The sequence below is a fragment of the Rhipicephalus microplus genome, chromosome X, assembly GCF_043290135.1.
Source record: "Rhipicephalus microplus isolate Deutch F79 chromosome X, USDA_Rmic, whole genome shotgun sequence".
In the NCBI taxonomy this organism is placed as follows: domain Eukaryota; kingdom Metazoa; phylum Arthropoda; class Arachnida; order Ixodida; family Ixodidae; genus Rhipicephalus; species Rhipicephalus microplus.
In genome coordinates, this window is record NC_134710.1 from 127,120,641 (window position 1) to 127,261,595 (window position 140,955).

At 44.2% G+C, this 140,955-nt stretch overlaps 3 protein-coding genes across 4 annotated transcripts; 1 reads left to right on the forward strand and 2 right to left on the reverse strand.

The window, feature by feature from the left end:
- Positions 1-15,643: 15,643 nt before the first annotated feature.
- LOC119176417 (uncharacterized) lies at positions 15,644-25,476 on the reverse strand. The gene is made up of 2 exons (XM_037427679.2): positions 25,181-25,476; positions 15,644-18,158 (listed from the first exon to the last, which is right to left on the reverse strand). Exons 1-2 carry the CDS (start codon positions 25,353-25,355, stop codon positions 17,872-17,874), a joined length of 462 nt encoding a protein of 153 aa, XP_037283576.1. The 5' UTR covers positions 25,356-25,476; the 3' UTR covers positions 15,644-17,871.
- Positions 25,477-25,914: 438 nt separating this feature from the next.
- LOC119176418 (tumor protein p53-inducible nuclear protein 2) lies at positions 25,915-105,277 on the forward strand. 2 transcript variants are annotated; one of them, XM_037427681.2, is made up of 5 exons: positions 25,915-26,107; positions 57,565-57,726; positions 69,856-69,988; positions 70,350-70,414; positions 94,181-105,277. In XM_037427681.2, exons 2-5 carry the CDS (start codon positions 57,609-57,611, stop codon positions 94,357-94,359), a joined length of 495 nt encoding a protein of 164 aa, XP_037283578.1. In that variant the 5' UTR covers positions 25,915-26,107; positions 57,565-57,608; the 3' UTR covers positions 94,360-105,277. The 2 variants fall into 2 exon arrangements, with proteins under 2 accessions (XP_037283578.1, XP_037283577.1); XM_037427680.2 differs by having other exon boundaries at positions 25,917-26,107; positions 70,191-70,414.
- Positions 105,278-105,310: 33 nt separating this feature from the next.
- Positions 105,311-105,835, reverse strand: LOC119176830 (uncharacterized protein F13E9.13, mitochondrial). The gene is made up of 2 exons (XM_037428180.2): positions 105,720-105,835; positions 105,311-105,525 (listed from the first exon to the last, which is right to left on the reverse strand). The coding sequence occupies exons 1-2, from the start codon at positions 105,805-105,807 to the stop codon at positions 105,311-105,313; spliced, it is 303 nt and encodes a 100-aa protein (XP_037284077.2). The 5' UTR covers positions 105,808-105,835.
- Positions 105,836-140,955: the final 35,120 nt, after the last annotated feature.

Genomic DNA, 140,955 nt, shown 5'->3' on the forward strand with positions numbered 1-140,955 from the left:
AGAGCCTTGCATGATGTCAACGGCAGGTCGGCCCCTGGCCCGGACGGTATATCAAACAAGGCCCTTCGTAACCTTGATGACGATTCAATTGAAACCCTGAAGGATATGATCAATGCAGCATGGAAAGAAGGCAGGGTGCCAGAGCAGTGGAAGCTAGCCAGGACGATCCTTATTCCTAAGCCAGGAAAGCCCCCTATCTTGGACAACATGAGGCCAATATCCTTGACATCATGTATCGGCAAGGTTGCAGAACATGCCATACTGCACAGGGTAAACAAGTACTTGGAAGATAACGACATATATACACACAATATGGTTGGATTCAGGGCAGGGCTATCCACACAAGATGCATTGAAGCTTATCAAATACCAGGTCATCGACAATGAAACCAGAGACGTGAGAGCCATTCTGTGCCTAGATCTAGAAAAAGCGTTTGACAACATCTACCACTCATTCATACTCGGAGCAATTTCCAAGCTCGGTCTAGGGAAAGCCTTCTATGACTACGTATGGTCCTTTCTTACAGATCGGAAAGCCGTGATGAAGATTGCAGATATCGAGACCGCAGCAATCGAACTAGAAGCAAGGGGCACGCCGCAAGGGGCAGTGATTTCACCAATGCTGTTCAACATTGCCATGATTGGACTGTCAAAGAAATTATCGAGCATTGAAGGATTGAAGCACAGCATCTACGCAGATGACATTACCATCTGGTGCACAGGTGGAAGCGAGGGGCAGATTGAGAGCGCCCTGCAAGAGGCGATTGACACCGTAGAAGAGTACCTTAGTCCTTCTGGGCTCAAGTGCTCCTCGAGTAAGTCAGAACTTTTACTGTATCGGACTGCACGCCGGGGACCGAAGCCCAGGGGATGGAAGCCGTTAAACCAGATAGACATCCACCTCCATACAAATCAAGGGGATGCCATCCAGAGGGTCGACTCCATGAAAGTCCTGGGCATGCTGATAGAGTCTAGCGGCGCCAACAGCAAATCTATAGCCAAGTTAACTTGGAAAACAGACAGTGCGGTGCACCTCATACGCAGAGTGGCCAACAAAAGAAATAGGATCAAGGAAGACAACCTCATCAGGTTGATGCATGCGTTTGTTCTAAGCCACTTCACGTACGAGGCAGCAATGCACAACTGGTCAAGAACAGAGTCCGAGACACTAAATGTGCTCCTCAGAAAAGTTATTAAGAAGGTCCTGGGCCTACCCATACATACCAGCACCGAGCGTCTGCTTGAGCTTGGCATTCACAACACGCTCGAAGAAATAGCAGAAGCCCAAGAGAGAGCACAGTTTGCAAGGTTATCTACAACAAGGTTGGGGAGAATGATCCTGCAGGAGCTGGGCCAACACCCAATGGCAACCAGACGCAATTACAATGATATCCTCGACAACATCAGGCAGAATATCACTGTGTCTCCTATACCAAGAAACATGCATCCAGAACACAACGTCGGAAGAAGAGTAGCGAGGGCCAGGACTATACTTCGTGAAGTCTCAATCGAGGAACGAGGGGTCGTATTTGTTGACGCGGCTTCCTACGCCAATGGGAAAGCGTTTGTGGCAGTGGTGGTCGATGGGGCTGGCCATGTCGTCAACTCAGTGACGGTCAGGACGAAAGACCCAATCATTGCGGAACAGGTGGCCATCGCCTTAGCACTCAAGATCGATAACATTGAAGTCGTCTACAGTGATTCCATGGCAGCACTACGGGCGTTCGCCAAGGGGACGGTCTCTGAACAAACGCTGAGAATACTGCAAGGCAAGAACATAACGCATCATCTTCTGAGTTGGTTCCCAGCTCACCTTGGGCAAATCAACGATTTCCCTCCCAATCTCAATGAAGCAGCACACGAGGCGGCGCGAGAACTCTCCAACCGCGCCTCCCCGGGAATGCGTTCTACCGGTGAAGGGGATAACCGGGAAATTCTTACAACATATAACGAGCTCACTAAACATTTCTACCTGTCTAGAAGGATTTTCCCTCCACCTCACAGAAATCTAACCCGGCCCCAAACACTTACATTAAGGCTTTTGCAAACGCGGATGTACCCTACTTTGAAAATGTTACACATCATGTACCCTGACCTATACCCAAGTAATCTTTGTCCACATTGTGGGGAAATAGCTTCATTAGAACACATGCTCTGGCAGTGCACCAAATTCGCTCATTTATCGCACATCACCTCTGCCAGATGGGAGGCGGCAATCCGCAGCTCGTCCTTGGCAGATCAGCTCTGGACTGTCCACCAAGCCCGCGAGGCGGCTGAGGAGCTTGGCATCTCAGTCCCCACGTGGGAGCTGCCCGCAACACAGTGATCTGTGTTTTGGAGGACCAAATAAAAGTTTATCCAATCCAATAGATAAGAAGGGCAATCAAGGAGCCTGGTTTCTCTCTCTTGGCTTCATATGATTGTTAAATGATTATTATCCATCCTGCCATATTTAAAAAAGTGAAGTGGAACGAATTTTTTCCGACTCATTGTCATGTAGATGCAGCCAGTAGTAATGCGGAGCATTGCAAAGCCTAATACAAGCGTGTTACAAACAAAACCAGGAGAACTAGACTTAAGTATCGTTGCCAGAACTAAAGAAAGTAGCTGCACTGGTTTCAATGCTGGTTGATGCAATACCTTGCCACTGTTAAAATGACAATAAAGTAACTAATGAGCAAAAACTTAATTAACTTTGGGTTATTGACCTGAGTGCACTTGTTTATGTGGGGAACTTGTTGGGAGTCTCGCTTTTATGGAGTACCGATGTTTGAGGAATCACAAAAGTTTTGTGTAATTTGAGTCATACATTATCGAATTTTAAGGGCGATATCAAAACTGACCGCACCTGGTTAGCAGGATATGCGACCACTTTGTCATATCAAACCAAAGCTACCAATGGCCAAAAAGCAGATGAAAGTTGAATAAAGGCATTGAAATAATGAAAATTATTAAGGGGACACATACCAGATTTTTATATTTAATCTGACATACCAATCACTAAGTGTACGTTAAACGTTTGCTGCTATTTACCAAGTGTGCTGGTAGCCACTTGGCCCTTTTTAGTGTGGTACTGCTTTGTGCATTTGAGCATTGCTTTAGGAGTATTACATGGTTTTAGCTCTAGTTTGTGTTTTTATAGTGAGAGATGGCTGTTGTGGTGAGAATCTTTTTGGCCAGCAATTAGTGACGTGTTGTTCTGTGTTGTGATGATTTGCCTCTTTTATATTCTTTTTGTTAGTCTTCATTCTTAGAGTTGGGGTATGACGGCTTTTAACTGTTGGCATGTATTATTTATCTAAATTTGAGGGTATTTTAAATACTACACATATAAGTTTTACATCTCACTAGAAAAAAAAACAGCAGACAATGGTATGTATTCAATTTTAAATCCTAACAGTAAAAACTTTGCTAGTTCTGAGTAGTTCTCCCGATTTCTTCATATTGTGATTTTGGTAAAGTGCTGAAGGATGCTTGCAAACAGAGCACTGTTTTTTTGTATATAGACTGCAGGAGAAAAAAAAAAAGAAATGAAGGGTTGAGGAAAGGAGCTCTACTAAGCACTGGCTCGCTTGGCTTCCCATTTACTGCAGATTTTGTTTTCGTCAAGATAGATTAAAATTGGAAATCAAGATCCAGAGGAAAAACATACCTTTCCACATAAATTGTATAATCCTTACATTTTTTGTGCACCTCTTTATCTTTAAAGGTAGCCTGTATAAGAGGTGCACAGAAAATAAGCTTTGCCTTTTTTACTTTTTTTAGCTTTTTCTCTTTTGTAACTGCAAGAAGGTTATGGAATGGACGCAAATCTACTTAATATTATTGTGTGCAGAATTAGCCAGCATATTTTCTGAAGTGTTTCATTGATAAAGAAAACTCGGCCATGCAAAAGTGCTTTGCATTGAAAGTTAGCATGCCTTAGTTTTGTCAGTGTTAATTCAAAGTAATGTTGCATGAAAACACTGTTCATGTCCCATATAAGTATTATATACAAGTGTACATATAAATACCTCCCATGTGGTGCAAGTGCCTGAAAAAGCATTGGCCTGTGATAAAACTGCCTTCATTGTGTTTTGTAACATCTTGTGGGTGAGTGCAGTAAAACCAGGGGACCTGGTGCCAAATGTTGTCCGAGTGCCAAAGAAGCATTTTCGTATTATGCATCGCTATGTTGATAATTGTCAACAGGTGGTGTTACGTTACAATAAACATTTATAATTTTTATACTGAAGATACATTTCTGTCAAACTTGCTCGTGGCTGTAACTTTACATTCACCTGCAAAAGTGACATATGGAGTGTTGCAGTTACATCCTCATATTTCCACAATACATGAAATGTGAGCCTGTTACTCTCAGAAAAGTGTGAAGGATGTGAAAAAGTGTGAAGGATGTGAAAAAGAAAGAATGGGAACATGGGGCCACCTTCTTTTTCCTCCTTCGTTCTGCTTTTATTTAGTGTGTCACTGACTCCCCCATACAGCATAACTTACATTTTCTGGGACATCAACTTGCATAATGCTAGTGATGAAAGTGGAGGTGTTAGTGCTGTTGCTGAGACTGGTGCTAATGCTTTATTCACGCTGGGTGTTATAAAAAAGTTTCTTGGGTAGTTTCTCATCCGTAGATATTAAACACTTTAAGAACAACATTGACAAGTTTGGCAACCTTCCCAATAAGTTAGATAGCGATTGAAAAAGGATTTATGCTAATGCCTTCTGTTTTCCTTGGATTTCAGTGAAACTAGTGTGCTGGTGACATAATTTAGAAGAAAGGAAAGTAGAAATGATCTACTTTTTTAGGAAGTTTCATTAGAGAATTCAGGTAAAAACCAAGTAAAATTCTACAAGGAAGACTGTAAAAAGTGCAGTTCATAAATACAGTGAAGCATTGCTTGCCAGTCTTATTGGGAGAGTGCTTATATGGTTGCTTCCACCGCATCTTTGCGGTTGGCATCCATGCTGCCTTGAGGTTTTAAATTAAGTTCAAATTGATAACATCGCCTTGCGTGTTGCATGTTCTGTGTGCGACTGAAAGCTCGCAAGGGCTGTCTACAATCATGGCTCAAGTGTAGAAAAAATGAGCTGGCTGTCTTCGCACAAAAGGCTCATGGAGGGTTCTGAAAGGGGGGGGGGGGGGGGAGGACCACGTGGCTCCGCAGAAACTTTGTGCCTTGAGCGGCTAGGTGTGGTTGCCCACTGTCGCATGCACCATATCTGGGGAGGTATCAGCAGAGTGCTCATATCTTTGTACGTGTTTTATTCTCATTGTAAAGCTTGCACTGAAGGTTGCTTCGCATGCTGCAGCAGCCACATTTCCTTTCTTTTGGATCGTTGATATTGGCATGTTAGATTTGTTATTTTGTGCACCCAGCATTTTCTAGTAGTTAGTCCAGCCACTCAGCTTTCAGAATCAATTTGAATTTGCCCGTTTCGGCAACATAGTAATTTTTGACAGACCTTTGAGTGAACCAATGTGCGTGTATTGTGGGAAAAGTGCAGTAGGCTGGCGAACTTGACAGAAATGCACACCCCTCATGATTATACTACAGTAACATTGAAGTTCTGTAATGAAAATAACCTTTGCAAGCCAAATATTCAATTAATGTGTCACCTTCACAATTTCACAATGTTGAGCAGTAATTATTGCCAGAAGTTTATGCCAGCTACTTAATCGAGAGCTGTTCCTAGGAGTCGGGGAAGATTTTTTCTACAAAAAATATTTACAAAGGTCCGCCGCATGTTTAAAGTGTCGAGGCGGCCTTCTGTGACAGTTTCCAGCAGCTTTGGTTTTACTTGCATTATTATACCAGACACAGGGTCGCATCTAGTGTCACTAGTCGCTCCTATGGCGTCATCGTTGCGCATTTATGGGTACGCCCCAGCGCTGCAAAGCACATGCGCTGCTCGAAACTGTCTTGCAACCCCGCCTGAATTGAGTGAGGGTGAACTCAGAGTTTGAGGATGACCGCACCTCAGCTTCAAGTTTTGTGGCGGCAATGTTTCGTGTCGGCCTGAGACATCCGCAGCCGTTCATGGGTTTCCTTTGTTTGCAACCTCAAGTTGTCTCTTCCGCCGCAAGTGTGTATAGCTTCTGACCTTTGTGCACAATCTTAAAGCTACTCTGGTTACGTGCGAGGACAACACTTCACTTGGGCATGGTGTGCTGGCGCCAGCTGCAGACCTTCTCCTAACGACGAAACAGCCCCCGGAGTACATCTTGACTCTGGCTACGGAGCAGTGCGATATGTTTTAGAACTGCGCACAATATTGTCTTTTTTTTTTTAATACATGTGCAAAAATGCAAAGAAATATGCTTGGATGCATATATTGAAGCGCCAACTTATGTGAAGTGAGGTGGCTGATGGAAAGATGTGACGCTAGATAAAATAACGAAGTTCATTGGACATCTCGTTTATAGAGGGATTATTCACTTCACGGGCATCCATCTATATTGGAACACCTGGAGACTCTTACCGCAACACAACAAAAATTTACTGAGAGAAGTGTACGAGTTCACTTGTGCCTCACGAAAAACCATACAATGCTTCACTACATGGCACAAGGAGTAAAGCAGCACCTCGGTTCTGATTTTCTTTGTCTATGTGAAGATAAACATTTTGTTCAATATTCATTATTTTTTTATATTGTTCCTGGGTCATTCATCTACAAAATTTACATTTTGAATTTTCCTTGTTTTGAATATTTTTGCATATATAGTGTTTTTATTGCACTGTTTACCAGCTAATGATAAGAAGTTACACACTTCTCACATTTTTATTCATTTTAAAATTTTTTGTTGCCCTACAACATATAATATTTCGAAAAAGCATTTCGTTGTGCAAAGTTTGGTATGCTGCAACGCTCGCTGGAGTGCTTTACAAACTGGCAAAAACAATCTTCCCGAGACATATGAAAAACAACCATTTTTGTGCGGTAATGAAAGAGTTAAAGCAGTGCTAACACAAAAACTTTGCACCTGTTGTGTGAGTGTGTTATTGCAATAGGTAGCTTCTGACCCGCTTATCATAGCTGGAAACCTCGTTTGCGCAGCGGTTATTTATTTAGAGACGTTTTTAAGATGCCCAGTCACAGTTTCAGTTTCTAAGTGGACCAAGCTGGGCAGGAGCAGTTACGGTAGCAAGGTAAACACAGCTGGCCACTTGACTATGGAAAACTGTGACATGGGCACTGTGTGCAAGAGCATGCGAGAGCGGACACCACACTGACAGCCAGTACAGCCAGCACACACAAAGCCGTCCGCACGGAGGAAGAAATCACTGGTAGCACAAAGCACATGCCAGCAAATAGCCAACACAAACTCGTGAGGCAAAATTGTTTTCACTGTCGCTGCATGATGTCAACATCGCGAGGGGCTCTGCATCTTGCTCATTTGTGTTGCATGCACTTTAAAATTGATTTTAAATATGTTCTAGACTATATTTGCCCTTGATATTTTGTAGGTATTGTGTATGTTTCTAAATAAATCTCTCACGCATCATCTATAAAATTTTATGCGAGTGCTTTTTTAACCCAAAATTTTTCTTAGTTGTGCCAGGTCACATGCTAAGGCAGTGAGCTACTAGCTTTACTTCACATAACATTGCAATATGTTGCTATTGTCTTCATTTCTTCACCTTTGAGGCAAAACTGCGACATTAGTTTTTTTTTTGTTTCTTTGCTTTCATGGAAAATACTCCATGTGACCATATGTTTCTTCTATTTTGATCCTGCCCTCAACATCATGTGAAAAATTCAGCCTCCTTAGCCTAATTTTCTGACTCTGGTGCAGACAAGGATAAATACGACACAAAGCACCAAAGCAAGCCTCATCAACTGCTTGTTCAATTGGAGGAACTCTCTTATTGTGACTGCACTTTTTTGTACAAGGGCAAGTCAGAAATTATGTACACATTTGTCATAACTTTTCTGATATTGCACAGTTTGTCTTCTGTCCTCTCATATTTTATTGTTATACCATTTTGGTAATGCTGTGAAAGTTTGACCTTCATTCTTCATTTTTTTTTTCCCTTCTGTTGCCGATATATCCTGGTTGCTCCATTAAAATTTTGCACCAAAAAGGAACAATGAGCAGTGATCAGTTTCCTATGGTTGGTCGGAGGGTGTCAAAGGTTCAGGCACGCATCACAGGCTATCCTCGCAATATGGGTGCACTATCACATAGAACTGCATATTTGGCGATTGAGAATTTGCAACTAGGAACCAACACAAGCAATTTGCCACAAATGCCAAGATTTGTTGTTGATGGTTTGTTGAATGACAGTGCACGGCCACACACTGCTCATCAGACAATTGAAACTATCAACACGATGACATTGAGTTATCGAAACACCCTCCCTACTGCCCAGACCTAGCTTCATATGACTTTTGCTTGTTTGGGCTACTCAAGGATGCTTTGTGTGGTCGATTTAGACATCAAAATGCGGTGCAAAGTGGGTTCACAAACAACTGAAAACCTTTTATTTAGAAAAAAAAACATGTATGCTTGTTGACCATTGGGCCAAGTGCATTCATAAGGAGGGAGGTTACATAAAAAAGATGCTGTGCATAGTATAACCCTAGCTTCATGTTAATAAACTGTAGAATGAATAGTGTACATAATTTTTTACCTGCCCTCGTATACACTGCTGTAATAATTCTCATAGAGAATTCTTGTTTTTGTACAGGGCCGAAGACATAATCTATATTCCATTTCCCAACAAATATATGAAGCTCCAGCTGAGACATCCCAGGGTTAAACTATTTTATACTGCTATTTTTTGTTCACTCATTACACTTGTCAATGTAGGCATCCCAAACTTCTTCCCTTGTTGCATAACAGATGGTTGAGCATATCATTCAATGCTAGCACAGTATAAGGTGTCTTCAAAACCATTAAAGAAGCTCTTGCGGCAAATATGAGGGCAAGCAAAAGAACAAAGAGACTTTTGAGAAAAGCTACGCTTACTCTTATGGTAGAAAACTGAGAAATGCATTATTTTGCTACATTACCTACCTGCACTTCTATGCGATTTGCCCAATGTTACAAAAGATCTTTTTATTCTATTGGAAAAAGGTCTTTTATTGCTCCTGCCAGATATTTCGCACTGCATCACTTACTTCTGCATCAGTTGCAATTCTTCTTTTCCTGAGTGCTTCATTCAATGGTTCCAACATATGAAAATGGCTTGAAACCAGGTGTGCACTTCAAGCAATTCGAATATTTTCTTGTTTTGGCCATTCATTTGGTAGTATGTGGCCAAGTGTTATCTTGCTGCACAATTACAGTTTTTTGCAGTTTTTCACGATGTTGAGATCTTATTGCATGCTTCATTTTAGCTAGAAACGCATAACAATAGTTCTTACGGTTCACAGTCCTACCTATTGGGATGAAAGTAACGACTACCGCTACTTTCATGTCCCAGAATAGTGTCAGCACAATCTCACCAGCTGACGGTTGATATTTGAATTTGCTAAATTCTGGGCTAGGTGAGTGCTTCCAAATTATGCTCGCAGCCTTAGTTTCTGGTTCGTGGTGGTATACTCAAGTTCGGTCTACCATAATATTTTCCTGTAAAAGTCCATCTCTCTTGCGAAAACTGGCCATATGTTTACAAGAGATGTCCAATATTTGAGCCTTATGTTGCACTGACAGTTCTTTCAGAAGCCGCCTTTTACACACTGTCCAAAAATTTCGCTTGTCATGTGATTTGGTAAACGCTGAACCACGACTGACATGTAAAGTATTAGCAAATTTGTCTCCTGTGATTTTTCTGCTTTCTATCGCCATGCCTTCAATAGATTTCAAGTTGTGTTCAATCTTTGATGTTGATTGCCTGCCCAATCTGCCATCATCGCATCAGGAAGTTATTCCCTCTTTGAAATCTTGCCTCGCGATAAACAACTTCACTTGCATTTGGTGAAGAAATTTGGCAGGTTTAAAACTTTCTGCAAACAAAAAGCAAATCACTGCTTTCAATTTCTCCTTGGTTAGATCGACCTTGGAGATGCCACATTTAATGGTCTGTTACGCTCTAACAACCAAGAGTTACACGATCTTATTTAAGTTATTAAGAGTGACACGATTTGTAGAAATGCTGCAGACACTAATTCAGCCCTAAATACTAGAGTGTTACCAAATCCTACTGAAAGAAATTGCAGAAGTTCTTTTATTATTTTATTTCATCTCGTGCACTTGATTAGTTTGGATTAGCTACAAAAACAATTAGTCATGTTCCAACTATTTTTTTTACTTGATCTATAATGGCCCAACTTGCAGATCATAACTTAACCGTGCTCAGACATTAATTATGTTGTCCTAGTGGTGGTAGTGTCACCCGTGAACATTTATTGTAATGCAATACTAGCTTATGCTTAGTAGATAATGGAACACAGTATTGTGACACAGCACTTGAACCTGTGCTTACTTCTGATAAACCACACATAACTTGGGTTTGGGTGAAAACTATGGGGCATATAGACCATACCTGTGAGGCACTGCTGCTAGGGCCACTGTAGCTCGTTCCTTTCCTATTAGTTCTGGCTTGGCATATGCTGTACCTTAATAATTGAAACTTGTGCATATGCCCTTGCTTGCTACAAAAGGCTTGACTGAGATTTATCATTGCGCAGTTACCGAGTGGCAACATTATGAGGCTGCAGTGCGCTGTCCATGAATCATGTTTCCTTTACCGCATTACACTCACTGGTGGTAGTATCAGATATTACAGAAATAAAGTGAACATGAAAGTAAATTTTTTTTAAACAATCAAAAAGACAGAGTGAGGTTTTTGAAGCAGTAAGGCAAATAAAGTGCATTGGCGTAACTGCCTGTTGAAATAATGGAATCGTATGGTATCTGAAGCAGTTCAAAGTTCAAACTTAGTGGATGTGCCCTCCATAGCATTCTCAGCCTGCATTTGTCCACTGCAGAGCGAAGACCTCTCCCAATGATCCCCAGTTTAGCCTATCCTGTGTGAGCTGTTTCTGTTTTATCCCTGCAAACTTCCTAATTTCGTCACTTCATCTGCCTCTCTGACTGGGTTTTCCATCCCTTGGTAACCATTTGGTTGCTCTTACTGTCCGCCGATTGTTCGTTCTGTGCATTACGCGGCCAGCCCAGGTCCATTTTTTTTTTTTTCACTTGCTGTCAACTAGGATATCTGCAACTGCTGTCCTCTTACCCATTCTGCCGTCCTCTGATCTCTCAATGTTGTTCCTATCATTCTACGTTCCACTGCATGCTTAGAGGTCCTCAGCTTTTGCTCTGGTTGTTTTGTTATTCTCCATGTTTCAGCCCCATTTGTCAAAACTGGCAGCAGTAAGCAGTGGTTGTATACTTTTCGCTTTTATTATAGTGGCAGATTTCTTGACATTATTTGAGAGTGCCTGTCGAATGTGTTCCAGCCCACTCGTATTCTTCAGCAAATTTATTTTTTGTTATTAGGTTCTTCCATGAATAGTTGTCCTGGGTGAAAGTATTCTTGAATATACTCCAATATATGGTTTTCAACCTTAAGTTCTTTCTGTTTTGCTAAGCCATCCCCCATTATTTTTGTTTTTACAATATTCATTTTGAGGCCTACTTTATTACCTTCTTGGCTTAATTTGTCAATCATTTTTTTTTTGCAATTTATTCCTATTGTTGAAAAACATGATGCTGTCTGCAAATTGTATGTTGTTAAGCCATTCTCAGTCTACCTTGATTCCCATTTCCTCCCAGTCTAGCTGTTTAACCAGCACTTCCTTCGAGCATGCGATGAACAACATTGGGGTTGTATTATCTTCTTGTTTTACTCCTTTGTTGACCGCAATTTTATCACTTTTTTTTGTGAAGAATTCACGTAGCTGTGGAGTATTTGTAGATGTCAGCTAAGGTATTCACAGGGGATTTAGGTACTCCTTGTTGATTTAATGCTTTTAAAACTGCAAATATCTCTAATGAGTTGAATGTCTTTTCATAGTCTGAAGGTTATGTAAAAGGGTTTGTTGTATTCAGCAGCTTTCTTTATTACCTGATTTAGCACATGAATGTGACCAACTGTAGAGTACGTTCTTGTCAATGCAACTTGTTCTTTGGGTTGTTTGAAGTCAAGTGTTCCTCTTATCCTGTTTGTGATTATTTTTTGTAAATATTATGTATATCAATGAAAGTAACCTGACGGGCCTATAGTTCTTCAAGTCTTTCATGTCTCCTTTATTGTGAATTAAAATAATGCTAGCATTTTTCCAGCTCGCTGGAACCATTGCCATCTTGTATAAAACATAGCTGGTTTCTACCAAGTAAATTTGCATCTCTAATTTGATTTACTTTCATTATGTCATCGCCAGCTGCTTTTCCACGTGGCATATTTCTTATGGCCTTTCTAGTCTCGTAAGTAGTTACATATGGCACTTCCATGTCTTTCTCGTTGCTACTTCCACTCGATGTTGGATGACTTATATTTGTAACCATAAAGTTCAGCTTGGAATTTTTCTGCCACCAAAACTATGTCATTGAAGTTTTTTATATTTCCCTGCTTGTCTTTGAGAGCGTGCATTTTGTTTCTTCCTATACAAAGTTTATTTTTTGCAGCTCTGATGCTAGTGCCCTTTTTTTTACTGCGGTTTCTATTGCTTGGATGTTGAGGAATGCCATGGACTTGCATCTTGTTGATAACCTTTGTCAGCTCAGCCAACTCTATTTTAGATATGCAGTTAGTCCCCTTCATGTGTTGGTATTTTTTTATTGAGTGTTTAGTGTATTCGAAAAGCTTGCTTAGTTCTTGTCTCGGCGCTTCTCCAACTTGCAGCTGCTTCAGAAATCAGTCTAGTTACTGCTTCGTTCATTGCTTAGATGTCAGTGTTATTTTCTTCTCTTAAAGCTGCATGTTTGTTTAGGACCTTAATCTTAAAATCTCCTGATTTTATTCTTATTACATCAGGGTTGGGTGCTTTTTATAGGTAATCTTCCTCGAGGTCTCAAATTAAGTGCTATTTTCACCCTTGCTAACCTATAGTTACTGTATTTCACCTGGTTTATGACATTAATGTGCTGTATTATGCTTGGCCACATAGAATAAATTCTGTTTCGTTTTTTTTTTTTGGTCCATTAGGGATTTTCCATGCCCCATTCTTATTTTTACGCTATTGGAAAAAGTGTTTAATATGCAAAGGCTATTCTGCTCCACGATATTCAGCTAACATCTCTACTATTCCTAGAGTCAATACCATAATTACCAACTGCCCCTTCCCCTTTTTCTTTTATTTTTATTTTTGCATTGAAGTCTCCCATGATTATGGTGTACTGGGTGTGCCCTTGTCTTATTGCTAGTTCGATATCCTTGTATCGCTGTTCACTTTTACACAGTCATGATTATATCATTTCCGATGGAGGTGGAAATGTTGTAGGCCCATGTACTCAGATTTGGGTGCACGTTAAAGAACCCCAGGTGGTCAAAATTTCCGGAGCCCTCCACTACGGCGTCTCTCATAATCATATGGTGGTTTTGGGACGTTAAACCCCACAAATCAATCAATCAGTCATGATTATATGTCTGGGTGTACACCTACACTAAGTTTATATCGCTTGTTTAGTTTGATAATGAAGCTTGCTACCCTTTTGTTAATACTAGAGAATTCTTCAGTATTGCCTGTGAGGTCTCTCTGAATTAAAAGTCCAACACCACAGCTGCACCACCAGTTCGCAAATACTACATATGAGACACAGCTTCTTACCTCTCTTTTTTTCCATGCCAGAGCTAATCGATCAATGAACAGCATTTTGACATGTTGTAAAGTATTGTCATTGTAAATCTTCCATGTGCAGTGCTATGTACTATATGAAATTAGGACTATATGTAATCTTTTGTTATATTTGGCAATATTCAGCACATTTGTGAAAAGTAAAAGTTTACAGGAAGTACCATTAAAGCTGGCATGCAGCAAACCTAGCTTCTTGGTTAATCAAGCTATGGAAAATTTACACATTATTTGGCTGTTAAGAAATTTTGTAATGAATACCAGTAATGAAGAAAGAAGAGCATTTGTTGAAATGTCTAATTTCCTGCTCTTGCATAGGTGCATGCTGCTTTCATCATGCCTTACGCATCAGTACATATTCAGAAGCAGGCTATTAACAAGTTCAGTTAACATGTATAAATTTATCTTCTTTCTCCTATGGGTTGATTTTATCCATCAGCATTTGGGCAGCTTGTATGCATTTTATGAGGTATTTCTTCTCATCCTGTGAAGTTCTCACTTACATACGGTCAATTTCCGACTGACCCTCTTCAGGAGCTTGATTAAAAGATCGATCTCACATTTTTTTAACACAACCTTATAAAGAGGCCTTTATTTGTTACTGTACATAATTATGGAATCCCTACCAAACAGTTTTATCTCATGAGGCTAGATTAGCATTGCCCTTTCCATACTTGACCACGAGAAATCATTGGGTAGTGGTCACTATAGATCATACCGTGCAGTATGAAATCACTTGAGTGCTGCCAATCAGCTGTACGACTGGCATAGCCTATTTCTTGCTGTATATCGCCCTCCAGCGCAGTGCTCCTGAAACTTACTCGCAGATCATGATTGCTGCTTTTTGTCTCGCATTACTGACAACTACTGAAGTGCTACCCATCCTCACAAAAATCTTGCCAAATATCGCAGCTGTATGCCATGTGGGCATTTGTGAGAAGTTTCTATTGAGCTTCATTGAGTCATACAGAGTCCTGTATCAAGCAGCATTTGCCACCTGTGATATCCCTCCACAGGCTCACAAGTTATCAACTTCCATACTGTGAAGTGACGGTGCCCATCTTTCTCACCTAAAATCTTACTACTTTAACGAGCTTTTCCACTGACACCAAACATATAAATGGTCCCCTACCAACTGGGCATGATGTCGGAGCTACTTTTAAAACACCTCGATGCTTCAGCTTACCAAAAGGCAATGAAGACGATGATGCTGGTGTGTGCCTTCATGTTCAAGCCACACTGAAGCCTGTGCTTCCAGTGCAGTGTAGCCCAATGAATGCCAAGCAAGTGCTGCCAATTCATTTCTTGAAATCGAAACGAAATAATCATTTCGTGAAATCATTTGGTCTTATGCTAATATCTTCCCTCAAATGATCATTCACTCTAAATCGACATGGCAGTGAAGGCATATGACATTACTACACTAAAGCTTTCAAATACTAGAAAAAGCAATAAGTTTTCCTCATTTTTACCTTCTCCAGATGTTCATCCTAGTGATTAAACAGTATTGTGCAATACTATGCCTTAGGTGTTCAGCTAGGCCAGCTTGCACACGAAGGTAAGCTGATCAAGCTCAGCGCCAATGTAGAGCACAAATTGTGTGATAAAGTCATAGTCCACTGGTGCCATATAAACCTGTGTTGCATTTCAGATTACTGAAAAACTCAGTTGTGAAATAGTTAATGTGAATGATATGATACATTACACAATATCTATATGCAATTGTTCTTTGTCTTCATTTGATTATTGACTGGCACTCTTGTTACCTAAACAAATGTAAACCATGTCTGTACTTTAAGAAAAGGGTATGTTGTGCTTACACTTCTAATAATTCTTTACTACAGCAGCAGTTTCCTGTGCCTGTTGCTGTGTAATGCATTCCATACACAAGAAAGAGCTTGCAATTTCTGTAGACACTTTATTTGAGTGCTCACAATAGCTGCATAAAGTAACAGCACGTGGTGTATACATAAAGCCAGTATAGATTTTTGTATGTATGAATATATAACAACACAGTTCTGCAGAACAATATACCTAATTAACAAAACGAAAATAGGTTGTCAACACATGAACCGGCAATAATACAAATATAACTGAAAATCGATCTGCAATTGTTCATGATTGTACACTGCTTAGTGTCTCAAGTACTCTCAAGCCTTTCTTGTATAAAATCAACTGCATATAAATTTTTTTGCACTTCAGTAAACAACTTTAAATAAACAATGCTGATGCTGCACACAAAAGGCTCAATTGGGCGGTCAACATTTTTTACATTTTGTTAAAGGGACTGTCTACCGTCCTTCATTGCTTTTTTTGTTTTGTGTCGCAATAAAAAGCGTACCATCTGAAGTGTAACTTTGCAGCTGTTTCTCTGGAAAGTGTGTACAAATTTTTACAACAAAAATTTTCTATCTGCATTCAGTCTCCTTCCATTGGTGGGATGAATATCCACAACACTGTTCGGTGGAGGCGATGACAATTACTGCTGGTGGAAGTTGCAAACTGATACAGTCTGCGGTTTTTCCAGGCTCCATCAAGTTTATTATTATTAAAACAAATACCTTAGTGGTCGTTTAAAGAACATACACACTTTCTTGTTGTTCTGAGCGGCAGCGAACGCCGTGCTTGCGTTAACATTGTTTGCAGGCAGGCATGCAGGCAAGCGAACACATTGCCGGCAATGCCACTAGGCGCCTCTTTGTATGCGTGAGAAAAAAAAAGCAAAAATTAGTCTCTGCTGCAACTTAAAGCTTGACTCAAGTGCGTAAAATGCAATTTCAAGTTTTACATGTTTGTTTTTAGGCTAATTAAGTCTACCTTCAAAGATTTCTTGTCCTACAAGTAGATTTACCACATTTTTTGTCGACTTTCAACATCAAGTTAAAATTAATCTTTTTTTTATAGGACAAAGGCATGCTTGTTGTCGGCGATATGATGAAAAATCTTGTCATTTGCACCACAATCAGACAAACTTTTCTGACGGTAGACAGTCCCTTTAAGAAAAAAGAAAGTGCGATTGCTCACTCCTCTCCAACACAAACAATGGCAGTGTATCCATTGAAGAAGAGACTGTGCACGGCAGAACAAGCAAAATAAATATAAACAAAAAAGCTATGCAATCCGAAATTTTACAGATATCAAATACTACTTTGTTTCCTGTATTTGTTAAGGCTGTTTTGTCACAGTGGCAAATGGTTCAGCAAAAATAGCTTTTGGTACTCGTGGCTGTAGTGCTGCACGTTGTCTTGTCCATAGAATAAGCTGTTCTTTTTCACTATAATTTGCTCAAAACATCAAACAAGTATTGCTTTTATATGGGCACAGTATGACTGATGAACTTTATTTGGATTTTATTACCTAATAATAATGAATGTTTGCATATATAAAAAAAATGAAATTCAGGGCAACGAAAGTTTCAACCAAAACAAGCAATCTTTTTTTAAAGAACGTGTGCAAGCATGCATGGCAAAGCATTGTTAATGCAGTCCCTGAGATATTATGGGCCATCTACTTAGGTTTTGTTGGTCGGTTAATTTTGTGTGTGTGTGTTATATATATATATATATATATATACATATATATGCACACACACACAAGATGTTAAAGATAGGAAAAAAGTTTTTTGTCGAAAACATCCTCTCAAAAAATGCAAGGTTGTGGGAAATCACGGGATTTAAATATCCCATGTTTTGTGATTGAGCGAGATGTTTTTGCCCCGTGGAATAATCGCAATCTCGTGGTATCTCGAACTGTATTGTGAGAATAATCATACTCCTGCCAACCAGAAATGAACACACCCTTATTAAACCAGGAAATCGGCACGTAACATGGCAAATTAAGATATGTGGACGAGAAAGAGCGCGCAAGCTTACATCACAGGACACGAGCAAATTTGCAACTTCTTGAAGCAAGCTCGGTGGCATCTTGTGGAATAATTTTTTCCTGAGCTTGGCAACACTGCCCTGGAAAAAGGCAGTGCAGCAGCTTTGGGCTGTAAAGACAGGGAGGAGGTGGTTTGGAAAGCAGCTGCTACAGAGCAAGCCATAAGAAGACAACACCAACAAGCGCAGCTATCTTGCCCCCTTGAGGAGCAGAGGGTCGGGGTAAGGGAGAGAACTGTGCAGCCCAGGACTCAGGCGGCACCTCCGCCAGCGCTTTTGAGGAAGTTGCCAAGGAAATTTTTGACAGCACTAGTGATGAGCTGCTTGACCATTGCATTCTCAGTGATGAGCTTCAGAAGTGCCTGCGGGTCCTTGAAGTCTCCGAATTTGGAGATGGTGCTCTGGATGGTGTCAGCCAGCTCGTCCTTCTCCTTCTCGGGCAGCTCCCTGATCACATCGGCGGCCGGGCGCATCTCCGCCTCCTTTCCACTGCTGCCACTGTCCTTGCTGTCCTTGGAGCCACCACTAAACATGCTTCCTGCCCATGTACACAAACACACACATTACTGGGGCACTAGTCTAGCTTATCTGCTATAGTCTCACTGCACATTCTAACCCCAACGATATAAATAATCTGAGATGCAAACTCAAGATCTACTAAGCCAGCCCCTCATCTTCTGCATTGCAGCATGATTCAGTGCAACTGTACCACTTGTTTGCACACAGCTGCACAATGCTAGGTGTATATGATAGCAAGAGCACCCCTTTCAGTGCATCGCTAAGTGCGAGTACGGGGCCCCCTTTAGTGAACTCTCATGTTCATGAAGGTACACATTTGAAGAAGGTCAAACAAGTCGTTGCCTGAACGTGCACCTCCGTGAACATCAGAGTTCTCTAAAGGGGGCCCCCGTACTCGCACTTCGCGATGCACTGCAAGGAGCGCTTTTGCCTGCCAAAACTTTCTGACACACAAATAATTGACAAGCATAAGAAGTGGACAACAAGAGAAATAATGGAAATGTTTTGAATTAAGAAAGGGGGTGACAAGTATGTCATCCAGGTGTCTGTTCTGCTAACAGATCCTGAATTCACTTTTTTGGACATGACTATTTTCTTGATTTTTCCTTGTTTTTTGGGGGGCGTAACACGTGTTTTTTTGGCTGTATGCCATCGGTTGTGGGAGTGGTCTTTCGCTGTTTCATTTTATTGGTGATAATAGGGATGGTTTGTGGAGACGTGCATACGTGTTATGCATATACAAGATTTTTCATTCCAGAATAAAAATTCTTCAGTTGCTAGAAAGCTTTCAACCTGTGTCTTTTCAAAGTCTTTGTACATATTGACACTTGTTTTGTCATGAACTTATACCAATATGCCCAACTGGCAGTCATCAAATAACTGCACAACTACGAACTGGTGCGTTTGATGTTCCTACGTTAAAATACTGCCTTGTCTTCAGCATATGCATTAATTAAAGATTTGTCAGTGTGGCAGCAGGCCTTGCAACAAGGAAACATGAATTAGCGACTACCATAGGTGTGTGCAGGAGTTCACCTTCGGGGGGGGGGAGCAAAGGTTCGTAGCAGCACCCCTTACCTATTTTCGTCAATGTATGGGACTAATATTATGCCCCCTCCCTGATATGTCTATGTACAAGTCTGTGTTTGTGTGTGTGTGTGTGTCCCCCCCCCCCGCTCTTAGGTGACCAGGGCGGGGCGCCAGCCTGCCCCCTTGTGCTCACGCCTATGGCAACTGCAACTATGAAAAACAACTGTTGAAAGTTAACAATATGTAACACAATTAAGAAGCCACTGGTAAGCCTCCCAGCCTTCCCACAAAAATCCAGCGTTCTCTACCATGCAAGGCGCTGGTAATTTGAATGAAGTTTGGTTATTGTGTTATGGAAATAAGATAATAAAGTAACCAAAAGAAATTTATTATATTTCTGTAAATGCTCAGTTAACTTTATAGGGCTCTAGCTGACTACTGCAATCAATTACATTTTAAAAGAAGCAATATAATGTAAAGTCTGGTTTAAGGGGACAATAAAAAGAAACAATTTTTCTCATACTAATATATTACTTTGTCACAATTTTGAAATCACTGCCGCGATTGCCGTGAGCAAACTATAGGTATAAGCGAGAAAACGTGCAAAAAGATAATGCAGTTGGCGACGCCGCCTTGAAATTCCCGCATCAAATGCCGTGACGTCATCGAGTTTGCGGATGCCAACAGGGCCCTGCAATCTTAATCTGTAAAAATTAAGTATATCAAGATTTAGTAATTATGATTAAATTCTTAATCTGTAAAAAGTATATTGTTTTGTAAGAGGGCCATAGACTTGACATGCCAAGTTTCGGAAAATGTCGCCAAAATATGAAAAATGCATTTTAAAATGCATGACATAACTTTTGGCGCGAAATTTAAAAATGATACTTTGCACTCGATTTTTCCCCAATGAACAACATTGGAGTTCTCAGAGTGCAATTCATAAACAGATTTATCGCTTCACTTTAGTGTAAGCAACACACCGGTGGCAGGGAGAAATGCCTGACGAGGGTGAATGCAATGTCGCACGGCCGTTTCACCATAGACAAATGCATCTCGGAATAAAGCTTTTTTTTCATAGACGCTGTGGGAGGCAGCTAGTATTGACCCTGTCGTTTTCGCCGCCGTCGCCAACAGCGCGACCTGTCGTGAAGCAACGGAAGTCGCGCTGCCGCGAGTACGCCAGCTACAAAAAGGAAACTGCTCAACAATGGACCACTGCGCAACGGTGTGGAGCGCGTCGCCCACCGCTACACCGTGCCCGTCGCTCAGGGGCCGCGCACGACAGGTCTTCACGAGCGGAGCAGTCAGCGCGCACACGTTTACCTATGGGCGTTTTAACGGTTTACCTATTACTTATTACACACGTTTACCTTTTACTTGGGGGGGGGGGGGGGGGGGCAATTTCTCTCTATCCCTGTACGCAGTGAGATCTTTCACTGAATTTTTTAATGCTTAGGTTCTGGCTAGGCATTGTTTTTGAAGATAATGGCGACCAAGGACTCCTGATCTTAGATTCAAGGAACTGTTTACTTCCCGGAAAGCCATGGACCAATGGCAACCTCTTTTTGCGAATGACGTCATCGCGTCACTTTCATTTTTGTGCATTTACTGCTGAGCTCGTTCTCTCTGCGACTCGACCAACCCGATGGTACGCGAACCGATGGCATTGTTTCCGAATGTCCACCCATACTGTAGCAAGCTTTTTTTTTTACGTGATATCATTACGTTGTTGAAACTTGTCCCCCGAACGATCATCATCGGTCGCATACAATTCATTTATTCAAATTACTATGCCACGGTGGTCGTGGTTTCCTTCACGTCCCTGTGAAGGAGCTGAATAGAGTGTAGCTTGCAAGACCGAATGCAATTAAAAAACGCAGTTTTGTCGAGGTCCAGGTCGCGGGTTCGACTTATGGCCGCGTTAGGAGCGAAATGTAAGAACGCGACATGCAGGAGTACTCAGATTATAGGTGCACATCAAAGAAACCAAGGCGACCAAAATTAACTTTCCACCTAGGGCGCGCCGCTTAATCATATAACGTAGTTTCTGGTTTGCCAAACACCCCGAGAAATACAGCTCGCCGATGCTTATACGAAATAACTTTCTTTTTTAATCGCGTTACTTACGGCGCACAATTTTCTGCGAATATATATATATATATATATATATATATATATATATATATATACATATATATCAAGACACACAACTTAGCGGTTGCCTTAATTTTATTTCCAACGGTTTCGACCGGTGGACCGATCTTCGTCAGGGTTTGCAACCGCTAAGTTGTGTCTCTTCTCTTCCCAATTACGTTTGGCCCATTGGAAAAACTTTATGAATGAATATATATATATTCATATATTATTTCGCTCCTAACGCGGCGGCATCTTTCGTACTCATATCGTGGTTTTGGTATGTAAAATCCCAGATATTGTATTATTAGTTATATGTGCTATTAATCAATTCATGTGGTCACCTACGGCGGCAGCCAGCAGCGCCTTTCGTACACCGTTTCTTCTCCAGAATATTTTCTGGGTTTTTCGCGCGCTTGATTCCCAGCCACATTTCGATATGGGCGATATGCAAAAAAAAAAAAAAAAACATTCATGCCAACTTAGAAACTCAGGTGACCTAAATTATCTCTTCTCTTCCGCCCGCAATCTGCATGCGGTGCGACTCATGATGATCTGCTGTTTAGGCATGTAAATTAAACCACATGAGCGATATCAATTCTAAGGCATACTATTATGGGGTCTTTGTTATGTATTCGAAAAAAAATAATAAAAAAGTTGTGTCAATTCTTAGCAACATTTTCCGTCATGTTCTCTGTAGAAAGATGCTCGTCAACGCGTTATACCAGCAAGCGGATCAGGCTATTCTTAGTAAGCGCCGTGTCTTTCTTGTGCGTGTTCTGTTTGCGCGGTAGTATTGTACGCTCTGGTATGCGTGAACTAAAAAAAAAAAAAAACACCGTATCGCGCGGTGCGCCTCTGTTTGAGCGTCCTCGTTCGGCGAGTAAAAAACAATCTGTCCCACCTGGTCCCTACCACAGCAGCGTCGGCATGGAATGTGAACTCGCGCTTTTGCCTTCCGCGTTCAGCCGCCGGCGCTGCATATGGAGGCAGCGGCGTCCTACGCATCACTTGAGCCCGCCCAGTTTCCTAGCGACTACATATCCCACCCACGTACCAGGTTTCCCCCGTCAAGCTGGCTTAACGCTCTGCCCTTAGTCAACCCTCGCCCACTACTTTACGGAACCCGCCGAATAGGCCTTACGTTTACGACCCTGTCCCGCAAATCCACCTTCGATCCACTCAACGCCTATGGAACCTGCAGGTTCTATGAACGTCGCATCCACCTACGCGCGATATTCGCTTTGCGGATACTCCAGCCGCCTCAAATTAAGTCAAGTGCGAATTTTCATCACCTTGTTTCAGCCAGCTTACCGTAAACGGTTACGTATCGGGAGCTAAAACTGCAGCAAACGCGCGTTCCGGTTTAAACGGTAAACGCCATCCCGTATTTCGGTAACACGGTAACGTTAAAAAAAAGTATACGTAAAAGCTACATGTCCCTATTCCCATTCGGCCACTTGTACTGTTCCCGTGCAACGCGGAGCTATGCATAACCAGTGAGGCAGTCGCTTTGCTTCCACCCCCCCCCCCCCCCCATACTCGTAATGGCGCCGACACGGCGAGCGAGTTCTCTCTACCCCCCGCCCTTTTTTTTTTCTGTTTCCTTTAATCCGACAACAAATTCAATTAAACTGCCTCGTGAATTGCGCAGAGCGAAAGCAGCAGCATACGTGGCTTTTTTTTTTTTTTTCCGACCGCACACGCTGTGCACAATCGAAAAAGTCAGCCGCCGAATGATCCAATTCAGCCGCGGGATATCGTGCAAGCTGCGTTATAAAAAAAAAGAAAAAGAAAAAAGAATGAAATAAAAAGCGCCGAACGAGCCGCGCTCTTTCTGCGATTATCGAGGAGAACTAAATTGTGCCAAACGTACCACGTTGAAAATACCCGAGGGCATCGGAGAACACCCACCATCGACTTATGAAGAGAGAATTTCCGCATAGTTCGTGAAAATGTGACTCAGGTGCGGTCGCCGCGCTGTGACGAGCAGAGGCGGTCAAACGATTCGCTCAATTGTCGGCGCGCCACTTATCTCCGACGGAGTTTCGTCACACGGAATGCGAAGCTCGAGGCCATTCCGGAAAGTTACGTGGATAGCATCATTTATGCGATCCTGGGCCGCGCCTTCATTATCCTATGCCTCTGTCCTAGTCGCATCGTACCGATAGATGGCACGCCGTGCTCAACCGTTCTAGGGTTCCTCGATGCGCGCTCTCCCCTCCGCCGCCTAACCGTTCACGTCACAGCAGAGAAGAAACACCTCATTTATGTAGTAGTACGTTTTTACAGAAAGCTCCCTGGACGCCGCCACAATCCCCTCTGGGCTGTGCAGCATAGGCGCGACCCCCCGAAAATACACTGCCGAGGCTGTGCCGTCAGCGTTTGTACTGCCGCGCCACAGTACAGAAAGGTGTTTCTTCGACTTTCACAGAAGGCTTCCTGGACGCTGCTATAATCCTTTTTAGGCTATCCCCAAAATGCACTGCCGACGCTGTGACGTCAGCCTTGGAACTCCCGCGCCACAGCCCAGAATGAAGAAATTCGTCAGACATATTTAGTTTTTTTTTTTTTTCACGGCAACGTCTTTAGTTGGACGATACAAACGAAACGCCTGAGCCGCAGGCGGGGTCTCCTACAGTTCGCAGCAACGTGGTCGCTTCCTTCCTTCCCGACCGTCCCTCCCGTTCCATTTATACTGCAAGGAAATAAATTCTGCAGACAGGTTCCGCACAGCTAAAAATACAGACGGTAACATCTCACAGTCGCGTACCCTGCTCGTTCAGTGAAGCATTCCTCAGCTCCTCGATTCTCATGGCAATCGGATGAAGCACACGGAAAAGCGCGCACTCGTTGGTCAAGGGAGCAGCGACTGCATTACCGTACGGGCACGATATGCAATGTTGAAATGACGTCTTATGATATTTCAAGCAGAATTGAGCACGAAGACGATTGATACTCATGCATAAATGGCTCATCGTACGCGCTCGTCCGACAGGTGCGTCTGCAACAAAAGAGTGTGCAAAAAAAAAAAAAAATACCGGCAGAGAAATTGTAGGTGCGCTTAACCATTCTGTAACTCTCACCCCCAAAACCGCGCAAAACATTTGTGATGGTATAAAATTATACAGCAAGGGAACAAGCTCCATATGGCTACGCCACGGATCACAAAACCACCGTTGGTCCGATGCTAGGAGGCGTTGGTTGGAGACGATGACTTGCGATCGAATGCACTACTTTTTTTTTTAGATGCGGAGGGCGCAGAGGTGATTTGTTTTTGTTTGTTTTTTCATTGTCGCGCGCATTCTGTAAGTTTGGTGCTAAGGGCCGAAGAGCAAATTATGCTAAATTGAAACGCAAACAAAAAATACATAAAAACCTCTACTGGTGCACTGAAAACTACAGAATTCACACCGGCTTAATACAAGAAACGTCTCGGGTCGTAGTAGTAGTAGTAGCAGTAGTAGTAAAAATTTATTTAAAAAAAAAGAGAGGTTGCCAGATTCCACGCTAGTGGAAAAGCTAGCGAGACCGCCAGATAACGACAGGGCGTGTCCACAGCAACGTTTCTGTCGTCGGCTCTGTGGCCAGAACAGAACCGCGTCAGAGTCACAGTATTAAATTATCTAATCAGTGTCGACATTCCTGGGTTCGGTGCACAAAGATCTGACCCTCATCTGTCACTGAAAACGCACCGAAGATGCTAAAGGTCACGAGGCGCGAGCAAAGTGCGTCGATCTATCACCTCTTAGGAATGCAGGCGCATCATGCGCAAGTGAAAGCCCAATGGGATGTACCATCACCCGTAACTGCCACCGCGCGTTCTATTAAAAAAAAGGAGGTGTAGGGGGAATTAACTAGTGACGAGATACGAACCGAATCCGCCCAGCTTGTTGAGCATCTTGCCGCCGATGGCTGACCCGGCGCTCTTGGCGAGGTTTTTCTTGGAGTCGTCGTCTCCCGAGGCGGCGATTTTGATGTTCTCGTCGGTGCAGAGTTGGCAGAGGATGTCCTCCAACTCCTTAGTACTCAGCTTGTCCAGATGAGCCATGCCTGTCGCTGGAAAATGAAAGGGGCTCGGAGATTCCGACCACGAGAAGCAGCTGCGCCCGTAGAACTGAGCCTTTCGCGCTGAGCGGAGGAATCAATTGGCCTTGACACGAAAACTGCGCCAATGCGGCAGCAGAAAGCACCCGGAAAAAGACGTGCTCTTTTGCTTGTGAACGTTTGACCGCAGTGTTTCCTGTAAGTCAACATTCTATGTATATATAATAAATATGCGACGACAGTTGGCTATTAAACCGATGCTATTTAATGCGTTGCGCGCATTTTTAATAAACGTTTTTTCGCAATTACCTAAAACGTCACATCCGACGGAAAACGAACTTCTGAAAAGCGTTTTTATCTACTTTTCATTTCTCTCTCTCTCGGTTTTCCTTTTCTCTTTTCCACTCCTCTCTCATTTTTTTTTTTTTCACCGTTGTGTTTTTGCCGTCATAAGTGAGCTCTAGGGAGCGTGCGTCGTCACGTGACCTACGATCAGCTGGTCGACGCTGATTGGTTGCCCAGGGCACCTACGGCCAATCGTAGCGTCCCCCCTTGACAACTGTCGAGCGCTCGGCAACAACAACAATAGCAAAAAAGTTGCCTCAGCTGTGTGTTCACTGTGCGAGAGTCGCTAGCTGACGGAACGCTTTGTTGTGGCACCTACTGACGCTGTTTTTCGAGTACTAAATGCATTGCAAGTCCTCCTGCTGACCAGTGCCGACTGCTGCCTTCGCTAGGAACATCATTTTGACAAGGGTAAGCCCATGTAGTTAGCGTTCACTTGCCCTGTAACGGCGCGGAGGTGACCGCTACAGTTTGGGTCATTCGAAGGTCCAACACGGTAATTTTTCATCGATACGCCTTGTATCTAGCTTCGATTTCGGTCGACCCAACTTTCGTGAAATCATGTAGTACATCGTGCTACACAGTGCTTTTTAATGGATGCAGTGAAATTCGGTTCACTCTGTGTGCCCAAAAGACATATGCATGATCTTAGAAACGCTTGCTTGATTTACGTGTAGTTGTGTTTGTATTCATTGTCGCTGATGCCTTCGATTCATATGCAGTGACGGAACGCCGTTAGTTTTGTTTGTTTCTTCCCCGCATATGAGCAGCACGAGTGGCTCCGCGCGGAGAGCGCCAACGGATTAGCCAGCTCGGCTGTTGTGGGGGGCGAAGAAGGGGGTTCCGGGGCGTTCCCTGGTCCGCGCAGCCAGCCTTGGCGAGCGTGCTTCTCCAGCAGACTGTCCGTCGCGAACGGGGCAGGATTCCACACTGGGTTTCTTCGCGCAGCTTCGCCGCCGAAATGATCTCCATCGGAGGAATTTTGGTGGTGCCCGTAATAATTAGTCTCGCGAACAATTCGAGTGGACTTTTCAGTCTTGTGCAATTCCCGCAGCTGCTACGCTGCGGCGCGCGTCATTCGCGACTGTAGTTATCGACATCTCCGGGTGCGGATCGCATTGAGCGTGCGATACGCGCGAGAAGGAGGGAGATCATGCCCACCGTAGCGCGGTGTCACTAATTCGGGCTTCATTACGCCAGTGCCTGCGCGCATTCGCTTGTTCGCCGGCCTATCGCGGGTTATTTCCGAGAATACGCGGCCGCCTATTTCGGGAGGCCAGCGTACGCTCGCTCGTTGGTGAGCTCGGCGTGTCCCTTCGACGTTGCATGACAGTTTCAAGGTCGCGTATAGCGCTGACGCCGTAGCAACTGCCCCACACTGCAACCAAACGCGCTTTCGTCGATTGCGCGACCCCCTCCCCTGCTTACAGCAGCGACGCGGACTCTACGCTCTAATGACTCGCTATATCTGGTTTGGCAACGAGCGGACTTACTGCATGCGACTTGTGATGCATAGCCGTTATGCGCGCCGTCCCATTACGGACCACTTTACCAAGTACTCTCTAAATTGAGTGACAGTGCTTTCATGAAGTTCCCTACTTAACGTGGTCGGGAGAGACAGCAAGATGTTAGAGAGGCTGAGTTTGTTCCGTTTGGAGCTTCCGCAGCCCTGGCTTTGTTGCATAGCATAGGAGCTCTGCGGAAAGCACGGCATTTCCTGATACGGTTGCTTCACGCAGCGCTTGATATCGCACGCTAGCGTCACCTATGTGCCTTTCGGCGTAGACGAGGGACCTCGCTTTTGTTTTGTGTAGATCAGTTGACCGGGGGAGTTTTTGCAGAAATTTAAGCGAACATTTGCAGCGCTTGTTTCGCGCACCCGAAGTAGTTGACCGCGGTACGCGAGAAGCATGTTTGTCGGCGGGGTTACATTTTGCGGCTCCGTAATCAGTCGCCTGAGCTTAGCTGTGCTCACGTTTGAAGCTGCCTCTGGCGCATCTTAAATTTCTCACGCATATCGAGACATTCGTGAGAGTCATGTCCTCAACCGCCATGGTAGCCACGAGATCACTGCTATGGCGATTGGATTTCGATGAGATTGAAAAACGCTTGTGGGCCTTAATTTAGGAGTGTGGCGGTTTGGGCTAGTTGGTATGCCAGGACGATAGTTATAGCGCGAGAGCAAAACGGCGACCTTTGTGTCCCTTGTCGTCGTTCTGCTTTTGCGCTATAACTATCGTCTTAATTGAGGGGTGCTTGTTAGAAGTCCTAAATTATTCTAGGGTCTTGTGCCACGACATGCCTCATAATCGCATGTTATTATTATTATTATTTAATCGCCGCTTATCCCCTTTCAGTGTTGCGCCCCCACAGGTTGAGTGCTCCGGGTGGCCTCAGCAGGATGTTGCCAAAGCGTTTTGCCAAACACTGTGCATTCAGCAAAGGTGTCCCCGCTTTGACCTTGGAGCGGGGAGAGGCAGATTGCCAAGTGAGACTGCAAGGGCCGTTGTGCTGCGCTTATTTCGTGCGGCCCGCGTTTCTCTTTCGAGACCGCTGTGTTGGGGCGCCAATATGAACCTTCATTTTCGCGTTCCGCTCGGGGCCGCGCCCTGCTTTTTCAAGTGCCACGACATGTATGCACACTGAACCGGGCTCATTTTCTCGCTTTTTTTTTTAATTCTTAATCACTTCTCAGCATTTGCTTGGGTCATAGAATGGTTACCTCTAGGCATGCTGACTGCTTTCAGGGACACTTGATTTGCTGACCACTGATCGATTGATATCCGGGGATTAACTTCCCGAAACCACCGTATAATTATGAGGGACACCGTAGTGGAGAGCTCCGGAAATTTCGACCACCTGGGGTTCTGATTGATTGATTGATATGTGGGGTTTAACGTCCCAAAATCACCATATGATTATGAGAGACGCCGTAGTGGAGGGCTCCGGAAATTTCGACCACCTGGGGTTCTTTAACGTGCACCTAATTCTGAGTACACGGGCCTACAACATTTCCGCCTCCATCGGAAATGCAGCCGCCGCAGCCGGGATTCGAACCCGCGACCTGCGGGTCAGCAGCCGAGTACCTTAGCCACTAGACCACCGCGGCGGGGCCACCTGGGGTTCTTTCTTTAACGTGCACCCAAATCTGAGCAAACGGGCCAACAGCATTTTCGCCTCAATCGGAAATGCAGCCGCCTCAGCGGGATTCGATCCCGCGACTTGCGGGTTTAGACCACCGCGGCGGGGCAATTTGTCGACCACTAACGAAGGTTGAATATGCTATGCAATTGCAAACGTACGGCACAGAAAGAGAAGGTCGCGATACAAGCGCATCTATAGCTCGGTCGCAACTCGCAAAAGGAATCTCGAGCTCCTCCCGCCTCTTTTCTGAGCGCTCGAACACCGGCGCACAAGTGAGCGAGCACCTATGGCGTGCCGGACAGCTTCCAAGGACAAGCGGCACGTCGCTTGAAACTGTGGCCCAGGTGGTATACAGAGTCCATTTGGTCTGGACAGCCCTTTATACGCCAACGTGGTAAAGCTGTCACCAGCTTGCGTGTGCAGAAGCTCATCAGTCGCACAACACTTCTCTGTGAATCATTATCATCAGCCTGACTACGCCAGCTGCAGGGCTAAGGCCTCACCCGTGTTCCGGCAATAAACCTCTGGTCCTGTGCTTTCTGCTGCCACATTATTCCTGCAAACTTCTTAATATCATCTGCCCACCTAACTTTCTCTTCTCCTCGCGTGCTTGCCTTCTCTGGGAAATCAGTCAGTTACCCGGTCTATGCCCATTTATTCTTCTTCTGAACTGGACACGGAAAGAAGGGTAGGTCTGAAGACTAATATGCATACAAGTAGAATAACGCGCAACAGTCTCGGCAGAGGAAAACGCTTTGTGATAGGTGGGGAGACACTGGAAACTGTTATGTAGTCTATACTTAGGACAGGTATAGTAACCGCGGATTCGAACCATGAGGGTAAAATAACTAGAATAATAAGAATGGGGTGAAACACATCCGGCAAGAATTTTCAAATTATGAATGGTAGTCTACCAATATTCCTCATTAGGAAGGAATATAACAGCTGCATATCTTACCGGTACTTACCTACGTAGCAGAAACCTGGAGGCTTACAACATTCAAAGAAGGAGAATGATAGGTGTGACCTGAAGCGCCAGGAAGAGAGCAGAGTGGGTCAGGGAACAAACATAGGTTAAGGGTATAATTGCTGAAATCTCTGTGCACACCGCGCGCTGATTCTCATGTCATGTCGTGGTGAACTGCATCGCCAATCTGACGTGACCAAACGTAACCACAGCGCGCGCGAACGTCAAGAACGTCGGATTAAGGCACCGAGTGGCTCAGCGCATGTTCCTCGAGCGATATGGATATGATATCTGGCTCAGTGAGTTCTGTGGGTGTGGAAACAACGGTCACATAGCACATCCAATATCGCTAAGCTACGAAATATTTATGTTTGCTTTCTTTAGGAGAAACATTCCACCCCAGAATGACTGGCGTGGTCGGGCTCGGACCGGGGTGAATTTTTTTTCCAACTGGGAGTCTTTGTTTCCAGCGAACCACCGTGGCAGAGGCAGTGACAGGATTTCTATGCTTGGAATACGTAGCGACTCTAGGAATGCAAGGCATACGTGGTTCTATATTTTCCTTGGTCGTGTAGGAAAGCACTATGCAGCTGTTGATGTGCGAGGCAAAAGAAAAAGTGCGCTGCATCCCTCTCCGCCCCAGATCCATCTTTAGAAATCCCGGCTTCTGGCATAAAATTCCAGGCATACTTTCGGGTGGACGTTAATCTTATTTAACTCCTTAATTTCATCCAAAACGTTGTAACGTTCGGCCATTGTCCGGAGAAAGATTGTTTATATTTTTGTGCCGATCAGCGGCATTTTCTGACGAAACCATTGATATATGGCATTCCGCGAATACCCCTTTGTAGTATGCCTACAGGTAAGGGAAATTCTGAAGGGAGGCACTAAGTAAGTTTAGACTCATAAATTATTTGTTGAAGAAAAACTGTTATTTATTTCGCAGTCGTAGGTTCAGTAATTACAAGGTAATAATGAAGGTAAGAAATTATGTTTCATTTTTTTTTCAATTTCGCGCCGAAGTCTCAGCAGCTGAATGTCAGTAGGACATCATGTATTTGAATAATTATTTATTTTTTTTAATTTTAGCTTCATTGGCTCTAAAATTTCAGGATTGGACCTATACTCCTTTGACGCGAGACAAGGGCACCTGAGTTAAATGCGCAATTAGGTTCACAGGGTATTGGACCTATACTCCTTTGACGCGAGGCAAGGGCAGCTGTGGCAGGCAAGCGGGTCTATACCTGCCACCATCCCGAAAAGAAAGATGCTCGGCGCTCTTGGCGAATTCATTTGCCGCCAAGCTGTTGAATGCACGCTGCGGGCCTTGCCAGAGTGTCCGCACGGTGCGCTTTTACACATCCAGCACACTAGCTGGCACACTGGAAGCGTGCAGCTTCAGGGTTGGTGTTCGAATGACATGTATCGAAACGGGTTATAAATTGTGAATCAACTCGCGAGTCTGTGCGTTTGCAGTCACGGGTAATTCTAAAACCAGCTCAGAGTGCCAGTCCTCGGTAACTCGAAGCTCGCCGTGGCATTTCCTGCTAATCTACTGAAAAAAAAATTGAACAAAACGAAAAAAAAAAGAGAGAGATAGTTAGCAGAGACCACGACTGCCTTCCTCATCCTATTAATATTGCTTGTTTCAGGAGTTGTCGGTCTGTCACAGGTAAGCATTTTGTCGACTGCGCAACTTTCCACACTTCCGATGTTTGCGAACAGTAAATTTTTACGTATCTTGTTGACGTGATGTCCTTAATTTTTTTTTGGTCACCGCAATAAATTGGGCCGGGCTCAAGCGGCAGCCGAGTGGATCGTTTTCCGACGCCGCCATCCGTGTAAAAAGACGCCGTTCCTCCTCGGCCCTGGGTTGCTCTGGAAAAGCCTGCGGCAGTGTCCGCGATGCTTTCGGGTTGCGCGGGTCGTCGACCGTGGCGGCGGCGATGTACTCCCTCGTTCAAGGGCCCCCTGCCACCGGTGGGCCATCTGCGGTGTGACTTGTCCGCACTGTGAGCCCGGTCCTCTTGTTGGCTGCACGAGCGGGACACGTGCGCTTCCAGACCGCACGGTGGCCGCGCTGGAGTTACTTCGAGCAGCGTGCATGTTGCTGAGAACAGCCCCAGTGTGGTCACCCGTGGGCATTTTTAATAATAATAATAATAATTGCTCGGGTTTTACGTACGTCCCAAAACTACAATATGATGACGAGAATAAACGCCTGCGGTTATTTAACGTGCGCTTAAATATAAGTACACCTCCAGCATTTTGCCTCACGATCGAAACGGAAGCACAATGCAGTCTGATGCGTGCGTTTCGCGCGCCTATATGAGAGAGCACATTTATGTTCTCAAACAAGTAATTGCATGTACAAGTCAAGAGCTGCAGTGCGGCTTTTCGCCGTCAAAGGACCCCTCCAGCCAATGGTGCCACTGCATCCAGCGGCGTAGGCAGACATTCTTTTCGGGGGCAGAGGGGGAGTGGCACTCTCTTGATTTTGAGGGGGTGCCAGGCAGGCAGATGTGGGCAAATGTCGTTTTTTGCCATGGCAAAGAAAACACTTCGGGGGGGGGGGGAGCTGTGGCACTCCCTGGCTACGCCACTGGCTGCGTCATTTGACACGCTTTGGCAGATGGTGTCAGGCTAATGTACTAAAATTGTTAGATCATTTAATACAATTCTATTTCTAGAGCCCACCTCCATTTTTCGCACGCGTTAAGCTCGAAATGGTTGATCTTTTTATCCAAATGTATACTTTCTGCTCTCACATTTGCTGCGCCTTTCGCCATCGTCCGTTCAAATCTCAAGTCAGCTGACAAAAATATACAGCTTGTTACAACTGTTCTCAGTGTACACACACCTTGTCCAGGTCCCGTGCTTGAATCATAACTCTTCATTTTGTTGACATTCTATTACGAAATGGACCAGAGGAGTTCCACAATAATGGCAAAATCTGCGCATATATGAAGCACGTGTTCAATACATGACCATATATGTAAAGAACAGTCTCTCCCTTATCGCTGGCATCGCCCTTTGTGGATAAACTGCAGGCTTTCGCAAGCCTGACGTGAGCTGCTACATGTTTGCGGAAGCGCTGAGGACCTCCTGATAGGCCATCAACATCGCTTTGCTTTCATATAGCGTACAGTCCGGGACAAACAAAACGCGAAGAAAAAATTGCGAAATAAGTTTTGCGTGCAATAACTCGAGAGCACTATTTCGGATGCATGAAGTGCATTATTCAAAAACGAATTAATGCTAGACGCGCGAATGGAAGTAATCCAATCGCGCAGGCTTTTTCGTTGCTTTGCTCGCTGCGGTTACGTTTATAAATACAGGGTGAGCAGAAGCAGCTCTTTGTGCCGTGCAATGATGAAATGGGCGGCATGCCACGGCGGCTGCAGGGAGGCATGCTGCAATTGCAGCGCTTGTTTTGAATCCTTAGCGCAGCAGCGAAAGGCCGCGTGGAAAGAATGTGTGCTATTGAGCCACAGGGGCGATAGAAATAGCTCAAGGCATGGCTGACAGCGGCGATGGAACATCGAAGTCTGTTCTTGTGTTCGTGAGTGTGTGGGGCTCCGAAAAGTGGTTTTAGAGTTTACATACATACTCACACACGTGGGATTAATAGAAAAGAAAAAACTTTAACTAAAATACGTAGTTTTTTTTAATCTGTTGTGAAAGCGTTGATGAAGGAACGGTGATGAGCAGGTTAAGATATGCAAATTTTCTGTTTTCTTTGTTGTAAATACGTGTTCTCTACTTCGAAGCCCTACAAGAAAGAAGAAAAATTATCCTAAATAATTGACTACAGACATAGTTAATATTACAGAGCAGGTATTTTTTCCACGAAGTTTCAGTTTCGTTTTCTGCAGGGTGTTCTTCGTGCGGTGTTTTGGCGAGATGTTCACGTGGGAGCCGAGTTCGCTAAGACATCTTGATGATTTTTGTGTCTTCTTTTGCACTGTGCAAAAGATTTCTATTTTTCACTGTACAGCTTAAAACTATGGGGCAGCCAGCAAGTTGCTGCTTCTGGCAGAGAAACCATTGAGTTGTTTGCGCTTTTTTAGAGTTTATGAAAGAAACAGGTAAGCACAGTACACACCGAATGCAAATAATAAGTGGTGCACTTGAGTCTTTGCTATCACCTGCCGTTTTTACTGACTAGGTTCTGCTGCAACGTGCCCTCCTCTCTCCAAAGTTGACGTGAAGTATCGGTTTGCGGTGACACAGTGGATGCATTTCCTGCGCGCCTGGCGCTCAAAGTTGCGATATCGCCTCCGTTGGGGCCTTGAATTTCGATTATTATTATCTCAAATTACGTGTGTTTCTTGGTGCTTCTAAAACATGCTTTGGCATAAATTGTCACGTCCTACATCTTTTTTTGCCTTGAGGTTAACATTACAAAAGTTAATTAACCAGTTCTTAATTAATCACTTTAATGCATCTTTAGTTGCGGCGAAACATCTATACCACGACGTAGAGTTTGTGTGCGAAGATGAAAATCTGTATTGGCCCATACCGAATTGTGTTTTCATGCAACCTCAGCCATCGCGCCGATGGACGAGATGCCTGACTTTGTAGCTGAACTGATTGGGCTATATGGTGTTAAATAAACCCGTATGAAGGTGGAAACGTCGTGCCCAGTGAGTAAACTATAGTCACATAGGCGGTGCCACCATGGCAACACTGGCGCTATTTCCCACCACGGCTGAGTGTGCGCGTGCCGCTGTCCCGCACTACTGCCTGCAATAACCACTCGCCGACCACGGCGCCAGTGCCTGCTCTCAGGAGAAGCTTCATTGCCGGGGATGCGGGTGTCATGCAGTGAAAAGAACTTATCAGAGGGATGCAAGCACTTATTATTGCGATAGCAATAATATGGACACTCTAGGCTGGGTTCTGCCGCCAGCGTCGGCGACATTCACCGTATATATATATATATATATATATATATATATATATATATATATATATATATATATATATTAACAGAAAATAAAGTTATAAAAAGTATAGGGGAAAGTATTAGACCGAATTTGCAAATGTGAAGAAAGAAAATTGCCATGGGCAGAAACCAAACCTGCGACCTTCGAATAACGTGTTCAATGCTCTCACGGCGGCCATCCTTCGAGCCACTTTATTGGGTACATATGGGAATTTAAACATGGGAGTGTCAGTCAGCGCCCTCAGTAGCCATGGCGGCGAGTGTGGCACACTCTTTATGAGCCTGTGTGGTGTCACGTAGCACATGAACTTATTACGAGCTAGCAGCTGACCAATAGCCACTCGTATACAACCTAAGGCACCAAGTCTGCCAGTACAAGACCCTCGTTAATGAGTAAGGGAAAGAAGTGTATTTCGGTTTTCCGTCTTTTTGACACAATCTTAATGTTATCTAACAGACAGTAATGCCAAAAAAAGTATACTGGAAGTTATCAGACCGAACTGTAATGTAAATGTGAAGAAAGAAAAGTGGGTGAAAAGATAACGTGCCTTGGGCAGGAATCGAACCTACAACCTTCGAATAACGCGTTCTGCATCGAACGTGTTATTCGAAGGTCGCAGGTTCGGACCGCCCTTCCAGATCCCAGCTATGTCCCAGGGTCTCTTGTGTGGCTTGCCATCCTATACCAAACTCCGCGACTCTCCTCGAAACTTGTCTCCCGGTACGAGGAGCCTTGCACCGTTTTGGAGAAAACCTCTCTGGTTAATTTCCTAATTGAGCCAGTTTCCCGATCGGACGACATTCGCCGGCGTGCACGTGACATCGTCCATGTTTCCTGCCTCCGTACCATGAGCCTCTGCCTGAAACTTCTTATGTCGCCAAGCTGGCTCCTTTTTCAGCGGGGGCGATTGTGAAGAAGATGTGCCTGCACCTTAACGACTAATAAACCTCTTCACATTACATATGTATATATATATATTGTAGTGATCATCATCGTATGTCACGCGGGCTGGCTCTCTGGCTGGCGTCTGGATTAAAAAAGGATAACCTGGTTGCTGCCGTACCGGACGTGGTCTCATAAGTGGTGGAGCGTGCTTTGGTTCGCACGTCCTCCTGCTCTACCCATCACCCCTGGAGCTCAGGTCTGGTCGACGGTGGTGCCCTCAAGCAACAGCGATGGCAGAACCCAACCCACCCGCTGCTGCAACCGCTCCTTCTCAGCCACTTAGGCTTCACTACACCGTGAGTACCTCTCATCGAGACCCTCCGGTATTTTCCGGCTTTCGCAACGAAGACGTCGAAGAATGGCTCGACAGTTATGATCGAACCAGCGTTTGTAATTATTGGAACGAGGCGCACAAACTGCGCTACGTTCCTTTTTACCTCGATGGCGTCGCTAAAACCTGGTATTACAACCACGAGAGCGACTTCTCCAATTGGTCGGCCTTCACGGGGCATCTCCGTCAGGTATTTGGCACGTCTGCAGGATGTTCTGTAGTAGCGAAACAGAAGCTCACAACCCGCATCCAAGGGGTCGACGAATCGTATACGTCCTACATTGAAGATATTCTGGCTCTCTGTCGCCGAGCACAAAATGACATGACGGAGGCCGATCGCATCCGACATCTACTGAAAGGTATCAACTCTGTGGCCTTCAATGCTCTCGTGATTCAGAATCCGACTACCGTCCGGGACGTCATCACTACATGCCAACGCCTGGACGCGCTTCATTCCATGCGCCTTCCACACGCCTCCTGCGACGCTCGCTTTACCAAAGAGCATGAATTGCGGGCTCTTATCCGCACAATTGTCAGAGAAGAACTTCACGACCTTATTCCAGGCAACCCTACCGTTGCGTCTGTCCACACACCTCCTCCCAACCTGGGAGAGATAATCAAGGACGAACTGGCATCAATGACAAGCGCTGCACATGCCCCGTCTCCTGTGCGCTTCCCAGTGCCTTCGTACGCAGAAGTTGCATCGCGGGCCCCTGTACCAGTTCCAACCGTGCCTATGGACGTCGGATGCGACCATGTGGCTGCGATGACAACGCAAGCGCCAAGGCCACGCCACTATTCTACATGGCGTCCTCCCCGCCTCATCTGCTTCTACTGTGGCATAAGGGGTCATATATCCCGTTTCTGCCGCCGCCGTCAGCAGGATGAACGACGTGGTTACTCAGCTTACGAGAGAGACTTTTCCCCGAGACCCGATGAATACGATCCCGCACCGTATCCATCCACCTTCCGTCAGTCGCCCTCCCCTCCACGGTCTCATGCTGGGCCTCATCCTTCTCGTTCATCTCGCCGCCGTTCTCCGTCACCGTTTCGGCGTACGTCATCACCCTTGCGTCCCGCTCCGATCTCTCGGGACTCGGAAAACTAGAAGGTGCAGTTTTTGGAGGGGAAAATGCTTGTCGTCGGAACGCTACAACTCCTCCGTCTCGTCCAGCTAATTTACTGCCTGTTTCTGTGGAAGGTGTTCTTGTTGACGCCCTTATAGACACTGGAGCCGCTATTTGGGTAATTGATCGTGAATTGTGTTTTCGCCTGCGTAAAGTGCAAACTTCTTATGCCGGTCCCATGTTATGCGGTGCTAATGACAGTCCAATTCGCCCGACCGGGTTGTGCACTGCTCGTATTCTCATCGATGGAATCCGTCATCACATACAATTGGCTGTGCTGTCTTCGTGCGCTCATCAGATAATCTTAGGCTGGGACTTCTTGTCAGCGGCGTCTGCTGTAATTTCGTGTGGTCGGCCCCTCATTCGTATTACGGAAACTGAGCTTTCTTCTGCTGCCGACCTTTCGTCGCCCAACCTTGTGACAGCTGCGGATTTCCTCCTGCCTCCCGGACGAGAACGTGTCCTTACGATCAAGTCACGAGACATTCTAGATGGTGACGCTGTGGTTGCTCCTTGCCAGCGCTGCATTTTTCGGGGGATCACCATCGCATCTTGTTTAGTGCGGTTCTCCCGTGGTTATGCAAGCATCACGGCCTGCAACACGACGCCAGAACCACTTCTTTTGCCTGAGGGGACCACTGTTGCCAGCATTACCGAAGAAGCACCGCTCTGTGTCGTCACTGGTTCATCTGCTTCGTCATTCTCAAAGTGTATGCCAGCGGAAGATGCATTTCCTGCTCTCAAGGCCACTTTGTGGTGAACATCTCAACCCAACGCAAACTGATGCCTTGCTAGCGTTATTAATGAAGCACAAAACTTGCTTTGACGTTTGTTTCGAAGGTCTGGGTCAAACAACAGTGACCGGCCATCGTATCGACACCGACGGATCCCGTGTGATTCGCCGCCGCCTTTACCGTGTGTCGGCTTCTGAGCGCAAGCTTATGGAAGAACAAGTCAACGACATGCTCGCGCGCAACGTCATCAGGCCTTCGACAAGCGCATGGTCTTCTCCTGTCGTACTAGTGAAAAAAAAAGGATGGCTCGGTACGGTTTTGCATTGATTACAGACCACTCAACAAAATCACTCGTAAGGACGTCTACCCAATGCCTCGCATTGACGACACTCTTGATACTTTACAAGGTGCCGAGTACGTTTCAAGTCTCCACTTGCGCTCCGGTTATTGGCAGATTCCAATGCACGAGTCTGATAAAGAGAAGACTGCGTTTGCTACGCCAGATGGGCTCTTTGAATTCAATGTAATGCTTTTCGGCCTGTGCAATGCCCCAGCCACATTCGAACGGATGATAGACACGGTACTGCGGGGATTAAAATGGAAGACCTGGACGACATTGTCATTTTTTCGTCGAGCTTCTCACAGCATCTGGAACGGCTAGACGAAGTCCTCACATGTTTAGCTAAGGCCGGTCTCCAGCTCAACACTAAGAAGTGTCGGTTTGCCAGTCACAGCATCAAGGTATTAGGTCACGTCGTCAGTAAACATGGTGTTGAGCCCGATCCCGACAAGGTTGCCGCGGTACTGCACTTTCCTACACCAACCACACAGAAAGACCTCCGCAGCTTCCTTGGCTTAGCGTCGTATTTCCGCCGCTTTGTACGTGATTTCGCTACTATTGCGGCTCTTCTGCACAAACTTCTGACCACGAGCGCACCCTTTGTCTGGTCGGATGACTGCGAAGCCGCTTTTCATGCCCTCAAGCGATGCCATCACAGCCAGTGCTTCGCCATTTCAACCCTGCAGCACCTACTGTGCTACACACTGACGCAAGTGGACTTGGCATCGGTGCTGTCCTTCTTCAGCGGAACCACGCTTCCGAAGAACAAGTCGTGGCCTACGCGAGCCGTACTCTGTCACCTGCTGAGCGAAACTACAGCATCACTGAGCAAGAATGTCTCGCCATCGTGTGGTCCATACAAAAGTTTCGTCCTTACTTATACGGCCGGCATTTCACAATAGTGACTGACCATCATGCTCTGTGTTGGTTATTGTCTCTCAAAAATTTGTCGGGACGCCTTGGCTGTTGGGTACTACGATTGCAAGAGTATGACTACAGCGTCACATATAGGTCGGGCCGAGAGCACCAAGATGCCGACGCTTTGTCCCGTTGCCCGATCTCGCAAAGCGCCGAAGTGTCACCTTCCATCTGTTCGTCACCGCTCGCCAAAGTGACCAAACAGACGGCTGCTCCTTCGAAACAGTTAGTTGCCTCGGCGGACCTTCTTTCGTCCACAGATCTCGCCTCGCTCCAACGTGCCGATACGTACTGCCGCACAATCATCGATCGGCTCACTGGCTTATCGCGTGCTCCAAACAGTCGTCCAAGACGACAACTTGCCCGTTTCAAGCTTGCGGAAAAAATTTGCGGGAATTCACACGTGTTTGAAACACGTGTGAATTCCCGCAATTTTTTGGTTTTCTTTATTTGATGTTACCCAGGGCTGTTTTAGTTATGTCATCTTAAAGTGTGTAAGCGTAACTGCCGTGTACTATCGCTTGAGTCTGCGCAAAAGCTTCTGTTGGGGATGATTCAGTGTTCGTAGTTCTTTTCTGTGTCGCTAGGGTTTTGGGTTATATATGAAGTGCTGCTTCTGAAATAAAAATTAGTGTCCAGTGTAGCGAGTGTCGTGTTTTCTTGTCCTTTTTGTCCCCGTGAATTTGCGCTACTACACCATATGGTTAAAAGGATGCGAAGCGACATTGATGCGAAGCGTCGAGTTGTTGTGTTCCGCCCAGGCGAAGAAGTCCTTTTGTGGACACCTGTTCGTGTACCTGGGCTCTGCGAAAAACTCCTTCACCGATATCTCGGTCCATACACCGTCCTGGAACGAACATCTGAAGTCAACTATCGCGTTGCTCCTGTCAACGCGGCTTCTGATCGTCGTCGCCGCCACACCGAGATCGCCCACGTCTCTCGACTGAAACGATATATTCGGCGTCCCAACCCTTTCTAACTTGCTGCCCTCTTTCGCGAAGGGGGGAAAATAGTGTGAGCGCTGACTATGTACTTCATCTTCATCTGTATGACCAAACCATTGTAGTGATCATCATCGTATGTCACGCCGGCTGGCTCTCTGGCTCGTGCGTCTGGATTAAAAAAGGATAACCTGGTTGCTGCCGTACCGGACGTGGTCTCATATATATATATATATATATATATATATATATATATATATATATATATATATATATATATATATATATATATATTTGTGAGGAACCGGTTTATTCAGCCAGGCTCGTTCGAGCTAAATCACGCTGGTGATGATGTTTTCAGATGAAGAAGATGTACAGGTGATGATGATATCAAAGAGAATAAAGAGTCATTCACTTGTCGCGCTCACACTGATTCCCCCGCGCAGTGAAAGCGGCCGCTTGGTCACTTGACAGTATTATGAAATGCGTCGCGCATAAGGCTTTAAACGAGATACGTGCACTATCTCTGTTCCTTGGCAACGATGATCAGGACTAGCGCTAAGAGGAGAAACACTGTAATTGACAGGAGATGTCTGTTCAACCACCGTGTACGGCCCACTGAAGCGACTGATGAATTTGTCGCATAGGTCGGGGACGCGTAGTGGAGTCCATAGAAGAACTTCGTCACCAGGGGAAAAACTCGCAACACGGCGAGACGAGTCGTGGCGAGATTTTCGAGTGTCTTGAGAGAGGCCGGTGTTAACACGGGCCTGGTGACGGCAGTGTGCGAGACGAAATAGGAATTCTTCAGAGAAAGGAGCCGTGGAGGGTGCAGGGGCCAAAAGGAAAGAGACATCCAGAGCAAAACTCGGCGAGCGACCATGGACGAGAAAAAATGGAGAAAAGCCGGTAGTGCGTTGAGCAACCGTATTATAGGCGAATGTCACGAAGGGTAGAATTGCATCCCAGTTCGTGTGGTTGGGGTGAATGTACATGGCGATCATGTCCGATAGGGTCCGATGAAACCGTTCAGTCTATCCGTTGGTCTGCGGGTGGTAGCTAAAGGTTCGTGTGGTTGTGGTGAATGTACATGGCGATCATGTCCGATAGGGTCCGATGAAACCGTTCAGTCTATCCGTTGGTCTACGGGTGGTAGCTAGAAGTGGTCTTGGGAACAGTGTTCGAGGCACGCAAAACTTGCTCGACAATGGAAGATAGGAAGACTTTGCCACGATCACTGAGGAGAATGCGTGGAGCTCCATGACGCAAAAAGATGTGGCGAAGAAAGAAATCGGCGATCTCAGTGGCAGTCCCATATGGTATAGAAGCTGTTTCTGCGTAGCGGGTAAGGTGGTCGACAGCCGTGACAATCCAGCGATTCCCATTGGATGATATAGGAAGAGGGCCATACAAGTCGATTCCAATGACTTCAAAAGGCGAGGCGGGACAAGGAAGAGGTTGCATTAAGCCAGCCGGAGCAGTTGTCGGTCGTTTTTGCCGTTGGCAATGGACACAGGAGGCGGCGTACTTAGCGATGGCTGAAGAGAGGCCAGGCCAAGAACGACTTCGTATTTTGTCATAAGTCCTGTGATAGCCTAGATTAGCGGCGGTTGGATCATCATGAAAGGCTTCCAGAACTTCACGTTGCAGAGAACGTGGGATGACGGGTACCCACTTGTTGCCATCGATGTGGTAAATGTAGCGACATAAAGCATCACTGACAAGCTGAAGTTGTTTAAGTTGTCGACGGAGTCTGGTGTTTGGAGGAGTAGTAGAGCCGGTCAAGCGGTCAACAATGGTGCGGCAGTATGGGTGGACACGTTGTTGTGAAATAAGAACGGATGGGGTGGCAGGTGATGAACTTAGGGCTGCGATTGGAGAGGTGCTGTCGTTTCGGAGTATTGATGGTGAGTGGCTTCCGCTAGGCAAAGGACAGTGCGATAGAGCATCAGCATCTTGATGCTTCTTCCCAGATCTGTAGGCGACATCGAAATCATACTCCTGCAAGCGAAGCGCCCAGCGACCGAGGCGACCTGGTAAGTTTTTCAGCAATGAAAGCCAGCATAGGGCGTTATGGTCGGTCACGACGGTAAAATGACGGCCGTGAAGATATGGTCGGAATCTTTGCGTTGCCCAAACAACAGCAAGGCACTCCTGCTCTGTGATAGTGTAGTTCTTTTCTGGAGCGGTAAGAGCACGACTTGCGTAGGCAACGACGCGTTCACGTGAGTTTTTGTCGCGCTGCAAGAGTACCGCACCGAGACCATGACTACTTGCGTCGGTGTGAAGAATGGTGGGTGCGGTGGAATCGAAGTGGCACAGTACCGGATCCGACGTGAGAGCTTGCTTCAATGCCGTGAAAGTGCTTTCGCAGTCTTCGGACCAAATGAAGGGGACGTTCTTTGCGAGGAGTTGATGGAGCGGAGACGCAAGTTCCGCGAAACCACGTATGAAGCGCCGGAAGTAAGAAGATAACCCAAGAAAGCTGCGCAGGTCCTTCTGACGTAGTGGACGAGGAAAATCGAGGACAGCGGCAAGCTTCTTGGGGTCGGGCCGAATTTTTTCTTTGCTGACAAGGTGGCCAAGAACCTTGATTGTCTTGCTAGCAAAGGTACATTTCATGGTGTTAAGCTGTAGACCGGCTTTCGCAAGGCATGTGAGGACTTCGTCAAGACGTTGTAGATACTGCGAGAACATGGATGAAAACACTACTATGTCATCGAGATAGCACAGACATGTTTTCCATTTCAAACCACGCAATACGCCGTCTATCATGCGTTCGAAGGTGGCGGGCGCATTACAGAGTCCAAAAGGCATCACATTGAACTCGTACAACCCATCTGGCATTGAAAAGGCGGTCTTCTCTTTATCAGACTCCGACATTGGTATCTGCCAGTAGCCTGACTTAAGGTCGAGGCTAGAAAAATACTCTGTGCCCTGTAATGAATCCAGTGCATCGTCGATCCGAGAGAGGGGATAAACATCCTTGCGCGTTATTTTGTTTAGCGCATGGTAATCGACGCAGAAACGCACTGTCCCATCTTTCTTTTGAACGAGAACAACTGGGGATGACCAGGGACTCGAGGAAGGACGTATGATGTTGCGTCGTAGCATGTCTGAGACATTTTCCTCGATGATCTTGCGTTCTGCCTGAGACACGCGATATGGACGCCGATGTACAATACGAGAGCCGTCAGTCTGGATGCTGTGAGTAGCGGTGGTAGTCATGCTGAGGGCAGGCGAGTTCACGTCAAATAGAGAACGGTGTCTATTTAACAGGGTGAGCAAATCTTCAGTTTGATCAGGTGTTAGGTCATTGCTTATTGTTGCAGACACAGGTGTGGCAGAGGCATTGAATGGCAGTGATTGTGACTTCGGAACATCGTTGTGGTTGTTGCCCGGAAGAGTAACAATCGCAACAGGCTCACTGTCGACCGCGCAAGATACTGTTGAGCCACAGGGGAGCAGCACACACTCGGGCGTTTGATTTATGGCGGTTAGGTACGTAGACCTATCGAAGAAGCGAATAAGCCCTGGTGTGATCACAATGCCCCTACGTAGGGTATGACCGTTGGGGAGAATTAGTACGTCGCCATCCACAATGTCGGTGCAATTAACACTTATAATTTCTTCGATGTATGGCCGAAGTACATAATCTGACTTGGTGACAAGGTGGATGCGTCCATCGTGTTGAAGCGGAGAAGAGTCAGTGGCATTTAGATGCAGGAGGCACTGATGACATGATATGAAAGCGGATGCAGAAGACAAGAAATCCCACCCGAGAATGAGAGCGTGGGTGCACTCACGAAATACCGCGAAAACAATGTGATGACGAATTGCTTCTATGCAGACACAAACGGTACACTGTGCAAGTGGACGAATGAGAGCGTTGGTTGCCGCGCGTAGAGGTGGGCCGCCGTAAGGTGTGGTGACTTTTCGAAAGCGGGAACAAAATCACGAATAATCGAAACGGCAGCGCCAGTGTCTACAAGAGCCTGAACACGTACACCTTCTACAAACACTACTATCGAATTCGATGGTCGCTCTGGAGGAATTGATAGCTGTCCAAGGGATGCAGTTTCCCCTTCTAGAACTGCATTGGGGAGTTTTCCGCGTGGGCGTTCGTGGAATGGGAGGCGGGCCGGGCCGTAGAGGCGACACTGAACGGCGACCTGCGGCGAGACGTACGGGAATTTTCAGGCATGTCCGTATGGTAAGTAGGTGACGGTGAACGGTAATAGGACGATCGGGAGGGTGGTCGGGTAGTGCATGGTCGGACGGAAGCTTCGATGTTCTTCGTGAGCGTAGCCGCGTTGCTCGTCTTGTTGGCACCTTCGACAAAACCGAGCGATATGTCCTCGATAGCCGCAGTAGTAACAGATTGGTCGAGGTGGGCGCTGAGGTGCGTAGTAAGGTGGTGCACACGCTGGCGGTGATAACGAAGCCACAGGCGTATGGTCTGCTGTTGTAGGCACAGAAATGGTGGGTGCAGCAGAGAGTGCGGCAACTTCGGCGTACGTGCGCGTCTGGTGCACGCAGGGACTGTTGGAACACGTCGCATGCGATGCGGAGGCGATCTCTTGTTTAATCAGGTCTCGCAAGCTATCTTTTTCAGAAGGGAAAGTAACTTCCGCAGCACAGAAAGAGCAGCGCCCGTGCAGCTCTTCACAAACGATGTTGGGAATAAGCGCACGCAAGTCGAGGGGTGCAGGCAAACGAACGTGGGTGGCATCGTAGCAAAGGCGAAGAGACTGAAGCTCGTCAAGTCGCTGACAGATGGTTATCACGTCCTTGGTGGTGGCAGGATTTTGCGTGGTGAGGGCGTTAAAGGCGAGGGTGTTAATGCCTTTAATAATGTGATGTATTTGGTCGTTCTGAGACATGCCGGTTTTAACGCGCTTGCACAGTGCAAGGACATCCTCAATATCAGAGGTGTAAGATTCACCCGGCAGCTGTGTGCGTTCAGCGAGTTTCTTCTTTGCTTCCTCAGTGCGAACTGCAGGGGCACCAAATATCTGACGAATTTGCTGCTCGAAAGTGTCCCAGTCGGGAAGATCCGGGTGGTGGTTCCAAAACCAAGTTTTCGCAACATCGGACAAGTAAAATGGGACGCTGGGCAACTTCTGTGGATTGTCCCGCCTGTTCAAATCGCTGACGAGGTCGTAGTTCTTGATCCAGTGTTCGACATCATCGCCTCGGAGACCGGAAAACACAAGTGGATCACGCAGGCGAGTGTTGTTGGGCGGAGCGGGTGGCGGTGGCTGCAGTAGGACGGTGACGTTGGATAGGCCAGGGCTTTCTTGGGCCGCCATGGCAGGGGGTTGTATGCGACGACCCGAGCGGAGCTCCAGCGAGAACGCGTGAGAGGACTTGAGGGAACGAAAAGCACAGTCCACCACTTGTGAGGAACCGGTTCATCCAGCCAGGCTCGAGCTAAATCACGCTGGTGATGATATCAAAGAGATTAAAGAGTCATTCGCTTATCGCACTCACACTAAATATATATATATATAAGAGCAGCGCTTCCAGATAGGTAATCGTGCACTTCAAGTTGTAAAAGACCATGTCTACTTAGGGCGGAGCCGAACCACGAGATTGAAGTAACTAGAAGAATAAAAATGGGGTGGAGCATATTTGGCAAGCACTCTCAAATTATGACAGGTAGATTGCCACTATCCCTCAAGAGGAAGGTATATAACAGCTGTATCTTGCCGGTACTTGGCTACGGAGCAGAAACCTGGAGACTTACAAAGAGGGTTCAGCTTAAATTGAGGACGAAGCAGCGAGCAATGGAAAGAAAAATGGTAGGTGTAACCTTAAGAGACAAGAAGAGAGCAGAGTGGATTAGGGAACAAACAGGGGTTAAGGATATCATAGCTGAAATCAAGAAGAAATGGACATGGGCCGGGCATGTAGCGCGTAGACAGGATAACCGCTGGTCATTAAGGGTAACTAACTGGATTCCCAGAGAAGGCAAGTTGGTTAGGGGGAGACAGAAGGTTAGGTGGGCAGATGAAATTAAGGAGTTTGTGAGTACAAATTGGCAGCAACAAGCACAGGACCGGGTTAACTGGCGGAACATGGGAGAGGCCTTTGTCCTGTAGTGGACGTAGTCAGGCTGGGGATATTAGCAAGCACACAGCGAGTATACACAATGGCGACAGTAACGGCCAAGCACGAACTCTCAGTGTTAGCGACGTCCTTTTTGGGTAGACCCACTAGAGAACACTTGAGAGTTTGACCCACTTCAGTGTTCGGGGGCTTCTCTACAATTACCCCGGGGTCGAAGAAGGAGCTGCCTGGCGACCTAGCAGCTTGTCACTACGAGCGGGTCATAGTAAGTCTTCAGGCGCTCCACGTTGACTATGTCGCGCCCGGGACGGCGCATGTCTGAAGATTGTTCATTTGGCTCGACAAGATAGCTGACTGGAGATGTGCGCTCGATCACACGGTAGGGACCTTCATATTTTGGGGGTAGTATGGAAGAAAGGCCAGCTACAGAGGTCGGGATTGAGAGCCATACAAGGGAACCAGGAAGGAACGTGGGTTCAGAAGTGGCGGAGCCATAACGAATACTCTTCTGCCGCTCTTGCTCATGCGTCGTAAATGTCTTGGCCAGATCGCGAGACTCTTCAGCAAGCCTGGCTGTCTCGGAAATAGGTGCACACTCTGATGGATCCGGCGTGTACGGGAGTATCGTGTCGATGGTGTGTGACGGGTGCCTTCCGTACAGCAAGAAGAAAGGTGAAAATCCGGTCGTGCTCTGAGCGGCGGTGTTGTAGGCGTAGGTGACGAAAGGCAGTATAGTATCCCAATTCGTGTGGTTGGCAGCGACGTACATCGAAAGCATGTCGCCGAGGGTGCGGTTAAAGCGTTCGGTGGTAAGCAGTTGTTTTGCGGTGGACAGAATGGCACTCAGTGAGAATGGCGTCGACGACTTCTGACAAGAAGACACGGCCTCGATCGCTGAGAAGCTCCTGGGGTGGACCGTGGCGCAGTATGAATCGATGCGTAGGAAGGACGCAACATCAGACGCAGTAGCCGCAGGGAGAGCGGCGGTTTCGGCTATCGCGTTAAATGATCTACGGCGACGATGGCCCAGCGGTTTCCAGCAGACGTCAGAGGGAGTGGTCCATAAAAATCGATACCTATGCGCCCAAACGGACGATCAGGGCAAGGTAACGGTTGCAGACCGGCTGGTGACATGTGTGCGGATGGTTTGCGGCGATGGCAAGCCAGGCAGCAGCGAACGAACTGCTGGACGTAGCGGTACATCCCGCGCCAGAAGTAGCGTTGTCGAATGCGATGGTAGGTTTTGAATACCCCAGAATGCGCGCATTGCGGATCAGAATGGAAGGATTCACATATCTTCGACCGCAGACTGCGGGGTATCATGAGTAGCCACTGCCGGCCATTGGCGGCGTAATTGCGTCGGTGTAGGAGGCCGTCACGAATGGCGAAAAGGTGAGCTCGACGACACAAGGCACGCGTGGATGGCGTTGCAGATGGATCAGAGAGCAGGTTGATCAGTGGGGCGATCCAATTATCCTTTCGCTGTTCGGTAACGATGATGTCGACATCAATGGCAGAAGCAGCGACCGAGGATACTGAGCAGAGCACGTCAGCTTCAGGCAGAGGGGAGCGCGAGAGGGCGTCGGCGTCAGCATGCTTGCGTCCATTGCGGTAGAGCATGCGGATGTCGTAGTCTTGTAAGCGAAGAGCCCAACGGGTGAGACGGCTTGAGGGATCCTTCAATGATGACAGCCAGCATAGTGCATGATGGTCGTTGACGACATCGAATGGGCGACCATACAAATAAGGTCGAAACTTTGTAAGGGCCCAGACGATCGCCAGGCACTCTTTTTCGGTGACGGTGTAGTTTGTCTCGGCTCTCGTGAGCGTACGGCTTGCATATGCCACGACATATTCAGGGAATCCGGGTTTGCGCTGCGCCAGGACAGCGCCGAGGCCTACACCGCTGGTGTCCGTGTGCACCTCCGTTGGGGCCGTAGGGTCATAGTGGCGTAGAATAATAGGAGACGTCAACAAATGGCGGAGCTTTGCGAATGCGTCGTCGCACTCGGTTGACCACGAATTAAGGGGCCCGTTACCTCCAAGGAGCTTCGTCAAGGGTGTTATGATCGTGGCAAAGTTTCGTATGAAGCGTCGGAAGTACGAGCACAGGCCCACGAAAATACGCAGTTCTTTGACGGACGCAGGTTTGGGGAATTCGGCCACAGTCCGAAGCTTGGCTGGGTCAGTAAGAATGCCATCTTTCGACACCACGTACCCTAGGATGGTGAGTTGGCGTGCTGCAAAGCGGCACTTCTTCAGATTTAGTTGCAAGCCGGCATTGCTCACACGTGCGAAAACATCTTTTAGACATTGGAGATGCGTGGAGAAATCTGGAGCGAAGACAACATCATCGAGGTAACACAAGCACATGTGCCATTTCAAGTTGCGTAGAACGGTGTCCATCATGCGCTCAAATGTCGCAGGTGCATTACACAGACCGAACGGCATGACGTTGAATTCGTACAAGCCGTCGGGTGTAATGAAGGCAGTCTTCGGTCAAGCGTCATCAGCCATGGGTACTTGCCAGTACCCCGAGCGCAGATCGAGAGAATAAAGAAATTGGGCTTCGTGAAGGCTATCAATTGCGTCATCGATGTGCGGCAGGGGGTAGACATCCTTGCGAGTGATCTTATTGAGCCGTCTGTAGTCCACACAGAACCATCTTTCTCGGCAACAAGAACGACAGGAGACGCCCATGGACTGTCCGAGGGCCAAATGACGTCGCGTCGGAGCATATTGTCAACCTGCTCGTTAATTTCCCAGCATTCAGCAGGCGACACGCGGTATGGACGTTGCCGTAATGGTGGATGGGCACCAGTGTCGATACGATGTTTAAGAATGGACATGCGACTGAGAGAACTTCACCCGACATCGAAAGAAGAACGGTATTCTTGCAGCAGGTCCAGAAGCTGGGAACGCTGTACTGACGTAATGTTGCCATCAATGTATGGGCCAAATACATCAGGAGATGATGGATCAGAAGTAGAAACAGCACTGATGGCACGCGAACCAGGACAACGCGAGTCTTCGGGTACGTTCAGGACTTGTGCGTCGTCGACTGGTTCCACTCTGCCGAGACATTCCCCTCGAACCAAGGTAACAGTGTACGGGGATGGGTTGGTCGCAAAAGTGGCGGCGTTGCCCTGGGTGATTTGCACGGTCGCGAAAGGCACTAGCAACCCTTTCCTTCTGGAAGCACAGTCGGATGGCGAAATGAGTGCAATTGTGTCGGAGAGACCAGTGCAGTAGACCGATACACCCATCGTCGAGCTTGGAGGCACTATAGTATCGTCTTTCACGAGAATCTTGCTCAGTGTTGAGGGACTGTCTTCTGGCGTCAAATGCGAGATTTCGGCGGCGGCACAATGAATGACGGCGTCGTTGCGGGAGAGAAAATCCCATCCCAGAATGACGTCATGAGAGCATGCAGGAATGATGATGAATTGGGCGACATACAGAACGTCCTGAACGACAATGCGAGCTGTGGAGCCTGCTGTAGGAGGAATACGATGTGAACTAGCGGTACGAAGGGACAGGTTTTCGTTCATAACTGATACGGCAGCTCCAGTGTCAATAAGAGCAGATGCATGAACACCGTCCACAAGCACGTCAATGACATTATGTGGGCGGCTCTGAGGGCTTTCACAATGCGATAGCGTCGCAGTTCTTGCCTCTGGGACTGCGACGACTAGTTTTCCCGCTCATGAGCAGCCGAACTTGGCCGCATGGGGGACAGGGACCGACGTCGTGGTGACGGCGACCTTCGAGGAGACGGACCTGGGTGAGACACTGGCCCAGACGGCAGTTCGTCGTTATACGGATGGCGAAGGTGGCCAGCAACAGGAGAATAAATGGGAGCCAGCTGTACTCGAGAGCAATAACGGGCTACGTGACCAGCATAACCGCAAGCAAAGCAGATGGGCCGGTTGTCGGGTGTGCACCATCGGTTCGCCGGGGTGGGTCTAGCCCAGAACGGTGGCTCGAAAGGCTGCATGGTGGGCTGAAAATGAGGCTGAGGGGTTGCGCCAACATACGCACCCAGCATACCCGCTGCAAAGGACGGAGGTCGTGCGGCAGCTTCGGCGTAAGTCAGTGGTGCAGGCGCTTGAACGACTGGAGGCGGCCTGGCGACCACTTGGGCGTAACTTGGGGGCGCAGGGGCCGTAAGTTGTGGTTGGTACGCAGGCATGACCTCCGCTATTTCCTGCTGAATCACTTGGCAGATGGGTGGAAGAATAGTAGTTGCCGATTGTTGAACAGCCTGTGGGTGGGCAAAGGGAAGGAGAGAGAACTGGCGCGCGATTTCCCCACGTATGAAGGACTTGAGGTCTGCCAGCAGCGCCACCTGATCACATCTCGCCTCCGAGCCAGTAAGCCCTGCATCTCGTGGTGTGGAGCGACGGGTCATCGAACGCTGCCGGCGGAGCTCCTCGTAGCTCTGGCACAGCGTGATGACCTCAGCTACTGTGCCTGGGTTTTTGGCAAGCAGCATCGTGAAGGCATCATCGTCAACGCCCTTCATGACGTTCCAGATCTTGTCTGATTCGGACATGCTGTCGTTGGATTTCTTGCACAGGTCCAGGACATCTTCTATGTAACTGGTGAATGATTCACCGGCCTGCTGAGCGCGTTCGCGTAAGCGCTGCTCGGCTTGCAGCTTACGAACGGCAGGGCGGCCAAAAACGTTGGTGATAGCGATCTTGAAATCGGACCAGGTTGTAAAATCGGACGCATGGTTGTTGTACCACAAGCTTGAAACGCCCGCAAGGTAGAACACCAAGTTTGTCAACTTGCCGTCCTCGTCCCATTTGTTGGGGACGCTCACGCGCTCGTAAATGGCGAGCCAGTCCTCCACGTCAGTGCCATCGGCACCCGGGAAGATGGGTGGATCTCGGATCCTGGGGACACCGGGACAAGGGGGTGGCATGGGAGGAGGCGTTTGCTGAGAGGCGTCGTGGGACATGGTAGATTGCAGGGTACGTGAGCGCAGTTCCAAGGGCATCGAAGGGGATCGTAGCACTCTCCACCAATTTGTTATGGCGTTTATTAGCAGGCACACAGCGAGTATACACAATGGCGACAGTAAGGGCCAAGCACGAACTCTCAGCGCGAGCGCCGTCCTTTTTGGGTAGACCCACTAGAGAACACTTGAGAGTTTGACCCACTTCAGTGTTCGGCGGCTTCTCTACAATATATATATATATGTATATATGTATATATATATATGTATATATATGTATATATATATATATATGTATATGTATATATATATATGTATATGTATATATATATATGTATATGTATATATATATATGTATATGTATATATATATAAGCTTCGCCTTTAAGAGTTGAACGCCATAGTGAAATCCAGCTCCTAGTGCCACCTTCAATCGCTAAGTGCATACTTATAAATACGTTTTGTTACACACACACGCCTGCACACAAACACGCACCCAGTAGATTGGACCAGCGCGCTTTTATCGCCAAGTGGGCTCGTTTTCGTCGTGGCACCTCTCAAACAAAATGCGTTAAAGGGGCCCTGAACACTTTTTCAAGTAACTATGGAATGAATTCACTAGAAGAGCTTATTGTGGCACGAATTCAATGCCACAAAAATTTTAAAAATCCGTCCAGTGCGAGTGGTGTTACAAAGGTTTGTCGCATGCTGCAATTGCATCATCTCTCGTCCCGATGAAAGCGCCGAAAGCTAAGCAGGGAGGGATGGCTGGGCAAAGAAACTACCGGGCCTCGTGACCTTGAACACTTTTTTTTTTCTTCGAATGCGCGGCTTTTTCAGTGTGATCGCGCGTGCACGTGTTGACAAGTAGGAGTCTCCCGCGGGTATCTCGGCAACTTGATTTTTCGGTCACAGACGCACAGATGATTTTTCGCTCACAACCAACGGGGCCGACACCGGCGGTGGGTTTTCTGCGACATGAGCTCTTTAGCGCTATCGCGTTAAAAGACTCCGGTGCGTGAAACCGAACGTCCAACCTCTGAACTATGAGTACGAGGCGTTCGCCACTGAGCCACGAAGGAGCACCTTCTTCAACATTGAAACGGCAAGCCATTTATATTTATCATTTGCTGCTGTTGATGTGCATCTCGGGGGTTTAGGGATGACTATCGCGTTTTCAGCATTACCAGCGAGGTGGCGCGATGAGCGCGCGTCGCCTATGGTGCCTCGATGTGCGTGCTCTCATCTCCCATGCGCACTTTGCCCCGTCGAGAGGGGGCAGCGTGGACGATCACGCGTGTGCTCGCTTATCTTGCGGTGGAGCCAATCGTACGCCTTGGGCTTTCAGGAACAATTCTTTTGTAGTTAGCGGGCGCACAAAGGCCACTGCACTCGTCGCACAAACTTCGTTTGCGAAAAAAGCGCGCATTTCAAACACAGTTAATTAACAATTGAGATGCCTTTTCACATTCATTTGTACCTGTGAGTACGTTTCGTGCGTCATTTGTGCACGAGGATCATGGGCCAAGTTTCGATCTGCTTGCCATTTTTTGCGTGACCTTCCAATTTGTTGCTATCGCGTTAACTGCTTCGCCTTTGTGACAAAGCTGCGACTTTTTTATTATGCGGGATTGCGCCATTCTGCCAGTGCTTTTTGATCTTGCATTTGTGTACATGTGCACACATCATCATCATCATCATCATCATCAGCCTGACTACGTCCACTGCAGGACAAAGGCCTCTCCCATGTTCCGCCAGTTAACCCGGTCCTGTGCTTGCTGCTGCCGATTTATACCCGCAAACATCTTAATCTCATCTGCCCACCTAACCTTCTGTCTCCCCCTAACCCGCTTTCGTTCTCTGGGAATCCAGTTAGTTACCCTTAATGACCAGCGGTTATCCTGTCTACGCGCTACATGCCCGGCCCATGTCCATTTCCTCTTCTTTATTTCAACTACGATATCCTTAACCCCCGTTTGTCCCCTAATCCACTCTGCTCTCTTCTTGTCTTTTAAGGTTACACCTACCATTTTTCTTTCCATTGCTCGCTGCGTCGTCCTCAATTTAAGCTGAACCCTCTTTGTAAGTCTCCAGGTTTCTGCTCCGTAGCTAAGTACCGGCAAGATACAGCTGTTATATACCTTCCTCTTGAGGGATAGTGGCAATCTACCTGTCATAATCTACCTGTCATTTGAGAGTGCTTGCCGAATGTGCTCCACCCTATTCTTATTCTTCTAGTTACTTCAATCTCGTGGTTAGGCTCTGCGGTTATTGCCTGCCCTAAGTAGACATAGTCTTTTACAACTTGAAGTGCACTATTACCTATCTCGAAGCGCTGCTCTTTTCCGAGGTTGTTGTACATTACTTTCGTTTTCTGCAGATTCATTTTAAGACCCACCTTCCTGCTCTCCTTGTCTAACTCCGTAATCATGAGTTGCAATTCGTCCCCTGAGTTACTCAGCAATGCGATGTCATCGGCGAAGCGCAGGTTATTAAGGTATTCTCCATTAACTCTTATCCCTGACTGTTCCCATTCTAGGCTTCTGAAAACCTCCTGTAAGCACGCGGTAAATAGCATTGGGGAGATTGTGTCCCCCTGCCTTACACCCTTCTTGATTGGTATTCTGTTGCTTTCTTTATGAAGCACTATGGTAGCAGTTGATCCCCTGCAGATTTCATCCAGAATGTTTATATATACTTCATCTATGCCCTGATTCCGCAGTGTCTGCATGATGGCTGATATTTCTACTGAATCAAACGCCTTCTTGTAATCTATGAAGGTTATGTATAGTGGTTGGTTATACTCTGAGCATTTCTCTATTACCTGATTGATAGTATGAATGTGGTAAATTGTTAAGTAGCCTGTTCTAAATCCTGCTTGTTCCTTTGGTTGATTGAATTCTAATGGTTTCTTTACTCTGCTAGCAATTATCTTTGTATATAGCTTGTATACTACAGAGAGCAAGCTGATCGGCCTGTTATTCTTCAAGTCCTTGTCATCTCCTTTCTTATGTATTAAGATGATGTTAGCGTTCTTCCAAGACTCTGGTACCCTTCCCGTCAGGAGACACCTCGTAAACAGGGTGGCTAGTTTTTCTAACGCAATCTGTCCTCCATCTTTCAGCAGGTGTGATGTTACCCGATCCTCACCAGCAGCTTTGCCTCTTTGCATGCTCTCCAAAGCTTTTCTGACTTCTTCTATCATTACTGGTGGGGTGTCATCTGGGTTACTGCTAGTTCTTATAATATTAAGGTCGTGGTTGTCTCGGCTACTGTGCAGATCTCTGTAAAACTCCTCCGCTATTTTAACTATCCTATCCATATTGGTAGTTATTTTGCCTTCTTTGTCCCTTAGTGCATACATCCGACTTTTGCCTATCCCAAGTTTCCTCTTCAGTACTTTGACGCTTCCTCCGTTTTTCAGAGCGTGTTCAAGCGTGTGAATAAAAAAAGATACAAGATGAAAGTAGTACAGGCTTACGCGCCTACATCCAGCCATGTGCACACATACCTATATTCGAACATTTAGAAGCAGCTCCCATTATTGACTGGTAACAAGAATAGATTCACCAACTCTTTTGCATAAGTGACTCATAATTAGCCTTTTATATGTTATAAACATAATGTGCAAGCCTTTTATTGCCATAATTACAATGTGATCTTCTGAAGAAATGTCATACTGGAATGGTGAAGTGCTAGAATTTTTGTTCTGTTGTGTGTCTGATTTCTGATTGAGATGCTTTACACTAACAGTATACTTCAGGAAATTGCCCCATTATAAAATATTTTCCAAAAAAAAGCTTGCTTTGGTACCATGTTTCAAGACATCAACCATTTCAACTTGAAAAGTTCGTCTCAGATTAGCCGAACCCCATAGCTTCTAAATCCTAGATATATTTTAATCCTTTGCAACACAGCATCCTCATTCGGAGACACGATTTACTTTTGCTATTTTTGTGTCTCTGTAATGTTAAATTAAGCATTCTTGTTGCCTAAAGCTTCTGTCTACCTTCTGGTTGAAATAGGTTGGTACACACGATCGCTTTGATGAAGACAGCATGATGGTTATCAAGATCTTGGACGCGGAAAATTTCAAAAGGAATTTCCACATATTTTTTAACCTTTTTTAGCCATGCTTGCTGAACTATTGCATGAAATTAGAGGGAGTCATTTAATTTGGTTTATGAATAAATATACAGTCGAATCCCGCTACAACGAAACTGACGGGACGTGTAAAAAGCGAAATTTCACCTATAGACCACAAAATTTGGTAAGAACTGACGATTATGACTCGTTCTTTGGTTGCTGCAAGCGCATGCATTGAACTCTCGCCAACTTAGATGCACCTGGCTGAACATTGAGTAAACGTATTTTCTCGCGCACAACGCGATCACAATATACAGAAAATTTGTAGCTGAAGTAAGTTGGGGTGCGAGTTACACAATAAAATTTTGGTGAGCAAGTTGGCTTCATGGCAAGGCTTTACGGCAATGCAAAGAAGGCGACGTTGTGTCAATACGCGGGTAGCTTTTTTACAGCGAAAGCTGTTATGAAATCACAACTCGGGTCACACGCCGTTGCATATTGTCTGCTGCCGCCGCCCGTAACCACATCATGTGAAATTAGAAAAAAAAAACTTGCATCAATGACACAGTGGGGCTTGAACCCGGGTCCGCTGGGTGACAGTCCAATATTCTACCACTGAGTTACGCCAGTGCGTGTAACTTGTTGTCAAACTTGCCTTAGACAGGCTTGATGTCAGGAAAGCAATCGCATTAATACGACCTATAAAGTGTTTTACAATAGCGAAAGAGCAACCAGTCGTCGCACTATGCGATTAGCGTAACAAGTGGGCCGTCCAATGCTCCAACCTATTACAAAAACTTGTTCTTGTTTCCCTATTAACTGTGGCACATACCCACTTCAGCCATAATTCCTCATTGTTGTCAGCCACTGCGTGGATAATTGGCATAAAATTCCGAGCAAGTGTCTAGTGGATACCACGTTTCTCAGAAGAATGACAAAAAATAGCATAGCAAATGCTGGCCTACTACCCAAAAATTTATTATTAATGCCCTAATGGGTACCAAGCAAGTGTGCTTGCAGTAGTTAGTTACCCAATAAGTGTTTTTAAAAGGCTCTGAAAGGTCGCTCTCCTAGCTTTCGCTCTGACTGTGCTGTGCCTACCGCGCAGGCCTGGCGTTTTTTTTCTTGCCGCAGTTTGTGGCTGGGGGAGCTGGTTATATGAAGAAGTGGGTTATAATGAAGAAAATACGATACACATAGAGGGATAAAAAATTTTAAAAGACAGCATAGTAACTATAAATTAAAAGCAATTGCATGTTGTCATAGCATATAACTCTTTTTGTTCCCTGAAAAAAAAAATTGTTTTGCAAAATAAGTGAATGCATTACTAAAGTGATTCATGCAGTAAAGCTTGCTTATATAAACAAACTGCAGGATGTATGAAACTGGGATATAATTGGGTACTTGTGCTGCATTCAGAATCATGCTGCATTTTTAATGTCACACACGATACCGTATGGGCCAGCGTCCAAAGGTGAACTTGTACTTGTGCTTATTGATGCTTCATTTCGGTATGATAATCCATCTACCATATTCAAGCAGGTGCAGAGGCATGTGGATTGAGAACAGAAATAATCGCTTTACTATATGTGTTGAAGAAGCCTTTTTTGCTCAGTGATTGACTCGGGTTATAGTAAAATTTTTGACATAGTGAAAATCATATATATCTCCTTCACATGCAAGTTACAATGGACTGTTTGTAAATGCATTATTTACTAATATTTATTTCATGACTCTTGTCTTCATAACTCCATTGAAAGGACAAAGTGACTGAAGGTTGCTTTTCAAATTTTCTAGTGGGTAATTGTGGCAAGTTATTATAATTAAATAACTATTTAGTGTGCAGTCAATCATGTTGGATTTTTATACCAAATAATTTGATTACAGGCTAAGAGTATATGCATAATTAATTAGTACTACTTAGCACTATCAGAAATTAGCACTATCAGAAAAGAAAAAATTTTTTTTATATTACTGCTGGAACACATAACATCGAATGTGCCGTCAAACATAGTAGCACCTTCAGTAAAGTGGTTTTCTGGAGCAATATACCGTGAAATGAAAACACGTCCAAGTGTACTGGAGTTCAGTATACCCAATAGTCAGTCACTGTCAGTTGCCTTCCGTTTTCTACCGCTGGACAGAGTTTTCAAACACACGTCACATCAGTATTACTGTGCTTGAAGGCAATATTAGCTCAGTATAACACCATTCTTCTGTAGTTACTCAATATTACCAGCAGGAACAGTTTAGTTCACGCCGATTGCTGACGATGTAGTATGTGATATTCATTGTGTGTGTAGTGTAGCATGTGAAATGAAGTTTGGTTACACGTTGCTTTTGTCTATGCAGGTAGAGCTCTGAAAAGTCATCAAATACATTGTGCATCCTGAGTCATGTTGAGCGGCATTGCTAGCTATTTTCTCAATGCCCCGCCTACTCCAACACCTGAAGATGATGTCAACTACCGAACCATGGAGGCTGAAGATGACTGGTTGCTTGTTGATGTCACAGGTAAAGCTAATCTTCACAATACAAACAAGCGATTAGTGTTTGTTGCATTAGAAGATAACCTGCAGTAAAATCAAAAGCAACTTCAGCTTACTTCACTTATCATAAATACTAAGGTTGGCTGGAACAATGCAGCCATGTTGACAGCTTGACAAACCTCAGCAGCCCTAAAACAGTCAGTGTTGCTAGTATGATGACATGTGGGGTTTAACATCCCAAAATCACCATATGAATATTAGAGACGCCGTAGTGGAGGGCTCCGGAAATTTCGAGCACCTGGGGTTTTTTAACTTGCACTTAAATCTGAGCACACGAGCCTACAGTATTTTTTGCATCTATTGAAAATGCAGCCGCCACAGCCGGGATTCGATCCATAACCTGCGGGTCAGCAGCTAAGTACCTTAGTCACTAGGCCACTGCGGCGGGGCTCAGTGTTGCTAGCACCTAAACAATGTGTTAATGCACGTCAGTGTTGCGGAATGGGCGTCTCAATTACATTCCAATTCCATTCCGAGGAATTAGGATTTGCCGTAATTCTATTCCTCTCAATTTCTCGGAATGAAAAAAATTTGCCCAATCCCACTCCGGAATGGCACGGCCGTTCAGTTTCATTCCTTCAATTCCTCAATGAATGAAATGCATCGTGACAGTTTTTGTGAATTAATAATGAACGACCCCATGAATATAGTATTATGAGATGCATTAAGAACTGCAAAAGTATGTGAACACGTTAACAAGGTCTAAGGGTAGTAACTTGGTGGCATATCTCTTGCACTAAAACCACCCTACTAAATCCCATAGGAGCAGTTCCATCGCCACATATCAGCAACAAAATGCTCTAGATCAGCTGGTAATAGGTGGAACAGTACATTACCGCTCGGGCAACTTGTGCCTTTGCATCCAATATGAAACACAGGGCCGCACTGCTCATCGGCACTAATGCTTGCCAAGCGCGCCTTGCTTGCATGGATGGGATTAGGAGAACTTTTTGTTCGCCTGTGTGCAGGTATGCAATGTTTTCCTTGTCGCAAATGTTATTTATGTGTGTCAGGTACTAAACTGCTCTTGACCGTGTGCTCAGATTTGGGTGCACGTTAAAGAACCCCAGGTGGTCAAAATTTCCGGAGCCCTCCACTACGGCGTCTCTCATAATCAAATAGTGGTTTTAAGACGTTAAACCCCACAAATCAATCAATCAATCAAACTGCTCTTGAGATATACATCAGGCCATGCATAGAGTATTCGCCCCTTTCGTGGTGTGATCAATGAGAACCAATGTGCGAGAATGATTTGTTTCTCCTTTCAGTATCTCTTGCGATAATACATTTGTTTGTATACCAACTTATGCCGTGGATTCTTGTTTACAAATTTCAGATTGTTCACACTTTTACACCACGCATACCCTTGACTTTGTCTGACTAAAGGTCGACCTAGAGAAAGCGTTGTGGCCTTCGACTTAGATAGAGCATCTACTAAGGCCTACATGACTAATTTCAGCATGTTATACAGTAATAGCTATTAACGGTGCATAAAAACACTCCGCGATGTCCTCTCTGCTTGGCAATGTGAACATAGATATGTGCAGAGTCATAGGTACTAAGCGAAGTTACAAAAAAAAAAAGATAACGATAAGAATGAAGTGATTTCACCCCGGAGCACTGGGAGTGCAGGATGACCAACTATCAGCTCAAGATTCAGGAACGCCTATCTCCTAGGCTTGATTTCCTGAATGCCTCGTCTTCCGGACATGTTTGGCAATTGGTCACTTCTAGTTCATTGGTCACCAGGCTTACGCCATAAAAGGTGCTTAAGCGTCTTCGAGATTTTTAGATGCTGCAATAAAGGTCACAAGCAGTACAAAGTGCAAAAAAAAGTTTATTTTGCTTTTGTTCATCGAATTTTTGCAACTAAATGTTAAGTTCTAAATGAGAGATTCACCATTTAGTTTTAAAACTCAAATTGTGACTGGATGGGTCTGTCAGCGGTTGTTTCTTAAAAAAAGTGAGATTAGACATTTCTCGTCTACCTGTATTGACAATCATAAGCTGCTCAAGCGTGAACCGCAGGACGCAGGAGCCTGCTTGGTACTACATTATAATAGTGCTTCTCTAGCTCCCCCCCCCTCCCACCCTAGAACCAACTGAACGTAGTTTTAGTTTAGCGCGTGGGTTTTTTTTTCAGGATTCAGGGAGGCGCCGGCGTGATCATGGTTACGTGGGCTTTCCTGCTTCAGGCAGCTTCTGGAACTAATGCTTTTAAAAGTTTACTCTCTTTCTGGCTGTATGGAGGGGGAGCGCACACAGGTCATCGTGTACGACTGTGTGCTGCACCGATCTAGATACCTTTGTTAACAGTTTTGGGGAAAGGTGCTTGTGTGTCTAGACAAGGGGGGACAGTATCGCGAAATTAGGGGAGAGGTGGGGGAAGTAGGAGGTGAGCTTGCAGTGAACAAAAGCATCGCGCCAGTGTTAATACACATCACAACTTGAACGAGTGTCTTTTTTTTTCGCGCACTCATAACATCTAATGCGTCATCACGGCCTGTTAAATATAGCTCTTCTAACTCGGTGGATCTTCTTCTCTCTATCTTGACTGCATTTCCAGACAGTTGCGTGTTGCGGTGGTTTGGGCGAGCGCTGAGAGAGGTGGATAAAATGTCTTAATTTCTTTCTTTTTTTCTTTTCTTATCTTTTTTTTCCTATACCTCTTATTCCCTTTACCCCATCCCCGTGCCCACCTGTTGAGGTGTCCTCTTAAGGAGAGACTGTTATGGGTGGCACTTTTCTCTTCTTTTTCTTGTTATAATTACTTAGAGAGAGAGAGAGAGAACATGTGTGTGAGTCCACCAACAGTGACAGAAGCTGGCTCAAAGATGTGGACTGCTGGGGAGTGTGACTTGAGTGCTGCCGAAGGCAAAAAAAAATCACAAGGAGTTAAGAGGGGGGGGAGAGGGCATGCTGCCGCCGTATTTCCATTGACCGCCCCTACACGAGCAATGGAGACAAACTTCAGAGGAGCACAGTCAATATAAGGAAAAGCTTGTAGTAGGAGTGTTGCTTATAAATGTATGGTGCTTGTAATCAGCCAAGCCATTTTAAAAATGCTGCTCTGTTGTTGAATTCGAGGCTCAGATTTACTAATGTTTGAAGTCTGAAAAACGGCACTTTAGACAATAACGTGCTCTATTTTTGGTAAGACATAATTTCATTCCCATTTCATTCCATTCAAAATGTGCTTAATTTTATTCCCATTCCATTCCTCCAAGCATTGCCCCCTTTCCATTCCTATCCCATTCTGGGGTTGCAAAAATCTGGAATATTTCCTGAATTATTACAATTCCGGAGTGGCAGCTCCGCAATACTGTTGCACATTGAGAATTACATCATATGATGTAGATTGCCGCTCAGTAAAGATAACATGAAATAGTTCGCATAATGCAAGCATTAGAAATATAATGAACAGTTGCAATGACATGCGCCACGCACAAAATTTCATAGCACAAATAATTATGGTGGAAGATTTTTAACTTGTCTGAAGCAACTCGTACGTATAGTATTCATAGATTGAAATGCGATAACTTAAGTCTAAAGAATGCACATACTTTCATTTCCACCATCTTCAGCTCCTGCTGTATCGCCGTAATCTCGACTCTGAATGCTTACATCAGGACCAAGATTATCTTTAGTAGTCACACTTATAGCAACATGGTGTGGTTATCTTGAGTGATTCTGCATACCAGTCGTCATACTGAAAGTTTTCATGTTGCGCTGTGAGCAATATGTGAGCACTGTACAGTCCCCACATATTGAAATTAAGCAATTTAGGTCTAAGCAACTCACTATTAGCTTAGTTTCCACTGCCTTCAAATCGGGTGACATTGGCGTTATTTTGACTCGGAACATTTACATCAGAACTGACCTTATTTCTAGAGGCCATTTTCATAGTGGCTTTACACAGTAATCTTGAGCAATTGCAGATACCAGGCATTATAATGAGTTTTGATGTCACATTCCAATCCTCGAAAACTGCACTGCCCCATTCAAAAGTTCGCGTAATTCAAAATTTTAAAGAAAGCTATATTTCCGTTTTGTCTTAGAACGTAGCATATAGTGCAAATAAATAAACACATAAGAATGAAGCATTCAAGGGCAAACACTTATCTTTTTCTGTATTTTTTTCTTGCACATTAAAAATTTTCCAAGTTTGGTGTTTAATATTTTGAGAGTGTGTGCCACCTGCAGATTTTATTACAAGTAAATATGTCTTGTGAACTCACTGGCTATTGATCCTGACCACGGTGGTTGCATTTTGATGGAGCTGAATTGTGAGGCCTGAGTACTGTGAAACGTCCAAATGTTAGAGACCGGAGAGTCGAAATTTCTGCAGCCTTCCATTTTAGAGTACCTCATCAGGTAGAGCTTTGGTGGATAAAACCCTCGATCATATTGTTACGCACTGGCTATAATTCATCAGTGGCAATTTATACTGTAATTTGATCACTAAAATAAGCTAATAATTGAACCAGAGTTAACAGCTAATTAGCATGAGTTTAGCATTTATTGGTGTCCACTGCACATTACAGTCCACTTTGTATGAAATGTTCTTTCTACCTTAAAAAGCCAACGTTAAGAATTTCCAGAAGTGCTATCTGACACCTTTGCTATACTTAAAAGTGTACAATAATAATTACATTGCACATCTCAACCTGGTCTTTTCGATGAATGGGCAGTAGTCATAGTTTTGTAACATCCACATTTATTATGATTCTTTTAGCAAAGGCCAACTTTGGCAAGAAACTTGTTTTAGTTGCATTTCCATAAAAGTGATTTAGGCTAAGAAAAATCTGCAATGTTCGCGCTACATGAAAATAAAGTGCCCTAAATAGAAACAATCTGAGAGTGAGTAAAAACTTTATTGAACATGTCCGGCGTCATTGAGCGGGGTGGGGCTACAAGCACCCCGGCCTAGGTGACGGCCTCGAGTCCTTGGACCCGGGCGGCATCCTGGGCTTGCCGGACGGCCCACAGTTGATCGGCAAGGTCGTGGCTGAGCAGAGCCGCCTCCCATTGCGCCTCGCGGTTGGAGACTGCCATGTATACCGGGTTCGTAGGGGACTGCTGCGCGTTACCGGTACACTTCCACAGCATGTGCTGCAGCGTCGCTCTGGCTCCGCACACCTTACACGCGTCGGACGTATAAATGCCTGGGTAGCAGAGGCGAAGGATCACCGGATTCGGGTACGTGTGTGTCTGTAGTTGTCTCCAGGCAACCTGCTGTTTCTTGTTTAGTTTGGCGTGGGGTGGTGGATATTTGCATCTGTTCAGTCTGTAGTGTTGCGTGATATCTCTGAAAGTGGTCATGCGATCCCCCCACGTCCATTCCCGCATCGCTGTCGAAGTGTGCGAAACATCGGGACTGTCGGCAGGCGTCGCAGCTCGGCGTGTAAGTCCTCGAGCCGCGCCGTGGGCAGTCGCGTTGCCCGCAAGCGGAGGGTCCGTGTGGGCGGGGTTCCATACGAGGAAACTGTCGTTTTTGCGGCAGATGTTGCGTTCGTGAATTTGGAGAATGCGGGCCGCTTTGCGGGAGATCCGGCCGCTGGCGTAGTTGCGTATCGCCGCCTGCGAGTCGCCTATTATCACCTCGGCGTCCGTGGTGGCTATCGCGAGGGCTATGGCAGCTTCTTCGGTCGCCGCCGTCTCTTCCGTGCATATCGTCGCACTCGTGACGCAAGTTTCTACATGATCCGTGATCGCAACCGCGAAGCCGCGGTGGCAGTCGTAACGGGCCGCGTCCACGTAAACTGTGTCTTTGCTATTGCCGAATTTCTTTTCAAGGTCTTGGGCACGCCTGTTGCGCCGACCGATGTGATGTGTCGGGTGCATGTTCTTAGGCAACGGCAGAATGACGATGCGCTCGTGAATACGTCTGGGTATCCCGACCTTTTCGCCGCGCTGCGTATGGTAGTTGATACCCAGTGTCTCGAGGATGTGTCGACCAGTTCTGGTCTTCGCCAGACGTTCGTACTGGGCGATGTTGTGTGCTTCGATTATCTCATCTAGAGTATTGTGCAACCCCAGCTCGAGAAATTTTTCCGTGCTGGTATTGGCCGGTAATCCGATTGCGCGTTTGTACGCCTTGCGGATGAGACAATCTAGTTTGGTGCGTTCAGTCGCCTGCCACTTGAGGTAGGAGGCGACGTACGTTATATGGTTTATAGCGAAAGCATGTACCAGGCGAATGGTATTGCTTTCCTTCATTCCGCTATGCCGATTTGTTATTCGTTTCAGCAACCGGATTGTTTCATTGACCGCGCCCTCTAGTCTGCGAACGGTTTCGCCGTTGTGGCCGTTGGCGGACAGGCGCAAGCCCAGTACCCTAATGGTGTTAACTTGTGGGATGACAGTGCCGTCTGATGTGCGTACATTAATTTCTCTATATGCGCACTCGAATGCGGAATCGGCGTTCTTGGGTTTACGGCCCCTGCGCGATGGTCTATAGAGCAGGAGCTCCGATTTAGCGGTGGAACATTCGAGGCCAGTGTCGCGAAGGTAGTCCTGCACCACGTCGACGGCTTCCTGCAGCGTTTGCTCTACGTGGCCGTCATTTCCCTCGGCAACCCAGAGGGTGATATCATCAGCATACAAGCTATGGTGGAGGCCTTCTATTTCAGCGAGTTTTCGTGGTAATCCGACAAGCACGAGGTTAAAGAGCATGGGCGAGATTACGGAGCCCTGCGGCGTGCCCGTACAACCCATGTATATGTCCTGCGATTCTAGTCCGCCGATCGCTAATCGGGCCCGGCGGCCCGTAAGAAAATCCCGTACGTAGTGGTACGTTCTCTCGCCCAGTCCCAACGCTCTTATACTTTCAAGTATCGCAGCATGGCTAACGTTGCCGAACGCCTTTTTGAGGTCGAGCCCGAGTATCGCTTTGGTGGATCGTGTGGGATTGTCTACGATATCGTGCTTGAGTTGAAGCATAACGTCCTGCGTGGAAAGGTTACGACGGAATCCCAGCATCGTGTGTGGGAGCATGTTTCGGTCCTCGAGGTAGTTGGTAAGGCGAGCGAGAACCACATGTTTCATGACCTTACCAACGCAGGACGTCAGGGATATCGGTCGAAGGTTGTCAATCTGTACTCGTTTGCCCGGTTTGGGGATCATAATTATGCGCGCCGTTTTCCACGAGTTCGGTATAGCGCCCGCATTCCAGCACTCGTTCATGTAAGCCGTCAGTTGTTCTATCGACTCATCGTCCAAGTTACGTAGCGCTTTGTTGGTTATCCCGTCCGGGCTTGGCGCCGACTTTGTGTTGAGCCTGTGCAGCACCGCCCTCACCTCGGCAACGCTGAAGTCCTCGTCTAGCACCGCGTTTCCCTCACCCTCCCAGGCATATGCCGAGTGCGCGAGGGGGCTACGTGACTGAAAGCGGCTTCGCACGTCATCTAGAAAGTCCGCGTGGGTGCCTTTGTAGTCGTGCAGCAACTTGTTAAGCTTATGTGCGTGCGATGTTTTCGTCTCCTCTGGATCCAAGAGGTGCCGGAGGAGATACCACGTCTTGGCCCGTTCCAGCTGGTTCTCCATCCCATTGCAGATCTCTTCCCATTGCGTTTTGCATACCTGTAACGCGTGCTCTTTCATGTCCCTGCTTAGCCGTGCTATGCGTCTGCGCAGCGTTCGATTGTGGCGTTGACGCTTCCACCTGTCTTGCAGGCTGCGCTTGGCTTCCCACATGTGTAGGAGTTTGCTGTCTACCACTTCGAGCTGTGCTTCTGGCGGAACCTCCCGCGTCGCCGTTTCTAAATCCCCCTTGAGCGTCGCAGTCCAGCTATCTATATCCTCAATAGCCGCACTGCCAAGATTCTGCTCTTTCCGGACTTTGCGAAACGCGTCCCAATCCACCAGCCGGTGGTTCTTGCCCTTGGTACCTTCCCGATGAACGCGGTCGTAAGGTTCAGCGTCGACCTAGATCTCGATCACTGAGTCATCGTTACCCAGGTCCTCCTGTGTATTGTGCCATCGCGCGCTAGCAACGTTCTTGGTAAATGTGAGGTCGGGTGAGGTGTCTGCACATACGCTGTTGCCCCTGCGCGTAGGTGCGGAAGGGTCTGTGATGAGCTCGAGGCCCTCATTCTGCGCATCGTCCCAAAGGCACTTGCCTTTTGGCGTTTCGTAGCCGTACCCCCACGCCGCGTGGGGCGCGTTGAAGTCGCCCGCAATGAGCAAGGGCCCGTCGGCAGCTGCCTCGCGCGCCTCTCGCAGTAACGTGCTAAAGCGGTGTCTGGCTTTGGGTCTGCTATACACGTTCAGCACAAACAGGCCGGGGCCGCGCCCTTTCGTCGGGATGAGCTCTATGAATACATGCGGTATGCTAACGTTCATAAGTTCGCGTTGCGCCACGGTGAGGTTGCGTCGCACCAGCGTTGCAGTGGCCGGTGGGGCTCCCGCGGTCACAGCTTCGTCTATAGATTTGTACCCCGCCAGCTTGACCGGGTCATTGGTTTCCTGCAATAGTATTACGTCCGGTCGTCGCCGGCTACGTAAGAATTGTTGGAAAAGCCCCGTTTCCTCCTGTACCTCCTGCAGTTCCCCTGACAGATAGTGAACGTGTTCCGTGTGTTATGATGTTGTGGGCGTTGTGTTTGTGTGGTTTCGTGTCGAGCCATGGTGACTGTACATGTTATGGTTTGTCGTCCGGCTGATCCTGCGCCTCTTCGTCGGGTAACGGCCTAAAGTACGGTTTCCCAGTCGTTCGTACTGGGCGACCCACTGCGCCCGGAAGTCTCATTTCGATATTGTCTATGCGCGTTTGCAGCGTCGCGACCATTTTTGTGAGCTGAGATATTGCAATGCTCAACTGTTCGGTTTGTGCGGTTTGCTGAGCGATTGCGTTGTTAAGTTGCGCGGTTTGCTGCGCGTGTTGGGTCATCATCGCGTCTACCTTGTCGTCGAGTCTATCAACTCGTTCGCGGAGTTTCTCCTCGCGTTTCTGTGATTTGACGTCGAATTGTTCCGGGTCAAGTGCCTTACGTTTGGTGGGTGCGGGGTGCGCGTCTTGAGCCTCCATGACTTCCTCCACTCTCTCGGCTGTACTAGCAGCCGCGTCGGCTGAACGGGTTTAATTGGAGGAGGAGGAGGAAAGGGAACTGTCGGGGCCTCCCCCTTTAACGTGGCAATTTCGTTTCTTAACCTTGCATTTTCCTCCTTTAGTTCTTGGATTATTGATTCGAATTGATCCAATCGTTTTTGCACTAGACTTTCTGGGTCGCTGTTGCGTTTGTAAGCAGAGCTGCCGCGTCTGTCTACATCTGGGTTTCTATCAATGACAGTCTCGGTTTGCATTAGTGGTGCGCTGGGCGCGCGTCCGGAGGCGACGTCCACCCACCTCAATTTATGGGGGTCAACCTCTCCTCCGCCTTTGGCTGCAGCTGTGTGGTTGGCTCGGGCCGTCGACGTGCTGCGAGGCTTTGCTGAACGAGGTCGGGAGATGCTGCGAGAGCGGGCTCGAGAACGAGTACGGGAGCGAGTGCGACTTCGCGCGCAGGTCTCCCTCGAGGCCGATCGACTGTTGCCGCGACGTCGTCTCGGTGTGTGGCGTTGTCCGTAGCCCTCCTCCCCGTCGTTGACGGTGCTGCTACTGCTGTAGGCGGCCTCAGCCTCCTCGCGCATTCTGCGTTCCCACTGTCGGCGCTTGACTAGGAGGGTGTCTTGTACTTAGCTTTGCACTTGCGGTCTCCGGTGAGGTGACCCTTTCCGCACAGTTGACACACCGGCTCGCACCGATGATCGTCGGGCGGGTTACCGCATCCGCACCCACAGCACTTCTTGTCGTTCGGGTTGGGGCACACGTCGGCCCTGTGTCCCAGACGACCACACTCGTAGCACATATCGATATGTTTCTTGTAAAGAGTGCACCTTATCACCATCCCGCCGTAGTTCACGTAACGAGGCACGTAGTAGCCGTCGAAAAGGATGATCACGTTGGTCGTGTTTCCCATGCGCTTGGCATGCAGGGCGTTCGGGTTGCGGTGGTTAACCAGACTTCTCACGACGTCCGCCGGCTTTTCGCCTAGCGATATGCCCCTGATGAGGCCTTTGGACGTGTTCTCCGGAGCCGCTCTGTAGGCACTCGCTTCGAACTCACGGTCGCCAATTCGCAGCTTGCAAATGCCTCCATATCGTCTAGCGCGATCTTCTGACGGCGTGCTTACTACAATAACGTTTTGTCGCTCATTGAGACGGACGCTGTCCTCCTCGGCTACCTCGCGCCCCACCCCTGCAGCGTTGCGTATGCAGCAGTGGACGCGGTCCTTCTGGTAGTGGGATACGTTGAAGCCATCCCGGGGTCGCACAATGATCTTGTAGTCATCCGTCGGCAGGTTGGGCATTCGGCTCGTCATGGTGATCTTCCGCACGTACTGCGTCGCTTTCTGTATAAACGCCGTCTTCTCGGTAGACGCTGGCGTTGCTTGCTGGTTCTTCGCCGGGTCGGCGTCTCCACCCACCTTCTTGGTGTTTCGTTTGATCTCGCACCTCCCCTGCTCTTTTCCGAACTCCGTCGGCGATATCTCCTCCCCTTCAACTTGCACGAATTACATTTCGGGCGCCAGTGCAGCGGATGGGGCACCCGCTTGCTCTGACGACTTGTCAGGCCTACCGTGCCTTGTCTACTGGCTTGACTGTCGTGCCAGAGCTGCGGTACGGGCAATCTTCGAAAAGTGACCGAAACACGGGTTCACCTGCACAAATGGTATCGGGAGAGACCGCAGGACTTTCGCAGTCACTTGAGAATACTCTGAACTGAATGGCTAGAAAGAAATCGCCGAAAACCATAGAAAATCTGCGGAGCCGATGCGACGCGCGTCCGCACACCGTGGCCCCCTAGCGGCCAATCACAATCTGAGAAGCATTATTTATTTGGCGTATGATCCTTGTATAAATGTTTTTTTCCCCACATTTTATATAGCAAAAATTTGATGTAATCATAGTTGGGCTAGTTTAGAATGACAAAGTTAACTTAGTTGGTACAGATTCATAATAAAAGAAGATAGACATGCAAGGATGAACACAAGGGAAAAAAAATCGAGACAACATAAATGCCTTGTTTTCTGTGTTTGCGTTTTCGTGATTTTTTCTCTTGTGTCTGTGTTTGCACGCCTATATTTTCTTATCATAACTTGAACTAGTTACCGTCTGTTTCCAAGTGTAGGCAAACAGATTTAGTGCAGCAATGGAAATGCATAATATGAGTGTATGACCACAATATGTGTCGATATTTGAGTCTTCAGAAATGTATAACTCATTGTTGTGATTGTCATAACTTGAACTAGTTACTGTCTGTTTCCAAGTGTAGGCAAACAGATTTAGTGCAGCAATGGAAATGCATAACATGAGTGTACGACCACAAGATGTGTCGATAGTTTGAGTCTTCAGAAATGTGTAACTCATTGTTGTTATTGGTACGTATGTTTTTTATTTGGTTGATGGTGAGTTGGCAACAGAGCCATTTAGTGGTTTCAACGATGCCGCCTTTTCGGCCCCTCCTGGGAAAGTGATGTGCCTATTCAGGAAAAGGGATCCTAATGAAAAGGAGTGCTGCTCGGCAGGGTGGGGGAGTAAACGAAAAAGACCAGTTAACAAAGGACACAATGATAGCCTCTCTGATGGACTCCTCATGATATATTTTGGAAGTGACTTTTGTGCCTATGTAAATATTGTAAATAAACTCGGTGTACCTTTTGTCAAACTGTGCCTTCCCATTGACCATATCTACAAACAAAGGAATTCACTAAACACATAGCTCTTTCGACGTGGTAAATGTGTGCAGTTGTTACTTTATTAATTTTGTTTTTCATTATTCTCTTGTGTACTTTAGATAAGAATACTGTACTTTCAAATGCCATAAGCCTTTGGGTTTCAACAGATGAAGTTGAATCAGTTCCTGCACATCCTTAGAGACGAAAGCATTGTTCTAAAAACAGCTAGGCTCACATTGTTTATTTTCCTTGTCTGGATAATAACCGTAGTTTACTATATAAACAGGGCTTAATGTTATCTTATTGTTCGCCATTGCTTTTTCTGGCAGCATAATTTTCCTCACGAAGATGGATATGCTTTTGTTGACTTGGTGCAGATGAGGATAGTCCACTATTGGAAGCACCATGTGAGCGACCACGCAGCCTTCCCACTACCTTGCACGTGGCTGTGGTGGACTCTTCTCAGGAGGCTACACCACCATCGAGTCCCTGTCCTATGGACGGAAGTTGGTAAGAGACTTCATTTACCAGCATAAAATTCAACCTTAAGCAAGCAGTCTGCAAGAGAGGGGACAGAGTTTGAACTATCCGCAACATGCTGGGGTAAATAGTGCAAGATTTAAGGTTGAGGCTTAAGTAGCTAGCTGGGACTATCTGGGCTCAACAGGAGCCCTCTAGTCGAGGTCAGCACAATATGTGTGGGCACGTGCAGGTATGTGACACCTCCGCCGTGCTTTGTGGCACGGCGGCCAGTGCACTTGGAGACGTCCCCTCTGGAGAACCTACTCATTGAGCACCCAAGCATGAGTGTGTATGGACCACCATGTCTGCGGGGTGCACCACTGACTCCCCCGCCTTCCCCACCACCCAGCACTGCCGTCCCGGCCAGCCGCGCTCTGCCTGGTCCCAGGCCGGCCGCATTGGCTGCTAGAGTGGGTGAGTGCCAGTTGCTTGTTTTTTCAGCCTGTATAGCCCTCATTTTAGCTAAGAATTTGAAGAAAGTCTGGTTCATAATAATAGACTCCTGTGAGTTTGTACTTCATTTGAATAAGTGTTGGATAGGTGCTATTTTATTTTTGAGCTTTGCTAATTATGATTATAATACATGCATGATATGTAAATAATTGTATGAATAATATTCACGACAGCTTAGCTGACTTACTGTGTTAACTTCTGCATATGCATGCCCATGTCTTGTGCAAGACAAAAGTACCTGTCATGCATCAAGTGCAAGTGCACATGCATTCAGTAGAATGATGCCGAGTGTGCTTTTGGAGAGATAATTTTTTCACATTTGTGCATGCTTGCATGTGAATGAGTTTCATAGAGTAGTAATGGTCACTTAATGAAAAAGTGTGGCTTGTGTGTAGAGCATCAAGTTGGGCTAGTGGGTTGACATTCTGTACTAACAAACACAAACAAAAAGAGAGCGAACAAGACTGTATGTGCCCAGACTTATAAATGAATGTTTCAGATGGGTGAAAGATGACATATATACACCAAACAACTGGATGAAAGAAGCTCACTGGCTTTCTAAAAAAAATGATATGCTGCCATCATAAAGTAGTGTACAAGAACTGCAGCTCACAATTGGCGAGTGACACTGAGTGGAAGACGATTCATTATTTGGTTAAAAGAACTTGTTAAGAATTGCTCTTCAGATGGTTATTCACATGTGGCCTAGCATTGTAATGAGTGTAAAAAAGAAAACGGCAACACGTGCCATCCGCTTCTGAATGAAACTACTTGTTTTGCTGGCATAGGGACCGTTGCACTTGGGAGCTATTTGAGGCTTGCTAGACAAAAACATTACATGTGAATGTATAAGTGAACTTTTGGTTCACTCTATGATTGTCAACTGCAGTTTTCAGATGCTACATTGTGTTGGCAGTGTATCTTTGTTTTGCATGGCCAATAAGCTTGTTTCACCCAGTTTTTCATCATATATATGTGGTGTTCCTTTTTTCTAAAAAGGCCAAACACACTTGCATTGAAACCGAGAAAAACCCACTTTTTTGCTTTTGACAATGTGGTCGAGTCTGCTCAAACAATATTTTGCCTATTTTCCTCTCCCTTAAATACTTCAAATCTATATTGTGGCTAAAATTGACATAGCGCAGTATCCTGCGTTTTGAGGCGTAAAGTTTGTATTTAGCTCTTATATAGATTGGAACATTTCACTTGGGCTTGATTAGCTTGTAATAGAAGTCTTAAAACAACTTGAATGTTCGGTATAGCAATGTATTCCAATAAAATTAACATCTGTGTGCTTCAGTCGGTGCCATCCTTAGTCGCATGGGCACAGTGGGGGTGACCAGACTTGATGAGCGAGTGGTCTTTCCTGGCAAAAGGTGCACTGTTCTGGACGGTCGACAACATTTTCTTGTTCCTGGAGTCTATTGAAGGCCCTAAAAATTGCTCCAACTCTTCCCCTTCTTCTAAGACTATTTTATGCCATGCCATTTTGGATCACTTCTTTTTCTTTAAGGAATAGATCAGTGCCCAATATCTAAATTTCATATCTTTTATTTTCCATATATTGTGTTGGAGTGCAAGGAGGTCATGCTGCTGTACGGCTATACTCGAAAAGAAATACTTAGGATGCAAAAATAAGTAGCAAATTCGACCTACTGTTGTTTTAGAACATCATGTTCTTCATTAAATGCCAACTCACACTAGAAAAGTTAATTGTGGGACGTAAACACAATAGCAAAGCAATTAGGACACAAATGAAATGGATTAGATTAGACCATGTTGGTTGTTTTGGTCACGATTGTTGATGCATCGCTGGTTTAATTAATGTGGCTCAGTTTGATTGAAACAGTAGCAGCATTTGGCTCATTCTTTAATAGACACTTCCTTTTGTTTTAGTTCATGTTAAAATCGGGAATGGCCCCATTTTGATTCAAATTGTTTTAGAAGTTAAAGATATTTACACACACTTTACGCTCCCATGAAATTAAGGCCACTTTCGCTGTCTGCATTTGGCTAAAAAAAAAACCGCCACATATGTCATCTTTCACCCATTAAACATGCAGTTCTAAGTCTGCGAAAGTCCAGTCTTCTTCTCTCTTCTTTGTCTATGTTTGTTAGTGCAATGAAAAATTCTGTTGCATTTGCTAGATTTGGTTGGAAGTACTTTGTTTAGCTCACTGCCATTGTAGCACCACTATGAGGTACAGTAGGTGTCAGTAGTATGAAATGGCTACATCATACAAAAGCGATTCAAATTTCAACCAGAAGGCCACGCATCGTCCCTCTCAAGGGAGCTGCACTTTCACTGGCTTGAGTGACACACAGGTGCTTTGGAGGTGTTATTTAAGGAGGAGTACTCAAAACTTTGCAACAGTGTGAGTTTTTGGTGACTTCTTGTTGCCTACATGTTCGTATCTCATTCACAACTTGTTAGCAGTGCACTATGCCTGAAAAAGAAGGAAATATATTATAAAAAGTAAGCTTATGCGAATAGAGAATTTCAGCTTTGAAGCGAATTCAAAGTGAATAGCGATTTGGTTTAAATAATTTCGAATCGAATTTGAACAGTATATATTACTTGTTATATAAAAAAAAACGATCATATTTATCAGGACCCAACTAACCTCCACAATATTTTTTTTAATTGAAAGAAGACCTGTGCAAATGCATTTTTGTTTTTTTTGGCTCAAAAAGAGTGGTAACAATTTCGAATAGTAGCAGCATTTGAATTCTGGTAGAATGCAAGCGATAACTTGTAAAATATATTAATTCTAAAACTGACTATACTTATAGGCTTACAACAAGCTTTCAAACTTGTTGTACCCCGAAAATAATGTCAAAAATGACAAAATAATGTGAGAATAATGTGTATTTAACATTGAAGTCAAGCCTCGATCACTTGCGTGTTCAGCATGTTTAGATTTCTCTCTCTTACAGAATAACAGTCGCTTAGATTTGCACAAGGCTACCCGTGGTTGACAGGTTTGACTCCTCTCGAATGACTAAAGACGTGCACTAAGATTGTGTCCTTATACGCTGGTTGTTAGAGGGCCAGCAGTGTGGACGATGATCATTTGAGTGTTCCCTTTAACAGTGGAACACACTGTACCTATGAAATAAACATAAAAAGACGATTACGCGGCGTTGATCTAGTGACATTAATGCAAGGTCTTGTTTTATTGGAGTGATGCTTGAATAATTCGTAGTTACCAGCTATGAATCTCGCTGCCCTATTCTGGATGGCTTCCAAGGTACGGACTAAGTAATCTTGATGCGGTGACCATGTGGATGATGCATACTCTAATTGTGGACGAACATATGATAGATATGATAATGCACGTATGTTAGAAGGAGTGTTGCGTAAATTTCTGCGCAGATAGCTGAGAGACTGGGAGGCTTTTGAAGAGACAGCTGCTATGTGGATATTTTAAGATAAGTCTGATGAAAGGTGAACACCAAGATATTTATACGATTGTGTGGCTTAAACAATGGTGTTATCAATAGTATAGAGAAAGGGCGAGTTAGTACACTTTTAGTGAATGAGATTAACTTGCATTTAGTGGCGTTAAGGGACATCTGTCAAGCTTCGCACCACCTGAAAGTTAGATTAAGGTAATTTTGAAGAGCAGAATGATCGCCAATAAATTGAATATTGCGGTAGATGACACAATCATCCGCAAACAACCTAATTGAGGTTGAAAGGTTATCGGACAAGTCGTTAATCTATATTAAAAAGAGTAATGGGCCCAGTACACTGCCCTGGGGAACACCAGATGTGACATCCAAATGTTAGATGAAGTGCTGTTAACCACCATAAATTTATGACGAGATGACAAGAAGTTGCGTACCCAGGACAGTGTTATCAATCGATGCAGAGAGAAGACAAACAACCTAATTGAGGATGAAAGGTTATCAGTCAAGTCGTTAATGTATATTAATAAGAGTAATGGGCCCAGTACACTGCCCTGGAGAACACCAGATGTGACATTGCAAATGTTAGATGAAGTGCTGTTAACCACCATAAATTGATGACGATATAACAAGAAGTTGACACCCAGGACAGTGTTAATGAATCGATGCAGTGAGAAGATGGTTTAGAGATTAAACGACAATAAAAGACAGTATCAAAGCTTTGGCGAAATCAAGAAAGAGGCAATTCATTTGAACGTCTGTTCATTTTAAAGTGAAGGTCAGTAGTAAATTCGAACAATGAGTAGCCTTTCCTAAAGCCATGCTGATTATATAGGGAAAAAGAAGTTATTCTATTCAAGGTGATCATAGATATGAGAAGCTATAATATGTTCAAGTAGTTTGCAGGATATGCATGTTAGTGAAATGGGTCGATAATTACGGGGTGAGTGCCTGTCACCGGACTTAAATACGGAGACTACCTTGCCAATCTTCCACTCCTTATGCAACTCACCAGATGACAAAGACTGGTTAAAGATAAGAGACAGAAAGGGACTGAAAATATCAGTATTGTTCTTCAGTATTTTAGAGTTATAATGCTATCTATATGCCTGATGAAGTAGAGACGTTAAGATTTATAATGAGGTTCACGATACCTTCTGCAGTGACGGTGATGGGAGTCATGAAAGGGAAGTGCTGATAAGGGGCAAATGGCACTTTGGAACAATCTTATTTTGTAAAAACTGAGGCAAAATATGCATTGAAGGCAATCACGGAAGCTTCATCCGAAAGCGGAGTTAGTTGAGCATCATGGAATGTAATGCGATTAGAATATCTACTATAAGGAGAGATTATTTGCAAGAATTTTTTAGGATTATTTTTTATAAGTGAGGGCAAGTCCTGCAAATAATCTTTGTTGCACCTAGAGCTTTACAATACTCTTGCAAGCACGCCTTATATTTTTCGTGGTAGCAAGCAGAAACATGGCATTTTATGGTATTATACAAACATTTCTTTTTATTCCGTAATGTTGAAAGCTGTTTTGTAAACCGAGGGTTAGTCTTATCGTTGGATATGGAGATTAGAGGTATGAACTGGTCAACTAGCTTTTTTTTTTTTTTTTGAAAAGAATTTGGTTGGCGTTCACTGTCCGTGAAGCAAATGGGGTAGAAAATGCTCGTGATAAAAAAATTTTAACTTGGTGTTAAATTGTTCATAGTCCCCACGGTTATAATCATAGATAGTTTTAGTCACTAGGCCTGTAAACAGTAAAAGTAAATTTATCTAGAAATGAATAAGCTAGTGGTCACTCAATTCTATGCATGAAATCACTCCAATAGTTTGAAGTGCATTAGTGAAAAGCAGGTCCAGTAGGCTGGTACCACGGGTTAATTGCTGAACAACTTGTGACAAGTTGTAGTAGAGAGCTACTTTCTAAAAAATTTGATGAGATGCGACATGTGGTTGACATAGTAGATCAGTCAACGAGCGGGTAATTGAAATCACCAAAACGGTATATTATATCAGCTGAACACAGTTGTGTAGCTCGCTCTATGTTATCATGCAGAACCTTGGGAAAGGAGGAATGCGCATCCGGTGGGCGATAACATGATCCTATAAGTATTTAAGCATAAGTTGAAATGCATACAGCATAAGTTATCTCTATGAAAGGATTAGTATCGAGGTGAAATGATGAGACTGTATTTTTCACCACTATTAACATGCCGCCTTCTCTTTTATCAACACGGTCACATTTTATCAACACGGTCATCTTATAGTTGTCCTTATCTGGAAACGGTCCTTTGTTGGTTACTTCTGGATAAAGCCAGGTCTCGGTGAGTATTAATATGTCTGCATCACTACAGTCGAACCCCGCTACAACGAACGCCGCTTCAACGAAATTTTCGAAAAAAAATTCACGCTTCTCCGTCAGCAGTCCTTAGGAGTCAATGTACAAATATTGTCGCCACAACGAACATTTTTTTTTTCTGCCGTCCAGCTTCAAAAAAATTTTACGATGTGATTTCAGGCTGAGATATTTATTGCTATACAGTAAATCCAATCTTTAACATTTTGATGCATTTTCAGAACCTGAAAATGCATCAAAATGCATTTCTGGTGGTGCCAATTCGTGTTCTTAACTGGTTTTCACCAGTTAAGAACACGAATTGGCACCACCAGAAAGCACCGCTGTTCAGCAAGCATGGGCGCCGCGATTGCTCGATAGCAATGGCAATGAGACTGCCCTGCTTTTGCCAGTGCAAAATCTGAAAGTCTAAAAAAAAAGAATAAAAGAAAACACAAATGAATAAAAAGGTAGATATCTTCCTCTAATCTTCCCATATGGTCTGCACAGAACGTGTGCAAGCTGTCATCCTGCAATGAAAATAATTCTTATTGTTGTAAGATGAATGGTAGAACAGCTCTTGTTATTTATTACAACAGCAATATTCTTGCTTCTGTGGCAAAAAGTAATACACAAATGTGGCTGCTTGATGAAAATGTTGGCCGTGCTTGCGTTTTTAGAGGTGCAAAATAAAGAAACCAGGTGATAACTATCTCTTTATATGTTCGTCGGCTACACTTGCCAGTGTTCAGCAGCTGACAGGAACTCATGGTAGCCCAAGGCAAAATTTTTACGTGCATTGGACATACTTAACCATATGCGGAAGTTTTTAAATGTGAAAGAATTTACTTGTGTAGCTCTCCTTACTCTGGCATGGAAATGTCTCTGGCCTCAATGTGATGACTCATCAAAGAAATGAACAAGCTTAGAAGCAAGAAGTTCAACTGTCACCAGGAGACTGAACGTTTTTGTATAAGCGAGTATATTTTCTTAGCACCATGACAGCAGTTGGAAAAGGGTGTGCAATATGTGTGACTAAGAGATGTACAGATGGGGCAATAGCATTCATTTAGTATGTCGTGACTACATTGTATTCCATCAACATCCATAATTGTCCTCCAGTGTGCCTGTCACACACGCCAAGGGAAAAGACAAGTACTGTGCTGCTGCAGTGCTGCAGTGCTTTACAAAAATGAAAATATAGCCCACTACACTGCACTACCCATATAAAAGTATTTTGTGCAGAGACTGTCTACTAGCACGATGAAGTGATCTGCTACAGTGCAGGGCCCATTGATGTGACATTTCCACGTGATGTTAATTTATGTACAGTGGTGCGTCTTCGTCTGTGTTTTACTGCTAGCCAGATACAAATGATACAAATGTCCAAGGTCTTCTCCTGTCCTCTCTTTCTATTCTCCTGTCCTCTCTTCCTATTCTCCTGTCTTCTCTTCCTATCCACTGCTAAACTGAAGATTGTGGGTTCGAGTCCAGCTATAGTGGCAGTATTTTAGTATGAGCAAAATGCACGAACACTGACTTACATAGATTTGGGTGCATGTTAAAGAACCTCAGGTGGTCAAAATTAAGTTTCCCACTACAGCACGATTCGTAATACTTTGGCTTTGGCACATCAAAGTTGAGCAATTATTGACATTTATTTCCTCCCTCTCATATTGGCTAGTCTTTATACATGCCTAATGGCTTTGGAAGAGTATAGCATCTCATGTCATCTGACGATTAGAGGAAGCAATTTTTTCTTTGTATAAGGCTAATTTTCGTTTCTATGAGGCAGGACACTGCACTCCTAATCTTCATCAGATATAGGAGCAGGAAGAAGTATCCACCACATGACCAAAGGTTGGCCGCATCTCACCTCTGATACAAGCATGTCAAAAGCACTATTACTATCTGGGAACCATCACATTGCAGTAACTTACTGATTTAAGGCATTCTCATGGCTCCCATTCTGAAAGTAGCAGTTCAGCTGAGACTTTAAATAAAAGTAATAATAAAACCAGGACTGGTACAACCATCTCTGCCAGCTTTGGTGATTTCAGTATCGAGGAAATCATATACAACTGAGTTGATGTGGTGCTTACCTCTAGTGAACCACAAATATTGTGTGGACATCATTGGTATGTTTTTCGTAGACATCGTAAATGTCTCTTAGATATCTGTAGAAATCTAAATTACAGAGATTAGATGTACCCGCAACTATGAAAAGCTCGGCCAAGTAAAGTTGCAGGTACGTTGCACGTGGACACTGAATGGACATTCAATAGTTATACATAGGCATTGTCATTTATTAAATAAAAGGTTTTCTCCTACACTTCAACCACCCACTGCATGTAGTTGGCGTGTTAGACCTGCGGTCCCGTGGCAGTCTTGCTCGTTGCCGCTCAGCTGTACTTTATAGAAAGCATCAAAGGCGTGAGGCTGGCCGTATTGATTGATATTGATTGATTGATATGTGGGGTTTAACGTCCCGAAACCACAACATGATTATGCGACGTCGCGGTGGAAGGCTCTGGCAATTTCGACCACCTTGGTTTCTTTGACGTGCACCCAAATCACACGAGCCTACAGCCTTTTCGCCTCCATTGAAAATGCAGTCGCTGAAGCTGGGATTCGAACCCGTGACCTGCGGATCAGCGGCCGAGTGCCTTAGCCACTAGACCACTGAACGGAATGAGGCTGGCTGGATTGCTGTCAGACGACGAATTTGAGGCTAGCCTTCATGTGTTGACACTAGCTAAGAGCCAGACTGCAGTGGGAGCGCAGCTCTCTAGTACACAAAGCTATACGTGCAGCAAACCTGAAGGAAGTGCGGGGCTGGGAATAAGTCTGCGTTGTTTCTCTTGAGCTTCCTTTCCTCCTCTCTTTCCTTTTTTTCTTTTTCAGCTTTTTCTGTCTTTATTTTTTTTTATTCTTCATCCATTTCCCTTGCCCTTTCTATTTTTCTTCCTATTTTTTTGCTTTTCCATCTCTTTCTATTTCTCACCTGCTACATCTTTTCTATTTTTTATGTGGTTTTGCTTGCGTTACGCCAAACGACGATAGCCCAGGCTCATAAAGTGCTTCACACATAAAGCACCTTAGGCTGCATGACTTTGTGCTATAATGTACGGCAGCACTAGTGCTACGCATGTTAATTTTATGGTTGCCTGCATGCTGTATCTCCTCGCGTATGTAAGTGTATGCATTATGCACACTCGTATATTATATGTCCACTTATGTTCGAGCACTTTCTAGATTTTATGTGCCAGCATATATATATTATTCTAAACGTCAACTAAAGCGGTTTTAGAAAACAGAAAGTGCTGCGATGCATTTGATGTTGTTAGCACGTATCATCATTTAGAATGTCTATACTCGGTGAGAACTTTTCTTGGCATTAGAGCAAAGGCTACAGAGCCAAATCGCGAGCATCTTACCGCCTGTGGATTTAGTTACACTGTTAACAGTTCCCATATTTTCACCATGAAATAAAGAAGTTCCCCTTTATTTTCTACGCGGAGCTATTTGAGATAGGATGCAGCTTTCACCATTAAGATAGTCACATTTACTTTAATTTATTCATTGTGATTTCACATTTTTGAACCCGCGAGAAAGTTTTGCCTTTTTACGTGCACCTGCAATGCTAAATGACGTCTGCGTCTACATGAAATGCTGATGGTGTGCCCCCGTAACTTTCCACAGCGTTGCGAGACGCGTGCCAAAACAGACTACTTTGCGTAGTGCTACATGTGCAGAAGCTCTGCCTCCGTAGCTTTCCCTTGAGTGCCCAGAAAAGTTGTCACTGGGTATAGATTTTGTATAAGAGAGAAGTGCATATGACGTTAATAATACGTAGACTCTCTAGAATGTAAGGATGGCACATTATGGTGATGTCAATTAGATGTTATTGATAGACATAGATGTATGGATCTCATTTCTAAGTTGACAAGATATCAGTGATTTACTGGGCCACCGTGCACATCAGTCAGTTTGCCAGCAGAAAGCAAGTTTTATTATGCATCCCTTAGATGGTTTTGCTGTTTGTTAACAAAACAGTGTACAGCTGATTAGTGCACTTCAGAAAACTCCTGGTATTGTTTTAATAGCGCAAGCAATGTCTCTGTTGTGCATATTTTTTCTGTTAAAAGGGTCGTGAAACATTTTCCAAAAATTTTCACCATTTGTGTTCAGAAATCGGTCATCTATTCTGTTGTATCGCCGCCAAGGCACCGTCCGATGGAGACAATGTGCGCGTTAGCACCAGGGCGCTGTGAAGAACGTCACGTTAGGCCTAGAACCGGGAGGGGTACTGTTTATTCAGAGAGCCCACATTGGCGTGTTGCAATGGTTCACAATATCACCGTTGCATGGTGCCTGCGACACATCCCATTGAAACTGAAACTGATCAGAGGTCATTAAGTGGCAGACACAACATCGATTGATATGTTGATTGATTGATATGTGGGGTTTAACGTCCCAAAACCACCATATTATTATGAGAGACGCCGTAGAGGAGGGCTCCGGAAATTTTGACCACCTGGGGTTCTCTAACGTGCACCCAAATCTGAGCACACGGGCCTACAACATTTCCGCCTCGTTCGGAAATGCAGCCGCCGCAGCCGAGATACGAACCCCCCAACACAACATCGTCCCCCCCTGTAAAGGAAGGAGATGTAAACTCTTGTGTACTTGTACAAGGCAACGCGAATTATAGAAAACTATTGCCACAGTAGGCAATCCCGGATGTTTCGAACATTACACAGTGGCAAGGCACTGAAACCGACGCATAGCAACACGCGCAAGATAAACCTGTAAAAATGCAAAAAATCCCTGGTGCACATGACAATTTAGCAAAATATTTGAGAATATTTTGTAGTAAATCACAAAATCAAACAGCATTATACAATAGTTATCACGTGTAGGAATTGGAGTAATATAACAATGGTTATCACATGTAGGAATAGGAGTAATATAAATTATTATGCTCAAGGAACATAATCCTTGTAACGCGCCGGTTTTTTAAGACATCGCTTGGAACGACAGCATGCCGAACAATGAGGTGAAAGATTCACCGATGGTGCCTTATTAATCTCGGACGATTCTTAGCCTTGCTTAGCCTTGGGGCTCACCTTCAAAACAATCTGCACTGGGGATGGGCACATCAGCCGTTTCTTGTGAAGGTGCCTGTAAGGTGGTTTGTGGAAGAGTCACTAACCGGGGCATTGCTGGAGAACATGGAGGTGGGGAGTAATTCTGTTGCATGAATGAAGAAGTGGCGCCATGCAACACATCCCATTGAAACTGAAACTAATCGGAGGTCATGAAATGCCCGACAGCACATTCAATACTGTAACTCATAGTGTAACCCATAGTTTCGTAGTCCAAGTTCAGCTAACAGCTATAAAAGCACAATTTAAATTTCCCAGCTCATGTTTCTGTCAACTGTACAGCTTATGTCACTCTAAGCCAGCCAATGAAAAGTCTCTATTGTTGACAAAACATGGCGACAGAGTGATGCTTGCTGAGCAATAGTTGACTGAAGTTCGTAGCGTCATACCGGTTCAGTTTTGCTGTCATAAAGACAGTTTTTACTTTGATAAGCTGTGCGGCACAGTCTGACGATGCACATGGTTAGCATAGCGATGACTAAGCCACCCAAAATGCACCATAAAACATTCTAACACAACCAGTAAAAAAATTAACACAAATGCTGCACTGAGCGAGTGAAGGCAACCGAGCAAGCATGCACACGTGACAGCGCCCGGATGTACTTGAAAATGGAACCAAGCATATCACTTGCTGTGCTTCCACAGAATACAACTCTAAGTGGAAAAATTGCTTTTATTATTATTATTCTTTTCTATGTTTACATAAATCGATTGTTTTAGAGCAAAAGATAACTGACGTCGTGTGTATATATAACTTCTCTTAGTATGACGTTACACTGACGTCACATGTTAGTGCCTGTGGCAGCCAGTAGTGTCTTATGGTCATTTAGGAGCCCAAGAAAACTGCAATTTTAAACTGACAGCAATAATTATAAACTGACTCTAGTGCTGAAACATTTCGGTATTGGTATGTCTAATCCTTAGTGAAGCAGGGAAAATTACAACTGGACAGGTTATTTTTTTCTTTTCACTACCCTAAGTTATCTCTAGCACACTCTCCCAGACATGTTTAGAGCGATGTGTAGCAAGTGCCTGAAAGCACACAATGGAGCACAAAATGACATGTGGCATGTAGGGAATGTAAGCTTATAATATGTGCCTAAAATGCGGCAGCCACTGGGCTCAACAGTGCTTTCAAAGCATGTTGCATAAAGATAAGGCACTTATTATAGTGTTATTGTTATAAACTGGCCACTTTTGATAGCAGACCATCATTGAGCACATTCTAAACTATCAAGTATGACTGGAATGATGCCTAGCACATTTATTAAAATTTCATCAAACTTTGCCTACAACAAACTGTTTCTGTATTGCATGTTGCTGCTATTGTAACAGGCTAGCATGGCTAGTCAAGCTGCAGATGTTGTAGCTTTTACGCTGCTATCCTTACCACAAATAGTATGTTTCTTTTTTTTTCTTGTTCTTCTTTGCTAGAAATGTATCGATTGTGGGGAAATAAACCAAATCTCAAAGTTATGTTAAGCTCCCAGGCTGGTTGGGTCGTGTGGACCTCTCTGGTGCTCTCATGTGCATGTAAAGATGCATTATGTGCATCTGGCTTTCAATTTAATATGTGTTCACCTCAAAACCAAAGATTCGTCGACTAAGATGCTGCACTGACTGCATCTGCACTGATGCTACTAAGATGCTGCACTGATATTTCATTAATCGATAGTAAAAAATAACCGTGGGCACCATCATAACTGCAACATGCACTGCGTGGTGGTACACTTAGAAGTTGGCTGCATATGTGTCCCATGCATTGCTTTGGACAGTAATAATTGTTGAGGTTTCACGTACCAAAACCATATGATATTATTATGAGGGACCCCATAGTTTAAGGCTCGGGAAACTTCGACTTTCTGGCGTTCTTTTACAGGCATTGACATAGCACAATACACAAGCCTCTAGCATTTCGCTACGTCAAAATGTGACCACTAAGGCAGGGATCGAACCCACTACCTTCAGGTCAGCAGCTCAGCACCGTGACCGCTACACCACCACGACGAGCTTTCTTTGGACAGTGAACATTGAAAACTGTGATTATTGGGCGTGAGGACATACCATGCCGCCACCATGCGGAGGAATGCTTGCGACGTGAATGGTTGGATTGCTCCACCGCCCTCTCACGCGCAGCCTACAGCCGCTTTCACGTCTCCTTTTTTTATTATTATTCTTGTTGTACTTAACTCAACGAAATCAGTAAAGTACTGCTGCAGCTTCTTCCCTCACTGTATGAAGTGCTAAATAACTGCCACTGAAAAGCGTTGCTTTTCTTAATGCCCGACTGCCAGCGCCATCTGCTATGGCAACCTAAATGAAAACCATAGAGTAGAGCACTGCACGGGCCGTCTGAAGCGTTTTTGGGCGGGCCCGGGCCGGGCCCGGGCCGGGCCTGGGCTCGAAAGTGTGGGCCTGGGCCTGGGCTTGAAGCTACGGGCTGGGGCCGGGCTGCGGGAGCAATAAAGATTTTTGTTTTTTTTTATTTGTGGTTGACACATACGGTACAATCTGTTAGTAAACAAAGATATTTGTTGCTCGCGTCTTTCGTTGAGCCTATAAAGGTGTAGGCAGAACTGTATGTGGCTATCCTTCTGGTCAAATCGTAAGCCGTAAATCACCTTCGAAGCGTCATATTAATTTTTGCTTGGGCAGTGAGGGGATTAAGAAGATATAACTTGTCACAGACATCGCAAGCTCATAACTGCCTTGACGAGGCGCACACCTGAAGCATCCTAAGTTGCAGGCGCGTGTACTTCGCACCATCCGGAAAATGAAGGCCCTACCGCCTAGCAGTGACCACTGCGAGATTTGATAATTCCTCATGCGTGAGCAGAAATAAAAGGCACATGTGAGAAGAAGCGTGTAAGAATAAGAGAGTAAAGACGGTCTCCGTTGCTAGGCGACACGCGGCTAGGTGGAGCACGCGCAGACCGCGGTTCACCCATAAGGAACCTCATGCAAGGAACTGCTACGTGTGTAGCGTGGGGCCTGCGTCACCATCTACTGAAAAAGAGAGAGAAAAAAAAGAGAAAGCTTTGAATGTTGTGTCATAGCTCGGCAGAGCACTCTGATGCTTTTATTGCGTTAGTCACTGGCGTTCTATAGTTCATAATTTGTCTCCTCTACACGTGGCGCTATGAATGCAGCTGTATTGTGAGACAAGCTCGCTGCCGGCGAGCTTAAGCTCGTCTCCAAGCAACCTAAGAAAAACCAGGTTTGGAAACAAGTCCTGCAAGTTGTCGACGTGGACACCTTATCACCAGTAGGACATGTGCAGTGCATAAGCTGCAAAGCTTTCTTCGCATATGATGGTGGGAAGACAGGAACGCCGCATCTGAATCGCCACAAGTGCAAGGCTGCTGGTGACACTACTGTCATTTCTTCATTCTTCACTGAGCTTTTTCTGCTTTTATCCGCTTTTTCATGTTAGTTGTACACTTTTCAATAAATTTTGTTGTTATGTTTTATTTTCCCTATACTGCGATTTTAATGACTTGCCATGTGACATATAGGCAACATTTCATCTATATTCCTTGCTCCCAAACCACGATATGATTACAAGGCACACTGTAGTGGAGACCGGAATAATTCCGGTCTTTACTACAGCAAGATAAGTACACGGGTGTTCTTGCCTTTTGCCCTGTCAAAATACGGCCGCCATGGAGGCGCTAATCGCACCCACATTCTACTACTTAACAGCAAGACAGCTTAACCACCGAGTTATCACCGCGGGCAAGGCAACATTTCAATGCGTGTGCACACTGAATTTTCCCTCTGATTCCCCACTGCAAAGTGCAAAGCATCATTAATAATCATAGTCAACTACTAATATTCTCTAGTGGACCCGGGCCGGGCCTAATTATGAGTTTAGCTAGTTTAGCAATGAACACCCGAGCCTGGGCAGGGTCTGGGCCGGGCCCGGGCTTAGAACCTCGGGCCGGGCTCGGGCTGGGGTCGGGCATGTACGGCGGGGCACGGGCCGGGTCCAGGCTTAGAACCACGGGCCTGGGCTGGGCTCGGGTTTCATAAAGTGGGCCCGGGCTGGGCTCAGGCCGAAAAATCAGGCCCATGCAGTGCTCTACCCCAGAAGCCGAGCGCGATGCTTCTGTAAAAGGTAATGACTCATTTCACATCGAATTGAAGCATCAATTGGGTATTAACGGTAAAGAAACTTATTCTTTCTGAAATAAATGTGCGCAACCACGATATTTCATTCATTGTAGGTATAGTTTGCTTCTAAAGAGGAGCCGCAGTTGACATGACAAGCATGCGTAAATTTACATTTTTGTTTAGCACACACAACCCTACGAAGCACAGCGCAAGCGGATTCCCCACGTAGTGGGAAGCAAAGCAGCATTTTTACAGCCACATGTGACCGCAGCCTTTCTATTATGATTGCGGGCAAACGTGGCAAAAACGCACGCACGTGCCTCATTCAAAGTTGTAACTTTTCTTTGCGGCACAATCCTAATATTTTTTGCGCAATGTTTCTACGGTGGTCACACGTTGCACATTTGATCATCATCGAGCCACACATGGGTGAAATTATAAATGATTGGTTCAGTTCCAGAGGTAAATTGTGAGGTAAATCCAGAGGTAAATCTAGGGGTAAATTGTGATTAAAAAAATGCGATCAGCCAGCTGTATAATTTTTTTGCCCTTGAATGAGCATGCTGTAAGGTTTTGGATACCGTGATCTAAATGGCAATTTAATGTCTCAGTAAAATTGCCAGTGTTGAGTTTTTTTTTCTTTCTTTTTACAGCTTCATTCATAAGCTGTGTGATATTTCACGACAGCTCTTAGAATATCTATCAGACTTTGAAGCTGACCACGTTTTTGCTCATAGATAAAATAACGTTGAGTGGTAGTGACATTGGCCATTGGCCAATTTCAGACGTATCCATAAGTGAGGAACCCTGTGTGCTAAAGTCACAGATGGCAGGGGCGCTGGCAGAAATTTTTTTCAGAGGGGGCACCACCTTGATTAGAATTGGGCCCAAGTAGGGAGATGTGGTAGACCATTATTTTGAGCCCTATATACCATGGGAAAATGTTTGGAGTTGTGGGGCATGGGTTTGGTGTGCCACCCCCTGGCTATGCCAGTGGCCAAGGAAACCCGTTTGGCTGGGTACACATATAGGGGGACACCTGGGGAAGAGGATGGGGGTGACGCAGACTGTGGAAAAGGTTATCTTGATGTGAGAAATAAGTTTTAGCAAAGGCTGGAGCGTAGTTTTAGCAAAGGCTGGAGCGGAACATGTATGATGTTTTTTTTAAGAAGGTTTTGTCGAACGTGCTGGCCGAACACACAAAACCGACTGGCCATGAAATAGGCCAGAATAGGGTAAAATCAATGAATATTATGGGAAAAGAACTGGACTTCTGGGCTATATCTTGTCTCTCTGACAATTTAGACAACGGTGCACATTCTTGAATGTAATGACGGCAGCTTCCCCCACATGTATGACCTTATGTTCTATTTTAAAATATACATAATCTGACTGTTTGCATATTCATTTTTTGTTATGAACGAGGCTCCCGTGCAGAAACTGAAACGTTCTGCTTTTGTATGAACATTCATGGGCAGTGCTCATTTGCACCCCATGGGCTTAAATAACTACCACAACAACAAAGAAAGAGAGAGATAACAGTGACACTGCGAGCGACCATGACAGTGGCATTGTGTACGTAGCGCACTGTGGCACTCCACGGGTAACTTTTACTGCAACTTTCCGGATTGTGTAGTCTGCAAAAGTCTGCACACATGAAGTCAGAGCAAAATAATGCTATTCAAAATTGAAGTCAGAGCAAAATAATGCTATTCAAAAATGAAAACATCGCGAAGTCACGATAAAAACAACGTATCCAACCGCCAGTTTTTCCTTCACCAGAATGAGGCGAGATCATGTGATCCAAAATTGCAGCACCCGCACATCCTGTGGTGGGTCTCGCGCCCAATAACCACAAGACACGAGTTTCAAGCGACTTTTCAGGAGGGGCAGCACTAGGGTTTTTTTACTGGAAGGGCACCCTTGAAAAAGATCCTTCAGAAGAACAGGGAGGGGCGGGACCTAAAGAGCACTGACACAAAAATTTTGCACCTTTTTTTTACTTTTTTTGCAGTAGGCTGCTTAATTATGACCCACTTATCATGGCTGAAAACCTCGTTTGCACAAGTGGATGGCAGTTACTTATTTAGAAACATTGGAGCACCCAGTCTCGGTTTCGGTTTTGAATTGCACCAAACTAAGTGCGAGCAGTTCTGGTAAATGCAACTGGCCACGTGACCACGCAAAATTGTGATGTGGGTGCCGCATGTGGGAGCTTGTGCGAGTGGGCATCGTGCTGGTAGCCAGCACATGCAAAGCCACAGACATGGAGGAAGAAAGCAACGTAGTGTAAGCGCAAGGCGCATGCCAGAAATCAGCCAACACAGACTCGCGACATACACTGCTGCTGCTCTGATGTCAGTGTCGCGAGAGGTTCTGCATCTCACTCATTCACACGGCTCTTGATTTTAAATATGTTTTAGGCTGTGATATTTCATTGGTGTTGTGTATGTCTCAAAAAAATAAAATCTTTTTCACTCTTTATCTCACCTTTGAAATTTTGTTTCAGTGCTTCTTTAAGCATTGCTTTGACTATATTTCTCTCTGGGGGGGTGGGGGTGGGCAGATAAATATTGTGGAAGTTTGTGTGTTCTTTGTGCTTTTTTGACAGTATGTGGCACAAACAAGGCTCAACGTCCACCCTTCTGAATGTTTATTAACTGTATTTTGCACAAAAATTAACAGCATTTATGTAAATTTTCATAGCAACAATGCTTCCAGACAACAGAAACTCATTTTCAAGGCGTTTTAAAATGTTCTTGAGAGGATTTTTGAACATCCTGAGAACATGCTCAATTAGTCCAGATGAAGTCCAAGAAAGATCCTATTGTCCGGTCTGACCACGTCTTCTGAACAGCCACAATCGATCAAAGGAATTGAAAGACTCAGATTGAGCCGTGAGTCAGAGTCTGAGCGAGTCCGGCTGAGTTATACTTAGGTTAGTCTCAGTCCGAATGAGCCCGACTGAGTTTTATCACGATCAGTCTGAGTCCTAGTAAGTCCTATGTGAAAAAAAAAAAAAAAAACTATTTAATAAGAGAGTCTATATATATATATATATATATATATATATATATATATATATATATATATATATATATATATATATATATATATATATATATATATATATATATATATATATATATATTATATATTTCATTTTATGGTGTGTGCCAGCTTGTAAAGCCACAGAATTGATTTTATAAATTGTAAATCTAATTCCCCACAAACTTGGAACTGGTATATATATTATATATTATATATATATATTATATATTATATATATATATATATATATATATTATATATTTCATTTTATGGTGTGTGCCAGCTTGTAAAGCCACAGAATTGATTTTATAAATTGTAAATCTAATTCCCCACAAACTTGGAACTGGTTTCAGTAATGGTCCTTGATAAAAATCCTTAGCTCGTATCTTCGAATAAAAATAACCTTAACTTAAATGCACGGAATGAAATGGTACCATAAAATGCACCACTGAGACGAGATGTCAACATTGAAATGCTAATATCACAAGAAGCTAATGTATACTGCCTACTTCTAGAGTGCACAGCTACTTGTAAAATTGTTTGCAGTGTATTTGGTCACGAAGCTTACGCCATTTGCGGCACTGTGATTTCACAATTTAAAGTTAGAATTTCAACAAGACGTTAGGAGTTTCTCCTAGAAAACCCGTAATTTTTGGTGATGTTATAAAGACTTTATGCATCGCACTGGCTTCAACTATAGTGCTAATAGGTAATGCATTTATAGAGCACACCATTCGCAGACTATTACAAAGTAGAATGAACAATTTATGCTCATGCATGCTACCAAACTCGTATGATCTTCCCCAGAGGAGAGAACAACACATATCGGATTGCGGTACAAGAGAAAAAACTGGATAATTATCTGTATCTCCATTATTGTGTGTCTAGTGTAATTCACAATTGTTCGAAATAAATGAATGTCGCTTTAAGAGGCCGTGGAAGTGGGTTGTGCAGTATGTTCTGGCACATGTGCAACTCAAAAGAATTTTATTACGCGATATTGTGATTTGCATTGAGTTTGATCTACAATTATGTACCTAATCAATGGAGAATGAGCAGTGTATTCCACCTTCATAAATCATGCGGCTTTCAAGGCGACAGAGCAGCACTATCCTGAGATGCCGCTTCCGTTTTTGAATGAATAAATGTGGTGGTGATTAGAAAATTACGGAGCGCAAAACAAATTTTTAACAGAAATGAGAAAGACGGGACGGGCACTTCTGAATGCCTTGTTGATGCATTGTTTTGTGCTAAAAAACTCATGGCGCAGGGGGTGGTTGGTTGTTTACCCGAATAAAGAAGGCATATTTAGTATGCCGTAGGGCAACATGCGATTCAAAGTTGATTTTGATTATGTTCTGAGCGACAATATTTGTCTACATTTTGTAGATGATGTGTGTGTCTACACAAATATATCTGACAGGTTATGTCGCTTTCAAAATTTTGTGTTAGTACTCTTTATAAGGGAAAGAAATGGGGAGGGAGTATGGGCTGGTGTGAAGATAAAGAGCGGTCTCACAAACAAACGAGACACAAGCACTGCTCTCCACCTCACTTCCCACCCGCACTTCCTTGCCTCTTTCAAAAATGGAGTCTTTGAAAATGGAAGCAGAGAAAAGCACATGTCCTATATTCATTTCGCTTCTTTGTATTCATTGTAGCACTTGCATCATAAGTCGCTGAGCAGTGTCCCCTCATGGGAGACGACTTAGCGCCTTTCTCCTGTGTTTCATGAATCACTATATGTCATTGTGACCTACATATATCGTCCACCTCTCTTTTACTCAAAAAAAAAAAAAAGCAGTACATCACGCACGAAGACTGCGACCTCCACTTGCCCTATTTACGCGTTGAAAAGAGGCTCCTTCATTATTCACTTCTTTAATAGTAGCCTCAAGGCCGGAAGGTACTACAGAGAAAAGTGGTACACATGATAATAAATAAATGATAACAGTTACTTGGAAGCAAAAACAATACAAAGTGTTAGTTAATAAGAAATAATACATAGCCAATATAACAGCATCGCTGTGAGAGTAAAAAGAAATAAAATTTCTTGTGACACAGTGTTAGCTATGTGAACAAACGAGGCGCACTGAAAGAACATATATTCAATATGTATGCTGAAAAACAAAACATTTACCAGTCCTCTTACATCTCCATGCTGTTCTCTCAGGCATTGCTGTTAAAAGTACCGAATTTTAGCTAAATAAGCAGAGAAGACACAGTAAAGTAGCTTTTTTTTTTTTTTTTTCAATTGTAGTTTTGGTTTTCACGTCGGTCGACGGGAAAACTCTACCAACTCGTAATCACCTCCACGCTGCCGCCGGTCAAAACTGCCTCGCCACACACCTCTAATGCTGCCTCTGGAACTACAGAAAACCTTGGAGGCTGGAAGGCTTGGAACGGCAGCTACCACAAAAGCACGTGAAGCTGCCACTGTTTGAAGAGGTGTAAGAGAAGAATGCTGGGAATAAGCTTTTTGGCTCGCATAGCGGGCATCTAGTCTTGGAAGCATTGTGTCTGAATTATACATGCTGTGCTCTATCAATCAAGCCCTAAGAATGGTTGTTGCCCCATCTGCTTCCTTGAATACACATACTTAAATATATCCGGGAAGTGTAAGCAAGCACCACTCAGTCATGGTGGCTGAAGTTGAACATTAATTAAACCGCAGGTATATAGAATCTCAGGGTCAGGAAGCTGGTCAATAAACTCTTGGTATGTTCAAGGAGAAGGAATAAATGTTTATTGTACAAACAGGATTGTCACTGGTGGCTAATTTTTGCCAAATTGGCTAATTTGAGGGGCCCGGTCATGGCAATCTAAAATTAGGAATGGCGACATGGCTAATTTGGCGATTTCTGGCTTAGCTGTCGACTGAGTAATGCATTCTATGTTCAGTGTCTGAAACGAATGGGCAACGACATCTTTTAAAAATTTTTCAATTTTAGGCCCTCCAGTAGACAGCGAACTTTCTGCGCAATTCAGCGAGTCTGTCCTGTTTCTCAATTCACCTATATTCTTGAGGCACTGGTGTACTGCTCTGTTCGCGAGCAACCTCCCAGCAAAATTTACGTCAATGGAGTGCTTCGCATACTGTAAACTGGTTATATAAGTTTTTTAGCTGCTTTAAGAGTCTTAAGCTTCTTTAAAGTTTCGCTTCTGAAGTGGCTAGGTGACGGTTCGGACTACAATTCTAACTGTCCTCAATAGCTTGTTGACTCACTGCGGTAGTACTCCATGATTTATTATGTAGAGTTTAACATACTTTTCGGGCCAGCCAAGGGGTCGATTTTTTTTAGCTGCCTTCAAAAACTGTATTGAGGCAAATGTGTAGCGTAAGCATGACTACAAAAAAAGTGGGGTGCGGGCATTGGCACGATTATGCAATCCTTTTGAATTTATTTATGTTGTTTTTGTAATTAAGTTGACAGTATTTTACTGCAATGATATTCTCTAAAATCTGCAGGAAAGCTATGCACGCTGTCTCTCTCTTGTTATAGCGATTGTGTCACCCTGTATTCAATACAGCTGAAACCATCACAACCTTTTATTATGAGGCACTAGACTTCAGCTATGTAGCTGGTGCATGCATGCCCTTTCTCAGTGCTCCTATGGTGAAAGCGGGTGATGGGACTCCAAGCCCAGTGAGCCCTCTCATAGTGAAGTGTGTAATTCAACTGGCATTGAAAAACGTCAAAATTTGGACGTAGTCCTTTACACGCCTTTATTAGGCCTGGAAGACGTGGCCAAAAAACAGTTACCTCCGAGGCGCAGAACCGACTCAAGGGTTATCCCCACTAACGATGAAGATGAAGAACACTAGGTGATGATGGTTTTGTACAGGTGATGAAGAAGCGTGCTTTAAATGCCCACAATATAATTTAGGGTTTATGGATGGTACTGTATTCCAGGGGACAATACATAATTAGCAATCTTTATTACTAGGCTTGTCATACATATATTGATTGGAGACTTTTTTGGCAATATTCAAAGAAGAATGGCGACTTTTCACTCACCATTTGGCGAATTTCACTGAAAAGTCAGTGGCAACCCTATGTACAACGCAGCTGGTGGAAGTTTGGGCTTGTTGGTTCGCAATCTGGCTGGTCTAGAACCGGACAGGTAGCAACCGTGGTGGTACAACTGTTTATGCTATCAAATAATCAGTTTCGAAATACCTGTCCCAAAACTTGTGGTAAAATATATTAGTGGTGTGTTTCACTTTTTCCCAGATCGCTTCCTTAAAATGTAGCAGAAGACAAAACATTGCTAAATACTAGTGAACTTCAAGACACATTGATTTAACTTTACTGGTTTATGGTATAATTATTCAAGTTAGTGGAATCGCCTTGAACACTGACCATCTCTTTTCACTTGGACCTTATTGGACCGAGAAGGTGCGCAGTATATTGAAATAAATAAATTAAAAATTCCATGAACCAATTAGTGAGAAGTTGTATAGTCAAGTTGGTGAAAGTCACACTGATTCTGATGTCTGCCAACAAATATCCTTGTCAAAAAAAAAAAAAAGACTCCAAACAAAGGCGAAGTCTTTGGCTTCAATAAGGGAGGAAGCAGGAGAGGAATATGTTGCACATAGGTCCCGGCATACCGCAGTCTTGCTCCTTTATGGAGCACATGGGAAAGGTAACTGACCTTGTACTGCTGCTTGATGACATCCCTGAGATATTGCTGTGGTTAAGTGCTCCCTGAATGACTCTTTAAACTCCTGTGTAAGATTTTAATGCGAAAGCATGAAAGAGCTCATTTTGCAGAATTGTTGGCATCAGCGATATTGGTTGTGAGCGAAAAGTCATTATCTTGTCCATGGCAAAATAATAAAGATACAAATAAAATCAATAAGAAAAATCTTCGGGTAACAGTGACGAACCTGAGGATCAAACCCGGGTCGTTTACGTGGCAACCAGGTGTTTTACCACACAACCATTTGTCTGCTTGGAAATACAGTGAAAGGAACTTTCTCTGTTTATAAATGCAGTAAAATTGACCTTCATGCTTTACTAACACATGCGTCCTGTATACAGGCTTCAGAAAGCAATATGTAATATCGCAGTAATATTGTGTGGTACAAGCAGCATTGCCATCGGGTGTCAGAACAGGTGATTATAACTATCTTGTGGTTTAAAGCCAGTCACCCACTACAAACAGTATACACGTTACGGTGCTTATTCTACTAAGACCTGAGAGAGTGCATAGTAAGTTCGAAGACATTTCACGTGCATAATTACTTGTGGTTTAAAGCATGGTACCCATTGCACAGAATGCACTAGGGACAGCATATTGCTATCATGTTCAACTCTTAAAGGTGAAGCTTAAGGGTCCCCAAATTTTTTTTAACATGGTTTGGTGCAGGGCTCTTTAAAGGAAACCATATGCACTCACAACACTCATATGGGTGCTATCTCTGCGTTGTAAAGTGTGAACATTACTAAAGGGAATTCATGTGAATAAACAGAGATTTCTCTGAATTCATTTAAAGGTGATGAGGCCTATCCGAGGCCAAAAAGTGTAGAATAACCTTTTACCACTTCTTTACAGCTGTATGTTTTTCAGTTGTGGAATGTATGCATGATGTTGGAAAGAGGCTTTTCAAGAATACGCATTGCGATTGTCCAGGTTGGCTGGAGCAACTACGACCAAGTCAGCGTAGCCAAGTGCAGCGAGAACAGCGACAATTGGGTCGAGGCCAACTGGAGCGGCAGAACCGCACAGTGCAAACTGGCAACCGACACCCCAAACGTCGTGATCGCACTGCCGCACGCCGCTCAGGAGCGAACAACAACCGCAAGTGCTAACTTGTCATTACTACTACAAAGAGACTCTGCTTTTGGCACTTGCACAAACGGAGGAAGAAAACAAGAGGACAAATGTGGTGGGGACTGGTGGGGCTTACGAAATCTACTGTTACTTCACTGGCTTGCCTAAAAAGACGAAGAAAAAGTGAAATGTTGTGGCCGGGAGCAGGCTTTGTGCATGTCACAGGCTCTATGCACACAGTGCAGATTCACATTTGTACTATTTTGGAGATCTTAATTTTAAAGTGAGCAGATGGATTGATCTGTCTGTGTAAGAAAGAAAAATAATTTTTAAAAACTTAAGGAAAGTATGTTTGACTGAAATTTTTACTAAGGAAACAGCACAGCATTTAAACACTGCTTGAAAACAGAAGCTAACACTCTCCTAAAAGCATTCATGTCAGAAGTGCCAGTGACCAGTTTCATGAATTTGAGACATTTGATGAGCCCCAGAGGATTTTCTTGTTTTTTGGAACTACTGTGATTGTAAACGGAAGTCTGACTATCATTACTGTAGTGACATCTCCCATAGTTGAAACAGGTTGGCACCATATCACAGAAAGAAATCTGTTCTATGTTTACAAACATGAACCACTGTGTTGGGCAATGGTTCATGTCAGAAAAAGCTCTTATTACATTTACTTAACATGATTCGTGTTCAGGGCCAACTACACATAGTGCTCAGATATGTGCAGAGAAAGATAATTACTGTAGTTATCACACGGGAAACTACAGTAGCTACTTTTACTCAGCTGAAGAAAAACTCTATAAGCAGAACAATTCACTACAGTAGCAAGTGTGTAGCATTGTTTTTAGGCTTGTGCAAATAGTGAATTTTAGGTCCGAAGTGAATTCAAAGTGAATAGTGATTTTGGTTGAATAATTTCAAATCAAATTCGAACAGTATATATGACATATAAAAAAAATGGGTATATTTATCATGAGCTAACTAACCTTCACAATATGTTTGAAAAATTGAAATAAGGCGTCTATGCAAATGTCTTTTTTTTTCCTTCATAAAAAGTCGAAACAACTTTGAGTGGTAGCAGGATTTTACTTTCAATAGGATACGAGTAATTACCTGTAAAATACATAACATTTTAAAATTTATACCTAGGGTATATAAGCCGTCATAACAATCTTTTTAAGCTTAAAAAATGATGAATCGATTTGACAATAATATTTTCATTTAAAGGAACCCCGCAACACTTTTTCAAGAAGCCATGGAATGGACTCACTAAAGAAGCTTATTGCCTCATGAATTCATTGTAAATATTTTTAGAATCCGTCCAGTATGAGCAGAGTTGCAAAGATTTGTAGCACGCTGCAATTGCATTTTGTCCTCTCGTCCCGGTGAAAGCACTGGAAGCTAAGCAAGAATGGATGGCACGGGGAAAGAAGATACATCACGTACCTCGTGATCTTGAGCACTTTTTCTCTTTCTTTTTTTTTTTTTTTCCGAATACACGGCTTCTAAGTGCGATTGCCAAGTGGCGGCTTCCCACGATGGCTCCAGTAAGAATAGAGCGCGCCGTGCTCAAATCAACCAATGGCCGATACAACGGATGGGACAAATGATTTATGAGCTTGTGGCGTCATTTACCGAGAGAAGAGAGCCATCTTTAGCTGACTTCGATTATTTATCGTGAATTGCAGGCCACGTGCTTTGCTATAATAGTTGGCTCGCGTGTTCTTGGTGGCCTCAACCACCGATCGGCAGCGTTTACTGACCAAGCTCAAAAAGTGTTGCAGGGCCCCTTTAAATGTGAAGTGAAGCTTCACTGCAGAGTGATTTTTTTTATTATGTGTTTTTACTGTTTAGCATTCTTACACTGCAGTGAAACCACCTTTACAAGTGGTTACATGCGGAATTATATACACCTATTCGTTCATTGCGAATACTTCAAAATTTTCGATAATTTAAATTCGAAATGAAGCAAAATCAAATACTCTACTATTTGTTCAAATATTCAAAGCATTAGAATATTTACACAAGCCTAATTGTTTTAAATACGTAGTGTATCTAAAGTAGGGTGCAGTATGCTGTTTTATTGGGAGACGCACACAGATATTTGTTTGCTCCTATTGTGAAACTGGTGTTATTTTGTCATTTGTATTTGTGTAGTTTCTTGTGTCATATAGTGTTTAAAGACATACTTTTTGTGAATATTTTTTACAGCGGTTTTTTTAAATTAGTGATACATACATTTTTTTAATTAGATTTTTTGCTGTAAAGTGTTCTTGATATAGAATTTTGTCTCCAAAATTTTAGTTATTTCTTTTTCAAAATCTGTTAATTATGAACATTTAATTCCAGCCCATTCTGTTAAAATTGTTCTTTGTGACAACTTTATATTAGACATGATGTAAATGTGCATTGATGTGCATAGATGCAAAGCTCCATAATATAACAATATTACTTCAGCAAAGGACTTGCGCACATATTTCGGTGCCAATGCATACTGCAACATGAAAAAACTGCACTTTTATGTCTCTTGGTATGATGAAATGATTTTGAAGAATTCACACTTCTTGCCATTTTGTTCAAATTTTGCTATCATTTATCATCTGAAAACAGGTTATCTGAGCGCAAGTTTTCTTCAAAGTAGAAAAAAATGTGAAGTTACACTTGTTTAAGAGCTACTATCTTTTGTAAGCACCCTTCCCATATTTAATTTGCATTTGTCTTCAGACTACCTTGCTGTTCTTTACATAAAGATTTGCAAGAGTATCATATGCAACTGCAAGTAACACATGGAAGCAAAGATCTCAGCAGGTATTTTTTTTTCCAGTTTTGTCAGTCTTGTTGTCTCCTCCTTGATTCGTTGACCTCATGTATAGCATAAATCTTGATACTGGTTACTTAAAGCTCTGCTAAAAAGTTATGCACTCCTGCATTTCAAAAAGTAACTGAGGACAGTGTGCTTATGTTAAAGTCACATTTTTTCATTGTGCACCACTCTAGTGCAAATAAATTCAAATGAATCTAAAGCATCTGTGAGGCAGTGTCTCAAACATTGGACCTGTAGAGACAAGAATCTGTACATATATAAATACCGAGAAAAACTGATACTCTCACTGTATATATAACGAGCTTTTTATCATGCCTCGATGCTAATCAGGGAGATTGAATTCTGCCATTGTTGCAGTCTTCCCATCTGCCCTATTGTTAGGAGTATATATGGTGACTGGATCACCTGGGCTGCTACAGAGACGGCAAATTAAATATCTGTAAGGCACTAAGTCATCTGAAAGCTGTAAAGACCACATTGAGAGCCATCTCACTCTCCTTTTCAGGGGAGCTGTATAACCATAGTCTGTTGCTATTTGCACCAAAATTTGCTTTGTTTTCTTACTTTAGTTAGTTTGTACATTCTCTAGGGCACTGAGCCTGTTTTAATGTATACAGGTAAAGAACCTAAATGCATGATTTCCCTGCACCCCCATTTACCTGCCCACAGAAAAGAGAACTCAAAGGTGTAAAAAAAAGTAAAAGAATAAGCATGAAAAAAAAACAACCTATGTATCAATAAAAGCTTGGTAGTGCATGCTGGTATGTTGAACTAGCAAGAGAAAAAAAAAAAAACTTGGATGTTTTAGCTTTGTAACCTTGTGCACGTAGGTCGCAAGAAATACATAGCTACAAAACAACAAAAAAAGACATAAAAGCTCAAAAATGCGTGGCAAAATAAAAAATAAAAAAATAAAAGAAAGGCATTAAAAATTATCAGTGTGAAGTAACTTTCAGATGGCTTCTTCCCCTTATATATATAATATAGTGTGTCTTAGCTGCTGACCAACTATTGTGGATGCATGTAGTGTTTGTAAATAACCACGTAAAACTCTCTGTATAAATGCGTACGTATGCATGCATGAGCGTATGCCAACTATGACTGCTTCTGATATGCCTTTACACTGCCATCACATATAATGAAAAATAACATGAGCAGTTTACAAAACACACCAGAGGTAAAGGCTAGCAGTGCCAGAGTTTGTAGCATTAAGAGCACCACCCTCTCTCTCTGAAACCTCAGTACTCTCCCCCTTGAAATTAACACTGTTCACAAAGTTGGGCACCTAAACTACTTTCTGCATATACGGTATACTTTTTTGCGGGTGTGCACACACAGTGTGCTGTGTGCAAATTGCCAACAGCCAAGCTCTCAGAGTGCTAAATCTGCCCTTTCTTCATTTTACTAGTCTTACTGACCATATGGTTTTAGCTTACCAACATGTGAACACTTGCTGCATGGTATTGTTGCAGTACAGCTTTGTGACCTCTAACCCACATTTCCTGTACTAAACCCATAAAGCTAGCTTTTCAGCAAACCTGCTGCTTATTTGTCCGCAGTGTATCATCTCTGCAATAAGGTGTTTGGCCAAACAAACAGGCTTTGCCTCATTGCTTTTGCGTTTGGAAGATCTCTTACCTTATGACAAGCAGTCAAACAGTCGCATGGTTTGGTTGTGGTGCTGGAAGCCACAGCACCTTTGCACCTTCCTCACGAATCCGTCCCTATTATGCAGAGCTTGCACAAGAATACATAGAAACAAGATTTTAATAGTTCACATTTGCCTTTTAGGTACCATAGCTTCACTCAAGAAAGCTTGTGTTTTCAAAGTAGAATTTTTAGCTGGATGTGGATTCTGCTAAATATACTAAAAAAAGAAAGTACCTAAAAAATGTCATCACACAGGCTTGCACAGTGCTTAAAAGAAGGCTGCTGCCTCTTGCAACTGGTCCTTACAACTGGCCAGATGGCAGTAAAAGTGACATCTTGGCTCATTCATACTTGCCTGTCCCCACCTCAAGAGGCAAGTAGAGTCATGGGCCTTGGCATGATATATTTTTGCCTCTATATTATAAGACTGTGAAAATGATTTTGCATATTTTTATTGAACTGTGGCAGATAACAGAGCGTTTTTATGCTACTGAGCTACTCCTTCAGTTATTATGCTAATAATAGTTTCACCTATAAAAGAAACGTGTATATCCAGACTTGAGAGAAGCTTGACAAGTCTAGAATATCTTATGCGTCTTCCAGTTTTCCTAAGCCCCGCCACGGTGGTCTAGTGGCTAAGGTACTCGGCTGCTGACTTGCAGGTCGTGGGATCAAATCCCGGCTGTGGCGGCTGCATTTCCGATGGAGGCGGAAATGTTGTAGGCCCGTGTACTCAGATTTGGGTGCACGTTAAAGAACCCCGGGTGGTCGAAATTTCCGGAGCCCTCCACTACGGCGTCTCTCATAATCATATAGTGGTTTTGGGACGTTAAACCCCACAAATCAATCAATCCAGTTTTTCTAATTTGGCATTGGCCTAGAATGCAATTTAACATGGCCACGTACTAAGGCTCAGAGATTTAATGATAATCTTGATTGAGACACTCTTGAGACAGAATTATCTACATGATTATCAACACAATACAGAGTGGTCCTAAATTATTAGTAACTTTTATACTCACACATATATATTTGGCTCTTCAGTTTGCAGTAATGTATAAGTGTCATTGCCTACAGTTTTCCTTATATATATAAAACATTACATTTACAGTATAACAACAATATTTTACATATTTAGCAGGACAAAATATGCAAACTGAAGAGCCAAATCATATCTGTGAGTATAAAAGTTACTAATAATTTAGGACCACCCTGTGTTGTGTTGATAATCCTGTTGATAGTTCTGTCCCAAGAATGTCTCAATTAGGATTATTATTAAATCTCTGAGCCTGCAGCGAGCAGCATCGCCTACGCGCGGCTCTTTCGGCTCGTGCTTCAGTTCGCTGGTGTGCCGGTCTCTGGACGGTTCTTCACACTGTCTCGCTGTTGCCCTTAACGACTAATAAACCTCGTCACATTTGGTGGAGGGTGCTATTTATCACCGTCGCTACACCCTGTTCGTCAACTGCCCAGGCCATCCCAGGCTACGGGACCCAAAGGTCTTCAGCGGTGCGGATGGGACCGATGTGGAAGGCTGGCTCGAGCACTACGAACTGGTGAGCGCCAATAAAAAAAGGGATGAAGCCGACAAACTGTGCCACATCATATTTTATCCCACTGGCGTGGCTTAATTGTGTCGCCTAATTGTGGAGATGGAGCGTCTCCACATGAAGCATCTTCACGTCATGTGCTGAAGTGTTCGGTCGCCCAGCTGTCCGCAAGCAGCGGGCAGTACAGCGCTTGCGCGTCCGCTCTCAGCAGACTGGCGAAAACTTTACCAGCTATATTGAGGACGTCGTCGACCTTTGTCGACGTGCGAATGACACCATGCCCATATTTGACAAGGTCAAACACATTCTGAAGGGCATCGACGATGGCGCATTTCAAATGCTTTTGGCTAGGAATCCGAGCACAGTTTCTGAAGTCGTCAGCTTGTGTCAGAGCTTCGACAAGTTGAAGAAGCAATGCACTCTGACTCGGCAGCCTCAGCATGGTGGTGAGTCGCTGTTCAGTTTCGACACCGTGCTTGACAATTCATCGTTGCTTCAGCAAGTCTGAGCCTTCGTCCGTGAGGAAGTCGCCCCCGAACTTTCTCTAGTGCCCTTTACTCACGAGACCACCACCCGTCTACCTGTCCCGCTTAGCACTGCTATTTTGTAAGAGGTTGCCCAAGCTGTTCCCCTTGCGGCGATGTGTGGAAACACTTGCCTCCAGACCTTGTCATCGTAAATCTCGATTTGATTGCCACTGAATAACATCGTGACCCGTGGACCGCATCTCTTCTCGAATATCAATCCGACACGCCCAACCTTTCGGTATCGCGATCCCTCTGACGTCAAGTTTTCCATTTCTCCATCCGTGATCAACTTCTTTAAAGATGCAACTACGTTCCCGATGGCCGCCGGTGGCTACTGGTTATTTCATGCACTTCACGATCGCAATTATGCATTTCTCTTCACGACGATCTGCAATGTGGCCATGTCGAGGTGTTCAAAGCATATGAACACCTTCGCCATCGCTATTACTGGCGCGGCATGCACAATTTTGTATGCAAATTCGTGCAGTGCTGTCCTGACTGCCAGCGACGCAAATCAACACCACTACGTGCGACTGGTGCATTGCAGCCACTTCCACTCCCTGCCAAGCCATTTGATTGCGTCGGCGTTGACTTCTACGGTCCCCTTCCATTGACACCAGATGGCAAACGATGGATTATAGTGGCGGTCGACCACCTGACACGCTACATTGAAATACATTGAAACAGCCGCTTTGCCGAGCGCTACCGCCAGGATGTCGCATCTTTCATTTTACGTCGCTTTATCCTTCGACATGGCGCACCTCGAGAGCTCTTTTCTGACAGAGGCCGTGCTTTCCTCTCCGAGGTTGTCGAAACTCTGCTTTCGGAATGCCACGTCACTCATCGAAAAACGACAGCATACCACCCGCACGCTAGCGGACTAACGGAACGGTTTAACCGCATGCTGGGTGATATGCTCTCAATGTACGTGAGATCTGATTATAGCAACTGGGACAGTGTTCTATCATACGTCACATTCGCTATAACCAACAACCAACAACCACGGGATTTTCACCTTTTTTTCTTCTTTACGGACGCAAGCCTTCCCATACAATCGCTACCCCACTTCCCTACCGTTCTAATGCTTCAGAGTGTCTACCTATCTCCGATGCAGCTGGACAAGACGAAGAATGCCACCAGCTCACCCGTACGTTCACCTCAGATGAGCAGCAGTACCAGAAAGAAAACCGTAGCACCGCCCTTCCAGATCCCAGCTATGCCCCAGGGTCTCTTGTGTGGCTCGCCGTCCCATACTAAACTCCGGGACTTTCCTCGAAACTTGTCCCCCTACCAGGGGCATTACACCGTTTTGGAGAAAATCTCTCCTGTTAATTTTCTAATTGAGCCAGTTTCTCGATCGGACAACATGCGCCGCCGTGCACGTGACATCGTTCATGTTTCCCGCCTGAAATCGTACCATGAACCTCTGCCTGAAACTTCTTAGGCCACCAGGATGGCTCCTTTTTCAGCGGGGGCGATTGAGAAAAACATGTGCCTGCAGCGAGCAGCATCGCCAATGTCCAGCTCTCTCGTCTCGAGCTTTGGTTCGCTACTGTGCCGGTCTCTGGACAGTTTTTCACGCTGTCTCGCCGCTGTCTTTAACAAGTAATAAACCTCTTTATATTTTATATATATATATATATATATATATATATATATATATATATATAAATATATATATATATATATATATATAAATATATTGGTTCTTCTGACACTCAACTAATACTGAAAGCCCAATACATTTATTGCCCAAATGCATCAATAGTATTAGTATGTAGAAGTATGTTGAAACTGCACAGCTAATGTGTTCTGAAATTAAATTAAGGTTGGTTTACTATACCACTTTTTTTTTCGTCTGTCTTCTACTCACTGCACACAAGATAGGAACGGTTATGCACCTCTTCCTTTTCAATAACTTAACCTAAGTCAACTTTTCAGCACCACACCCTTTCTGTTGCAATAGCGACAAAGCCCGTGCCTTTGCACAAAGGTGAAATGGCCAATGCGGCACCCATGTTGCAAGCAATATTGTTTCATGCTTCTTTGTGAAGAAGCCACCTCTGTGAAAGAAAAATGTACAGGTGCTGACTTCTGATTTATGGAAGAAGAATATTCAATGTACTTATAAATATGCATTCAAACTGCCAAAAAAAAAGTCATTAACAACTGCCAGCTAAAGCACAAAATACGTGTTACTCAGCTAGACTGCTGGTTCACATTTCACACCCTTGTATGGGGCCTGCACCCCCTCTCTCTACAAGACATGTTGTGTTGGTATCCCACAAACACAATTTCATCATGCACATGCAGTAAGTAGCTGTGGAATGCTGGCAGAAATATTTGGAGGCTTAAAAATTTGACCATACAGTGAGAAGTGCTAATGAATGTCTTGGTTCTGTCCCTGAAAATTCTGCACCTTCTGTTTATAATCGCATGCTTCTAATTTAGCCTTGGTGAGACTGAAGGGTCGTGGTCGCAAATGTGGTATCAAAATACATTCGCCACAAGATACCATCCCTGTCCAAATGTGGAAGAGCCAATGGCTTAGCCTAAAGAGTTATCCACACATGGTGCTTATATTAATACAATATGCTGCATTAAAATGCTAATTTTCATAACACTTTATCGCTAACACTGTAGAGTATTTGTGATCCCTCTACATGCATTCGAAGCTGAGTCCATGAGAAAAAAATCTACAGCTGTTGGCAAATGCTGCCTCATTTTAAGCACCTAATAATTGTAGCAGTACCTGTGGTAGAAAGTTGTTAGAATTGTTGTATTTGCATACGTGGGATTGGGCTTGCCAGACAAAGCCTAGCAATATCAGCAACCTAGGCTGCATATCCACAGGTGAAAAGCTGGGTTTTCAACCCCTAACTCAGTCCAACCACATTTCCTAAATATTATGAATGATATAGCATACTATACTGACACCTTCCTGCTGTGAGATGTGCGACTTGTGACTGCATGTGTGAGCTCAGCAATCCTTAGTTGTATATATGTACCAAAGAATACAGCAAGATGAAACCAAAAGTCTAGTCCATGGCCCTACAGTGTGTAAAAGCAAGCCCATCAAGGAAAATGTAAATGTTAAAAAAAAAGAATTTAAGGGGAGGAGCTGTCCAGGGAGAGGGGGTGCATGTAAAATGTGTGCATGTCTTAAAACAATATTGCTTTAATTCAAGCAATGGCAACTCATTGAACTGTTTCAAAATACAAGTAAAACTGCTAGAAAATGCTTGCAGCAAAATCTGAGTGTAAATCAAGTTTTATGCAATGTATGCCTTGCTGGTTTCATCAATACCGATGACTCAAGCACCTTGAAAAAAATTCATCCCTGGCTTGCATGTCTGTAAAGCTTTCAATACTTTTTTTTACCTGATGGATACTGCAAAGGTAAAATGAGTAGCAGGCATATACTGAATTAGCCATACTTTTTAGGCACTCTTCTTTTTTTTCTGTTGCCTTCTGGTACACTGGGCAAAGCGCAATGTCGTTTTACTCCCACTTATTTTATTGGTGGTGATCCAAATGCTATATGTATATTGAATGTGTTTTTTGTGACATGTTATTGCATCCACTTTACAGCAGTACTTCTTAATTCCGAGCACTATCATAAGCTTTTTAAAAATCTAAAAAAAATGGCCTCAAACTCATAGTAAATTCTATACTTTTCTGTGTAATTAATTATAGAATGCCAGAAGTAATTTCTTTCTGAGCTGAACTTCACCTATGCAGATCTAAAGAAAAATATATTTACAAACTGCTGCGATGGAAGGCTCAACTGTTAATATGTCGGTTTTCCAGCACCTTAGATTTGTGCTTTGTGAATGACAGTATGTAGTACGTGACAGTGTCCTACAAAAGCGTAAAGCTTACAAACGGCACTAACTTTGATTTGTGCACTTCGTAGTTACTTCTATGGCATTTTTGTACCCCTGCAGTTTACGGTCTTTGACAAGTTACTTGGCTAAGCCTTTCTGTCGAGTTTTCAATGGATGCATATTATTGAAAGCTCTTTTATGAATTCATGTATCGTGCTATCCACTATTTCTTGTGCACATAGGTGCAGCAGATGTACAACAAGAAAACATACTTGTACAGATTGATCATGCTTCACTACTGATGCACTTGGAAAGTGTACTCACTATGCATATGTTGTGTGGTACTGTGTCACCGGAATATATCCAACGAAAAATGTTTTATAGTTTCTGCACTTCATATTGAAAATACCAGAGATAAAAATATTGTATGACGAAACAAATGTTAACCATGAAAACTGTATAACTGTTATTTATAGAATGATGGCCAATATTCCAATAGGCTATTACTATGTTTAGATGCATCCTGAAAAAGATGGGAAGAAAAAAAAATTAAAACTTTTATTTATGCCACATTCCAGTTCAGAGTTGTCATTATTTCTTTTGTATTACAGAGTCAAGATGAATATGATAATGTTTGACGTAGTGTGCACCTTTTCCATGAATGCCTCCACCTGCAGAGCATTCAGTGCACCGCTCCAGATATTTCCATGTTTAAATGATGATCCCACAATCACTGCATCTGCTGTAAAAAAATCTTGAACGTTGTTTTCTGTGATTCCTGATCCAAGTAGCACGGGCACTGTTGCTTCTGCTTTCACCTCTAAAAAGCAGTAATACACTTGGTCACATGTAATGCTTGATATGATGAAGGGCTGTAATCCAAGTATGCAACATTACAGTGGCTTCTGCCTGTAAATGATTACTGGCAGCCATGTGTGCTTGCACAAAATCAAAAAACAAAACTATGCTGGCTCATGACATTTTTAACAGAAGCAACATTTCACAAGTGCACACCTTGCAGTTCAGTGGTACTGGGTGGCAGGCCTGTTGCACCTCCAGTCAGGATGATGCCATCACACTGAAAGAATTCGGCTGCTTTCATTGTTTCCAGGATGCTGACGTCACTTGTGATTGCAGTTCACATGCAATCACAAGTGACGTCAGCATCCTGGAAACAATGAAAGCAGCCAATGAAATTACATGTAGACATTAATGAAACACAATTGGCATGACTGGAACAACAATATAATGTTTAAAGAACTCCCTGATGCTGACCAGTGTTTTTCTTTGTCTGCAAACACAAGAATGTCCTCAGCATCAATAATGCGTCTGTAGCGCAATAGCTCGCTGGCACAGCATTCCATAATACCTTCATCTGCCACGTGCCCAACCACGAAGCCTTCAGCACGCACGAACTGGAAACCTGCACACAAAGTTTGGTTTATGAACTCTTGAAACACATTAGGTTTCACAACCTTCCTGTATAAAACTGCTCCATTCAATATTTTCATTTTTCTAAGCATAGAAGCACTTGTCTTGCTGGGAGCTTTGATTGCCAATCCATGCCACCCATAAACTGATTAGTCAATAATAACAAATCTTTTCAGAAAATAGTTTAGAGATTTACTGATACAAAGCTCCATAATTAAATTTTGTACTGTGCATCACACTGCAGATTGAAATTGAGATTTGATTAAATGTGAGCAAATAAAATGTGAACGACTCCAGTGAATTAGCTTGGTTGCTGCTATCTCTAAAAAATCACATTGCAAGTGTTCAGTGTACCATAAGAGATAATTTCAATGTGTTTCGCGCTAACAGAATTGCCACTGAAAAGACTTTCACTCAAATAAAGTTAAAAAAAAAAAGAGAAGATAACTTTTGTAGGGATGGCCACTGCTTGCTGATGAAGCTAGTAAGCAGGAGAAGGAGCTGTTCTTAAACCATCGACTTCTATGCACAAGATGTAATAAAACAGCTGAAAAAAAGTGGAAAGCCCAGTGTTTGTCCTAGAAATCATCTTTGCTCTCCACAGAGCCCATGAGCATAAAAGCCTTTTTGTAGTCATTGCAGTAGTAGACTAACAGTCAACGTGCATGCTTTCTAGACTATTGACAGGGCCTCTCTACTCTTTAGTCGGGAAGTATCGCAAAGCTATGGTGCCCACAAAAATAATAATTTGAGTTATTCATACAAACAATGTTTTAATTAAACGGTGGGGCATTATTTATTTATTTACAGGTACCTTACAGGCCCTTGGTTAGGGCATTGAGTAAGGGGGGCTAACAAAGACATGTACAACAAGTAAAAGGGCGAAAGGTGCCAAAACGTAAGCTCAAGACATGAGTAACAAATAAACAAGAAATAAGTAAGTATAAATTGACATCATACATCGTTATCAAAAAACTAGAAAGATGCAGTTCATGGCACGCAGCAGTTAGGAAGTGTACAATATGTGTAAGTAAAATGGCACAGATTGTGGTATAATACACTGGGAAAATCATGAAAGCGCTTACAGGAAGTGTGAACAGTTCGTCCTAAGCAAACAAAAATAAAGCACAAAAAATAAGGGGGCAATGAGTGCATTAGAAAAAAACTTTTTGCACAGCATTATGAATGTCATATACATACAAGAACGAAACTGTGAACATGAAATTATCAACCAAAATGCAAGACCAAATTGTTGCGGAAGGAAACAGGGTTAGTGTCAGATACCAAGTTATCGGGAAGATCATTCCACAACGTGATGGCACGAGGCAAAGCGGATGCGTTAAAAGAGTTCGTTTTGCCGTACATGCGCAAGAAACTAAGCCGGTTGTGTAGTCTAGTTGATAAATAGGAAGGTCGTTCAATTGGAAGTCTGGTCATTTTAGTGCTATTGACGTATTTATGAAAGAGGCATAAAAGAGAAATGTTGCGGCGAGTGGATAATAATTGAAGTGAATAATCCATTTTAAGTTGTGTTACGCTGCAGCAGAAATTATAATTACGAGAAATGAATCGGACTGCCCTATTTTGAACTGCCTCGATCATGTTGGTTAAGTAATTTTGGGGGGGGGGACCAGATTGGTGAGGCAAATTCAATTTGAGGTCGAACAAAAGTTTCGTAAGCTAGTTTTCGGACGTTAGCGGGGGAGGAATGTAAGTTACGGCGTAGGTATCCCAGTGATCTCGAGGCATTTGCGCAGATGTTAGTGATGTGAGAGGACCATAAAAGATTTTGTGTGAAGTGTAGGCCCAAATATTTGTATGTGGAAACATGCGAGAGCGGGTCATTATTTATACGGTATGAAAAAATGGAGGGGTCAGGCTTACGGCTAAATGAGATCGTTTTGCATTTTGATGCGTTTAGAACCATTTGCCACGTCTCACACCATTTCATAATTACATTCCATAGGTGTTGGCAGGGGTTGGCAGGGGTGCAAAAGGGGCACAAGCCCCCTTCAAGCCTCGCCAGCACTTGCCCTAACCCAAGCTACAGCGGTGCCCCTCTAGCAGTCGCATCGCAACACTGGTTTGCACCCCCCTCCCCCCTGGGGAAAAATCCTGCCGATGACCACGTTACTGTGTGCTCCTTGTGTTACCCCATGTGACAAGCCATTTTGCAAGTTACACATTATCAGGATTCGCGAACACCAGAAACAGCTGAAAAACTTCTTGTTTAATCTAGGAATTAGGTTGCAGAATCGGAACTGGCCAATGCTCAAGCAATCTTAGGAAGGGCCTCTAGGCTAGTACCATTTCTGAGATATCTGCAGATTCCTGTTTGAACTGCACATCTCCAGACATTCATCTGCATCATAGGACAAAGAGGAGAAAACCACCAGTCTATGTAGGTCATGTTCTGTGGATGAACATCTCAAGACCGATATTAACCTTTTAAGACATAATCGCCTCCTTTTCTGGTAATGGAAAGCATTTGAAACCTAAGTAAACAACACCACACCATGAGTATTATGGCGACATGCTGTTGCCTTGTCTTATTACAGTCACTGTCATGATCTACGATACTATAACAAATCGGATGTTTTTTATTTACTAGCTCATAGGTTTACTGCGCATTCACGGGCATTTCGCATTACATGCTTCTGTATATCGTATAATAAAAAGCTTTTTCTTTTACCAAACAGATTTTCAATGATCATCTTTGCTTTGTTTAGAGAAAAAGGAAATCTTTAGTAATTTTTTATCCAAATATCATCTTATTTAAATTCTTGCACTTAAAGGGACCAGTAAAGTCAAATAATAATTTATGTAGGAGTGAAAGCTCAATGTATGACAACATCTTAAACGACAATATTATCAACATCAGTGCCCTACTTACCGAAAAATTAAGGTAAATGCTCAAGAACACATGCACCATAGTAGGATATTCTCAAAATTATCGCGATGACATGAGACAGACGGCCTACAGTTAATCACTAGTAATGAATCTAGTTGCACTAAATAAAGAATCTTCCAATCATCAAGAGACTCAAGAAAATGCTGCCTGTTCATTTCTGTTTGATTCATGGATAAAAGAACCGCCAGACATTACTATGGGGAATGGCACTAGTGATTAAAAAATTCAATTTTCGCATAGTTACACTGGACAGATAGTGCCATCAAGAGGGGTGCAGTTGAATAAAAAAACGTCTGCAATCTCGAAGCCAATGGTGAGAAATTGATCAATGGCCGTCATTGCCACTGTGGTTCTCGCTTCTTTCGGTGTGCTGCTACTAGCTCAGTAAAGCCCGGCCTCCCAGGACTCGCGTAGCATTCGCAATGGTGTTCTCAAACTCCTGCCATACACAAGCTCTGCAGGGCTAAAACCAATGCTCTCATGAGGAGCTGATCTCAAAGCGAACATATAGTGGGAGAAATATACGCTTCCCAGTCGCATTTGTGCACGTAGAAAAGAGCTCTCAGTATCCGTTTTAGAACGGAATGCATACGCTCTACCGGATTAGATCGCGGGTGATGGATCGAGCTGTGCACCACTTTTATTCCACATTTATCCATAAAGGTAGAGGTAAGGCAGCTGGTGAAGACACTATTGTTGCATTGGATTTCAGAAGGAAATTCGACGCGTGCAAATATAGATAGCAGTCAGTCAGTCCGGTCGGTCTGCTTCTTGAGGCGGGTAATTTGAAGTGCGCTAACCCAAATCGGACCACTAAAACGTGATTTTATTTCAATATAGACCTTTCCTCAGCACAAAAGTAACACTACGAAATTTCTGGACCGCTATTTCTACAATCAATGTCGACTTAATAGTTGCCTTTAGTGTCCCTTTAAAGTTGCTTTTAGAATAATACATATTGTTTGAATACGCCACGGATAAATAAAAAATGCACAGCATCCACAGGAAGGTCCTGAGAAGCATGTGAAATCAGAAACCTTTGCTCACTGATATTTTTTCAAGGGTCAGTTGTGGTGACCACCCTTGCTTGTGTCCCACATTGTTCATATTGCAAGTGATTACTTGACTTATCATTTGCATAATGGTGACTTAAAGATGTATTTTGGACAAGTAATTACTATCCTTCATGTATTCACCTTTCTATGACACTTAAACGTTCCACCCATTCCAGAGACTTGCTCAAATACAATATTGTTGGTATTAGCTCAAGACCAATTTCAAACTGTCTATGACTGCATTTCACTTAGATCCTAATACTGATCAATCGGTCCACTCTTGGAGTTGGTACGGTACTGTCAAAGACAGATAAGCCTAGCTACACCAAGCTAAGCCCAGCTGCACCTCTCCCCGACGGTGGCCTTAAACAAAACGAGGAAAACATTACGTCTACACGATCCCATCCATTCGATCTAAAGTCCACCTTTAACCGCTTACTGTGGAAGCTGCTTGTACTATAAACAAACTAATGTCCATTGCTGGGACAGTTTCCATGAGTAACACCTGGTTGCACTTCAGTACACAAACCATAGCTGCTGATTACATGATCCAATGGCAGGCATTCATCTTGCTTACTTCCACAAAACTCATTTGTCAAAGGTGTGGGTATCATTCATAGATTTCTTGCTAATCTGCACATTTGGCAGCCATGTGTTTGACACGGTGGTTTGGTAATGTGCATCATTACCAAACCACCATGCTTCACTCCTTTTCGTACTCTAAGAAAAGGTTCTAGGGCCATTCTATTCAAGTAAAAATGTTCATATTGTATCTGGAAGATTATGTCTTTTCAGCAATGCATCTATCTTCAGAAGTGAAGCTAAATTAAAAGAATCGGCGTTGGCGTGATTTATGAGAAAGCTGGCTTGCACACATTGTGTGTTTTATCAAAGCCTACTCATGAAGAAAAAAAAAAATTGGCACACATCGTGAAGCAAAGAATGTGGTCTTATAGGTGGGCATGGTAAACAAACATCGCTTAATGTGCATTTCTTGCAGCGTGGTCATCAGCATGCAGTGGCAGACTCTGCACAGTGGGTTGAACATTATGGAGTCCACTCACAACCTGGCCTTTGATATCAAACTGGCCTCTGCCATGTTACCATCAACGTTAACAGAGTGGAATAGTTCACAGTTTTTCTCTCGCAGTAAGTAATTGGTGAACCACTTATGATGGCTGCTTGCAATTCTCCAGCGCTTGACGGTTATTTTTTAGGATTAACCACTGCAGGCACCAATACTAGGAATCGTGAGGTTTCTGCTGTGCTGTAAAAAAACTGGGTCCAGAAAAATTGGTTGTCAGGCCGTTTAAAACATTTTAACGCAAGAACGTAAAAAAGTTTGTTTTGCAGGAATTCCGGTGCTGGCGTCATTGCTTGTGAGTGAAAGATCATCTTGTGCATGACTAAAAAATAAGAAAAAGCAAATACTAAAATAATGGAAAATTTTGGTTCCGAGTGAGGATCGAGCAAGGAAATGCAAGGAAATGCAGAAAATGTTTGCAAGGAAATGCAGAGAAAAGAACTTGCTAAAAGTAACTGAAAGTAACTTTGATGTTTTACAAGACGCAAGTCCTATACGCATGGTTCACAATACAAAATATAATATCACAGTAATAATGCATGGTACAAGTGTACATTGCCATCCGGCGTGAGAACATGTGATTATCATAATGACTTCTTTGTATAAAGCCGGCCATCTACTACAAGAGGCACACAGGTTACTGCGCCTATTTCCTTAAGGCCAAGTTGTGCTCAGCAAGCGCTCAGCAAGTTCTAGAAAATTATACACGAATAATCACTCGTGGTTTAAAGTATGCTACTCATTACACAGAATGCAGCCATTTGCTAAAAAGCCACTTTTAACTTAATTAATTACATTGTAGTAATACACAATTTAATCATCACCAGAAACATCATACAATAAAAAGTATGCATTCAGTGGTTGAAGTATGCACTACGGACAGGACATCGCTATCGCATTAAACTCAAAGGTGAAGCTTAAGTGTCTTCCAATGTTTGTCCGCATTTTCATAACAAATTTTCTTATCTCTTTCTGTGCCCTTCAATATTACTGTCCACACTAACTCTTAAGCTCTCACCTTTGGACGAATGGTTACTAAAACTGTCAAACACTGTGACAGGTGCCCAAGCATATATGAATGAATGAATGCATTTTTATCTAAAAGAAAAAAAAAAACTGGCATGTTTATATTGGGGAGTCATATGTTCAGGTTAAATTGTGGCGAATTCGTTCGCAAGTGCACGAATTGAAGATCCCCATCTGCTGGTCTCACACTAAACTGCCCCCAATGAGCTAGATCCACATGTCTTTCTTAGCCTAAATGGAGTTCCCAGGATTTGCAAATATTATATACTTCATAAAAAGTGACATTGAATACTAAATTAAGCATACACACACCTGCTTTGCATGGGAATCTGCAATGTTTTGTCGCAGCTCACTTGTACGACCACAGCCGATAAGGTCCTGTAAGAGTGCAGAGATTTAATGAGCAAGTAATTAAAAAAACAAAGAATTATAACGAATTCTCACACAAATGTTGGTACAAGCAGAGTCCTTCAATACTTTTAATGGTCATGAAGCTTCGGCGAAAGTTTGATATAGAAACAGGAGCCACCCCTAGGGGCGTCCACGGCGCGGCTTTGGAGCGGCCGTGGCGCTGCAATTGTACAGGACGCACCGGAGCTCTGAAACGTTTATTAAATGTAGCCGTAAAGATTGTATAAGTCTTCAGAGTGATGTTAGCTTCAAGAAAATTTGGGAAAGCTCTAACACTGTAAAATTTAGGTCGATTGAAGCCTTGAAGCTAGAAATTCGACAGCATGCCGATTCCACTGTAAGATATGCTACCGCTATAAATGCATGCTTATTTTTGTTCTTTCCTTAAGCATCTAGTGAACATTTGTGTACAATCTAGAGTTCTTCTACGACTCTGGTGGTTAACGCGTCGCAGAAGTGCAGTGGCTGCAACTTTCGACCGCATATCCAACCTTCCAGGCTATATATACATTCGGTGTTTCTATATACGAAGATATATTATTTTCTTGTTCTCTTAAAATTGCCTCCCACTTATTAAACCTATGGCCACTTTGAATAAATCAGTGCTTTTAATTTAGCAAGAGATGAGGATCAGGCAACACTTCATGTGAGGTTTGCCTCGTTTTCGTGTTTCTGTTTTGTGTTAATTTATCACCATGGTGCTGTAGCACGTTCTAAGTTCGGTTGGCCATGCAATGTAGTTTCACGGTCATTTGCTTTGCTGTGTATCTTACTCATGGTGTGTTTTCTCTGTCCTTTTTTATTGTTTGTACAGTAAAGGCTAACGCCTAACATGCCTGCTGAAACGTGAAAATTGACTGACTGCGTCCCACGCCGGAAGCGTCAACATGTGATGCAAAAAAGTTATCTTCTCGTGGTCATGATGCATTGATATCGAAAATTAAGTTTTTACGCTTTTACAGCTTGTGCAAGTTTTGTACAGTATTTTGGTGCAACTTCTCTTGCCCCGTCACTCAAGCAAACTTCAATTGGTAGCTTTGAAGTCACTGTTGCATGCAACAGATGTGTGCTTCGATTTTTTCAAGCTGTGAGGAGCTGCATGTAGCTCCACCTGTTCAGGATATCACCTCAACACTTTTGGTCACCTCAGCACCTGTATAAATGAAAACTGAGAGCATTTCACCCATCAAGCTCCCGTATTACCAACTGGCATGAAACAAGGAAGAGGTGGCCAGTATGCTCACCTTCATTACATGCGTCATTATCCATTGCAGCTATGTCAAAAGGGCTCATGCACAGTCAAATGCAGCCTCAACAGTATCCAGCTCGCTGACAGTTTTAATCGACGCTTGCAGGCGGGCAAGCTCTGCCTCTTTTTGCACTATACAAATACACTGTGAGGCTGTCAAAAATCCTCAGCAGAGCATCGGCAAAAGTTTCGGAATGTTGCATGGTAACTTTGCAATACCTCCGATTAGTCACTTGTCTACGTGAACGATGTCACTCTCATCAAAGTGCTTTTCACACACGTGCCCATTTGGGGAAACAAATGTGAAACCACCAGTTTCTTGTCACAGTGTTGCGCTCTTACACTTTTCTCGCCGATCACTGTAGGCAGTGAGAACTCGGAGACTTTTTCGTCATTTTTTTTTTAACCGGGTCAACAACCAGGTGCCCAGCAGGTATACGGTTTCCTTCCCGATCTTGAGGCACAGCACACTAGGCACCATCGTAATCATACGGTGAAAAACTACGCGACGGCACGCCACAATATTATGCATTGACCCCATAGCGGCATCAGCAGCCAGCTTCCCTCCGGTCTGCCCAATGCCCCCGCAGTGATGCAACGCCACCCCGCCACCTCTGCTAGCAGCACACAAAGCTCTCCCATAGAGTTACAGTGAAGCTTCACGACCAGTAAATGTGTTGAAGGACTTTGGTACAAGTAGTGCAAGCTCATGCAAATAAACAGCAGTAACCGACCAACAACAAAAAAAAAAATGACAACCCAGATGCCTGATACAGTGCATGCACTGTGCTAATCACTTCCATGCATCTACATCAAAGAGCAAAAAACATTTAGGAGGCGGAATCATGTTAGTACGGTGCACACAAGTGAAAAGGTAATGTCACAAAAATAGCATGCGCTGAAGAAAGTGCGTCAACCTGCGACGTGGAGCGACAGCCACAGAATGGCAAAACAAAAACCAACCACGAGAATGGCCAGCAAAGCATGTCCACACTCTCTCATTGACAGCATTTTTGACAAGACGACAAAGGCATTCGTTTCAGTGGGCACGTTAAAATTTATTTTCTGCGCGCTAAGACAAGTATGGACATCAGACCAAAAATACATGCGGCCAAATGTGACTTGTGTTCACACTAAGGGTCTTCAGCTGAAGGGAGCAACACACATACGGTTCTTTTGACAACTGAAACGATAACGATTTACTTGACAGTCGCCAGTTGCCGCTAGCATGACATAGCACCTAATGCCCTATGATCTAAGAAAGCAGCGACAATCTCCTCCTTGCGCACAGTCCTCTCAATTCTCCTCAGAATGGGCTGCACACAGCTGGGCTGAAGGGACGATGTGTGTGCTCCTATTTGAGCATGCATCACGTCTCCCTTCTAGTTTGGCCGTAGTAGTGGTAGCAAGACTAACAGCTGAGGCATTCACAGAAACCGAAAAAAAAAAAGCATCATGAAAGAAGTTTCACGACATTTTCTCGACATCGGGGTCACCTGGTGGGGTGCTTTCGCATGCCACGGCCAATCAACGTCGGGCAGGCAGGGGTGCAGAAAAAGAGAGGAGGTCGACGGCAAGCAAGAGTGAAGATATCACGACACAGATCAAAGCATTTCACTGCTTTCCTACACCAAGGTATTTAAGCCGCATTGTGGGAGCGTGACATTAATTGATTGCTGCAGATAGTATAGTTTCAACTTTTCAATAATCTTTGCTCTGTGGCCAAGATACCTCACATAGAGTGACGTTTGAATGCTCAGCACCTCACATTATTGGCATGCACAGCAACACCACGTAAACTCCACTGCCATGATTAGCTATGACTGTCACTATTGTATGCATAGCATGCGCTCATCAGGACATTTCATGAGAAGGTTGCTGTAACAGACTGGACAATCTGCTATCAGCATTCGCCCTAGGCGATATTGTCTCCTCCTCCTCTCCACCGTTTCGTGCGCTTTACTTTCCTTCCTTTGCTTTCTTTCCCCCTTCCCCGCTATGAGCGCGGCTATTTAAGCCGAGCAAATAAACAGCCAGGGGTCATTCGTCATGGCGAGGCCCAGCCAAGTGTTCATCGTCGTCTTGTCTCTGAGTTAAACGTTACATGGTGTCAGAAGTGGGATTCTGACGTTCGAAATGGACCTCGTCAAGCCCCCGGAACTGCTGCAACTGTCCGGCAACATCAGGAAAAAGTGGCTGGTATTCAAGCAGAAGCTGCAGCTGTTCATCACCGCTACGGAATCGGAGAAGCCCCGCCCATCGGCCGTAAAAGCAGCGATTCTTCTGAGCACCGCGGGGGACGAGGCGCTCGATGTCTACAACAACTTCTCGTTTGCCGCAGGTGAGAGCAGAGAAGATTATGACACGTTAGTGCGCAAGTTTGAAGAATATTGCGTCGACCAGGGTAATGAAGTCTACGAAAGGCACATTTTTCGACTGCGAACACAGGAAGAGGCCGAGCCTTTTGAGCGGTTCCTATGGGACTTAAGAAAGCAAGCAAAGCTGTGCAACTTCGGTACGCTTGAACAGTCTATGATCAGGGATCAAGTGGTGTTTGGGACAAATAATGCGAAACTTCGAGAAAAGTTGCTGAGTGACAAAGACTTCAACTTACAGAAAGCAGAAGAAATTTGCAAAGCCGCTGAGCTTGCTCCCATTCAGAGCGCAGCATGGTCAAATGAAAGCCTGCACGTTGACTTTACACGCCGCACACACCGCACGAAGTTTGCGAATGGAACTCGGTGTCGAAATTGTAACAACGTACATGCCCCCGAGCGGTGCCCGGCGTATGGAAAAACTTGTTATACATGCAAAAAACGAAATCACTTCGCCGCATGCTGCAACAATGCGCGCAAGATAAGCGAGGTTCACAAAGCCGAAGAAAGCGATGAAAATTTTGACATCTTGGGCATCAGCATTTGCGGCGTCACCGGAGATTTAGGAGCAGATTGGATGGTTCGCGGAAAAATAGCCGGTCAGGAGATACAATTCAAGGTAGATACCGGGTCTAAGGCAAATTTGCTGCCCCTAACCCTGTTCAACCGAATCGCCCACGCAAGCACTCCGCGAAAGAGCGCCGCTGTCCTCACCGCCTACAACGGCAGTACAATCAAACACGTTGGCGTGGCGACCGAAGATCTCGAGATAAACGAAGCACAGCATTCAGTCTCGTTCTTTATCGTGAAAAAGGGGTGCCAAGCCATCCTTGGCGTAAAGACATGCCAGCAGTTTGGTCTGGTACCGGTGACGACGGACGCCGTGAAGGTAGGCGATGAGCAAACGGAATTCCAGCTTGCATTTCCTGACCTCTTCAGTGGCACCGGCTGCGTCAGGTGACCCTACAAAATGGTGCTACGAGAGGATGCCATTCCAGTCGTGCAGCCTGCCCGCAGAGTACCCATAGCGTTGAAAGGACGCCTGCGACAAGAACTGCAACGAATGGAAAAGGCCTCAATCATCGTAGTTGTTCCCTTCGCATTTGCATGGACCCTAGAGCAGTGAACAGGAGCATTAAGCGGGAGCGCTATCCTATGCCTTCACGAGAGGACATAGAGAGCGAGCCGGCAGGAGCACAATACTTCTCCCGGTTCGACGCTAATGCCGGCTTTCATCTGATTCCTTTAGATGAGGCCACTTCACGAATATGCACTTTTGCCACACCATTTGGGCGGTACCGTTTTTCGCGTCTGCCTTTCGGAATTTCCTCAGCCAGCGAGGTGTTCCAGAAGACTCTAACAGAGATGTTTGAAGGGCTGCCGGGAGTGCGCATCTACGTAGACGACGTTTTAATATGGGGCGACTCAAAGGAAGAACACGAGGAACGCGTCATCGCAGTACTAAAGCGGGGGACGCAAGAGGAAGGGCTGACATTTAATCCAGCTAAATGCGTGTTCGGCACCACGCAGGTTGCATTCCTTGGCGACGTTATCGGAAGAGACAAAATTCGTCCTGACCCCGATTTAATCGAAAGCGTCCATGCCATGCCAGCCCCAAAAGATAAACAGGGTGTGCGCAGATTACTCGAGGTTGTGAACTACTTTCAGAAATACCTGCCAGCTTTGAGCGACAAAACGGCGTTGCTGCGTAGCCTGGTGAAAGAAGCATCGGTGTTTGAGTGGACAACAGCCCATGAGCGCGAATGAGACCAGATCTGCGCAGCGCTCGCTAATCCTCCATTGCTGGCTCTTTTTGATGAAATAGAAACACTAAGATAACTGCGGACGCCTCAGGAACAGGTATTGGTGCTGCCTTATTACAAAGACACGGGGATGACTGGCGCCCAGTGACCTACGCCTCAAGAGCGCTGACGCCGAGTGAAGAGCGATACGCCCAGATAGAAAAGGAAACACTGGCAATTGTTTTCGCTTGTGAAAAATTTTATCAGTTCGTGTATGGACGAAGCATTACGATAGAAATTGATCACAGGCTTTTACTTGCCATTGCCGAAAAGAACATTGCAGATATGCCACCCAGGCTACAGCGGTTTTTCATCCGTCTTATGAAATATGATTTTTTGTTGCAGTTTGTACCTGGTAGAGACCTGTTACTTGCAGACCTGCTGTCTCGTGCCGCACTACCAACTAGCGGAGGCGACCAAGTCGAGGACGTGGACGTCCACACAACGCAAGTAGTCACCAGCATCATAAGCAAAGTGACTATGTTGCGGCTGATGAAGGAAAGCCTCGAAGATCCGCTTCTCAGCCGCACCATGAAACAAATGGAAGATGGCATGGCAATAGACGGTGTACTGAAACCGTATGCAGAAGAGCTATCCATGGTCAATGGAGTGGTGCTAAAGGGTTGCAAAGTTGTGGTGCCTTAATCAATGCGTGCGGAAATTCTTGATCGAATTCACGAAGGCCACTTGGGTATGAACAAGTGCAAAGCTAGAGCCCATAGACTGGTTTTCTGGCCGGGAATGAGCAGTGACATTGAGCAACGACGCGAACGTGCAGCGTATGTCGAAAGTACGCATACAGTCAACCGAGTGAACCCCTCTTGCTACAGCCAACGCCCGACCGACCGTGGCATCGCGTAGGCATAGACCTATTTACATTCGCTGGAGAACACTACGTAGTTGTGTTTGATGCCCATTCTAACTTTCCTGACGTCGAGAAACTCAGAGGTGCCACGGTGGCGGAAGTAATCAACAAGATATCTGCTATCTTCTCGCGATACGGCATTCCCAACCAAGTTTGCACCGACAACGGGCCTCAATTTGCATCGCGAGAGTTCGCGTCCTTCGTGCGCCGATATGACTTCGAGCATATCACCTCAAGTCCAGAGTTCCCACGGTCAAATGGCTTAGCTGAAAAGGGGGTACAGATCGTGAAGCGTATTCTAAAGAAAACCCACGAGTCCCGGGGTGATGTATGGCTTGGTCTGTTGGCTTATCGTTCTTCTCCCCTTGACAGCGGTCACTCACCCGGAGAACTACTGCAAGGTCGTCGCCTGCACGCCACTCTTCCAGAATACAACGTCGACGGAAGCATACCCGTATGGAAACAGCGACAGTCTTCCCGAGGCAGGCCACTACCACCCTTGGAAGCAGGAAATGTGGTCCGGATCAAACATGGAAGCTGGTCACGCCGAGCGAAAGTGGTACAAGAGACTGCACCACGATCATACGTGGTAAGAACGGAAGACCATGGGCTCCTGAGACGGAACCGACAACACTTGCTGTGAACGGACGAAAACTTCAACGACGAGGTCAGCCCCGAGGGTAATCCGAACCCCGACGCGAGGCCCCCGACGAAGTTCAGTGATGGACACCGAAGCAACACACGCCGGACGACCCACTGGGAAGTCGCCAGGCACAACCAGCTCAGCCAGAGGAAGATTATAACGCCACCATTTCTCCAGACACTCCAGGAAGCCCACTGGCTGGCCTGCGCAGGTGAGGACGCCAACGCAGCGAACCGAAGCGCCTTCACTACGGGCCATCCTTCCATCAAGTAAATGAGTGCAAAAGAAATCAGTGTTTTGAAGATGTGTGAAGAGAAGATGTAACAGACCGGACAATCTGCTATCAGGATTCGCCCTAGGCGATATTGTCTCCTCCTCCTCTCCACCGTTTCGTGCGCTTTACTTTCCTTCCTTTGCTTTCTTTCCCCCTTCCCCACTGTGAGCGCGGCTACTTAAGCCCAGCAAATAAACGGCCAGGGGTCATTCGTCATGGCGAGGCCCAGCCAAGTGTTCATCGTCGTCTTGTCTCTGAGTTAAACGTTACAGTTGCCAAGCTTAAGTTGCTGTGAAAATGTGGAGCACACTGGGCCATCTTATAGCATGCTAATATCAATAAAACGACTTTTATCACTATTGATGGTTTAACATTCACAAATGTTGAAAGCATCGAAATTGTTAATGATAGTTTTATGTCTCACTGACAACTCAACATGCTGCCCTTGAGTGAAAATTTTGATCGAAGAAATGCAGGAGGTTGAGAAGGATGATAAGGCACACTTGCGAAGTGGTATGCACAGCACAACAAATAGATCCAAATAAACTGTATGCATTAAAAAGTACAAGATGTAGCCAGAACATACAAATTTACTTTAGTTAAAAAACATGTTACATAAAAAGCACATCTACTTAAAGGATGAGCAAATCACATGTCACAAACATTCAGACCACAGATGTTTTTGCAGCGGCCCGTGCCGCACATGACTTTCTTCGTCCCATAATTTTGTACAATTTTGAGACAATTTTTCTGGCATTGTTAAATGGCACTCGCGTCATTTGTTTGCCTACTGAGATAAATAACACTTTATTGAGTATGCCAATCTGACGCGACTGATCTCAACCGTTTTTTTCCCTCACGAGGCACCTCACGCGGCCGAACAAAAACTATATATTAAAGAATTCGCATCAAGATTTAAGCCATTCTGCAAATCATTATCGATAACTTGTTGTTCAAGTCTTCTGATGCCAATTCCTCTTGAGAAATAACTAGGCTTGTGTAAATATTTGAATTCTTTGAATATTTGAATGAATACGAAGTATTTAAACTTGCTTTGCAAATTAAATGATTGAAAATTTCGAAGTATTCGAGATAAACAAATGAGTATATCAATCAAAGTGTAATCCCCTGTAGAGGTGGTGACACTACCGTAAAGAGATGCTAAGCTAAGCAAACTTTTTAAAATTTATATTACTTTGCAGGTAACCCTTGTTATGATTGTTTCACTGCAGCGAAAGAGTGCTAAGACGTGAAAACACCGATCCAAAAGAAATCCGCACTGCCGCGAAGCCCCACTAGAAGGTTAAATCCGCGTTTAAGTAGTGCGCACAATCAACCATGTTGGTAAATCAACACCATACCCTCACATTGATTCATAACTTTTACAGCTTAAAAGCTTGCTATGCTGGCTTATATCATAAGCCGGTGTTATGCTGGCTTTAATATGTATTACAGGTTATCGCTTAAAATCTACCAGAGAATGCAAATCTTGCAACAATTCAAAGGCCTTTTTTCAAGTAAAAAAAATACTGCATAGGTAGTTAGGTCACGAACAAATATACCCATTCTTTTTTATAACATACGATACATAGTATTCGAATTCAATTAGAAATTATTTGAACCAAATCTCTATTCAATACAATTTCGCTTTCAACCTGAAATTCTCTACTCGCACAAGCCTAGAAATTACCAATATATAAGTAGCTGATTATCTGTTGCATAACCTCCCTTCCCCTGCTGCTCTAACCTTCTTTGCTGTCCTGGCCCTTCTTGAGAGATTAATTTCCGTGACTACGGCCCACTGGCTGAGGCGAGTTTGAGACCCCTGATAAAATGAAGGTTAACAAATGTGCCTAACCCCACAAACCACAGCAAATAGAGTCCATCTTATTCCATTCCCCAGCCACTGCAACAGGATCATTTTGTAGCACTTAATGCGTAAATACCAGTTCAGAATGCCAAACGTACTGTAGAATCATCAAACACACTCACCTTAGCAAAGGTACTACAAATAGCAAAAAGCTTCTTGCCGCAAGCCTTGTAAAGGAAGCTGCGTTGAGACACATCATTCTTTTCCAAAGCATTCGCCACAGCGACACGCAGTTTCTGAGAAATAAAAAGTAAAAAAGTCCATATAAATTCCTTGTATATTTGTAGCGATCTTTACAAACAGTACAATAACTCACCATCTGGAGTTTCTCAGATGCTGCACGATTTGCATCAACTCTCTCTTTCCTGTAATGAGAATGCATATAATCACTTCACTCTTACATTATATGAACACAAGAGGACTTCCTCATTGCATGCAAACACTATATGAAACTCCAGCCACTTGAGCCACACAAGCCAAATAGTGACAGCATAGAGATGAAGAAGAGCCCTAATCTGCCTCAGGGATTATCTAGTGGTACTGATTATAGACCAACAGTAGCAAGGAGGCTGATCGAGCAAGTTGGTACATTGTAACTAACAGCATGAAGGTTAAAGCAGCCCTCTAACACTGTTTGAGCATGGTCAGACAACACTGGTAGGCGAGGCTCTCGAGCCAAACATTATAGCACAGCCCGTGGCCTTGAATTGACCATTAATTCTCAAAGCTGAAATTCTATCCCCCTTCTTTCTAAATATGGGATATACTCAAATGACCACGCCATATACCCGAATTCATGACAATTGGCTGATTTGAGCACCATGGGGTGCACAGTTACTGCACCCACCGCAGAAGGCCGCCATGTGCCTGCCCGTGCGCTCGCACTGAAATCAAACCAAACGTTCAAAGAGAGGAGAAGAAAAATAATGTGTTCAAGGTCATGACGCAAGCATGAAGAAGAGCCATCCTTCCTTGCTTAGCTTTCAGCACTTTCGTCGGGACGAGAGAAGAGAGAAAGCTAGATCTCTGCAACTCCATTCGTAGTTGATGGATTCTTAACATTTTTCCAGCAGTGAATTCGTGAGGCAATAAACTTCTCTAGTGAAGCCACTGGATGGTTACTTGGAAAAGTGTTGCAGGGCCCTTTCAAATGTGGATACTTAACCATCACACTAGTGCAGCCTCAATGAGCTGTTGTTGAAACCACCTTACTTACACCTGTATTTACCCTTCACATTGTACCCTTACAATGAAAGTAGCAGATGCAAAAATTGCCACTTACAAGGAAGGCTGTCATTTTCCTTAAAGGGGCCCTGCAACACTTTTTGAGCATGGTCAGGAAGCGCTGCCGATCAGTAGTAGAGGCTCTTGAGAACACGCGAGCCAAAAGTTATAGCATAGCACGCGGCCTGGAATTTACAATAAATTTTGAAAGTCAGCTAAAAATTTCTTTCTTTTCCCTCGACAAATGACGAAAAACGCTCCAAAATCACACATAGATTACCCATCTTGTCAGCCATTGGCTGATTTGAACATGGCGTGCTCAGTTGTTACAGAGATTGCCGTGAGAGGCCATAACTTGTTCACACATGTGCGTGCGGTCGCACTGAAAAAGTCGGGTATTCAAAGAAAAAAAAAGTGCTCAAGGTCACTAGTCGGGTGTGACGTTTTTTGTTTGCCCCTCCCATTCCTCTCTGCTTAGCTTCCAGCGCTTTCGTTGGGACGAGAGAAGATAATGCGATTGCAGCGTGTGACAAATCTTTGTAACTCGGCTTGTACTGGACGGATTCTTAAAATTTTTGCGGCATTGAATTTGTGAGTCAATACGCTTTCCCAGTGAATTAATCCCATGGTTACTCGAAAAAGTATTTCAGGGTCCCTTTAATATAGAATCCTTTATATGGCATATCGCCACAAGCATCATCCACTAACACAAGCCCATTTTCGTCCACTCTGTCTGCACATGCACATTCACTTGCACAGAACAAGGAAATGTGAAGAGGGGAGATCATACCCCAAAGAGGCTGTAGAGAAAGCAGTCTGCTCAACTGAGCTAATATTTAAAAAAAAGGGGGGGGGGCATTCAAAGGAACTTTTTTTTTCTCACCACCTGTCAGAAAATAACTAGTTCTAATAACTTATTTAAAGAAACTTTTTTTTTCACTTAAATCTCGAGGCTTAACCTTAAGACCTTACCATCCTTATCATCACCCCCGTCACCACCCCCTTATGTCCACCACAGGCATCCTTCATCAATATCTAATTATCTTCAGCTTACGCCAGCAATATACACCAGCTTGACCCATTCTGCAACTTCACTGCAGAAGTCAATTGGGCTACCCATGTCTGTTTACTGATGAACAGTGCTGTCTTTCTGTCTCTTGACATCCTATCATTTTTCACTAGTCCTTTCAATGCACAGTCAACTTCCTTCCTCTCAGGCTTATCTGTTAACGAGAGTGGCACTGTATATGGACTTGAATCTTAATGGCATTTTGCTGCAAAGTAGTCTATCTGTGAATATAAGCTGCAAACCAAGAATTTAAGGAGACGGAACCACGCATACGACGTCCTGCAGGCATGTGTTTGAAAACAAGGATTTTCCTACATTTTTTTTAAGAAACGTAACACGCAGTTTCGTGGATCATGATGTTATAAAGGTGCTCTGTCATTGTTTTCATTCAACACCATGTGCTCATATCTTTTTGAAATTAGGTAAGAAAAAAAAGACTGCACACCTTGGATCATCACATTCGTGCTGTTTGGTATTATTACGTGGGCTCTTTCACAGAAAGGAAGAAGCAGCAGCTTGTGGGCTATTCTAGGCTAGAGGGACTGTTTTTTATGACATGCTCTCCTTTTGTGGGCTCTTCTGAAGAGATGTTGATGCAACAGGATCATTCCGTGTTGATGAGAAAGAATGCATCTGTTGGTGGCCTTGCAGCGTGGTGCGGTCCTTGTTCACAGGAACACAAGCCGTGCTTCAAGCCATGCTTGAAGGTTTCTTGGATTTTAATTGGAGAAGCACTGAACTTTTCAGATTAGATGTGCAAGTAGCAGCTGTTTCATTAACTAAGCATTGCTCTTTCATTGCACTGCAGGAGCTCTCCAATACTTCATGGTCTGTGTTGTAACTGGATTGAGAAATCGGAAGTTGTACAATGAACAACTCGCTGAAAAAAATTATCACACGAGACCACTGAATGTGGTTTACTGATCATGTTTTCACTTTTCTAGCATTATAAGCAGGCTTAATTTTGCTAAAGTCAGATTAAAATAACTACCACATTTCATTTTAATAAAATTATATAGTGCCAAGTTTAGTGTACAAAATAAAAACAATGGGTGAAATGGCTTGCAGGATCCACTTCACAGTGCAAAACTCGATAAACTTTTTTCCTTGGTTCTGATATTTCTGATTAAATATTTGCATCAGGTAGAACATTACATACTGGTTCTTAGCATAACTATTGTTTCAACTTTTTCCTATTGTTTACTACTGTTTCAACCTTAGCTATTTTTTGAACCATAACTATTGTTTCAACCAATGAAATACTGTGCCTCTACTAATATGCAGAACCAATACATAATAGACAAAGTCGGTCGGAATGATGATTGTTGCAGATGAAAGTCAGAAGTCATGAAACTTGAGCGAGAACACTGTTTTACAGAGGAGCTGTTACATTCTAAACTACAGTATAGGCTCTTCCCACAAACTACGATGAACTTGTCAGTACTACAGTCAAGAGTCCGACGAAATCCCGTCTGGTCGGGGACAAACATAGTGTAAAATAACAAAAACAAAAACGCCGACCAAGGTGAAATACATAAATCTTAAAAAGACGTTTCGGCTCCCCACACGGGAGCCTTGTTCACAGTGACCGCAAATGGCGTAGTGCGCTCTTCTTATGCATGTTTCATCACGTGTTGCAGACATCGCGTGTACACAGGGGGGAGTGTCCCAATATTTCTTTTCAACGTATGCGCAGTAGTTTGAATGGCCAGGGATTCCATATGCAATCGTGGTAACAACTTTCTTTCCGTGGCAATGATGCAGGCTTTATCCCAGTCGCTAGCGTGCCCAGTAGACATAGCGTGCCCAGTCACAACTATATGGAGACTTTGGGAGTTTTTCAAGTAGAAGGCTCAGATATTTGCCATGATCAGAATACATGAACACACAGAATAGATGTATGTTCACAAAAGACAAACTAGACTTTGTGCACATTCACAGAGAACAGGCAACAGTCATGACATTCCTTTGTGCAGCAACGACACAGCTAGCACAAATATCCTGCCTGTTCTGCACAAGGAGAATGGAACCTGAACGTTGGAGAAAGGAGGAGCTGGTTACTACATCCACAACTTTTGATGGCTAGTTGGGCTTAAGCTCCTCCTGCCCCAGGGCTGCGATTTTATGTAGCGATGCCTTTTTAAAGGCAAGAAGACTTTTTCACACTAATCACATTTTGTCAATGGTTGAAAGCAACAGTCTACCCTTGTTATTATTAATATCAGGCAAAATAGCACCTCAGATCATCTTTCTAGCTTCGTGAAAGCAAAGAGATTATCCAAAAAGCAGGCATATTGTCTGTGAATGCTGCAGTACTCAAGAGCCATATTTGAAGTTCATAAAATAAAACAAAGCCAGTTTGCCTGAAATTAACAATCTGTGGGTGTGTGACTGCCACAATGGGCAAGTAGAATTTTTTCTTGAGAGTTCTTCGGCTCCATTGCTTCCTTAGCATTCTTCGTTGTATATATAGGCGGGTACAAATTAAGAAGACCCTAAAAGGCCCCACCCAGAGGACTAAAGCACGGCAGTCGATTGCCTCCACAGCTAAAGAGATAGTCCTGCTCATGCACTCAGCAATGTTCTTTGAAAGCGGGTTCACTGGCCGCTTAGCTGATTGGGGTGGTCTGGGATGCACGCTCATTGGTGCAGTTTGCGTGCATCCGCCTTTGGGAAGGAAAAGGTGCAGACTTCTAAAGTTTCAGCTGACTATAGTTAAAGCAGTTTCTAACAATTGCGCATAGAAGGCTATGTTGCTGGTACAGTGACACTAAATCTGAACATTTATTTAAGCACTGATTATTGAGATAGCAAACTCTAACTAGATGATTTCATCTGTTGTATTCGCCAGTATCTCAATGATGACATTATTTCACAAATTGTGAGTCACTAATAAGCCATGAGACAATAAGCCATGAGACAATAAACTTCGTTATAATAATTTGAGATATCTTTAAACTATTTTCCATCAGTCAAAATATGCTTTTAGAAGCACAGTATCCTACAACAAAATTTTAAAAATAATAAATAAATAAACAAACATTTCAAGAAAGAAAATCTTGCAAAAAAATTAAATGGTTAAGACATATAGGTGCTTACTACCCAGCACAACGGCAGTCGTTGCACGGTTGAACAGGTAATTATTACATACCTACTAAACAACATCGTACTTGCACTGAAGATAATCAGGCCATTGCGTGCTTTCCAGCTGATCCCATGAGACTGATGGCTTGGTGCTTTGCGCCTAAAATTACAATTGTTGCTGCAGTTTTTTCTAATTATTAGTCAAAATGCATCGCTTATTGAGTCACTGTGACAATACACTCAACACAGAGGGAACATATGACAACAACATTGGATATGGTCCAGTTAATCAGACATGAAGCTTCTTATGCAGCTTGAAGACTAATTTTCATTTTCAAATAACTAACACAACATGCCCCATTACTTGTTTAAAGCGAAAAATCTGGAAAACTAAACTACTCATTACTAAAGGTGTGCAAATACTTAAAATTTAAAAAAAAATTTACTACTGGAATTATTCGAATTTCCTATAGACATATACAGTGAATGTCTAACTAAAACTGACTCCTTCAAATTTTCAATATGCTTCACCTCAGCATATTCCCATTTGCGGCAAAGCTGCCTTTCAAGATACCCTACGATCGCAAATGTATTGGCTCGCGAAAATGCTGTCTCCAACATGAAGATGAGTGATTTGGCAGAGGTGGGGGCTCAATTAATGTTGTTTTCGACCTAAAGTTCGGGCAGGAAGTCTAAAAATTTTTAGCATTCAAAATTTCAGATGTTCCTATAGATTGACCTCTATGAGGCAGATTTGAAACTTTGGACTCAAAAGGGTACACACCCTCAGTTGGGCTTCCACATAAGTTGAGAGAGGAAAAGAGGCTGAGGCAATAGTATCTCTGTTTTTCATATGTATAGTGTTGCTGGCAACACTTTTGACCGCACCAAATCATGTATATAAATACCATTCAGCTTCTGCATTGCCTCAACCTTGATAAGACAACTATGAAACACCACCCCGTCTGCACATCATCAGTCTAACAAAACGGAACACTTTCATGTTGCTATTTCGTAAGGCCATGCTTAAGAATCCTCTCGAACGTTTTTTTTTTTTTGCAATTTCGCTTAGAAGTTATAAAAAATTGTCTAGAAATGTCCGAGAAATATTAAAAATATTTTATCTGATTCGAACAAGCACTTCAAATTCGAATTTGCTTCGCACCCAAAATGTTCATATTCACCCAGCTCTACTAATAGGTTAATCTTCACTGCAACACAAACAGAAATAAATCGCACATACAGATTAAGGAATTTCCACATAAATTCCATGAAGTGATATATTAATAGCAGATAATTGGGCAAGATAGCGCCCTGCATATATCGTGTGTTTCCTGAAGACTGCCTGAAAATTTTTATTTCCTGTCACAGTTACCACACTTCCAGTTCTTGAGAATAATTATTTGAGGATACAACCTTAATTACAAGACAAAATGATGCATTATAATTGAAATTAATCATGCATTTAGCTGATTAATTACGAGGTGTTCGCAAGACTGTTATGTCTGCGAGTCCACACCGATCGTCAATGCCTCTGAAAAAGGCAATCTGTGTCACGGCCGGCAATCGAGCCCGCCTGACGCGATCAGCTCAACGACGTCAGCAAGCGGCGCCGCCGGTCTGTCACGCAACACACCGCGAGCTCCCTCAGCCTGCGAGCCCGTTGAAGCAATTGGCACCTTCCATTCTGGCGAGTCTTATGCAATGCTTGGCAACATCCCTCGTTCTTGGCGCAATCGCGCGCAGCGGTGGGCCCCATTGAAGGATTCGGACATCACGGCCAGCGGCGCTTCTGGTTGGACAAACTTCCAAACAGAACTGAAACTTCCAATCCAACCAACAAGAAACTTCCAATCCAACTGGTGCCTATAAAAAGAAAAGCCCTGCGACGCGTCACCAGCAGCTGAACTAAGTGTCAGAAAAGCCTCTCGTCGGTTCGAGCCCCTTCGCATTCGGCGAGCCCGGTGTGCTTGGCAGCCACGAATTTCGTGGCGCTCATCGTAACCTCGTCGGCGGTGCACCTTGTAACAGCGTGCGTGAGAAGACATATCGGCTCTTCGAGTCCCTAAACTGTCGGCCCCAGTGCCGAATCTGTAACGCCTCTGTTTCTATGCTGTACATAAACCTTGCCTTAACTTACCGTCGTCTCGTCCGCTCGTCTGTCAGCTCTGCGCAGAAGCAGTCGCGAACTGAGAAACCTACGCTACCAAATGGCTGGTGACAGTGTCGGCGGAGTTTGAAGCAGTGGCGCCTTTGGGACCGCGTTGGCGTCCCGTCTTCGTAACAGTGGTTGGCAGCTGCGGGATCGGCCGGCGCCCGGTAGCTAAGAAGCGGAATGAGTTCCGGTATGCTAAGAAGGGGAATGAGTCACACGTTCACTCTGCGTTTCGTCTTAAAGCTGATTTATTTGAATGGCTCAAGGGCAAAGGTATTTATGACGATAGCGATAAAGTGGTAGAATTCATTGCGTTGGAGCGATTCTACCGCTGCATTGAGGAGGATGTCAAGCTTTGGCTGCAGGACAAATTTGGTGGTACAGCTAAACAAGACGGCAGAGTTAGCTGAGGAGTATTATACTTGCCAAAAGTTGCATAGCAGGGCAGTGCGCGATGAAAAAGGATGAAAGAAAAGAGGGCTTTTTAAAGAAACCTGATCAACAAAAACCCGCTCTGCACCGTAATTTCAGGAAGGACCCGTCTCTTACAAAGGACACTGTAGGGGAAGGGCAAACGGAAGCGAAGAAATCGAGTATGGTTCCTAAACAATGCACTGATACCACACAGGCGTTTGAATCATGGAAGCCGCTAAACTGCTACAACTGCAAAAAGGAAGGGCACATCGCGATAAACTATAAGCAAAAGTATGCTTTCGCAACAATCCGAGAATCGGAAAAGAACATGCGGTTGTTGGAGCTGTATCTCCAAAAAACTAGTGTGAATGCGAAAACATGTCGAGCTCTTCGAGACTCAGCGGCAACTATGGACCTTGTGCATCCTTCGATGGTGTCTCCAGATGACTTTACAGGAGAATGCGCGTGGATCAGGCAACTTGCCAAGGAGCAGAGTGCTTGCTTACCAATCGCTATGGTTGGCATTGAAGGCCCGTTCGGTTAGCTTCGCACCGAAGCGGCTGTGTCTGCCGCGCTGCCCGATCGTTTTTCTTATCTATTTTCCAATAACTCAGAGCAGCTTCTTGAAGAGCAGGGTAAATAGTTCTTCTCTAAGTTAGCGTACATGGCCCTCACGCGATCGCAAGCGCGGAAGCTTTCGCAGGAACTTGATCTTGTTTAATCTGGCGAAGCACCAAGTGCAAAAGCTGCTGGTCTGTGTGGCTTTGACGGCGACTCAATGGAACCTCAGACAGGAAACCCTCCGAGCGAGTCATTTGAGCAGTCACTCGAGCGGCCCGTAGCCGAAGCGACTGGCGCGGTCTGTGTCGGCGGAGGAGACGATATGACGCCATTGAGTCAGAGCGAGAGGGTTGCAACACTCTCGCCTGTAGCGGAGCTGTCGAGGGTTGACCGAAAAACGCTCATTCGAGAGCAGCGTGAAGACCGCTCGATTAAAGCGCTAATGGAAAGCGTAAACTTTAATCATTATTTCACTAAACTTTAATCATTATATAACTTTAATCATTATTTCACTAAAATTGGTCCGACGTTAGCAATGCAGTTTTCTTCCTCCACTCCTCAATGTTTTTCGCCGTCTTTGCCGAATACGTTTGCGGTACACAACATTAGTCTAGACGAAATTCAAAACACTACTGCTAATTTAGCCACCAATAAAGCCAGCGGGATAGATGGTATCACAGCGCGGATAGTAAAAGACAATATTGACGTCTTAGGCCCTATCCTATGCCATATATATAACCACTCCTTGCGTACGTCAACATACCCATCCTGTCTGAAAACTGCCAAAATAGTACCGGTGTACAAGGAAGGTGATCGCTCTGATCCCTCAAGTTATAAGCCTATATCTGTTTTAAGCATAATAAATAACATATTTGAAAGAATTCTAGCAAAACGGATGCGCGTCTTCCTAGAAAAATATCGTGTAATATGCGCCGAGCAACATGGATTTCGGGCGCACCATTCCACCGCCACTGCTGTACTATCTCTATCACAAAAAATTAACGAAGCATTAAATAATAACCTTCTTGTAGCAGTAGTTTTTCTTGATTTAAAGAAGGCATTTGATACAGTTGACCATGATATATTACTAATGAAATTAAGACACTACGGTTTACGTGGCAAAATTTTTGACTTATTTTCTAGTTACATGAGCGAACGTCAACAAATGGTGATTATGCATAATCTCACTTCCTCCCTGTTAAATATACACACAGGGGTACCACAAGGCTCCGTTCTTGGACCCTTATTGTTCTCACTGTACGTAAACGACCTACCAAACATATTGACATCGGCAGAGATGCTAATGTACGCTGATGATACAGCAGTTATTGTTACTGCAGGCAATATAAGGGATCTCGAGCATAAAAGTAATGTAGAACTAAAAAATGTTTGTCAGTGGTTTATAGCGGATAAACTAACACTGAATGCAAAGAAAACTAAATACACTATTTTCCACTCCCGTTATCGAGATATAAGTAATGAGTCCATTTGCATTACAATAAATAACTGCGTGCTTGAGAAGACGAACGAATTCAAATATCTGGGTGTAATTCTCGATAGCCAGCTAAACTGGCAAAGCCACATTAACTCTGTATGCGCTAAACTGGGATCTGGATGCAGTACATTATTAACCGCTAGAAATTATTTTAAAAGTAGTATTCTCCGCATTCTCTATTTCACATTTTTTCATTGTCACCTCACATATTGCATAGATTCATGGGGATAGACTTTTAAAACATATCTAGAACCCTTACGTATACTACAAAAGCGGACACTTCGAATAATAAACAATGCTAGAAATGATCAACACTGCGCGCCATTGTTTCGTGATATGGAAATCATACCATTCGATAATTTACGACAGCAAAAAATTGCACTTACCGTCTATAATGTCATTTCTTATAACCTGCCCTTTCATATATCAGTATTTTCATCCTCTTGCCGCCTTACCAGACGTGCCACATTACATAATTTCAATCTTCCGCCTACTAACAATGTTTATGGCAAACGATTGCTACAATTTGCTGGAGTAAAGGTCTGGAATGATATACCATACCAAATAAAAGAAAGCAAAAGTTTTGCCTGTGCTCTTAAAAAATACTTTCTGCAGAAAAATGAACAGGTACACTAACACAAACCTCGTTGTAATCTCCACTTCGTTATGTATAGATTATATGTCTAACAAAATCATACTTGACATGGTATACGTACCTTTATGTATTTGATGTATTGTATACATGCAATCCGTTGTTTGCATGGAACAATGCTGCAAGATACTGCAAATGACTTCTCACAAATATGTTTCCTTCTTATATTTTGTTTCGATTTTTTTCTTGTATGATTGAAGTGTACTTATAAAATATCTGCTTTGTTAACACAATCTGTTCCTTTAAATGCATATTTATTTAGACCCCCTACTAGCCAGTGGCTATGGGTCTAACCAGTGTTGTGTATTTTCATGTAATAAGAGAACTTGAAATAAAATGAAAATGAAAAAATGAAATGAAAAAACTTGCGAAAAAAGAAAAAGGATGTTTCCTTTTTTGAGAGAGCTCCTGTATCAGAGCTACACAAATGCGAAAGGTCGCAAGTATGAGCAGCTCTTGGTGTCACAAAAGTATCGTCACCAACTATTGGAACTGGCGCATAAAAACGCGTGGGCAGGGCATCTCGGCATAAAAAAAGACCAAGGCTAGAGTTTTCCTTGAGTTTTATTGGCCGAAATGCTGGATGGATATCGAAGATTTTGTACGCTCATGCGACACATGTCAGAGAGCGGGGAAATCCACGAACAAGTGGAAGACACCCATGAAGCTTGTGCCAATTATCACAGAACCTTTTCGGCGCCTAGTAGTTGATATCGTCGGGCCATTGCCAGAATCAAGGCAAGGTTGTTGGTACATCCTGACGGCCCTCTGTGTAGCCACAAAATTTCCGGAATCGATACCACTTAAGGAGCTTAATTCCCCTCAGGTCGTGGACGCACTGCTATCTATATTTGCACGCGTCGAATTTCCTTCTGAAATCTAATGCGACAATGGTAGTGTATTCACCAGCTGCCTTAACTCTACCTTTTTTAATAAATGTGGAATAAAAGTAGTGCACACCTCGATCCATCACTCGCAATCTAACCTGGTAGAGCGTATGCATTCCGTTCTGAAACGGATACTGAGAGCTCTTTGCTACGAGCACAAATGCGACTGGGAAGCGTGTATTCCTCCCGCTATGATCGCTTTGGGATCAGCTCCTCATGAGAGCACTGGCTTTTGCCCTGCAGAGCTTGTGTATGGCAGGAGTTTGAGAACACCATTGCTACGCGAGTCCTGGGAGGGATTCGATGAGGACCCTAACGTAGTTGCGTACATTCTAGACCTCCTTAGACCTCCTTCTCGGGCCTGGAAAAACGAAACATCTTGTGGAAAGCCACATGAAGGCTGCACAAGTGTTGTCGAAGGAGTACTACAACAAATCGGCGAAGAAGCGCGCTTTTGAAGTAGGTAGTCAGGTAATGCTGCTGCGGTCGTCCAAAAAGAACAAGCTTGAGGTTCATTGGGAAGGGCCCGCCAAAGTATTTTCAAAGCTTTCTGATACCGATTATGAAGTGAAATTAGAAAGGCGGCTGAACAAAATTTACCAGAGTAACTTGATGAAACCATACGTTTAAAGTCAAGCGGTCGCAAGTCTGCTGTTGGATGCTTCAGAGGAAGAGGGAGCAGAAATTTTGAGTTCTAGTGATGTAGTTGAAAGGGGATCGGAGGTAATCTTGGAGCAGTTGAACCTAGAGCCTATAGGTTAAGTGAAGTCCAGAAGGAGGACTTAAGAAGGATTGCTTCCGAGTTTAAAGACGTGTTTTTGGACCGTCGTGTTTCCGGGACGGTCCGAAAACACGTGATTGAACACGATATCGAGCTAACTTGTGAGGAGCCAATCCGTAGCAAGCCGCATCGTTGTTCCCCTGTGCAAAAGCTAGCCTGTTATGTCTCCGGTTCGAGTTTTGTGGTCGAAACGAACCACTGGCCTCTAACCTGGTTAAATAACATGTCGCCTAAAAGTGGCCGGTTACTGAGGTGAAGCATGATACTCCAACAGCACAAATTTGACGTTCGCTACAAAAAAGGAAAGCTAAACGCTAATGCAGACGCATTGAGACATGCGTTTTAGTTAGTACCTTCTCCACCTTTCGGTCCTTCGCTGGCCAGTCGGGGCAAAATTTTGTCTTCATCACGGCCTTAGCTGAGCGCTCTCATCCAGAGTGATCTCAATGGGCCAACTTTATGTTGTATTCTATTTCGTTACGTTATTACGTTATTGTACGTGTAAAAACTTGAGTTCTCATTTTAAGAGTCTTGTGTCCCACATGTGCCTCTTGATATAGAGGAAACGAAATTCTGATAGACACGTAGCTAGGTATATGTTGTACAATACTTTGTCTGGTGTTCTGTCGGGTGACCGAGGGCACTTGCTTGTGTCGTGTGTTGTCTGTTGTTGAACCGTTCTCGACAAGTTGAAGAACCATCGACAAGTGCCGAGACCAAATATTGTCAAAAGAGACGAGCGAAGCTGGCCGGCAAGTTGTGGCGGCAAGCCAGTGGAGCTGAGATCCGTCCTCAAGAATGGGATGTGTTCACGGAATGGAGTCTGGAGCTGCATTCTCCCCATGACCCAGGAGGCGAACCTGGAGGAACCTGGCAGAAGAGCGCGCCCGACATCCGAGCCACATGGAAGCAGCTCGTCTTTCCGGCGCATTGTCTGGCGGCGGGGGTGCTGTTACGCCTGCGTGTCAACACCGAACGTCAATGCCTCTGAAAAAGGCAATCTGTTTCAAGGCCAGCAATCGAGCTCGCCTGATGCGATCAACTCAATGACGTCATCAAGCGGCAGTGGCGGTCTGTCATGCAACGCACTGCGAGCTCCCTCAGCCCGTTGAAGCAATCAGCGCCTTCCATTCTGGCGAGTCTTACGCAATGTGTGGCAATATCCCTCGTCCTTGGTGCAACCATGCGCAGCGGCGGGCACCATTAGAGGATTCTGACAGCACGGCCAGCGGCTCTTCTGGTTGGACATTTGGTTACGCAAAAGATCCACACGGTGCCTATAAAAAAAAGCCCTGCGGGGCGTCGTCAGCAGCTGACCTAAGTGTCTGAAAAGCCTCTCGTCGGCTGGAGCCCCTTCGCAGTCAGCGCGCGCGATGTCCTTGGCAGCGGCGAGTTTCGTGGCGCCCATCGTAACCTCGTAACAGAGTGCGAGAGAAGACATCTCGGCTCTTCGAGTCCCTAAACTGTCAGCCCCAGTGCCGAATTTGTAACGCCTCTATTTCTATGCTATACATAAACCTTGCCTTAACTCACCGTCGTCTCGTCCGCTCATCTAGCAGCTCTTCACAGAAGCAGTCGCGAGCCGAAAAACCTACGCTACCAAACGGCTGATGACAGTGTCGGCGGAGTTCGGAGCAGTGGTGCTTTCGGGACCGCGTTGGCGTCGCGCCTTCGTAACAGTACTTCAGAATGTGGCACTGATTTGATGTACTGCAAGCATATCTCAGATAAAAATAAAAAAACACGTTTGTCAGTTTCCAGGAACTAGTACTTTTGCAAGTGTTCTATTTCTAAAATTACCCAGCAAAGCAGCCCTAAGCAGAAAAAGAAATTCAATACATCTTTGCAAACAAGCACACACTATAATCAAGTGCTTCACAGAGATGTTGGCAATAGAATCATCAAGAAGAGGCTCCAATGTGTTTCATGTTATGTGGCTGCTTGTTGGACTACCTCTCAATGACATCCAATACATCCTAATCGAATCATCAAGAAGAGGCTCCAATGTGTTTCATGTTATGTGGCTGCTTGTTGGACTACCTCTCAATGACATCCAATACATCCTAATCGAATGGCATTAAATCTAAAAAACAAGTTAGCTACAGTTTCAAGGTAATGTGGTAGTAGAAGTTTTCGGCCAGCCATTCTTGGGCAACGAGGGTAATATGTGGGTGAGAGTGAAATAATGTTGAGGTACATAAGGACACACTAACAATAATAATTTTCGATTTTTATGTCACTAATTGATAATACTGTTATGAAGGCCACTGTAGTAGAGGGCTCTTGAAATTTTGGCGAACTGTGGCGAAATGTGGCAATTTCGGAGTCTCTCAGGTCGGAGACAAAGACAACTAGCACTGAATGATGGTCTATTTCCTGCATAAATCCAAGTGCCGTCATCACCTAAAAATCACCTAATATATGTGGCAATATATTCAAAGCTACATGCCTACATAAATCTAGCAGTACTGCTAGCATTCGTGGTGACACCGAATAGTGTGATCATAGTGCACACACACAGTGTAATGTAGGCACATATTGCAATTCACTACATGTATTTGGTGACATCGTGTGGAATATTTGACTAAATATTGAATCCTGAGCACAAGTTACAACAAATGCGTCCCCGAATTCGCAGCAGGTATACACTGCCTCTACTTTTTAACAATATGATATTTCAAGCACTGAAGTCCAAAAATAATCAACTCTTTCGTTACCATGCCTATTCAAATCAATCACCTGTGATCGACGCTTCGGATTGTAGATTTTAACATGTTAAATTTGTTTCTCGTGCACCCAGCATTTTCTAGTAGTTAGTCCAGCCACTCAACTTTCAGAATCAATTTGAACTTGCCCGTTTGGGCAACATAGTGATTTCTGACAGACCTTTGCATGAACCAATGTGCGTGTATCGTTGTAAAACTGCACTAGGCTGGCGAACTTGACAAAAGTGCATGCCCCTCGTGATTATACAGCAGTAACATCGAAGTTCAATAATGAAAGGAACCCTTGCACGCCAAAAATCCTTGTACGCCAAAGAAGCGATCCTTGCACGCCAAAGGAGCGAAGTACAATGGGAACGGGCCGTCGGCTTTAGTGCGGCGTTCAGCCAGAATGCGCTGCTACCGGAGTAGAGTTGCTGCCGCGTTGCCGTTCGCTGAAACGCAGGTGAGATCTGCATTCGCAGCTTTTATATGGTCGAGTTTTCAATTGTATTCGCACTGATTGAAGTATAAACGAAACGTTTGTAAACAGAAACAGTGAAGCACTCATTGCACTTCACAACAAGTCCTTTTTGAAGGCATGTTCTGTTCATGGCTATTGCTGTCGAGGCGCGCGTTCGCGCGTCGTCTGCTCCAGTGAAAAAAACAGTGAAGCTATTTTTAGTCTAGGCTTTCATGTCCGGGATCCATGGCAGCGGGCATCATCAACGAGTATGCACCATAAAAGCTGGGTAAATCCCACCATTCAGCCCTGGTTCACTCAAAAGAAAGAAGGCAATAGACTAACAAATGGCGTGCAATTTACCACAGTTGCACAACTGTCCTGTTATACTTTGTGGTTATAAAAGGTAGTGGCTATATTACCAACTCAGAACTTAAGAAAGTATGTTTATTAAAGAGCAGTGACACAACATATCTGAAAGACTTGCAAAACATACAAATGCAATAGCCTGGGACCACCAGCTTTGCAGTTTTATCAGTGTCCATGAAGCATAGCTAGTTAAGTGTTTCTTTTTTTTTTCTCCATGCAATGCGATTGACACATTGACACAGTTGTTCCATGAAAATTTCAAGCAGCAAATCAATATCCACAATTCGAGTACACACCCTTCAACCAGCAGACGAGGTATAAACCATTACTTTTTAAAGGGCAAGTAAACAACCCCGAGGTCCAAAAGTTATGAAAAGAAATATGCGCACTTTTGCTATGTACACATCCTGCCACAAGAATTTTGCAAATGCGTGCTAAAATAACAAAATTATAGGGGTTAGAACATCCGTTTCAGCGGGTTTCAATATTACACGTGACTTTGCCACCTTTCTTTGCCATAGAGAGGGGAAAGGTGTAGCCCGCTGTCGTGACTCCGCTCCTTTCCGCAATGTGACATGACGTTCGCGATACATTATCGGCACACAGACCATGACCAAGTACTGCACCGCCGACATGAGCATGTGTCATAGCAGCGTGGAGAGAAAGTGCAGTTCGAGGAGCACACCTCCCCTAGTAGTAAAGTAGCGAGACGCCTCTTTGTCTCGGAGGTTTTCGTTCTGGTAATACTGCTTCTCCCAGTAGCCTTGGGCTCTACAAAATGACAGAGGGCTGCACAGGAAAATGAAACTGCGGACTGCGCCGCCGAAAACGCATCACCGCAGAGCCAAGGTGCCGTTTAGTACAGCAAAGGACCAATCGACGAGCTCAGTGGTACGTAAAGTTGCCCAAGAGCAAGCTTTCGTCACTGTGCTTGTACGAGGAGGATTCTTCAGGCAAAGAAAAATGGCGTGGGATTATTTTTCGAAATGAAGAGTCTACATGGCGTGTAACACTGTAATATTTGAAAATTTTGATCGCCACAGTGTACTGTACAAGTTGGCAAGCTTGTTTGCAGAGTGTAAAAAAAAAAAGTCAAAGCCTGTTTACTGGCTCTTTAAGTTGTAATAATACTGGAACGAAGGCAGCAAGACAAATGGAAAAAAATTTAGTAGCAGTAGGAAAGGAAACAACCGGAAAAGAGTAGGAGTAATAAAGTGCATTTCGAGGCTGCTAAAGGAAATGACATCCAAGACCTCTATAGATGTACTCCAAACCAAGCCTTCCAGTGATAGGAGGGAGTAGTAGCCCAAAAGTCTCTGTAATAGGAGGGAGGAGTAGACCACTAGAGAAGTGCTTTGTACAACGAAAGTTCTGTTTGACCAATATTCTTGATTTATACGGATAAACATTGCAATGTCTGTCTAACCTGCATTTATCTCCACAATTACATACCAAATAGTGTTACAGCTGCGTCAAGGCGATGTTTACTATATTAAGCACGTTAATATTCTGGGTGTGCCAAAGTTCTTTGTTTAGCACAGGCAGGCAGTGAGAAGTAGGTTGAGTTTGTTATAGACAAACCAATGCTTCCATAAAAGTTTAGTCTTTCTGCATGCATGAAATAGTGAATGCCAATGTTAATGTTATTAGGAAGTTATAGTGCGTTGAACATTTACGAGTGAAACACCAGCTTGAAAGTGACGCACTTGCGAACATTCAACATGCAGGGAAGCAACAGCCGAAATTAAATTTGGAGCAATTTTTGGAAATACAAAATCTTACTTTTATATCATGAAATAGCAAATTTGGAGCAGCATAAAAAAAGAAGGTTTATATTTAGAAAAAAAAAGATGTATAAACCATTTAACATCACCTAAATCATGCAGTGTGAACATCAGCGCTGCCATTTCAATGAAAGTAGTATTTAGAATCCCCCCACTGAGCAAACAATGATGAAGTCCATATTGGCATTTGCTGTGCCTGCCAAATCGTTTGACAGACTTTGCGAATGTAAATATATATCTGCCAAGTTATGACCTTGAAATTTGCGAGATTTGCAAAACTAAGAAATAGGGGAGACAAAAAAAAAACTTGCACACAATTTACTTTGTTTTAGGGAAGCATAAATGTCATGCAATGTTTGAGGTGATTGCTAGTAGAATATTTAGACATCAGTAATTATAATGGTACTCAGAATTGTGCGGCATACAAACGCATGAGTAACTGAGCAAAATGTGCAGTGTCCCACTAGCGCTAACAGCCCCTTCCAAATCTCAATATGCTATTTCGCAAGGCACATGTGTACTGCGGCAAAGGTGGCTCAAGCAGCATTAGAACCAAAGCAAAGAAATTTTATTTTTTTATTTATTTAGCAATGCTACCGATCTCACAAGAAGACCATTGTATTTTCTAACCGCTACACCACCACCGTACTCCCCCCCCCTTTTTTTTCACCGTGGAGTTAGGTGCCGCTTCGGCTCCCTTGCAAGGCGTGTTCGACCAGGTTAAGTAACAACGGCGCGCGGCCGCAGACCTGGCAATGATACCGGATATCTAAGCCAGGACCGTGGCAGGGATGAAACTTCAAGACAAAAATAAATGTTTTATGTACCACTGTTAAGGCATTCAACATGTTCGCTGGCAACGCTGGCATTCGCAGCACGTCGAGTTTGTTCGCCCGAGAAAGATGCGGCATACGCTTCCAGCTAAAGTGCAGTCCACTTATAACGATATCGAGAAAACCTAAAAATATGATCGTTATAACTGGTGATCGTTATATCTGGACTGCCGCCAAAAAATCGTCGCCGGACGTACCTTTTGTAGCTCCAGGCTTCATTTCGCTATTTTCACCAATTAATAAATATTGTAGATAGTAGGATGTCAAAAACAAGACTTTATTTCTTACTCCGAAAAACGCATCACGGGTTCGGCACGCCGAAGTAGTCCGAAATCTGCAGTTGCTTCCGCGGAATGGAACAAAAACCTGTTTTTAGTGAGTTTTTGCAAGAATCTGTCAAATTTCGTTATATCCAGGCTTAACATTGCTTCAAGGAGTACTGACCCTATTTTGAGGCACACCTATAAAGGGCATTTCTCGTTTCCATTATATGTACTGTGAGTGCTCTATACACACTGAAGCCAAACAGTGCGTATAAAAAAATTATACTACTTTGGTTTGAAAGCATTCGTCACTCAGCATTGTGTTGGCACATCACACATCACTGTGCCAACACAATACCTCGATACCGAAACCGAAAGTGCTTTTTTAAGGTTTAAAAAATACTGGCGGGTGAGTTGGTAAGACATTACTGCCTATGGCAGAGCACATCATGTTACACAAAGAGCACACACACAAAGAGATGACACAAGCGCTGAACTTCAAGTTATTTTTATTATGG

What these genes read in the sequence shown, in the direction of transcription:
- LOC119176417 (XM_037427679.2), bottom strand. Translation starts at nt 25,355, where the DNA reads ATGGCTCATCTGGACAAGCTGAGTACTAAGGAGTTGGAGGACATCCTC. An exon ending in CAACAAGCTGGGCGGATTCG is followed by an intron (nt 18,159 to 25,180) that starts GTTCGTATCTCG and finishes GTACATGGGCAG; the next exon opens with GAAGCATGTTTAGTGGTGGC.
- LOC119176418 (XM_037427680.2), top strand. Translation starts at nt 57,609, where the DNA reads ATGTTGAGCGGCATTGCTAGCTATTTTCTCAATGCCCCGCCTACTCCA. An exon ending in GTTGCTTGTTGATGTCACAG is followed by an intron (nt 57,727 to 69,855) that starts GTAAAGCTAATC and finishes GACTTGGTGCAG; the next exon opens with ATGAGGATAGTCCACTATTG. An exon ending in CGCATTGGCTGCTAGAGTGG is followed by an intron (nt 70,415 to 94,180) that starts GTGAGTGCCAGT and finishes GCGATTGTCCAG; the next exon opens with GTTGGCTGGAGCAACTACGA.
- LOC119176830 (XM_037428180.2), bottom strand. Translation starts at nt 105,807, where the DNA reads ATGAAAGCAGCCGAATTCTTTCAGTGTGATGGCATCATCCTGACTGGA. An exon ending in CAGTACCACTGAACTGCAAG is followed by an intron (nt 105,526 to 105,719) that starts GTGTGCACTTGT and finishes ACTGCTTTTTAG; the next exon opens with AGGTGAAAGCAGAAGCAACA.